This window comes from Corylus avellana, chromosome 2 (genome assembly GCF_965113065.1).
Source record: "Corylus avellana chromosome 2, dhCorAvel1.hap1.2, whole genome shotgun sequence".
NCBI lineage: Eukaryota > Viridiplantae > Streptophyta > Magnoliopsida > Fagales > Betulaceae > Corylus > Corylus avellana.
In genome coordinates this window covers 17939201-18061096 of record NC_142491.1, presented here as the reverse complement: position 1 = coordinate 18061096, position 121896 = coordinate 17939201, and the positions used below count along the sequence as shown (strand labels likewise).

Here is a 121896-nt window from a genome sequence, read left to right as displayed (position 1 = left end):
TGTGGATTTTTTTTACGGAACTTGAAGTCCTTTAGTACTCATTTTTCTATTGTAGCATCGTGTTCTTGTGTGGTACGAGTCATTTTTGTCTTTGCCACCTCCGATGCCCACTTTTAGATATTTTTGGCATGAAAAGCCTAGTATAGAACTCACTAATTGATGCTTATTAATAAATAAAAAGGGAAAGCATCTCATTACTAAGTTTAACATTTACTCTTTTTCAAAAAAGGTATGGGGGTGTATTAGATTATTCATTAGTGATGGGTTATTTTAAAAGTTCGTGTACACAACTTTTATCATTGTAGTAGTGAAGCATCTCATCCTCAAACATAGTATGGAATCATGGTGCACTGAGGAATGAAAATGATGAAAGAAAAATTAAACCACACCCACAATGGACAGCACCAGCCACAAAGCATGTCGCATGATGATAAAAGTAACCTCAATCATCGTGTTAAAGTTAAAGTACCCGCAATTCCTCCCTTTTCTATGCTTCTTTTTTCATACCAAGGACCACGTTTTGACTTGACAAATCCAGCTTGTCTAAAGCTAAATCATAATTCCCAAAGGCTACAATCAAATCCAATATCAAACTTTAAAATCCAAAGAGATTTACTTGTTGGAGTAGATTTGGGAATAGCCGCCCACCTATTTAAATATAAGGAAATTATCTTTTGTCCTTAAGAACTATAATTATTTGACACTCTTTTCTCATAAATTGCCAACTATATTACTTTGTCTCCATGAACTATAATTTTGTGTTCAAAACTTCCTTTCGTCAATCAAAGTCGTTAACTCAAACGATCAAAGTGACAATGCATTGTAATTCATGGAAGCAAAATGACAATATATTGTAATTCATGGGGGCAAAGTGACGAATTGACCGTCTAAGTTAACAGCTTTGACTGATGAAATGGAGTTTTGAACACAAAATGATAATTCATGGGAACAAAATAATATAATTGACAGTTTATGAAAAGAAAGTACCAAAGCGTTATAGTTTATTAGGCCAAAAAGTAGTTTCTCCTTGAATACATAAGGCTTCTATAAGAGCCTTTCATATTTAAATAACAAAAGTAATAATGTTATATACCACATTACATTACAAATTTATCATTAATTTATTCTTTTCCTTCTAATACGGGTTGATCTAATAGTAGATTTACATTGTTATGTTACAATAGTAAATAGTAGTATGGGATATAGCATTACTCTTATATGAAAATAATGCAACTTTCCATTCTTGATACAGTCCTTAGTTATGCTTATTATATTTCAAATTAGTATTTTCTAGATTTTGCACACTTGTTAATTTAATAGATTAGAATTTTTTTTTAAAAAAAAAAAAAATCATTCAAACTAGGAGGAAACTTTATAATTATTATTAGAAGTAATCAAATTCAGATTTCCGATTATTAATTAACCAAAAACAAAAATACCCACAAAGCATGCAATATAATTATATATTTTTTAGATTCCTCAATGGAAATTCTAATGATATTTCTGAGTTGAATAAATTCAGATTTTGCAATCCGAATATTTATCATGTAATATATTAAAAATAATTAAAAATTTGAACGAAGAAACTGAACGGATTATACCTTCAGAATTGAAGATTAACACTTGCTAACTAAAAATACTCAAAATAATTATATTTTTGGGCAAGCACACAAAATAGCCAATACATAAATAATTTTTTTAAAAAAAAAAAATTGTTACATCTCTGCAATTCCTACAATTAGTCATCGAAGTCTTTACAACTAACATAAGTAATCAGATAATAATCCTCTTCAATCTTCATCCATACAAACACAAGGACTAAAAATCCCAAACGATTTTTCAAAAATCGGTCAGTGACTCAGTCCACTCGACTCGGAAACTCTGCCAATTCAGCAGATCGATTTCTCAGAAGTCGTGTGAAGCAACGGCCAGGACTCACCCAGAAGGTCGAGACGGCTCCGGATGTCCACGTGGCAGCGACTCTGGAAATCTTCGAGAGTCGAGAACCGGGCGGAGTTGCTCGAAACGACTCGTAGGACCTCCTCGAAAAACGACTCGTCGCACGGGATCGCCAGCGGGCCCTGGTTCGCGAACCCGTACTCCTCTTCGGCTTTTACGAGGAGCCGCTTGAAGATGGGGTGGTTCAGGTGCGTCGCTCGCACGATGAACCTCTTGCAGCTGGCTCCCACGCATACCGCCACGTGTCCGGCGGGAACATCGGACGGTGCGCGCGAGGCGGATACGCGGGCCTTCTTACGCCACCGCTGGACCATCTGTCGGATCCTGACAATGCGGCGGATGTGATTGGATTTTCCCGGTGACATTTTCTCGGGAAAGTGACGGACGGAGTGGGAAAGTGAGTGAGGGAAATAGAAACTGGTTTGAGTTTGAGAGAAATAATACGAGAGAAAAGGGTATTTATATATGGGCATGGAGGGGAAGAGTGCCCTTGGAGCTGGAGATTATTACGAGATTTTGCCTGTTCTGCCTGTAGTTAGCAAACCCATGTGCTAATCTGCACGCTGAAGACTTATTATTACATGGGATTAGTGTACTAATTACTCTTTGTTTCTCGATAAATGTATATTTTATTATTATTTATATTAAAGTATTACAATTCTTTTAAAAAAAGAGCAAATTGTGCCAATAAATGGTCATAGGATTCTTGTTTATATTCCAAGCTAGCATTTACCATATCATTGAGAACTTAATTCAATTGAAAACAATTCGGTACTACAACTTTTATTACAATTTCTTATAAATTTACTTGGCCTATTATATGATATTCTACATTTTAGTGGTTGACATAATAAGTGTTATATAAACTGTCACGTTAATTTGTAAAAGACTTATAGTAAAAATTGCAAAAACCGTAACAACACTCTAATACTGCGTATCCCAAAAGATTGGGTGAAATGTAACATTAGAAGAAGGATGAGTAATGCTGCCTATCATCATTTTATTCTTTTAAAATTAATTTGATTTTTAAAATTGACTCTGACGTAGCATTACTCAAGAACGATATATATGATTATTTTTCTTTGACTTGTCAATTTTTTATTTAAATATTATTATTATTATTATTTTTGAGTGAGTAGACTCTTGTCATTTTCAGATAGGTCTTATCTTAAAAAATTTCAAATCAATATGAACTCTTTGAAAATTTTGTGCAACCTCTTGTCAAGTGCTGATTGGTTGCACTCTCTCTATCTTTGCCTGCCCTTCTCATTATTTGTTTGGGTCAATCAATGCTCTTTTAGTGTGTTTTTAGTCCTAAATAAAAATTATTTTTAACAAAAACCAAAATTAAAGTGGCTCCACCGAATCCCAATGAGTAGCTCAATCAGCTGGAGACCACGCCTTATGAAACGGAAGTCACTAGTTCGAATCCTCCTCTTGTATGGACATGTTAAAAAAAAAAAGTAACCCCACCAATTTATTTCTCTCACCCGGTTCTCCAATCTACAATTTAATTTTAATTTTCGTTCTCCTTTCTTGCTGCCTTTCTCCAATATTATTAGGTCAATTCTCTGTGTGTGTGTGGAATCAGCCCAATGTCGTCGACTAGAGCTACAATAAAAGAACCAAGCTATTATTCTCTCTATTATTTTGCCTCCTTTTTCTCCTTTCATTCTTTCTTTCTTTTCTTGTGCCTTTTTTGTTTTCTCTTGAATTATCATGTTATTTTTTTGCAATTGTAATTTTGATTGATTATGACAGCATTTTTCTCCTCATTCGTTGTATTATACATTAAATCACCACTTTTCTCGAGACTTAAATTTAAAATTTGAATTCAAAATCTCTAATTTAATATTTAAAATATTAAAATTGATATAATAAATTTAATAATTTAATTAATAGGGGAAACTTCACTTACCCCCCTATACTTTCGCGCTTTTTGCAGACACCCCTCCATTGTTCAAAACCTCTCACTTTGGTGTATCAAACTTTTGTTTCCTTTCAAATACCCTCCTACCGTTAGCTTTTGACCTTTCTACCCCTAATTTTTTTTTTAAAAAAAAAAATTTTAAGAAAAAATAAGGGCACGATTGTAATTTTTCACCCTTTCCGTTAGGATTTAACAGAAAATCCTAACGGAAGGGGCAAAGTGAAAAGAAACGAAAGTTGGATACATCAAAGTAAGAGGTTTTGAACAATGGGGGAGTGTCTGCAAAAAGCGCGAAAGTATAGGGGGGTAACTAAAGTTCCCCCTAATTAATATTTAAAGGTAACAACAATAATAGCCCACATGCTATGAGAACCCTATAACTACTTGTACACCGCCCTAGTGGCCTACCATAAAACTCTTGGACATCAACTTCATGGCTACCTCACCTTAGCTGCCAGAAAGAAGAGGGGAAGCTCATGAATCATTTTCATTTAAAGAAATTAAGTACATGGCTATGAACCAGGCTCTCCCTAGAAGGCTATAACCATCACTACCATTGATCAACTTGGTGGATAAAATGAACAAGAAAGTGTTGGGTGGTCCAAGAGAAGAGGGGAAGCTCATGAATCATTTTCATTTAAAGAAATTAAGTACATGGCTATGAACTAGGCTCTCCCTTGAAGGCTATAACCATCACTACCATTGATCAACTTGGTGGATAAAATGTACCAGAAAGTGTTGGGTGGTCCAAGAGAAGAGGGAAGCTCATGAATCATTTCATTTAAAGATATTAATTAGTACATGGCTATGAACTAGGCTCTCCCTATAAGGCTATAACCATCACTACCATTGATCAACTTGGTGGATAAAATGTACAAGAAAGTGTTGGGTGGTCCAAGAGAAGAGGGAAGCTCATGAATCATTTTCGTTTAAAGATATTAATTAGTACATGGCTATGAACTAGGCTCTCCCTATAAGGCTATAACCATCACTACCATTGATCAACTTGGTGGATAAAATGTACAAGAAAGTGTTGGGTGGTCCAAGTACTTGAGAGAGATAAGAAAGAAAGAAGAAAGAAAAAAAAAATGTACTAAAAGACTTGTAGCGTGTTTGGAATTGTCTTTGAAAAATAGAGTTTTTAAGTCAAAAAACGTTTATTGGCCTTTTTTTTTTTGACTTTTTTTTTACTTTTTGGACTCTTAAAATAGCGTTTACAAATTTTTTACCAAACGAGTACTATTTTCTTCATATGAACTTTTTCAGTGATAAACACATTTTTAGGTCACTCAAACGCACACTCATTAATGGGGGATCCCTAATTTTAATTATTAGTACATATGAATGACAGCAAAGATGGTACCAGTACCCAACAACAGTAAAAGGATTGGGATTTCGTGTAATGGGGTTGTGCCGTCTCTATTCGGGCACATGCAGTAAACAACCTTATTGTACTGGATTGAGAGGATTTCGTATAATGGGGCTATGCCGTCTCTGTTTGGGCACGTGCAGTAAACAACCTTATTGTACTGGATACCTTTCGGTCGATAAGAAACAACATCAATTAGGTTGAATTTACTGTTTCCATGAATGCTCAAGTAGGCAACAAAGTTAAAGATGAAAGGGACAGATGCATAATATATTTTCTGTTGTTGCAGTTATTTCTGATCCCATGATCTCTTGTCCCCCAGCAGTTTATTAACATAGTAATCCTGATTAAAATAGAAAAGATTTGGGAGATTTAAGGAATATTTGCTAGAGACCTGCTCAATTTGATTAGGAGGGTGGGGGGCAAATATGGATCTGGGGATATTTTTGGACTCAAATTATTGAAGTCCTCTAATCGAGGAAGTGATGTTGCTTGGGCCAAAGTGATACATTAATTCATACTAAATCTAGCCAAGTTAAAAAAGGGAATCAAAATCACTTGCTTCTCTAAAAAAGGAACCAAAAACCTTCTATTTCACCGATTTAATAATAATTTTAAAAAGTTGAAGAATCAAAAGAAAAAAAATCACGGAATGATGTAAAGATATCTCACGTCTTTTAAAAATACGTTTTTTTTAATAGTATGAACAAAGTTGGAAGAAATTTTATTAAAAAAACATGTATTTCTCGCATGTTATTTTAAAAAGGATGTACGTTTTTTAACATACAATGTGACATTTATATATTGAATTGAAAAAACGTCCTCCGACCCAATTTGAAGTAAATCTTTATCCTAAGTTTAACCGTCCAACTAAAGTGGTCTTCATTTTCTTTTAAAGTTACAATGATAGCCATCATAGCCATATTTAAAAGTTTGGCTCTTTTGAAATTGAGGAGGATTTGGTCAATCAATTTTTGCCTTAAAAAGAGTCGTACCTAATTTTTTATGCAGTATATATAACTTAGCAGTACAAATGAAAGCCCTACACTAAGCATATGTCTTGTACAAAGCATGACCCATGAAATTATTGGGCCTCCCTTCTAAGAAGTGATTGGGCCCATTGGGCCAAATATTACAATTTGTGCAAAATCAAGAAACCAGTTCCAAAACATTATGAACCTTTTTTTCTAAAAATCTAAGAAAAATGTTAGTTTACTAAAACACCCATATGGATATTCTTGAATCTTGACAACCATTTTCCCTCTTTCTCCCTCGACTCTGCAACTGCAAGGCCACTCTCAAATCTCAATCCCCATATCCGCAAAAGGGCAAAATCCAGTGATTAATTAAAACCCAAAAAGGAAAGAAAACAAAGAAGAGGAAGAGGAGCTAGGACTCAGTACAGCAATGCCACACCTGCTCTTCAACGCCCAGTATCCACCACTCACGCCACCCTTATCCCATCACCGCCGTCCACCGTTTCGCACCCAGAATCCAACGGCATGGATTCACTCAGCAAGGCCCATAGGCCTGCCTTCTTTGCAGCCCACAGTTGGCTCTACGATACGGTGCATGGCGAACCCGCGGAGAGTGAAGATGGTGGCCAAGCAGATACAAAGAGAGCTCTCCGACATGCTCCTCACTGACAAGGTCTTGCAGTACGCTATTCTCCCTGAAGCTTCTTTGGGAGCCGACCGGTACCTCTCTTCCCTCACCACCATTAGTGATGTTGAAGTCTCAGGTGATTTGCAGGTATTCCCATATGAGTATGCCTTTTCATTTATATGTTTGTTTTTGTGGGTATTCTTGAGTTTGAGTTATAAGTTTTTGTGGGTTGTGTTTGAATTGCAAAGTTTTAATTTTTATTGCTATGGCAGTGTGCATTTGTGGATGTTCTAAGAATTAGAATGTTTAACTGTAATTTTTATTTAGATTGACCCCCCCTAATGTGTATTAGAGGCATCTGGGCTGTTGGGAGAAGTAAATAATTGGATTATGTTTTGCTTAATTGTGATAGAATTAACTAAGTGAAGTTGTGTTTGTTTCGAGATAAAAAGCCGTAAACTTGGAATTGATACACTGAGTGTAAAGTCTGAATAATGAATATTGTTGAGGTAAATTGTGATGAATGATTGCCTCACTGCTACTTCTAGTCATGCTTCTTGTCTGAATATAGAGGACAATTGATTACTGGGGAGATAACACAGTGATTGGAGGTAGCTGATTTGCACTCATATCCTTTATTTTGTTCGTACCTTTACATATAATGAATCATCATATACAAAAGAATGTGTTGCTGATAGATACATTGGGTATGGCATCTGTAATTCTTTTTCGAACTGAGAAAACTTTCGTATACAAGCTTTTAAAATGGTCAGGAACAATCCTTTAGCGGATATAATTCTGCTGAAATCCTTTTGGTCTACTATGCCCGAAGGCCTTCTGTGTGTTATGGGTTATGTTTATTTCCACATTATATGTAGTTGAAGTATATATATTTGCTTCTAGGGGTGCACATTCTTTGCGGTGGGGGGCCTTCTTTGAGCATTGCACATTCAGAGGATTAGAAACTGCATATGACTGTTCTTGTGTCTCTGCAATGCTGATGATGCTGCTTATGATTGAACAGCTTTATGGTTGTTTGTAATTATTGTTTATTTCTATGTTTGTAGGTGGTTAAAGTGTATGTATCTGTATTCGGTGATGAAAGAGGGAAGGAGCTTGCCATTGCTGGTTTGAAGGCAAAAGCTAAGTATGTCCGAAGTGAGTTGGGGAGACGTATGAAGTTGCGGCTAACTCCTGAGATAAGATTTATAGAAGATGAGTCAATAGAGAGAGGAAGCAGGGTAAATCTTTTGATAACATTGTCATCCTATAGTCCTGAACACAATTTTTAGTTTCCTCTTGCATTTTTCTTCCATATTTGAAGTCATGAGCCAAGGCTTATTGTTCTTCTCACTCAATCACTCAAGGCCATGATTGTGACTTTGTCTGCTATGAGAAACTATGTCTCCTCTGCATACAAAATTTTAAAGACACATGCAGTTTATGGAGCTTGGATATCATCCTACTGAAAATTCCTTGAGTCTCCCGATTTCCAATCTCTATTTTTTTTTTTCTGAGTTCTCTTTATAGATGCTGAAAAGAGAAAAATGAATCAGAAAGAACTTTTATCATGATAGGAAGAAACATTGCTGAGCATTTGCCTATGATCATACCTTCATTTCTCTTTTTCAATTAAAACTTGGTCGTCTTGCTTAAGTTTTAGCTTAGGATTACTACATCTAAAGGAGGATCTCAAAAAATTACTGATTTTGAGATTAACCTTTTCAGGTAATTGCAATATTGGACAAGTTAAAGAATGAGAAAAAGACCAAAGACAGCCAAGATGAAGAGCAATTTAATTCACCTGATGTGTCTCAAGAGGAAGGAGACTGGGAAGGTGATGACCCTGACGAAGACATTATTTACGTAAACTAGTATCTCCATAGCTGCTCAACAACGAGAGCTTTGTGAAATGGAGTATGGCTATGCTGTTCACAGGTTAGTTTATCTTCATGAATTCATAGTGAACAACATCCCTGGGTGTTTTTTCTTTCTTTTTTTTTTTTTTTTGTTTTTGTTTTTGTTTTTTTTTTTTTTTTGAGGGGGGTTTTTTTTTTCTATTATTATTATTATTATTATCATCATCATCATCATTGGTTGAGTTTTAGCTTTCCTCATACAAAAAGATAGTCAAATATCTACATAACAGTTGCTCTTTGGTGTGAAGTCACTATTTACTTGGGTAATACCAACAGAAGGCTTATAGCTAGGGGGCAACTATTACCATTATTCATCACTCAAAACTTATGCAATACCACTTCCTCACTAAATTTGAGGGAGGTGCAAGATTAGTCTAAAGATGTTTCTTTTATAGCTAGGTATAACCATGCTTCCCCAAGTTTATGTTTACAATTTTTTTGGCATTGTGCATTTTTTGTGATGGTTTGTGAAGCAAACTACCTTGCTAAATATAGTTCATCTGAAATGTAGGATTGCTGTAATGAAACCATTGAATAGCTTAAAGAGGTATTATTTTGTAGTGATGACTGATGTTCTCATGGCTTTTTGCCCTTTTGGGACTGCTTGTGATATGCCACGATATGCACAAATGACAGCCTCTGATTATAAACTGCTATATATTGGGCAGGATGAGGACTTCAGTCATTCGCTAAGAAGCTGGACAGAAGCAATATATTGCATGAATCCCCGGCATCTGAATTGCTTGACATCAACCAACCATGTGAAATTATCCCCAACTTTGTTTTGCTGCTCATCTGGAATAGTTAGTGTTTTATATGATCTTCTGATTGACTTGTTTACAATGAGTGCAAGCATTTTGCTGCGAAGTGGTGTTCATAGCATACGAAAGTTGTAAAAATGTTTGTCACATCCCTCCTATGTCTTATAGCTTGTTGCTAATTTTGTAAACTAAGATTTGAATTTCTTATTGACTCAACTCATATTCAGTTGGGCTAAGGTGCTTCTGCTCCCTAACTTGAGTATAAAAACAAACTTCACTTGGGATCTATTTGTTTCAGAGAAAAATAATGTTGAAAATATTTTCAAAATGGTTATTTTATATTATTTGTTTGCAACCTTATAAATGGTTCAAAAAACATTTTTTTGGCTTTTGGGTTGTATGAAAAATTGTCAATTATTTCTTACATTTTCATATTTGAGACAGTGAAGTGGAGCTGCAAAGAGGTTGAAAATACAAGGCCTTCAAGAGTGTAATTGAGATTCAATGCAATTGTTTGTAATTTAAGCAAGCAATTGTGAAAGGACTCTTGTGGAACCCACTTGCCCGGACAAGTGTTTAGGCAATCCAAAACCTACTTGAGCAGCAAAAAATTGTTAAAGCAAACAAGAAGCGTAAATTATTTTACACCTCATGGCTTGTTAAGGTTATTTAAAACATTTTCAAGTTGACCAATATTTATCCATACCAATCACTAATAAATAGGGAAAGCTTTAATTGTTCACAGCTCCGCTGAAATCGATACGAAACTCTCTCTCTTTCTCTCTCACACACGTGGATGCGTGATTGAACATCGATTGAGATGTTCAATCGGACAATCCTGTGAACAAGTCTGTTACAATTGGATAGACAACCTGATCTTGGAAGCATTGCAATTCCGGAAATAAATCATAGCCATGGATGCACTTTAGGTTTGTCTTCCTGAGCAGTTCCACGGTCTAGATGAAACTACAATCATATAGCTGATAGACTACTAACTGCATTAGTGTCTTGTTTTTGGTCAGGAACATTTAAGGTAAATCCCTTCTACTATCTCTTCAAGGTAAGCCTGCAATGTCACTTTAAAGATATGCCTGGCTGCAATATCACCTTAATTCATAACATTTAAGGTAATCCCTTCTACTTTCTACATTGTTTTGTGAGAACATTCCTGTTACCAATAATATCTATATGTCTATTAGACAAGCAGTCTAATTCTTTCATCACAGAATATAATGACTTTGTTAAATCATTCTCTTTCTCACTTTTGTTTTCTGTTTTCAAAACAAAAACATTAATAAACAACCTAAAACACAAAAGACTTAAAATTGTTTGAACGGAAGTGTACTTGGGTCATCATTATCTATAAGACTCACTTTTCATAATGGAAGCACAGAGTTCCAAGAACATCATACGCTCAAAACTCTACTTGCTTCACAAAAGCACAAGCACTAAAGATCTGATATTGAAGAACAATTTTGGTCAATCACAACCAAGAAGCCTAATGAAAGAAACCAAGGTATTCTCCATACAAATAAAAGTTTTCACATCATTTAAAAATAAAGTCCGACTGCAACAAGAGTATCGAGGTACTTCTGAATTTTGTAGAATATTAGCCGTTTTAACCGCAGATCAACAAGAATCATTACTAGTTACATCACAAAGATCAATACCACAAGTAAATCCCTAGAGAGTAAAGTATGTATGAAACACTGCAGAAACCATGCAATAGGGCTTCAGCCAAAAACAATAATTATTCAAGTAAAGGGAAGAAACCATCTTCTAACATTTTTCCCATGGTGCACAAAGCAATAGAAACTGAAACACCATCCCTATTGCCAAGGCGAACCAAGTAAAGAAATCTCAAGAGGACTAAGTTAACAATTCTCGTAGAAACCTCAGCAGCTATAAGCTGTCCACCATAATCCAAATGTTTCTAAGCAAATATGAAAAAATTGGTACAGTCCATCATTATGCATTATTTCTACTCCCAATGGAGCACATACCTCAATTCCAACAATAAAAAGAGCCCACTCCCTTCAGTGATGAGCCTTTGCTTCAGCTTTCTTTTGAGAGTTAGCCTTTGCCTGAAGGTGAAAAAATAAAAATATATACATAAACAATATAAGGCATATGTAAATGCACTTTGTGATATTGTGTAGACATAAAGAAACACGGCAAAGAAGCACAAGATTGACTCAAAAAGAAGCACAAGATTGTCGTTCCATAAAGCACAACAATAGATTATCATTCCATATAGCCCAGCAATGACTTTGAACTCAAGTGAAACTGAACCAAAGGCGAACAAATTTACACAAGAATGCATAAAGCAACTAAAAAAAAAAAAAAAATCAGCAAGGAAATTGCTTTATCGTGATAAGATTAGAGAGTGACAGAGAATACAAAGGAAAGGGAAAGCCACAAAAATATCCTTCATAAAAAATCACCATATTAGTGCCTCATAATCGCTTGTGAATTCTAGACAAAAGTTTCATATTGAGCTTCCGGTATTACTGCTATAGAGCAGCCCATCAACCAATTGATAATAATAACTTGATTTGCAAATGGGAAGTTGTAATCAACAAGTTTTAGCATAATAGAACCAAATTGGACCCAAAATGTACAATGAGAGACTGGTACGCACAACACAAAAGATGATTAAAATTGAACTATCAACTACGGATTGAATCTACATTTAGTGATCGAGATCTTAACTCTAAAACTAAGAAATCTGATGCCAATGAAATTGATTGCCCACAAACAATTCAGGCTTATCCAACCGAAAGATAGCATTTTTTGCTTAAAGAATAAGAAGCAAATGATGGGGTACTATACCTTGAGGTACTTGAGCTTGAGGCCACCGTAAACGAGTCCAATAGAGAAGGCCGAAGCACGAGCCACCTATTAAGCCAAACCCCATAAAGATTTAGAAAAGTTTCAGAGATTCAAGATTTTGACTTTTTCTTTTCTCGGAAACCAAACAGAGTGAGACAGAAATGGATTTACCAAAGCGAGGGTGCTAGTCCCGGAATAGGGTCCTGGAGGCGGCGCCATCGGAAGTTTCTTCTTCTTCTTCTTCTTCTTCAGGTTTGTGCGTCAGTGCGTGGGTGCGAGGACCTAAGAATTGTAGCGCTGGCTCATATATCAATTGTTTGTTTTGGCCCTGACCAACTAGAAAACGCTTTTTCAGACGGCGCCTTTGGTTGTAACCAATGGGCGAGTGTCAGTTTAGGTCGTATTATATAAGTTAACTATAACTTAGTATTTAATTATACGGCTTAAATCTCACAATCTTAATTCTCTAATTTTGTATAAGGTTTATATCGGGTTTATATACTATGTCAAAAGTTGTTATTCATTATGTCGTATTTCAGGTTTTGGTCGTGTTGATGCCTTGCAGGGGCAAAACTAGGATTTATGATGTAGGGGGACGGATTTTTTTTTTTTTTTTTTTTTTTATATGGACAAACTTATATAAATACAAAAGCACATAGATACATATAATCTCTTTATATGCGAGTTTGTGCGTGTTTATATAAAATAAAAGCATAGAAGTATTACATTTAATCTCATAGCATCACAAACACACAATATTATAAATAACTAGCAAAATAAACAAGAAAAACAATACATTTGAGTGTATATTCTTTTTTTCTAACAATTCCCTGAAGCTCCAAATAACAATACTAAGAGTCGAGTCAAACAATGGTAACTGATTGTTGGTTAAAAGTCACTCAAAGAACCCAAACCATTTTAACTTTTCTTTTTATATATTCAATCAGAGTCTCGAACCAAATTGAGCTTCTAGTTAGAAGCGAACTAGAATATGAAAGGAAACAAAATGAATGGGGTATTTTAGGTTTTTTATGTTGAAAGAGGGGGTAAACTAAAAAAAAAGAATTAAAAGGGGACACAATTTTTTTTTGGGGGGGTGGGGCAAAACTAAAAATAATAATTAAAATGGGATACAAATATTATTTTGGGGGGACATAAAATATTATTTTGAGAGGACAAATTTATAAAATTGGTATATTTTAGGCAAATTTGTAAAAAAATTGAGGGGACAAACCATGGCTGTAGATTTGTCCTTGATGCCTTGATATATGACTATTTAAGTCAATCATAGTCCGACTCATTTAATTAAACAGGTCAAATTCATCAATTCTATTCTTTTAATTTCATATTAGGTTCATATCGATTACATAAAAATTGCTAACCATAACTAAACGCAATGTTTTTAAATCGAGCCTTTGACTGTTTTAAATAGAATTTTATGAAAAATGCTATATATATATATATCAATTTTATTACACTATACTAAAACATGGCAGAGTGTTGTAAGTTGTAACCCTTTAATCTGCCATAGTTTTATATATATAAAAGATTGAAGATTAAATTAATATATAAAAAATTAAACTGGTGTCTATTCAGTATTAACAAAAAAATAAACAAAATATATTAATTTAATATTTTTAATATATAAATTTAACAATTTAATCTATATTCCAACATAATTTGTATTTATATTGTGAGTATATGCAAGATTGGATTTATATATATATACATGGGATGGGACGAAAAACACCTAGCTTGTATGTGGATAAATCAAAAGGGAGTTCATGTGGGGGCTCAAACATGTGTTGCCTTAATTTGTACCATTTTTGCTTGTGTAACTACTTTGTGCGGCCATTTGAAAGGATCAGGTCACTTGTTTGACCCATTTCCTACCTTACGTAATTATTTGTTCACTATTTTAGTTTGTTTTTGGTCTATTGTTGAGGAGCCCACCCTTTTTCCGATTTTAAAATCACCTACTCTTTCTTCTTTTGAATCCTTTCGGATCAAAAGTAGTAAGAATCTTATCTTGTAACCTTTTTCCTTGTTCAATTGGGTCAAGATGGAACCATTTTAATTTAATAGTTTACAAGTTAGCAAGATGGACAATACGTGGCCCACGAGGGTAGTCAAGTTGGTAAGTGGGCATGCTCCATCCCTATATTGATAGTGTGGTTTCAAATTTTCGAATTCAACTTGTACTTTTTTTATATTTTTATATTGAATAACTAATTAAAAATTACTTTTTTTTTTACTATTTTAGCTAATAACTTTTTAAATGTACTATACATTTAATTATTATTTCTCTTATTTTATCTTTCAAACCAAACATTCCCGTGATATTTGATGAAAGAGGGAGGAAAAGAGAATAAAGAAAGAAAGAGTGGAAGAGATGAAAGCATTAGAATTTATGCATTGATGCAAATTACTTTTCCACATTTGGAGAAGCATTGTAACTCAAATACAAAATGCATTTGATTTAAAGAATCAAACTAACATGTTTTTTAGGCTTTTAGTTAGCCATTTTACATACAACTCTAAGGACTTATTCGGGTGTGTTTGAGAAGTCTAAAAATACGTTTAACACTCAAAGTCCGTTTGAAGAAAAAAATATATATATATGTTTGGTAAAAAAAAATTGAAAACGCTTTTAAGAGTTCAAAAATGACAAAAACACATTTTTGACAAATGCATTAAAATGTAGATTTTGCTAAAAAATGTTTTTTTGATTTAAAAGCTCTATTTCTCAAATACAATCTTAAACATGCTCTAAACCAGAGTGTTCGTGACTTATTGCATTGAATTTTTTTATTAGGAAAATGAAGGACAATACATAGAATCTCTCATTATTTGATAAATAAAATCACATCAAAAGATGGTTGTGTGAATTTGTATTTTTGTGCAACATGTCATATGATGGAGAAGATAGTTGGGAGAAGAGTAAAGGTATTGAAGATGGAGAGATGGGGATAGGGGTGTTGGCTGCATAAAAGATCTTTTTTTCTTCTAATTTGGCCATAAAAAAAAAAAAAAGGGAACCTTTATATTGTGTTTGAGGGTGTGGTGGTGGTGCATCCTTTGTCATCCCTATGTTTATTAGCCATTTCTCTTGGCCCATGGGATTTTAGGGCTCACTTTCGATAGCTGCACAGAAATTTCATCAAACTTGTACAACCACCTCTTTAGCCAGCCTGTTTATGCAAGTGTACCATACAATTCCTTGTTTGGCAAATCACTGTTGCCTTGTATAAAGTTTTAAATTTTTTGTATTAAAAAATGAAAAAAAAAAATTATTATTTTTATAATAATTTTTTGATAAAAAAATTAATGATTTGTGATATAAAAAAAATAAAATAAAATAAAGTTACCAAACGGGCCACTCTTTCATACCATCCAAAATCGCATTTAGAATATATTACTATATAGCACCACAATGTTGACCATAAATATACCTAAAATCCTATCACCAGATTCAGTTCTACCCTTTTTGACCAAGTCCTTGGGATAGAAAGAAAATATCTGAGGTGACATTTATTCAAAAAATAACTTTTGATTTACTCCTCCTTTTGAGAAAAAAAGATTGAAGGAATTTGATGCCAATTTAATCACATATATGCATGAAGATAGAAAGATTTCAAGCAATTATATTATTTGGATTAATATCAATTCAGATAATAAATATGAAACGGCCTCTATGAGGTCTACTTGTCCAAGCTAATTTTGGCCAACCCGCCCCCTATTCAGACAAGCGAGCCTTATACAAAACTTTATTATATTTGCTATTTATGTTATTAACAATTTGAGCAGTAAAATTGTTGGATATCCGAATCCAAAAAAAGACATAGAGCCTAATAATTATAATTGGGCAGGCTAACTCCAAATTTACTTAACTAATGTTAAACCATCAACTGCAAAAATGATGTAAAGGACATTTCCTTTGATTGGACGAGGAACCTAAAAAATCTATTTGAATATTCCAAGGCAGGCTCCACTTGCTTAGATAGATTTAATAGATTCCATCTCGACAAATGAAACTCATTACGAGCGATAATTTGTATTTTTGTGTCGAGTTTAAATTAGATTAAGAGATAAATATAAAATTATATAAATTAATTATCATCCGACCCATTTAATTAATCAAATCAAATTTCACTATTACAATATGTTACTTTCGTATCTTTTGTGTCGAGTTTACAAATTCTATAAAAAATTATTTTTTTTCTGGATCTTAACTCTCTCACGTAAGACAACCCTATTGAAGTATTCTAGAAGAAATTTCATTTTCTTCTCCTCACCTTGATATTTGGCTACTTTTGTCGCAAAAGTCCTCCTCTAACCCCTCTTATTTCTTATCACCTATATATATATATTTATATGAAAGAGGTAGTCCATTTATTCACACAAAAGAATTAAAAAATAAAAGGCAAAAAATCAAGATGCCCGTTAACATCACAACCCATCACAAGCGTGTGAGATGAGATGGTCTGCTTGCTCACGGTGACAGCATCGGACCATCGTACGACCGCCTCATTCTAAAGTGTTGGACCTGCCGAGTGCCGAGTCTGCCGACCACCCATAAAGTCAAGGTTTGACTAAGAAAATTCCAACCCCACTGTAAATATTTATTTATTTATTTATATACAAAAGGTCACCGAAAGCCACCCTCTTTTTTTTTTTTCTTTTTTTTTTTTTAAGTTTTAATTTTTAATTTTTTTATCAGTTTTCCTTGCCTCTTCTGGCCCTCAACAATCACAAGTTCACAACATATCATGATCATAACCAAATTAGCATTAGCTGTTAAAATAGAAAAGATTTTTTATTCTTAGGAATTAATTATTCTGCGTATCTCAAAATTCTTGTGGTATAACTGAAATAGAGAGGATTTATTTTATAAATTTAGTAGTTTATATGTTGACATGTAAGTCATTATATATATATATATATATATATATATATATAGACATTATATCTTACCCATTTCAATATTTGAAACAGGCCATCAATGATGATGATTCAATGACCCAATGAAATTTTTAAGTGATCAGAACATGTACTAGGACTGTTGGTTTAAATTTTCACAATAAAAAATTCTCACATATGTTTAAATAGTATTAGCCGCTTTCAATTTTCATTGATGCCTTGGTGGGGTTGGGTCAAGGTATGACTCAGTCGGACGCTTATGCAGCTCTCAACGGGTAGATGCTACAATCGTTACGTTTACGCCCAGTTAGGAGCCACAATTGGTCTCACCAGCCTATCATTTTTTTAAAAAAAAAAAAAATTAAAAAATTAAAAATATTTGAAACAGAGACAATATTATCATATCTTAATAAGGATTTTTAGGAGATATAAAAATACCAATTTAAAAGAGAAAAAAGAAAAAAAAAATGTAATTTTGATTGGAAATTTCTTTCAAATCAATTTAGAGAAAATATTTTTCAACCCATTAAAAATAATGTCAAATATTTATAAATATTTAAAACGCATATTAAATTCTTAATATCAGTAATAACACTTTATCAATTTAGACTAATATTTTAAATGTTTATAAACACTTGAAACTATTTTAAATAAATTAAAAGATATTTTCTCGGACTCATTTAGAGAAAATTTCTGTTTTTATCTCACAGTCCAATTGCGTTTATTCAGTGCAAAACAACTACCGCTTTTGATTCTAATTTCCCTCAAACTCTTGAAACCTAGAACATATTAACTTCAAACTATTTTTCTATCACTGCTTTAAAAACTCTCCCTCTTCTCCTTCTCCAAGCTCTGTTACTGACTACCATGGCCGCCACCAATTTTTCCCCCGTCTCTTCCTCTCTGTCACAACCCACTCCTCTCTCTCGAAACCTACCACATACTCATCTCTCTCTGCCCTCCAAAACCCTCCCAAAACCCTCGTTCCCTCTCAAACCGCACTTTTACCAATACCCCACCGCCTCTCACCCCCACAAAGCCCCTCTCACGGCCTCATCAAAAAACCCTATCTCCGACTTTTTCCCCTCAAATAAACCGTACCCAGATGACCATTCTGTGGATTTCGATGACGACGATAAGCCGCGCGAAGAGTGCGGCGTCGTTGGCATTTTTGGCGATCCAGAGGCCGCTCGGCTCAGCTACTTGGCTCTCCACGCGCTCCAGCACCGTGGCCAGGAAGGCGCCGGCATCGTCGCGGTGGATAACGACGTGCTTCATTCGGTTACCGGGGTGGGATTAGTCTCCGACGTGTTCAGCGAGTCGAAACTCGATCAGTTGCCTGGAGATTTGGCTATCGGTCACGTCCGGTACTCGACGGCCGGTTCGTCTATGCTCAAGAACGTGCAGCCCTTTGTTGCAGGGTACAGGTTTGGCTCTGTTGGGGTAGCCCACAATGGTAATTTGGTAAATTACCGTTCTCTTCGTGCTAATCTCGAAGACACTGGTTCAATTTTTAATACTAGCTCTGATACTGAGGTTGTGCTTCATCTTATTGCTATTTCAAAAGCGAGGCCTTTTGTTATGAGGATTGTTGACGCGTGTGAGAAGCTTGAGGGGGCTTATTCAATGGTTTTCTTGACCAATGATAAGCTGGTTGCGGTGCGAGACCCTTATGGGTTTAGGCCTTTGGTTATGGGAAGGAGGAGCAATGGTGCTGTAGTGTTTGCATCTGAGACTTGTGCGCTTGATTTGATTGAAGCCACATATGAGAGGGAGGTCTTTCCTGGTGAAGTTGTGGTGGTTGACAAAACTGGGATTTACTCACTCTGCCTAATGCCTCATCCTGAACCGAAGCAGTGTATCTTTGAGCATATATACTTTGCTTTGCCCAATTCGATTATTTTCGGGCGGTCTGTGTATGATTCTCGCCGGAGGTTTGGTGAGATACTTGCAACTGAGTCCCCAGTTGACTGTGATGTTGTGATAGCGGTGCCGGATTCCGGGGTAGTGGCTGCACTTGGTTACGCTGCAAAAGCTGGAGTCCCATTTCAGCAGGGTTTGATAAGGTCACACTATGTTGGCAGGACTTTCATTGAACCATCACAGAAGATAAGGGACTTTGGTGTGAAGCTTAAGTTGTCACCTGTGCGAGCAGTGTTGGAGGGGAAGAGGGTTGTGGTTGTGGATGACTCAATTGTGAGGGGAACAACTTCTTCAAAGATTGTTAGGTTGATAAAGGAGGCAGGAGCTAAGGAAGTTCACATGAGGATTGCAAGCCCACCAATTATCGGGTCTTGCTATTATGGAGTGGATACACCGAGTTCGGAGGAGTTGATTTCCAATAGGATGAGTGTGGAGGAGATTAAGGAGTATATTGGGTCAGATTCACTTGCTTTTCTGCCAATGGATAGCTTGACGAAGTTGTTGGGTGATGATTCTCCCAACTTTTGTTATGCTTGCTTCTCTGGGAAGTATCCTGTTGAGCCAACAGAGCTTAAGGTGAAAAGGGTTGGTGATTTTGTCGATGATGGAATAACTGGGAGTCTAGAATCCATTGATGGTGGTTGGGTAAAAGCAAAACCAAAGTCAGAATTGGAGGTTGGCAGTGCCTAATGGCTGCTATACATTGACGGTTTTGTTCGTCGCAATTTGTCGGCTTTACAGTATAGATGCTTTTTGTGATCCCCAGTGCAGGATGTAGGGCTATCAGATATGAGATGTGGTGAGTGATAGATGTCTCCACTGATCTCTAATTATAGTACTATGCGCTTCCTCAAATGATATTTGGATTCTTAAAGCTAAGGCTTATACAATTTTGTTAGTCGTACTATTCAGTTTTGCATCTGACTTTTATTTGGTTTTTGATTTCTTGTTGATAGACAATGTTCTTTGACCTTACTAGATTTCTCTTGACATGGTTTTGTTATAAAAGGTAAATCTTCCGTATCGAGATGTGCTCTGATATTAAGAGTTTTTAACTAAATCTTTCTAGTTCTTCCTACTACTGTCTTTTCTTTTGGTACTGATCTTTTTCAGCATTTTGTCATGGATCACTCGCTTTATGTTAGTAGGATAGAAACTTTATGTTATGAAACATGTATCTTTCAGTATCCTTGTAAATTATGGTCTTCTGTTGCAAAAGCCTTGGTTTAAGCGATAAAAGGTTGAACCATGTGAGCCTATAAATATAAGAATGGAATCATACATCATTAGGAGACTTTGATGGAGCCATTGTTTTGGATGTGGCAAATACAGTCTCCTTTTTGGCCTCATCCGCATGAAAATCTAGCTTTGCATGAGTGCTCCAATTTCAAATTTCTGACGGCTTCCATCTTCCATATGATTTCCCTTTTCATGAGATTAAACTCAACAATTTGAATTATTTCATTTTCATTGTCTTGATGGAGCTGTTGCATTGAATGTACAAGTTATCTGAGCTGTTTTTATAGATCATCAAAAGGTTGGTTCAGATCTGTTCACTGAAAAGTTTGGCACCAGGCAAAAATCTAAGAAACCATTGTAATTGTAATTTTAATTTTTTTTTTTTTTGAAATGGATGATTTGGAGGGATTGCAAGATGGTTTCTTGCAGGTAATGAACCTGTTGAAAGAAAAGACACTCTTGTTAAGACTTAAGAGAGGATCCAAGATGAACATCCTGCCATCAAGATGTAGACATGGAAATCGACAATGATAATTGCACGACCGTGCAAAGTAAACAAAATGATTTTGTGCAGTACGTGACAACAATGCACTAGTTAATTGCAGAGTAATGCTATATATTACCCCACATCTCCTTTCTATTTCTCAAAGTTTATGCGGCGTAGTCTTTTATAGCATTTAGTACATGGATATTAGTTTTTTAGTTAGAGGAATGATGCCACATGAGTTTTTGGAGGATGAGAAGAAGTTGAGGGGAGAAGGTGGTGAATAGAATTACTAGTTCATTGTCCCCTAGCCAAATAGCCATAATGTTGCAATCAGAGGTCAGTATTTTGACCGTCGAACAACATCGAAAGTGACTAAGAAACCGAGTATCCCGATAATGGCAATCCATGAGCCATATTGTTCGGTTTTCATCGCTCTAGAAAGCCAAATGTTAACTTGAAGTTTTAAGTGATCAAGATACTAGTTTCCTAGCCTTCCTAATTATGAGGAAGCTATAGCAGTTCCCCTAGCGGTTTTCCTCGATCTGGATTTCTTTATCTCTGAAGCTGACTCCAAATAGTCATCTTAGCTCATCAACAATCCTGTTTATCTCAAGATTTGAGGATCTCTCTTATCATCTCCGACATTCTTGACTCAATTTCAACATTTTCCTCTTGGGAAGCAAGAAAAGTCATCAAAAGTACAAACTTCTGCACTCATTATGTTGCAAAATAGGACGTAGCTAAATGTTCATCTAGCAGCATTCCGATCTCTCCCCTCACCCACGGGGCTCCATCAATTCCGATTGTTAGTGGGAAAGACCTTCTTGTATTTGTGGTTGTTCTTGATTGACTTTATTTTTCAGTCTTATTTACATGTCGTTTATTGCTTTATTTGTAATCGTCGTTTTTGTAATAAAAAAAAAAAAAAAGAAGAAAAAAAAATACTAGTTTCCTAATACATGAAAATTTCTTAAACTCAATTTATTAAATATATTAAATAGACGTTTGTTTTAATATGATTAAAAGTTGTGAGAAACTTTGCCCATTAGTATATTTCATATTCCATTGATTTGACAAATAAATCTTTGCTTATTCTTTCATTGATATGTAACAAATAGATCTTGGCTTATTCTAGCGATGCTCATAAGCCATCTACACCCTTTATGTCGACATGTCAACTCTAAGTAGGCATAAATATAAGATCATATAAGTCAATTATAAATCAACCTATTGAATTATAATCAAACCCATTTAATAATAAACTCCAAGTTGCTAATTTCGTGTTGGCTTTATGTTAGATTTGCTCGTCACAAAAAAAAAAATTGTCAACCCTTATGTCAAATGTCGAATAAGTCAATTATAATTTAACTAATTTAATTAAACAAATAAAACTTATTAATTTTAAATCGCTAATTTCGTGTTAGGTCCATATCAAATATCAAATTTTTAAGTCATACCAAAAAAAAAAAAAAAAAAGCCCACTTTTTCATGTGGCAGGTTGACCAACGTCACCTAATTGATCCGCATGCTAGACAACTAGAGTTCACAGGCGTCGGTTATATTGACTGGTAAGCATAAAAGTCACCCAAAAGGGCCAAAACAGAAGAGAAATCTAATCCAGTAGCGTTATACTAATTCAACTCAAGAAAATTGCATGTTATTGTCTCCCGACAAAGTTACAACGTTGTCGCATGACCAATTAAAGAGCTTCAAAATTTAGGTAGCCAATTGACGAACAGCCTTCAAATTATTGTACAGATATGTCAACAAAACTTAGTAGGTTACATGCTCACCTTCTTTTCCCTATTATTCAAACACTGAGCAGTAAGTGCAAGATTTCTTTCAAGTATATGCCATCACCTGGTTCTAACACCGGCATCCAGAAAATAAATAAAAAAAAACACCCATGGTGTTGAAAGTAAAAAGTCAGCCGTTTTCAGCCGTTTTCCGCCCGGTCATAAGCATTAGATTTATGCTTTGCTGCAAATGTGAAGCCATCCGGAACTTTGCCGAGCAACATCTCGGATATCCGAATCTGCACAAATGAAAAGGAAACGTAACCAAACTTGTAAGGGGGTCAAATCGCCCATTAACCGCTAATCGCTATAATCGTTAACCGCTTAACCACTTAACCGCTAACTGCCTAACCGCTATAACCGCCTAGCGGTTAGCGGTTAGAGGTTATTGGGTTTACAACGCTAATCGCATTTTTATATAATATATTTTTATAATTATAATTATAATAATATTCATACATATAACATAATCACTTGATCATTAAATTACTTTTTTTTTTTTTTTGATAATTAAATCACAATTTGAGTATTAATATATTATCACTATAATTTATATGATTATATCACATGATCAATTGATCATTAAATCATTTGATTATATAATAATAAATTATACATATATAATATGACATAACTCATAAGTATACTAATTCATACTAATACAACAATTAAGTATCTAGAGACTTAGTTCCAATGTATGTTATAAACTTATAAGTCTATATATGTTATAAATTATAATTATACATATATGCATATGAATAATATAAATGTATAAGATCAATACTTAATCATATGATTCAATGACAATTCAAATACTTTATTCAAATTAATCATATTATTAATGTACAATAATAATGTGATTCGTATAATATCAAATTAAGTAATTGACATTAGATTCAATAATGTGTTACTTATAACCACAATTGAAGTATTAATGTATTATCATTCTAATTTATATGATTATATAATAACAAATTATACATATATAATATGACATAAGTCATAAGTATACCGATTCATACTAATACAACAATTAAGTACCTAGAGGCTTAATTCCAATGTCTGTTATAAACTTACAAGTCTATATATGTTATAAATTATAATTATACATATATGCATATGAATAATATAAATGTAAAATATCAATACTTAATCATATGATTCAATGACAATTCAAATACTTTATTCAAGTGAATCATGTTATTAATGTACAATGATAATGTGATTCGTATAATATCAAATTAAGTAATTGACATTTGATTAAACAATGTGTTACTTATAAACACAATTGAAGTATTAATGTATTATCATTCTAATTTTAGTAATATTATCACTATAATTGATATGATTATATCACATGATAAATTGATCATTAAATCATATGATTATATAATAATAAATAATACATATAATCATATATAATATGACATATAATCGTATATATCATATGTTTATTTGAACTTCTTTGATATGTTGTGTTGAACTTTTTTAATATTTTTTTTTATATGTTGTGACAGTTGTGTGAACTTTTTTTATATGTTGTGTTGAATTTTTTTTTTTTTTTTTTTTTTTTTTAAGTTAACCAATTATAATTTAATATTTAAGGAATTTGTTTTTAAAGTACAAGTAAATGTAAATTTGGAGTCAAATATTTTTGATTTTTCAATATGAGCTCTTTTTATAGCAATTGGGCCTAAGAAAACACTAAAAATACAAAAAACAAATAAGGGTAAAAAATGGTACAGTAAAAAAAAAGCCCAAACACTCCCAAAAAAAGCCCAATTTTGAAAAAGCGGTTAGCAGGTAGTTACCTATTTTATTAACCGCTAATCGGCGGTTAATAGCGGTTAGCGGTTGCAATTAGTGAAATCTACTAATCGCTAAGGCAGTTACGGTTAGTGGTTATTGCTAACTGTAACCGCAATAACCGCTAACCGCTAACCATATTGACACCCCTACAAACTTGAATGTCTAGATGGTTAATTGTGAAACAAATGAGCAATTGTAGAAGTGCATACCCAGTCGGCTGCAGAATCTGAGGCCATTAATGTCTCAAGGTCATCACGACCGGAGAAGGAGGGTGGGCGCCAGTTCAGTTGTTGAGGGACGACATCTAAAAGACCAACAGGTATGTACCTACAAGTATAGCTAAGCCATTCCAATAAGAAACGCCTTGTCGTCTCCACTCCTGCAGACAGAAGACCCGGCAAATAAAGACCAAATCTAATTTCATAGAGGAGCTGCACTCTCTGATATTTCTTTTTAGGTACACGGGAGATGTATTGTTAAGAGCAACTAAATCTACCTTTGGGGCCAATCAATATTACTATATGACAAATCAGGATTACAACTCCATTTAGTGCATCAACAAGATAGAACTATTACTGCCAATTCGAGAAATAAGATATACCTTTCATGTCAGAACCCCAATGTTCAAGGCCAACACGTACAAAATCCTTCAAAATATTTAATCGTTCCCCAGAACTAATGTCCCAGTGCCTCTGTTCCTTGATTTCAGTAAATATCCAAGGCTGCAAAGCACAAAGTTTCATATTTACATTTTTTAAGTCAACTTTCTTGAAAGAAAACATAAAATTCAGCTAGCTTCCAGATGTTCGTGTGTGTTAGGTTGGGGGGGAGGGGAGTCAAAGCTTAAAAATATGCAAACCTTAATGAGTGCTCCTCGAGCAATCATGCATGTAGCGAGCTCAGGACAGTCAGCTTTGTGCCTGTTCCAGTCTAAATATGAGAGAACATCCCCATTTCCCAGGACAGGCAAAACAGCAGGAGCCTTTCTAGCACACTGGTATATGTAGTCCCAGTTAGCAAGTTTGCTGTACCGCTGCTGACGTGATCGACCATGTATTGTTACCGCGCTAGCTCCCCAGTTGCCAAGTTCTGTTATTAGTGAATCAATGCGATTTTTTCCTTCAAAAAAACCAGTTCGCACCTGGAGCAACCAGGAAAAAAAAATAGTATAATGCATCTTGGACAAGCTTGATGAGGGAAAAAAACAATAAAAAAAAGTTTAAATCAGTTCAGCAAACTCCAGGTAGTAGAAGGGAGCATTGGCCATCACAAGCAATTTATAATTTTAGAAGCAGAGAAGAAAGAAACAAATTGTTAACGCATTTTCCAGCTAAGAGATGCTAAAACGGGTATGTTTATTTCTCTACGGAAACTAACACAGGCAACTTGATTCACATTTACAACAAGAAAAGAGAGGGGAAAAACTACATAAATCTTAAACCAGCACCTTGAGAGTTATAGGTTTGTCCACCGTGCCAGAAGCTGCTTCCATAATGCTTTTTATCCGCATTGGTTTATTAAGAAGAGCAGATCCAGCACCCTTGTCCACTACAATATCAATTGGGCACCCCATGTTTATATCAATAAAGTCCACCGTGCATTCCTGATCTATAAGTTCAATGACCCGTGCCACTGTGTCTGGATATGCCCCACATATCTGTACGCCAAACAAATCCTCAGAAGAATGTCTCCTCAGCAGGGCCCATTCTGAAGCTTGACCCTATTCCACAAGAAAAATGCAACCAAAACATAAAAATGGGTCATGTCAAAGTTCAAGTATGAAACACAGAATATAATACGCCATGAATCTGAGTGGAACCCTAAACAAAAATGAGAAGAAAAAGGGGGAAGAAGGGGAAGGACTATGCCAAGTTCTTAATGCGAACTAAATATTTTCCTGCAGAATAGAAGTTGGAGAAAACAGTTCTGATTTCCTATACTGGGAATTCTATGTTGACAATCATTACTCTGGCTACTTGTCATGGCAGAATGACAAAACTTCAGACGTATACCTAAGCATCCCTTAACAGATAAAGGACAAAAATTAAGCTTTTCAGTACCACTTAAAACTGCATTAATATTCCATATAAAATTTAGGAAGAAATAATTCACTAGGTTGTCAACCCCTAGTGACAAGATTTGCTTCATTTTGAAGTGATATAAGCAATTAAGTAGCAAAATCAGGAGCCAGAGCAATATAGAGACCTGCAAAAGATTTGTACACATTGCCATTTCACCGCATGTTACATCCGCTCCTAACACTTTGCAAACCCTTCGGAAAGGAAGATTCCCAACAGTGGTTAAAGGTGCAAGATACAGCTTGTCTCTAAAATCGATAAGCTTCTTTTCACGTGGGTTTAATTTCATGCTTTTGTCAGCTTCTGGTGGTATAATATCAGTGCTAGCTTCTGGTTCAGTTTGTGTATTGCTTACACCAATAAATTTCTCCATGGAAGTCACATCTGTTGCAACATATTTAAGCTAAGTCACCTAGATCTTAGATGAAGTATATTGAACACTGGAAATGATTTTTTCAAAAAAGTAGGAGATAAAAGAAACAAATAAACAAGTGAACTATTGGAATAAAAGCTAAACCTCCATTGTTGGCTTCAGCAAAGCTACTGTTTTCATCAATTACAGATTTTTGTTTCTTCAGGGGTTGTTCATGAGATTCAATTGTTCCAGCTACGCCATCCAATTTAGTATCTGGGACACCGTTCGCTTCACTACAGCCATTTCCATCAGTCACATGACAAGCACTTGTAACAGTTTCATCAACCTTCTCATTTTCCAGCACTTTTATTTTTGACTTCGCCTTTACCTGCAAGACATTTCAAGGATAATGTCTTAAAATGAAATGCACTGAAATTATACATCTATTTCTTCTTATCAAAAAAAAGTAAAGAAATTATACATCTATTTCTACCATAAATTTTACATCAACCAATGAAGTGTTCAGCATAAGGAAAAATCAGAAATAAAAGGACATCAAGAATTTACTCAAAAACATTAACACAAGTAAACCCAACCAAGCAAAATGAATCTTCTCTCTTTCAAGTAGCATTTTTGTAGTCCATTCTTCTCTGGTCAAACTCCTAATGAAGGAATTTAGATTTATGGCCATGTCACCAGCCCTTTCTGTAGCCTTGGTGGTCATTGGTCATGGGACGACTCTCAACGTCAGAAGTTCAAGGATGGGTAAAAATGATGTCCAAAGATTCTGAATCTATTTTAATGATTTGTGCTGATGTCTACAAGAAGGCAGTCGAATGATTCAATTGTCCATGACATTTTTCAGTGACCCCTAGGCCCATCAACGAATTATGTTTCAACTCCCAACTCAAAAAAATAATAATAATAATAAGAGACGATTGATAAAAAGATACCAAATGAGACACAAAATAAGCAACCAAGGAAATCAAAGTACTACATACAAAAGAGAACCAGAAAGCACATAACTGGTTTAGAAAGAAGATAAGCTTCTTCAAATGGTTTATATCCTATGAAGTAATTACATGCTTGCACACAAACACGCACATGGAGAGACAGACAGACAGATAGATGCACAGATAGTGACTATCAATACCAGGAGCCCAAGAGCTTTAAGTTTGGCATCCGCCTTAGGAAAGCTCATTTTATTTTTCCACAAGAGCCTTTGAATATCTTTGTTCAATCCATTGACCTCGAAGTTTTTCTTCCGAGCATCCGAACCTCCAGTAAGAACACCATCTTTATGTGTTCCCGAAAACCTACATGCCAAACCATAGGGGCACGGCTCTTCAGCATTCACGAAAGGACATTCTCCCTCAAGATCAGCCGGTTTCTGCATTCAACAACACCCCATTCAATCAAAAATCAATCATAAGGGTGAAAAATAACAAATCGAGTCCAAAGACAACTATCACAACTGCAATCAATTCAAAATCGAAATGCGCATCCTACAAATTCTACTACCTGGTCCTTAAACCCCTGTAAGTCGTGGCTGAAGCGGCAGCTATCGTTATACGGACACGAACTAACATCTCCGGTCTTCGCTATTAGCGGACAGATACTTCGCGTGGATTTTTGTTCCTGCAAAGGTTCGGACACATCTCTATTGTAGTCAGGTAATAATTCTGTTTCTTTTCTTTTTTCTTTTCTTTCCAAACAGTCAATGATATGCGTAATCTCAAAGCATACACATAGTTTATACACGCGCACACACAAACATTAGCTCCCATACATCTTGGATTCATCGCATTTCAATTCAGAAACTTGAAACACGCACAAATACAGAGAGCGAGAGAAAGAGAGAGGACCTGATGGCGTTCACGTTTGAGCTGGCGTTTGGATTTCTTCTCCTTGGCGGAAACGACTTTAGTTTGGGAACCGGTGTTGTTTTGGAGACCGGTAGAGGTGGAGGAAAGTCTGGGAGGTGGAGGACGAAGGAACTCTTTCTTCACGGGCGCTATGGCCTTGGCCGCCAGCTCTTCTGGTGTTGGCTGAGAACCGTTCGAAAGCGGTGGCTGCGTCGAGAGCTTCACCGCGTCCACGACGAGCTCCGCCGGGGACTCGTCCATGGCGGGGTCGAGTCGACTGGGAGCTCAGTTGCTGTGTGAGAGAGTAGACCGTTCGTGCGTCACTCTGTTCTGCGCGCTGGGAAGGAGGATTAAAATGATAAAATTATTAGGGTTCTTAGGTTTTAAACGACGACGTAAAGAAGCAAAAATAAAAATGTCAGAAGTGGGATTTGAACCCACGCCCTCTCACGAGGACCAGAACTTGAGTCTGGCGCCTTAGACCACTCGGCCATCCTGACTGCTCAATGAGTTTCTTATCCACTTATAATCTTTTAAAGATATTTGTAAAACCACACTTTATCCTCTTACAATCTTGCCGAGCTGATGTGTAATTAATTCTTGATTTTTTTTTTTTTTTTTTTAAGGAGTAATGTTCCTAATAAAATTATTTGGGAAAAAAAATAATAAATGTGATACATGATTGGTCATATAACCATGGTTACATAGATGATTTTTATGAAATATCCTTAACTAATGGTATAAGAGGATTAGCTCAATTAATTTATTTTTTTGATAGATGGATAGTAGTTGGAGTCGGTGGCTCTCCTAGGGATTCCAGGGAAAGAGGATCAAGTTGGCCCTTGAGAACAACTTAATGCACTATCTCCCTTCAACCCTTTAAGCAAAATGCGACAAAATGAAGGAAAATTCATGGACCAACCATATCGTCTACACCTAGGTTGATGGGCACAACTACATCAACCTAGTAGGATGGGGTTAGATGAGGGCATAATATGTTTTTTTTATAAGTAAGATGGGGGCATAATATGTAGGGGTGAAAAGATGGTTACGATTAATGATTATTGGCTAAAACCGCTAACCGTAACCACCTAGAATGTTAGTAAAATCTACTAACCACTTTTTTTTAAAAAAAACAAAACCAAAACGATGTTGCTTTTATGATAATTCGATAATATCATACTACACATGACATTATTTCTATATATATATATATATATATAGGCGGTTAGCGGCACGGTTAATAACAGCCCGCCTTTTCACCCCTAATAATATCTGGCATTACTCTATTTCTTTAACAATGACTGATTCAAGTATTCATAGGCATTATTACGTCAGCAACGTGGAATATTGGTAGAATAAAAATGTGGTTTTAACATTAAGGGCCCGTTTGGTTTGCAAAATAGACCCCTGGAATTGAATGATTATTCCTATGGAATAACCATTATTTTGTTTGGTAAGTGTGTATTGATAGGAATAGTTATTCTCATGAGAATCACTAATCCCTTACACACATAAATAGTCATTCTTCAAAAAAATAAGAGGAATAGCTATTTCTGAGGGAATGGACAAAGTTTTCCAAAAAAACCATTTTTTTATTATTATTTTCTCTCTAACTTAAAAGGAATAAGAAATTAATATATATATATATATATATATATATATATATATATATATATATATATGTGGGTGGCCAGCCACCCACAGGAGGAACTGGGGGTGGCGCAAGGCCCTCGACGTGGCCCTCTGGGGGTGGCAACCCACAAGGTTTTTTTTTTTTTTGTTTTGTTGAAATAATTATAAATTATATGTTGCTACCAGACAAAAAAATTAGAATAATTATTTCATTCTGACATCTTCTATTCCCAATAATACCTATTTCTTTTCCTATTGGAATACCTATTCCACAAATCAAACAGGGCCTACAGTTCTAGATTACTCCATAATTTTGCACAACCCAACATGGGTGCTAATGATCCAAGTTTTAAGTCCAAGACCCAACCCAATGTCACATGACCATTAATGTTAGTTTGAACTTACAAGGAATGTAGAAATGTTTGGTCATTGGTCGTTTTTCATGGTTATAAACTTATAAGGGTGGCCAAGGAATGAGAGCGAAAAAGAATTGATTGAAGCTGGACTCATGAAACTCTAAATGTTTTGGTCTCTCTGAAATTTAAAGGCACCAGGAGATTATAATAGGCACAAAATTTGCTTTGACAAGTTTCTAAATAAAATCTTCCTGACACCCTTTGGTTGGGTGAAGTAACTGAAGTTGGCCATAACATTAAAGGATAAATATAAGATTATGATGCGACTTAATGGTGAAAATTGTTTTTAAAAATGTTCTCATCGAGTCTATATTTTGAGAAAATGTTTTTTTTTTTTAAAAGTACACATTTATTTTGAAAAAGTTGAACGGATATAGAGCCTTATTTCTAAATAAAAATTAAAGAAAAAATTTAAGGGTGCCAACGCGATCACCCCTCCTCCACGGCCACCCTAATATATATTTTTCTTTAATTTTCATAATAAATTAGCTCTTACATTTGTAAAAATTAACCACCTATTTTATCAAAATATTTCCGCGACAAGAAAGATTACAGATTTTTATTTTGTATTTTGAGTTGTTTATTATTATTATATATATAAAACATAAAAACAAGGGTTAAATACTAAATACTCCCTTGGGGTTTCGAAACTTTATTTTTACCTCTCTAGGGTTTCATTTTTATCACAGGAGGTCCTTGTGGTTTTGATAATAGACCAAGTTAGTCCTCCGTCAGTTGACCGTTAGTTGACTTAACGGAAAACCACGTGGACCAATCAAATGCTGACATGTGGCACCTACTTAATTTTTTAAAAAAAAAAAATTAAAAAATGTATTTAAAAAATTTTAAAAAAAATTGGGAACCACCCCCTTTGGCCATGGGGGTGACCTGGCCACCCTCATCTGGCCGGATGGGGGTGGCTCTAGTGCCCAGGGGGTGGCCGAAACCACTCCCAGTGGGTGCCGCCCACCCCCTTGGAGCCAAGGGGGTGGCCGAAACTACCCCCAACCACCATTGGGGATTGTTTCGGCCACTCCTTTGGAGCCTAAGCCACCCCCAAATGGCCACCCAAATTTTTTTCTTTCTTTTTTTTTAATACATTTTTTTTAATTTAAAAATAAATAAATATGTGCCACGTGTCAATATTTGATTGGTCCACGTGATTTTCCGTTAAGTCAACTAACGGTCAACTGATAGAGGACTAACTTGGTCTATTATCAAAATCACATGGACTTCCTGTGATAAAAATGAAACCCTAAGAAGGTAAAAATAAAGCTTAGTATTTAGTATTTAACCTTAAAAACAAAACACAAACTTCAACAACACTTCTCGGCAGTTTGTCTTATCTAAAACTTTGATGGCAGTTTCAGTCTTTTTTGAGGATAGTCAAGAAGGTTGCCGAGAAAAGGTAAAAAGAGAAGCCCGTGATTGGATGACTTGATTAATACGCAATGGTCAGTTACTGAGGCATCAATCAATCATAAGCAAGAAAGAAGACGAAAATTCAACATTTTGAATTTTAATTTCCTCGCAAATGAATGGCCTCCACTTGGCCATTATAACCTTTCACTGGAGATTCATTTGTATTGCATATCTATCAAGTTTTGCTTATATCAGTAAAAGCTTATCCCAATGAGTAGAAAAAAGGTAATAAAAAAGAAACATCATATTCTTTCCTGAAAGAAACGAAGAGTGAAGAGTTTTTAACTCTTCTAATGTCTTACATTCCAAGGTATCTTCCAGAAATAAAACATACAGATTAGTGTTGAGACTTGTATATATGATTTCATAACATAGTCCGAGATGGACACACATTGCAGGTTGAATACATGATTAACAAACCTTAAAGACGTCTGTTGAAGACAAGTATGATAATGAATGAATGCATTGAGCAACAATTACTGAATATTAAAGGCTAATAATTTGATAAAGATAAAGAGCCACCCAACTGACAGAAACCCATATTTCACAACCTATTGAAGAGACTCAGGTTTTGAGGTTGTGCCACCATTCTGCTTCTGTGACTGAGGCTGCTGCTGCTGCTGCTGTTGCAACTGATGAATGTTGAGCTGGCTAGACTGCTGCTGCTGCTGCTGCATCAACTGGAACATTTGAGGGTTAACGGAAAGCTGTGGAACCATGCACTTAGAAGGGTGCTCCCCACTCAACTCTGCTGTTGCAATCTTCAACCGTTGGACCTCCGCCGTCAAGGCTTCATTTAAAGCTGTCCGATTACACCACAAGCAGGAAAAGTAACATAAGCAGTCTATATAAATGCAGCAAGTTTGGTGCTGATGCAAATTGCATACTGAAAAATAAAATTTTGACATCAAGGGTAGAAGAGAACTGAAAATGGAGATTCAGAAAGAAAACTAAAAAAATAAAAGACACCCACGACCGCTTTCTAACCAAGTCAACTGATTCAGCAGACTGTTGGCCATTCTCAACATACAATACTATATTGAAAGCTTAAAACAAAGAATGCACATAGAAAGCAAATCTTTTTCCTTGGTTACATAAGCATTAGGATGTTTGCAGAAGGATGAAAAGTAATGGCTCTTCAAGCGACTGATGTATACTTTTAAATTATTCCAAAAATCTAGCTTAATATGACAATTTACTCTGTCTAAACAACCTGGGACATGCTACATGAACGTTCATACCATCCAAGTTTATCTAGGGTCAAAAATATCAACTCATCTAAGCCTTAATCTCAATTGATTTCAGGTAGACGTATCGACGGAAATATCTAAATTATAAAAATTAAGCCCTCGTGTGTTTTTCTGCAATCTCAACAAATGCTCTTTCTAGTTTTTCTCTTGTCATCCTAATACCATCACCTTGAGCCAAGTAATCCAATTCCCAGTTGCACTAGTTTTTCTTACTCATGACTAAACCATGTTTAGATGATTCTCTGTTCTTGTTTCGCATAGGTCCTATCCCATGCTTCTAACAATTATAACCACTTTCTTATGTTTTCTAGTTTCCTAACTATATCCAACGTAATGCTCACTTTTGCTACATCAATTTTAATACTTCTTTCAAGCATATAAATAGTTCATCCTAGCGATTTCTTTCAGAACACCAACTTTTACATAAACATTCCGGTATCTCGCTTTCCAGAGACCTCATGTTTTCTTATTAATTACTTACCAATTAAAAATGACCCCATTATCAATTTTTCATTTCAAGCTCATTTCTTCCTTATATTTAAGTATCTAGGGAGTTCGTGGTTCAGGTCCACGTACATTAAAGTCAAGTTGGTTGCATCAAGGAATAGAGGAACTGATGGATCAGAATTTGACACGGTTAGACTTTCTATATGGCTGAAGTGCCACAAAAAATCTGATAGATCTTGCTGAAATGAACCAAATAACAGAAATGAAAAATGGTAAATTCCGAAGCTCTCATCTCCCAATCATAGTGGATACTGAACAAGTATCAGATACTTTCACTGAGAAAACAGTCCTAATGTTTATCAAGTAATGGAGCCAATGTAGGTGGCCAACATAAAATACCATTACCAATTCAAATGAATGTAAAGCGATAAAAGATATTTCTGCAAAAATAGGAGCAAAAACAATGACCAAAAAATAGGCGAGCAATCACAAGAAGCAACTACCAAAAATTACTTCCAACACAAGATTAAAGGTGTCGACAGTTGCTCACCGTGAAATCTATTATCCAATCGAGAAAAACAAAAGAAGAAGAGAAGATATGTACCATCTCGGAGTTGTGCCTGTTGTTCCATTGCTTGAAGACGAAATTTCAATTCATTATTCTGGTTTGTGAGCCCAACAGAATCCCTCTGCACGTAATGTAAGAAGACAAGGGAAAGCAATTTAAGAAATAGAAACTAAAGACACAAGGAAAGAAATATCAACAGTTCAAGTCCCCCACCTGTAATAATGTAAGCTGTGCAGACAATGTGGTAGCTTCCGTCTGTAGAGTCTGTACCTTGTGTTCCAACTCTGAAATGTACCGCATCTTCCGTTCTTTGGAACGAGCAGCTGATTGCCGATTTGCCAAAATCCTATATTAATCAACCACCAAGGTTAATAGAATACAGAAGTAATGCTTCTGGTTATTTATTCAGTTGACCATGCTGAGCTTTACTGGATGAAGAATGCCATACCTTTTTGCACGCTTTGGGTCAGTCATTGCAATCTCAGAAAGTTTTTCATTTGCCATAATTTTCTTCAGTTCTGCCCCACTAAACTCACCATTTCCAAACTCCAAGCTAAAGGCAGCTGAATTACCATCAATCGAATTGCTGGGTGACATTTGTCCGGGACGAGTTCCGGGTGAAGGTGGCACTTTAGGTGACTCATCGTTGAAGTTCAACTTCCCCATGAAGCTATCCATAGAAACACTCCTGTAGTGTCTGGTGGTTGGGGCAATATCTCCCCCTGCACTTCTTTTGATCCCTTCCCTCTTCTCAGCTGAAGAATTCGGACCTATTCTCTGCACACTGCCCCCACTTTCATTCACACTGCTTTCTGCTTCGTTATCACTGCTATCACCTCCATTAGTCTTGGTCCCACTTGCTCTACTATCCAGGTCCTCACGATTCTCATTACCAGTCTTCTCGTCTGTACCCGAAGAGTTCAACGCATCGATATTATCCAAATTCATATATGCAGAAAAAAGATCATCAACAACTTCCCCTTCTGACTTCCTCTCACCCATACCTTCTGCATTGTTATCACCGCCTTTCTCCCAAGTTGATTCCCTTTTAACCGGCTGAGCCGGCTTTGCTGTCCCCATATTCTCCCTACCAGACACTGACCTCTCTAAAACACCCGAACCCCTCAACGGAACAAGCTGCGGCGAAGATTGCATCACACTTGAAAACCCAAAAGGAATATCACTATTAGACCTTCTATGTGCTTTCCGAGGGGGTAAACTCTCCCCAACCCGCATAGAATCAGCCCTCATATAAGGCGAGGGAGGCAACAATGAATGCGAACCCGCATTTCGATCATCCATGGACACATCGGTCGACACTGCATCCGAAACCGATGTGGACGAGGAGTCACGAAACATAGGCGGGCTTAAGGGGGGCAGCGAATCAAGCGAGAAAAACGACGATGGCTGCGATAAGGATCGCGAATGAGTTGGTCCTGGGCTAAAATTCTGCGAACCCATTTGCTGGACCGGCCGGGACATCGGGATCTGAGAATATGGCGAAATGGGTGGGATCTGGTGGGGGTGTGAAGGCGGTATGCCAACTCTTTTGCTACCATCTCCACTAAAATTTTGCTGAAAATGGCGGGTACGGTTCAGTGAAGGGTTCAATTGGGGTATATTGAGGTGTTCCATGGATAAAGAAGGTTGCTTTAGAATGGAAGATGAAGAAGTTCCAAATGAAGATTGAAGCCTTTGCATCATATCACCATTAGCCTCTTCAGTGTCACCCATTTTGCTTTTTTCCTTCAAAACCCACTGCTACACTATATAGAACTAGTTCTTAGATACTACTATGTCCTTTGAAAAGCACAATAAACTACCACTCCACAGTCTTAAAGCCTCAATTCAAAGCCTAAACAAAAACCCACTCCACACCACAAATCAAATTTGAACAATCTGCACATAAATACAACAAAAATCAAACAAACCAAACCAAAACAGCCAAGAGCTAAAAATGAAATTTTGACCAAGAAATGTAAGAGTACCCTTTTCAAAGCAGGAATTTCCAGAGACCAAGAAGTTGCTCGTTAGAGAATTCTCCGCCGGCAACGCCGCATTTAAGCTTTTCCGGCGAAAATGTCGAAGCAACAGAGTCTCTCTCTCTCTCTCCCTCTCTCTCTCTCTGTGTCTCTCTACAAGAAGAAGAAGAGCTCAAGAAAGTTTCGCTCTTTTTCTGTCTCTCTCTCTCTCTCTCCAAAACGTCGACGACTACACGGATTTCATGACTACAACGCGTGAATTTAATAAGAATTTCATTTGGGACGGAATTTGCATTTCCTCCGCATTTCAATTTCATTCCGACTTCATTTCTCTCTCTCTCTCTCTCTCCTTCCTCCCCTCCCAATCTCCGCAGCTTGTTTTGCAATTATTTTCTCTCACAACTCGTTTTTTTTTTATATATATATATTTATAAAGTTTGCCGCTTTCACGCCCGCGTTGAAGCGCGTAACTTTTACGCGTTCTGTTTGTTCTCTCCTTTATAGTTTTCTAGTAAGCAGGATTTATAGGAATTCCCCCTTTTTTTTTTTCTTTCCATTTTTGTGCTTTTATTCTATGAAGATTTTAGGACCGTTGGTTTGAGTTCTAATGGCTTTTATCTTTTATCTAATTATCTAATTTTGCAAACAAGAATTATAAGTTTTAGCATCAAATAAAAAGCAACCTAGAAAAAAAAAAAAAGTTCCTATTAAAAAGTGGGCTAAATTTTCTAATTATAATCCTTTTTTTGTTCTTGTTATTAGTTTTGTCAATTATTCCACGTGGATTATCATCACTTGGTAATGACATTAGTTTTTTACTAAACACTAATGACTTTAGTCATCCTCCTCCCTTGTATTGCTTAGAAGAAGAAGAAAATAATAGTAAGAGTATGTTTAATACATTAGAATTGTGATTGCTTAGAAATAAGAATTAGTATTATTAAGAATATAAGAAGTTGGAACATAATGACCATTTGTATTCATTTATTTGGTGACAACACAAAAATTATCACATTTTATAATTGAAATATAATTATATTTCAACCAAATTTTCAAAAATATCCCTACAGTTTAAAACAATATTCCAAATAACCCACTTTTTTCCTCGACCAAAGAAAAAAAAAAAACACTTATTCACTGTCACCCTCATGGGTGATTAATAACAGCGTTGATCGGTGATGGTGAAAGGTCATATGAAATAGTAGCGGATGGTGGTCGATGACATGGATGACAGCTGAATATAGTTGTCAAAGGTAGGTTGGGTTGAGCAGTGTCTAGCTATGGACTAGGTCAGAAAGTGGCTAGTAGTTGGCGAGGCTAGCAAGTGACCAGTGGTGGGCTAGGTTAGGTGATGGCCGGCGACAACGAAGTTGAGTGGTGGCTAGGCTATGGGTTGGGACAGGCAATAGTCGGCACGGAGCTAGGTTGGGAGATGGCCGACCACCTCCACAGGGGAGACAACGAATACAAATGATTTTCTTTTTTTGCTTAGAAAGAGTACTTATTCCTTACCCTTCAAAGGAAATAGTTATTCCTCATTCATGGGCACCAAACATTTCTCAATGATTTGAATAATGATAGAGGCCATTTTTTTATCCTCCCAAAGTTAATGTAATGCTTAAAATTACTATCGGATCAAAATTTAATAAGGATCTATCTCAAATTCAATACTTATTTTAAAAGCCACATCAATTTTAAAATAATAAAAATATAGCCCATTACTCTAATGTGAATTTTAGTCATTGTTGTATTTGGGGTTGCTTCATTTTCCTTTAATTTTTCTTTTTTCTTTTTTCGAACAAACCTTTGGATGTTGCTACCTTCACAAATTCCTTTTGGATAGATTCTTCCCTTTAGGTTTTGCATTTTTATACTTGAGAAAATTGCTACCATCAATTGTAACGTATTGATAGTTAATCTAGGCCGGATTGTAAATTTTTTTTTTTGTTTTTTTTTCTACTCGAAAAAAGTCAAAATAGTAACAACAACTTTCCTCAAAAAAAAAAAAAAATCCTCAAAACTCCATTTCCCTTTATATCATATGGTTATCAAACACCACCAAGAGAGAATTTAGAATTTAATCCATTTTAGGCAGGGAAGATTTTGGATTTTTATATTAGTGGTACAAAAAAATAAAATTAAATCCATTGAACCTTACACATTAATTGAACCGTACAAATGACACATCAAAGCAAACCATTAATGGAGTCATTGGAGTACCTAACCGGCCATTATTTCTCTTTTAGTAAAGAATTAGGATCGTAGTGGATTGATATTTTTGTCCACTCAAAAAGTGAAAAGATAAAAATACCTATTAAATATAGTTAACTTGATATTCTCCAGTTCATTTAAACTAGATAAAATCTTGTTCCATCCTATGTGACCTTTTACCACTAATTTTTTTCTTCTTCTTAATTTGTGACAAATATTTTGCTAATAAAATCACAACTTATGGTTATTATATCCTTTACTATAAATGTTTGACGTGGCAATTTATGAAATGCATTTACAAACCGATGTGGCAATTTATTTAGCACCTACTATATCAGTCGCTAAAACATAATTTATCATATAACAGTTCATATAAATTTATAAGAAATTATAATAAATAGCTGTAATACTCTAAATATTTTTCAAATTATTATTACTATGATTACTTCTACATATACTACCTCATTTGCAACAAAGAGATAGAGAGAGAGAGAGAGGGGGGGAGTTATTCCATAAGTTTTGGTATTAAATTACTCAAATTGGTAGCTCGCCTTTATGGTTGCTCTAGCCATTAATTTAATAGACAATTCTAATGGATCAATGCTTTTAATTTAATTTAAATTATTCTTCAAATAAAGAGTGTTTATTGCATATGTATTATCCGGTGAAGGATGTATCTATCGATAGCATTGGGAGAAGACTCTCCTTGTGTGATAGCCATCCACGGGGAACAACGCAAAAGGAACCATAAAATTTAAGAATTCATGCACGTCTCACAAGACACCCATTTTTAAAAGATTAACACAAGGAATAATATTTTTATTTTACTTTTATTTGTTTGTTGACGTGGCAAGGTTAATAAGTACTTACATCAACTATTATTAAAAATTAAACGACTGATTGACAGTGTCATATCAATAAAGTAGGATAAAAGTACTGAATATATAATTTTTTTTTTATTTTTTTATAATGATTGATAAATATTGTCACGTCATTAGGTAAGATAATGGTGGAACTAGCTTATAACTTGAAGCCCCCCAAAAACATTTAAAAAATTCCCCAAAAATATATATTTTTTATGAAGTAGACCCTCAAAAATTAATCCCCCATTCACAGTAATCTAAATTTCCTACAAATTGAGTTGTAAGAAAATTATTTCAATTTAGTCTCTAAAAGTGTTATATGTCCCTTAGCATGTGAGAAATACATGTTTTTTTAATAACACATACTTCTCACATGTTCAAGAGATATATAAACTGGGTTTGACAAATTCCTATAACTCCGTTTATAGAAAATTTATGTCCTCCAATTTTTTTTAATAAAGTTTTATCTCCCCTCTCAAAATTTTGGTTCTACCCCTAGTGATGGGAGAAAAGTGTAGGTTATAATATTACTACTCTTTTTAAATTAGGAATTCAATGAACACTTGGCATGCATTGTTAGAAGCACCAAAGGGTGTTTTATAACATCAAGGGCTGGTTAATGGTAACCCTTAGGTGTTGGAAAAGTAAATGGGCACTACATAAAGTCATGGATATATTTCAGTTGAACTCCTACTTTATAATCAATCAGCATTTGTAAATAGAAATTAACCTTAATATAGTACCAATAGTGATGATAATGAAAGGAATAATAACATAAAGAAAGTGTAATGAAGTTACAGCCAAAACCTTTTTCTTTCATTTACCAAGTTACAAAAATTAACTATTAATGGTGGTGGCTTAGTGGTTTTAAGAAAATTTTCATGTGGTTAGGTAAGTACTATGACAAAGGTTTAACTCCCACAATGAAAATCTTTAAACCTGACTAATATTAGCCGTCTTAGATCCCACTAATGTCTTGATGAAGTAAATGTAATACAACCTACTGAATCTTCAAACAAATTTCCAACTTAGTATTTGTTTGGTCAAGCGATTTCAAAACATGTGGTTTAAAAAAATATAGTGATTTTAAAACCCAGTTAATAAAAAATACGAGGCTTGTCGGGTGTGTTGGTGCGAGATACCTCTAATGTCTAAGTCAACAACTACAATATGAAAAGCACTGAAATCCGAGAGGAGGAGGAGATGGCGGGAAAGTAGTAGAATGTGTACCTTATCGTGTGGGTTGGTGTTTTCTTATTTTATTTTATTTTATTTATTTTACGTTCATCAAGACCCCTTCATCTGAACGGGCTTTGCTAGGTGTCGTTCCTTGGTTGGGCAATATGTGGTCTGATGATGGCATTCGCAACTGGCAAAACGGGTACTTGGCAAATAAACAGATACTCGTTTATCTTATGCATGTAACTATTATTTATGACGCCTAGATGAACCTTATTATAAAAAAACATGCATAGGATAAACGAGTCGTAAATGGATCATGTCAGATACCTGTTTTGCCAGCCCCATTCGATTACCAACTCTAACGAGAAGTGTCGTAGATATACTGCTTGTCGGCGTCCACGACTTAGGTGGCATTAAATGCCACCTGCTACTGTGACTTGGTGAGCAAAACATGATGCTTTCGTACTGGTTCTAGTATGGCATCGCCATATGTTATACCGAGAATTTGAAGGTTGGATTCAGTGAAGGTAAAGGGGAATATTCGGTGCTTCACAGCCCCTCAGTGTTTCCCAATAAGGCAAGTGGATTGGGCTGCTAGACTGACATCGTTATACTTGATGGGCCTAGGTGTTTGTCTGTGCGCGGCCCGCCTTTCGGCCCAAGCCCAACTTGGTGGGATATTGGTACATCAATATGCAAGAACACAAGATGTAGAAGTGTTTGATTAGCTTCAAAGTTTCCTCAATCGGTCTGGTCATGTGTTTGAACCACAAAAGCCACAAACAATGTTAACCTCGGACATGTTATTCTTCATGTCCATCCCACTCATCAATGATCAAGCTTTGCGCTAAGAATTTTTGTATGCAATAGTGGAAAGACAACCAAATAGGTGGACATGTTGGGGGAGTTTGGACATTGTATGTATTATTAGGCCGTTCAAAAGTTGTTCGTCACGAAATGGATTGACAAAGAAATAAAATTCGGCAGACGAGGTTAATTACCATGTGGTCCCTCGCCACATGACGTGACCTTTGTATTGACGTTCGGTAGATTGTCACCTTTTTTTTGACTTCATTTTGTTGATTTCTTTTACTTGCACTAAAAAGGTTCACCGCAAGCAAAATAGTGCAGCCATTCAAAGTTTTAGAAAGATTTTATTATTATTATTATTATTATTATTATTATTATTATGGTTATTATAAGAATTAAACTCCTATTTTAAATCATTAATTATCTAAAAATAATTAAAAAAATAATTAATTTAATTGTTTAATTAATACTCTTAATACTTCCCTTTACATATAAAACCAAACAATACATGAATATTTTAATTGGAAATAGAGGGAAAACTTTGGAGACAATGTTCAAACTTACGATATTACTCCATTGTTAAATCACTAGTTACCTGTCCTCAAGAGGTAGTTCAATTAGCTGAGATCACGCCTAATGAAGTGGAGGTCACTAGTTCAAATCTTCCTCCCCCCACTTGTGCGGACATGTTAAAAAAAAAATTACTATTTATCTCGAAAGCTTAACTTAAGAATGAATAATACATTTAATCATTTAATTAATACTGTATCTAAAACATTAGAACTGACATGCAACATAAAAGACTTTTTTAAGGGATCCAAATTCTAATAATTTCCTGTTCGAATTATAGCAAATGTGAGAGATCCCATTAATTTTTTTTTCATGGCTAAATTATTAACTATTCAGACCTACAAAATGATTGAGATCCCTATCCATTATGAAGTGGGTAGGCAAATAATTACAATTCACCTAAATCTTTTAAGTTTGCATGGTAGTAGTGATTCGGACATCTACCACCCTGTGGGGAAAATAACATCACATCATTATGGAATTCTATTCAAAACCTACCTACCTGGTCTGACTTGACACAAGGTGTTGGAGCATAGCCTAGTATATTACATAAATAGTGGCTCTTCATGTGAATTAAGGGGCAATAATTTCATTTTGGGTCAAAAAAAAAAAAAAAAAAAAAACATTATTGTTGGTACTTGAGTACAAATACTTGTCCTTTTATTACCAAAAGTGAAAAAGAAAATAGCAATGGTACATGAAATTCTTCATAGTATAGTATATCCATATCTTGTCTCATGTACATAATTTCAACATTATGAAATAAAATAGTGGCCTAAACAAGTTTACAGGGTCATTGTCTCCTTTGATTGTCTTGCAAATCTCGATACCCAAATGATTTGTTATGCACTTTCATATTGGATGGTGAAACTTGAAAGAGTCATAGTTGGATGACCAACTTAGCACTCAAAACTCATAGGAATCCCCGCCAAAGAAACACTATTCTCAAATATGTCTTTGAACAACTTAAAATACAATACATTAGCCACCGTGATGATTTGGTTAAGGTTGCTATGTGGCGGCCCTAGCCTATTTTTGAGGTTGTACAACCACCGCTCTCATCTACTAAGGTGGTCATGTTGTCACTTTTTTTTTTTTTTTTTTAATAGGGAGTTAACTATACATGTTTTTGTGTTTTTTTTTTCAAAATAATTAGGTGTAACCTACATAAAATGTTTTTTTTTTAAATATAGAATTTATTAAAAAACACTTCTCATATTTATGTCGCATCAAACCACTTTTTCATATAAAAACAAATTCACCTACATAAATTGACTAAGAAAATAGTTCCATTAGAACGTGAGTTGAACTTAAGTGAGTTTTCAAGGGTAAAGGCTCTTAATTATGTTCAAAAAAGTTCATATACATTTACAACATTTTTTAAAGTTCAACTATTAAGTTTGAAAATATCCATTTTACAAGAAAATGGCATGTTTGTCTTGAAAAATAAAATTGAGTCAAACACGATTTGAATCGGGGCCAATATTACTTGCACGTCATCCTTCAAGTTGTGTATTGCAACCAAACAGGATTTGGATCAGGTGCAATGAACTGTATGTATTACATGTAATACAGTGGCTCATTGCACCCGACCTATCCAACCATATAATAAAATGAAATGAAATCAAAATTTTCATCAAAATCTCACACTTATGTTATGGGACCAAGATTGTTTAGTCATTTATCAAAGATCTCCACAATTATGCCCTACCTTTAAAACAAAAACAGAAAAATTGGGGTTTGGGTGAAGAATCCAGCGGTGGGCCTCCATGGTCACCCTCATTTTCAGCCTCGTGATCCCCACCCCCCGTAAAATACGCGATAGATTACACGTGGCCATTAAAGCACCATCGATGACATCCTCATGTTGACTTAAATAAAGTGGGGTCGACAACCGACACGTGGTGATAAGAACGTGCTAAGCACGTGGCAACTTTTTAGAGCCCCAAAGAAAAAAAGGAAGCTTATCCGATCTCATGGAAGCGCTTGTCAAAACAAAAAGGTTAGCTGGGCCCACATAATGATAGGCAAGCCCATTAAATTGAAAAGAAGAGGCAATTTTGTCACTCATGGGCCCTAATGCATGAAACGACGACGTTGCTTTTTACTTCTTTGCCCTATCTCTCTTTACCTTGATTAATTTGATAGTGACTGCATTTCGAACCTTTTTGAAAAGCCAATGCAGAAGTTCAAATCCTGTTAACATCATGCACTAACTGAGCTCCTTTCCGGTTTATATCTCTAATAAATTATTGATGGATTGGATTCGCTTGGGGAATCCTGTTACGAGACACGAGTCATAATCTCAATGGGTTCAATTTTATTAGAAATTGAACCCTAACCAAACTTATTATTATGATTGTACTTCTGTTGAAAAAGATGGAACATTTTTTTTGGGACCAAAATGAAGCTGATGGGAATTGTAGACAGTGAGTGAGAACATGTAAATGTGTTCACACAATAAATTTTCTGATACTTTCTATTTGTCTTCAAAAAATCATTGATTTTGTTGTTCATCATTTCTTATTAGTTTAAGATTTTGAAAGAATTAGTGATTTAATTGTATTAGAAGAGACGTATTGAGTTCGAACCCTAACTTATTAAATGAGAATTTGAGTTTACACGTGTGAGGAAGAATGTTAAAATAATAATTAAAATAATTAAATTTATTATTTCCTACAAAATTTTGAAATAATTAGTTACTTAACACCCTCAAACAAGAATCCCTCTATGTTTTGTTAACTTCTAAGAAATGATTTTGAAAAGTCACAGTAGTCTGATTAGCACTTTCATTGCTTTCAAAAACAAGTTTTCTTTTAAAAACGATGGAAGTGGCTTTTCAAGATGGAAAAAGTAGTACTTGAACATTTATATCCACATCCTTTCGCAACCTAACTCATTGAATTCTATCTATTTTTCCCATAACAATTTTATGAGAAGCGGTAATATATATATATATATATATATATATATATATATGTTAATCTTTGCATGCCTTTCATTTTTCATGACAAAAATAGTATTGTATATATGCATGTTAATCTTTGCATGCCTTTTAACTTTGATACTTGCTCTAGTTACCCCATTAATGCCCACACCAAATCCTTGAGTGAGTTTGATGCTCTAAGGTTAATGGGATATTGGTATTTTCTCCAAAGCTTTTTGATCTTGGACTTTTTTTTGAAACCTCAGTTTGTGATTCGTTTTTTTTTGGAGATTAGATAGATCACATGGAATTTGAGTAAACACGTGAGAGTGAGAATTAGAATATTAATTAAATGATTAAATTTAGCAATTTTTATCGGCTTAAACTTTTAGAATAACTAATAATTTAATGATTATGGCCATATAAAAACCACTCAACCATTATTGACATGCATAATAAAGAGAAGGTGGTCGGGCTTGTGATGCTAATAAGGAAGAAGGTGAGGATTCTTGGGTAGTTGGGCAAGAGGATGAAAGCATTTGATATTGGAAATCCACGTAATGGTTTTGTTCGAGCTCCTTATGGATTTGGATCCACTGAAATTCTTAGGAGAATTTTAGTTTCTGAAATTCTTAGGAGAATTTCAGTTTCTAAAATTTCAGATGTAGGCTGTCCATTTTCTATTTAAGGGTCATTGTTCTACCACATGTCTCATTACTAATAAAATAATAAAATTTTATTATTTTATTAGTAGTGGGACACGTGGCAGAACAATGACCATTAGATGAAAAATAGATGACCTACATCTAAAATTTTAGAAAGAATTTCAGTAGATCTTGATCCGCTCCTTAGCTCATATTGGCATGCATGCAATCGGAAGAAAGAGGAAAAATATGTGCTAAAGCATAAAGATGTAGGGATAGGGAAAGGAAGAAAGTAAGATCGATAAAAAGAGTAATATTATATACTTCTATTTTACTGTGACAACGCTAAAAAATTTAAAGGTTGAAGGGTACTGTCATATTAGCTCAATGAGATAAAAGTAGGATGAAAGTATATGCAAAATTATTCTTGATATTAAAGATTGAAATATGAAGAAAAAAAAATAAAAAACTACTGATAATACAGAAATTGAAATTTGAAAAAAAAAAAACATTAAAAATTAGAAATTAGAAATGGATAGACATATTGACTCCTAACAAAATCTTAGAGGAGATGGAGTTGCATTTTGGTTGGTTGGGATTGAGGTAAGAATTGCGACAATTCATCAACATTCAAAAGGAAGGGAAAAATTCAAAATAATTTAGAGGGAGCTCTCTTTGGGTGGCGGCTATCCCTAAGGGAGTGGTCAACCACCTCCTCGCCCTTTGAGGGGGTTGGCTACCCAAAGGGGTGTGCCGACCACCCGAAAATTGTAGGAAACCTCAATCCAGTGTATTTTTCCTTTTCTTTTTCCTTGGATAAATTTTTTTTAGGTCCGCTGAAAATTATTTTAGATCAAGATCTCCAACAATACCTTAAAAATTGTTAGCCAATTTTTTTTTTACGAATCTCAGCTATTGAATATATCTAAGGGCTTAGAATAAGACACCCACTATTAAGATAGCCTCGGGAATATGCTTAATAGCCTCGAGAATATGTATTTGCTTAGATTTGAACTTTGAAATTCAGATAGCCTCAAGAATATGCCACCCACTAAATGGTGGGTGTCTTATTCTCGAAAATATGCACCCACTAAATGGTGGGTGTCTTATTCTAAGCCTTCAGATATATTTAATGACTGAGATTTGTAAAAAAATTGGCTGACAAATTTTAAGGTATTGCTGGGGTCCCAGGGATCTTGATTCGTTTATTAGCATTTCAGCTCAAGAGCTCAACCCTCAGCCCAAAGCCAGGTCTTCAGTGCTCTAGTGGAACATAATTGGAACACAAGTGTAAGTTGATTTATCAACTAATTACTCACAAACTTGTGCATGTATCGGACCATTGTCACTATTTATTCTTTCTTTCTTTCTTTCTTTTTGGCCAAAAAAGAAAGATCTCTAAGAAGGAATGATAGGGTTTTTGGCATGCAGCAGATGCCTATTTGACTGAAAAATGCTAGGTTGAATATTGGTAAGGCTGCAAAAGAAGCAAAGCCCTTTTAATCTGGCCACCTACCTCTGTGATGATTACAAACTCCGGTGCCCAAAAAAGAATTCCTCTCCATTGGGATAAAACTAGAGTCTAATTACAATATATAACAAAAGGATCATTGAAACACCTCCTACCAATGCTCCATCTTTGCGTCCATTCAGTTCAGCAATATTTGGTAATGAAGCAATCAGACAAATTTAAGATATGATAGAGAGGCTATAAAAAGCAAAACGTACTCCATCCCAAAGAGTGTTTCCTAAGCTATTTGATGGTGATGTAGCGATTTGTTCCATGTCTGGCCCAGAAATCCTTGAGATCCAATGGTAGTGCCAGATCATGGCCTTCTGCAGCCAGCCGACTGAGTAATCTAGTAAAGACACTTCCACTCATTTTCCGACCACCAACTCGAGCATGGCGCTTATTTGGCATCTGAGGTAGTGGATACATAGACAACCTGGTGGTGCAACAAGATGACTGCCACCCACCATTTCCCCATTTGTAGCATTGTCTAGGTAATCCAGTGCAAGAGCAAACTGGCACCGGCATGGTGGACTCATCAAAAGTAATTAGGTTCAAGCCCAGATCCTGACTATCCCACTCAGATCTATACTTTGTACCATCACAAGCAGCCTGCCTATTCAAATCCTCACCCACTTTCTTCCCTTTTCGTGGAGTTTTTGATGCCTTAGATGAAACTGCCTTGTTTTCCTTTGTTCTCTTAGCCTGATGTGACTTGACAGCTTCAGAAGCAATAACGGTTATTGGGAAGGCATCAGTTATTTGCGATTCCTTCGTGCTGTAAGGAGCTTCAGCCATGTTAACTAGATGGTTTGAAGGGTGGTGCATGCGCTTTGATCCACGCTGAATCCCGCCACCTAATGGGAAGTTCATGGCATGATCCCGGACTTGAAGGGCTGCAAGGGCATTGTCTCGTTCCATTAGGGCAACATCCCGCTGAGAAATTGCCTCATCTCGTTGCCGGAGTGCCTCATCCCGCGCAGCCAAGGCTTCATTCTTTTCTGATAGGGCTGCATTCCTTTCACGAATAGCAGCATCCCTCTCGGCGATAATGGACATGATCTTCTTATTCATGACTAAGGCATTTGGTTCCTTTACTTGATGCTGGGGCACCATATTCCACTGCACATTTCATTTCTATTCCATTCAAATTATATGGAACAGATGCATACAAAAAGAGAAAAGATATCAACAGAAAATTGGGCAGTTTTTGTTGCTTTCTCATTACCGGAGAGTGTGGTCCTCTGAAATAATCTGGTTTATGTCTCCCATTTTCATGTTGCCGACCACCATCCATTTTATGTTGGGATATTAGCAGCAAAGGAAGAAATCGGTTTCAAGCAGCCCTCGGAGTTCAATTTGAAAAGAAATTGGCCTCAACTAGCTTCCCACCTCATTAACACGTGATCTGGTATCAAATGAGAAACCAAAAGCTGAATTTCAAGTCAAATGGTAACAAGCAACAAAGCTAAGGATGTCTCCACTTATGTTGTAGTGTGAAAGATTCAAGTTCAAACGGAAGTGAAACCCATAAGAGTGGTAAAAAATGACAACATCAGAATTTACACCAAAAATAACCTTCTCAGTAATGTAAAACCTGTCAAAACAACAGTCACCACCATCTCTGCGCAATATGATAACCCAGAATTTTGGAAAGGGTACAATTTATAGCTATATGCAAAACATTCTTTACACAGATTTAAGACTTTCTCTATTGACATTGCCCTGTAGCTTAGTTCAGAAAGAGGGCATGAAAACAAACAGGGAGCAAAGTTGTCAGGTGCCTAGTGAGTTTTATGCATCCACTTTTCACTATTATTATTATTATTTTGAAGATTGGGGGCCCTATGGGCTACACAATGAAAGGTGGCCCTCTCCCACGCCTTAGAGGCCAAACCTAGGTGAAGGCAGAGTAGGTCTTTGATATGCACCAACAGACTTACCAGATAGGTTTGCCGCTACCAAATATTGCAAAAAGCATCACTACCTAAAAGTAGAATACAAACCTGAATGTGCACTGTACAAACAGAGGCATGGTTCTGTTGGGAGATAAAGCTTTATGGAGTTCTTACCAAGAGTACATTAATATACATAGTTGAACACAACCCTAACCCAATAGCCTAAGTTAATGGGCCAAAGTCCATTTAAATATATTAAGTACTCTTTTTCTTTTATATTTTCTCAATGTAGGACTCAACACTCACAAGTGCACTCACAACAATCTCCCCCTCACTTGTGAATCTCTTCACATTGACCCAACTCTCCCTCGCTTATGAGTCTTTTTACATTTTCAAGAGTGTCTCGCGTCAAGAGTTGCGGATGTAGACACAGCTCCAAACCCGACGCGTCCAAACACCCGTCCTAAGAAGCTAACCATGGCTCTGATACCACTTGTTGGAAGATAAAGTGATTATGAAGTTTTTACCAAGAGTACATTAATATACATAGTTGAACACAACTCTAGCCCAAAAGCCTAAGCTAATGGGTTAAGATCCATTTAGGTATATTAAGTACTATTTTTCTTTTATTTTTTCTCAATGTGGGACTTAACACTAACAAATGCACTCACAACAGGATCAATCCAGATTACCAGCAAAAAATGTGGTCCCTGGGAAAGTTGGCTGTAATGACATAGCTCAAATAGAAAATACAATGGACTTTATGCATGCTTAGCAGACACTTAAAATACCCAAGAAAAATGATACTCAACATTCTCAAGTGTCCATCTCTTAGCATTCTTGTCTATGTGGCACATTCACATCCACTTTAAAAAATAAATAGAAAACAAAAAGCAAAAGAACAAAGAGAATGCTAGTAGATCGGCATTTGAGAATATTGAGGAGCATTTCTCAATACCCAAAATACCCTAAAAGATGCTGGTTGACCACATTATGTTACACACCCTAAGTCATGGAAGAAGAAACTGAATTAGATTCTTTTAAAATTTATCCCAAGAGCTGGTGGTCAAAAACGCCCTGGATACATACCCACATGGCTGTTCTCAATAGATTCCAGTCAAAGTCAAATCTATTCCATAGGCCATCTAAAGATGCCAGGCAAAAGATGTGTGTAACTAGAACCATCTCACTGCTCGAAATGCTCTTTTCTTGAACTACCTTTTGAGGAAAAAGTAAAAGAAGAACTGAAACACTTGAGGTACACCTATATGAAAAGAAGAACTGAAACACTTGAGATACACCTATATGAAAAGAAGAACTGAAACACTTGAGATACACCTATATGCACAAAGATGCATAGACAATTCAGTCACTCCAATAAAACTTTAATCAAATAAGTTCTTCGCCTTCTTACAAAGAAATAAATCACAGCATACACAAGCCAAAAAAAAAAAAAAGAAAAAGATTATGCATACTTTATAGAAAAGAGAAGACCTATCTGCATGATAAACATCATGGAGAAAAAAACCTCATCGCATAAATGTTGAGCAACAACCCACTATAACTCTTATCCAAATCCAACTAATTAGCTAACTTTCACTAGTAGTTTAAAGTCAGTCCAATCATAAACTAACCAAGGAAAAAATAACTCAAAACATTCTTAAAAAAAAATAATAATAATAAAATAAAAAACTTACTAACCAAAAGTTAACAGTAAATGGTCTGCATCACAAACTTCTACTGAGATTCTGAAACTTATCATTATATTTTTTCTTTATAATAATCAACATTACATTTGCCGGCTGTAGAGTTTTGAAGGTTCACTAAGTCACACAGCATCATTTATACTTCCAAAAAGAAAAATCCAACCTTATAATGCAAGGTTTTATGTAGTCCAAGCATCCAAAGCATATGCTTTGAAGATAAAAACCCCTCACATTAAGGCACCCTCATTCTTTTACCATTTCGTGGCTGAAAAAATCATCATCTTACGAACGGTTTCTTGAAATTCCAGCTTCAAAATTAGTAACATAAAAATCTGATCATCTATGAGCCGTATCTTATCTAGAATTGTATATATGATCTCACAATCATTATCTCCATATGCTATTCATTCACCAGTAATATTTAGGTGCAACTAAGAAAAATCAAAGGTGGGCATATTTTAGTTCCACTTAAATTTTTATTAGGTGAAAACAAGGCACAAGCAAGCATTAGTAGGATCAAAACTTGATCTCTAATTGGCCCAGGCAGTGTAGCACTTCTAAAATGGCATGTACATGTAGAAGACTAAAGAATAAGATCACAAAAGAAAAATATTATTGTCCGAAATGATAAATGAGGAAATTACTCAACCCAATGCCCTCGTCTCTCAATCTCCTCCTCTTTTTACTCCCTGGCCTAATAAGGCATTTACTATCTCAATATCTCACAGCCGTGATAAGTATCTCATTGTCGCATACTACCCACGATCAACCCTCAAAAGACATCAAATTGTAGTACCAATCCAAGTCCAACTTACTTGAATGACACACTAATTAAATTTTCTTTTACAAGTAATTTAATCTCATTAAAAAGGGCAGAGGGCTGAACCCAATACACAGGAAGTATTCAGGGAAATCTCCTATTCAGTAGAAGACAAACACTTAATTAATTTAAAGTAAATCCAATCAAGATCTAACCACCTGAAACAAATCAAAGCTAATTAAACAATCCTAATTGGTGAAGTCAAGAACCTTACCTGAACTCACACTACACCTGATTCTAAAAGAACCCCCCAACCACAAAGTACTAATTAAGCACACACAAAAATCAGTTAAATCATAGAAAAAACAATCTCATTACTCTGAAAAGCCATACAAGCTAAAAAGAAACTGTAAAAACAAACAAAAGAACACTTATCTAGAAGAGTTGAAATTCAAAAAAGCAATTCATACAGGATCCAATAAATCAAATCCTGTTCTTTTCTTGGCCAATACTTCAATCTCAGTCACAAAACACCTAAATTTGACTAATTCACAGAACACCAAATTCCAGTAAATTTACAAGCTTCCTCAAACCATGATCACAATTTGAGTGGGAATAACGATCCAAACCGAAGAATACGAGTGTTCTAATCACGGATTGAAGCAAAAGTTAGGGTTTTGGCACCAAACTGAGGAACACAGAAGGCAGAAACCTAGAGAGCTGGACGCATATATTATATATATGACTATAAATACATGAAATTCAGCGAGTGAAAGAGAGATGGACGGCGATGAGATTGAGAAAGAAACTCACTGTCGATAGGGAAAATGAGCATGGACTGCAAGAGGAAACGCCAAGCCTGAAATTTTCTGATATGCTCCTAGTTGTAGAGACGACGACGTCTCTTTGAAATTTGTGAACGCGGCGTTTTAGTAGTGGGACACTGGGACTGATCTCTTGCCAAAATGAAGGAAATAATATGATCTCATAAAAAAAAAATGGTTGTTCTAAATAATAATAATAATAATTCTAAATACCTATCTCCTATCACATTCTTGTCACACTAGGCTTTTTAAATCTTTTTCTTTTTAATAAAAGCAGATCCAATGATTGATGGACACCGTCACACAAGATAGTAAAATAGGAGTGAAATAAGAGATGAGTATGTAGTATTATTCTTTCAAATTCTGCGAAATCGTTAGTGCGTACTTGTAATCCTATGAAATCAAATAATTATAGACAAAATTTTCTTTGATGTGAATATTTTTCATTTCAGTATATTAAACCCGCACTATCTTTTAGAGCATGTGAGAAATGCATATGAGCTACATGAGCATCTCTGGCAGTATTAGGTAAAGTAGCTAATAAAAAAGTACAATTTTCTATTTTAGCTGCTCATTTTTTTATATACACTCTAACAGATTATCTATTCTATTATCTATTTGATTAAAATATCATTTTTTTGATTTTTTTTAATTCTTTTCTTAAACTTTCTCTCTCTCTCACGATTTTCCGCCACAATTTTCATGGAAAGGATTGAGATAGGGTTTTAGCTAAATAGAGAATTCAGATTTTTTTTTTACTTGTTTTCTTAAAAACTTTGTCTCTCTCTCTCCTCTCTTCTCAGGAAAGAAAGAGGGGGTTTAACTGAGCAAAGAAGACAATTTTGCAGAAAAGAAAGATTGGGGTTTCAACAAATAATTTCTTTAAATCAAATTTGGAGCAAAACTTTGCTCAATAATTATTGCTCATTATCTTTATTGAATAATTACCAATTACAAAACAAATATAGTACTATGTATATTTTATAAATACCTATTTTACTAGATATACAATATCTTAAAATACAAAAAATATAAAACAATGCAACTTTTTTGTAACACTAAAATAATGCAACTTAAAAACGTTTTTATTGTTGTGATGGGTCCATGAATGCTATAGATCCTAAAGGTTGGTGGTGCCTTCTTTTATATCCCCAATCATTAATTGTTTCACCAGTACCCATATTGTCATTTTCTTTATGTGTTGGATTTTGGATTGAAAACTAAGAACTTTGGGCTTGAAATGAACTGGATAATATCAAATTAGTTATAGTGGATGAGTAGTTTTGTCTTTTTACTTTTTGAGGGGACAAAAATACTTATTCACTATAACTAACTGGATATTATCAAATTCATTTGAAATTGAAAATTTCCAAATTCAAAAACTAATGGTAGATGCGATTTATTTATTTATTTCATTTTATTGGCGAAAGTCAATAATTCAACAAATTCCTTCTTTGTTGTTGTTTCTTCTTGCGTATTATCAATACATGGTGATTGTAGAATGCGCAAAAAGATGGGATAAGGGAGAAGGATCCTCTCCATCATCATCATTATTATTATTATTATTATTTATAGATAAGAATGGAGAGGAGATGAGCTTGTTTTTAGAGGGGCAAAATTGTCTAAAAAAAATAAAATAATAATTTTTCCCTCTTAAAATAAGGAACCGACTCCTATCCATTTCATTTGAAATTGTGAGGACCATAATCCTATTCCGAGGATAAGAGGATGGTCAAGTAATTTTTTTTTAAAAAAAGTTGGTTCTCAAAGTTGTGTGTACCCAGTGCAAATATACTAATGGCCTCACCTATTCATTTCGTTTGAAATTGTGAAGACCATAATCTTCTTCTGAGGATAAGATTTAAGATGGTCAATTAACCCTTTTTTTTTTTTTTTTTTTTTCAACTTTGAAAGTATCAACATATATTGTCAAGAAGTAAATGTTAAAATAGAAATGCTACACTTATCAATTTTTTTTCCTCAAAATTAGTTTCGAGTTTTTTGTTTTTGTTTTTGTTTTTTTTCAAAAGTTGTGTGTACCCGGTGCAAATATACTAATGGGCTCAAAGGCCCATTAGTATACTTGCATAGGTAGGCCCTTTGTAGGCTGCCTCAAAGACCCATTAGTATATTTGCATACCAAAACTAAAACTAAAACTAAACTCTGAATTTTATTAGATAATTTTAAGAGAAAAAAGAAAAAGAAAAAAAAGAGTCGTCTCTCCTTCCTACTGGCTAGTGGTAGTGGGGAGTTCTCGGTCTAAGATGGGCCTTGGAGCATCAAGCCGAGCCTAAGTGGACCGAAATTACAAGTCCACCCTGTCGGCCCAGACGTTGTTTGCCCGCTATAAGAACGACAGCGTTTTATTTCTTTACAAATTACAATTACCGAAACCAACCGTTTGTGTCTATCCTCAAGTAAAAGCGTTCCCAAAACGCAACTGTTTTGAAGCCTCCGTAAGGCGTACGCTCATGATCGCCTCCGCAAGCAAACGCAAGCTTAGGGGCCTCCTTTTTCCGCAATCCAACACTGCACGCCTAGAATCACTTACGCATAACGCTTGCCAAACTCGTGAACCTGTTAAATCCGCCAAAATCCCGTAGTTTTATGGGCTTTTCGTGCACCTTTTGTCTGCAGCAATGGCATTTCTCCGAGACCCAGTTGAGCCAAGGCAAAACTAGCGGTTTAGAGCTTGTTAAGCTTTGTTTTCATCTGGGTTTTTTCGAAAATGGAGGTGGGGCTTGTTGGGTTGCTGAGAGCGGCATGGATTGCTGGGACTTTGCCTATACTGATTGCTTTGGTGCCGTCTTCTAGGCTGAGGGGGTTTCGTGATGCTATGTTGGGCTTCGCTAAGCGAGGGAAGATCATGCAGTCTTCGTCTCAGGTGAGTGATGGTCTGTTCCATGCGACCGTGTTTGGTTTTTTGTTCTTAATTGGGTCTATTTGGTTGCAGATAAATTGGAGAGAAAAGAGAAGGAAAAAAGAAACGAAAATTTTGTCATTTGCGTCTCTGTTATTAGGTTTTGGATAATGAAGGAGTCATCTCAAATTAGTCGTTGTGTTGGGCTAAGCTAAAATGGATGGTTGAGTCTTCTTGGGTTCAAAGTATTAGATTTTGAATTTTTTATTTTTTCTCACTCATACGCGTGTTTTTGCTGATTTTTTATTCCAACATTTCTTGGTAATTTAAACAAGCTATATACATTTTGAGTAATCCTATTTAGCCTAGATGGAAATTTGGTTTTCTTGTTATATATGGCCTAGCTTGTCCTTCTGCAATAAGTTTAAAGAATCGTAGGAAACTTTCTGTTCTCTGTAGATTATTCTTCCTTTAGAACGTTTTTTTTCCTGAATTTCTGTATTTTTTTTTCTCATAATCACGCTTTGCCGTATTGGAAAAATTAACGACTCAATGGAGTAGATGAAACGAATTCAAATCCTAAGCACTTCAAAGAGAAAGAAAAGACCTACTTTAATTTACTCTTTGTTGGATTACAGAGATTCACAGTTCCTCAAAGGTTCTTCTGCCATTTTTATGTTGTGGCAGTCATGTGCACAACACTCCTACTTGTTACTAATTGGATGTATGCGTATACCACAGTGCCATTGGTTTCAGAGCCATTTCTTTACTCTAATATTGCCAGCTACTTGAGTGGAGGTTCGCATGCTTCATTTTGGCACAAATCACGCTCAACGCCAATAAAGCAAAGATATATGGTCTGGCGATCTGTTTTTCTTCTTTTATTGATGGAGGTTCATGTTTTGAGACGCCTCATTGAGACAATGTATGTGTTCAACTATAGCCCCTCAGCTCGGATGCATATCTTTGGTTATCTAACTGGCCTGTTGTAAGTTTCTTGACATCTAGTTCCCTTGCAGTAGTTTCTTTCCTAATTGTATTTGTAGTTTTGTGTGAGTGGAAAATTTCAGAATTCATGAATTAGTCTCTCTCCTTGTGGTGTGTGTGTGTTTTTAAGAGAGAGGTGGGTGGGTGGGTGGGGGTAATGTTTTTCTTTTTCTTTTTTCTTTTTTGAAAAAAAGGGTCATTAACTAGTGCTACTTCTACCTTACTTGGGTTGTTAGAGGGGTGACTTGGATACAATCCTACCTTTCAACATTTGTTGAACCTTTGTTCTAAATTCATCATAAATCAAATTATATGGTTCCTCACAACTGGTGAAGGGTCAGAAACTGGCTGATAGAAACACTTTTCTTTCGAAAGCTACTGTGGTTTTTTGATAGGCTAAGAAATATTTTTATAGGTTAGCCCTTTGGAAATATCTATGTTTTAAAAGATAAATACTGACTTCTTGTAGTAAATAATCTTCACTGGAAAACTAGCCTGCTTGCATGTATTGCACATCATACTCCTTGCCAAAATAAAAATAGAAACTACAAACCTTAAGACCTGTATTTAATCTTTGTTATTCACAAAGAGAAATGCTGTTAATTGGCTATTATGAACTATTTTCAGGTTTTCACTTCTCTTTGTTGTTAGTATTGTTTGCGAAAGAATAGATAATACTCTATTGATATTCGTTTTATTCTTGAATTTGGAGTAGTTTCTACACGGCAGCACCACTGTCACTTTGCTGCAATTGTGCATTGGACGTGTATGAATTTGCAGCAAATGGAGTGGCTGAATTCATTGTTAGAGGCAAGAGTCAGATGCCAGCCATTGAATTTGATTGGTTGGAATTTGTGAATCCTCTTATGAAGCTTGGATGGCGCCAGTGGATTGGTGCAGCTATATTCTGTTGGGGATGGATTCACCAGCGCAATTGTCATGCAATTCTTGTAAGTTTCACTACTTCAGCTATCAGTTTGTTGATTTAGATGTCAATTTCTTAGGTCTGTGACTCGTTGTTAATGGAAGCTTTAGTCATAGATATTGTTGCATAATCACTTTTTTACCACCAAGCCTCCATCTGTACAGACAGAAGTTTGACAATGGTATTATTTCATGACTGTGATTATGGCTACAGTTGCAAATGGAAAAGTAGTTCGTTGTAAATGGAAACTGGCTTTTTTTTTACTTTTCACTTTTTTATTTATTTATTTTTAAAGGTGCTTATCTTTATATTGGAGACTGATGTCCTTGTAGATGATGGAAATTCGAAGAAATTGACATTATGGGAGCATAATTTTGATATATATTCACACACTCGCATGCACATGTATGCACTCACACACATATGTATACATAATAGTACTTACACCCCTTATAAAACATGTAGAGTACTTGCTGCTAATTGTCTGGCACACTATAAATTCTTGTTGTTTACTTTGGATATGAATATGCATACAGCATGTCCTTGCCAAAATGATGGTAAATAACAGGATCAATGTCAAATGAATTCCTAAAAAGATTTCCTATGAGAAAGCATAATTATCTCAAACAAGATATGCAAGAAAATGGAATGATGGCTTCCATGGGTGTTGCTGACACCCATGTTCATTTTTTACATCCAGCATATGGGTAGAAGGAATGAAAATGTTAGTTTGCCTGCTGAGATGGCCCCACTAAAAACTTCAACTATCCTACTGTTGTTTGACATTGCAAATTCCTTGACAGGGCTCACTGAGGGACCACACTGAACAAGTTGAGGAGTATGTAATCCCTCATGGTGATTGGTTCGAATTTGTGTCATCTCCACACTATCTGGCTGAGATTGTAACTCTCTCTCTCTCTCTCTTCCTCTCCCCACTCCCCCCCTATGTATGTGTATGTATGCACGCATGTGTTTGTTTGTTATTATGCTTATTTATTTTATGAGATTAAGGATCATCCTACTTTTATTGATAAATTACACACGCACCCGGTGGGATTGAACCCACGACCTCACTCTCCACCTTGCTATAAAGGGAGAAAGTATCATTTGAGCTAAAGCTCGTCGGTAAACATAAGACGGGCATTCTCAAATTAGTCAAGATTATGTCAAGGGTTAGCATTTTCATGGTGCTAATTGCTTTCTGATTTTAATTTGAAGGTTATATATGCTGCTCTAGTGGTTGCTAGTGGGGGAGCAGATCTCACAATCTGGTTACTTTTTGTATTCGTGGTATAGTTTCCTTTTACTATACGAAAGTTCTTGACAATTTTTTATTTTTTATTTTATTTTTGGCCTTTGTGCTTCTTCACTTTGATCCAGATCTTAGTACATTTTTCTTCTTCTTTTCATTTACAGGTGACAAATTTGGTGTTTGCAGCAGGAGAAACACATAGGTGGTATCTTCGTAAATTTGACAATTACCCAAGCAACCGGTTTGCGATTATCCCATTTCTTTACTGAGCCTTGACACTGAAATTTATAAGATAATACTCTTCGAGTTTGTGCAATGAAGAGTTGGTTGAGTGGAAGGCCATACTGAAAAGTGTTTTTTTTTTTTTTTTTTTAATGAGAAACTACACTTTTTTTTTTGATAACTACACTTATCTGCTCAAACTTACACTTAAAAATTGTAATGTCATCCAAAATTTTAAAAAATTGCAATTGACCCTCCAACCTCGTAGCCTTTTACTTGGCCTCTTTGTTAGCATTTTTTGTTAAATCTGATAGGAATTTTAGAAAATAACAATAAGACCCCTGCATCAAATAAATAAATAAAAAACCACCGTTGGAGAAGCCCTGGGTAAAAGTAATTCTAGAAGTCTATTTTGTGTTTTTCTTGAGTCCTTCTAAGAATGATGTGACTTTTAAAATCACGATTTAATCAAAATTTAATAATGATCAATTACAAGTCCAATTGTGATTTTAATAGTCACATCATTCTTGGAATGACTCAAGAGGGATTCATAGCATTATACCCCAGGTACCGTGGTCCATTACTAGGGAAGGTTTTTTTTTTTTTAATTTAATTTAGAGGCATAATTATATTTAAATAGATAGGGGTATAATGAGAAATATGGGAAATAAAATTGAGATGGATGTTTGATACAAGGCTAAATAAAAGAGTCACTACTGCATTATTGGAGGTCCAATAATCCGGTGGGATTGGAAATTGTTCACTGACCTAATATATGACCGATGATATGGGTTATTCAATTTGTTTATAACTGTATGATTTAATTACTCTGACTTTGAAAATATTATATGCAATCTGAAAGCAAGCAGAGTTGGCATAAAAAATATATCATTCCATGACTATTTTAAAAATCTAGTTATGTGTTCGATAAAAGTATAATTTGACCTTTAAAATTGTAGCACGTACTCCATTATCAATTGTTGAAAAAGGTGAAATTTTTTTTGTAATGTATTCAAGTTGCTATTTTTTCTTAATACACTCTCAAATGGTAGGTGCCGTAAAAGAAATTACATGAGATTTTCTGTAATTTTTTTAACGGTCTAGATTTAATTTCAAGTTTTTCATAAAAGAGAGGATTATTAAATATGGACCACCAAAACAACTACATAACATCTCCTATAAATTTGTTTGCCGCACTTAAGCCAAATCCCTCAAACTAGACATTTTATTTAAAACCAAGCTTTTGGCATTAGAAATTGCAGAGCCAAATGCATGCCTAAGCATGTAGCCAAAGGATACGGAACATGATCCTCTCCAGTCCAAATGAACTAGATAATATCTAGTTAGTTATAGAGAATGGATATTTTTGTCTTTTCACTTTTTGAGTAGACAAAAATATCATTCCACTATAACTAACTAGAGTTCAAATGAAATGGAAAGGATCAAAATTTGAAGGATACATGTATCAACCATAAAATTACAGAGTTCTAATGCTGACAAGTCAAATGCAGATAACAAAAAGGCTTTCATACTGCAAAGATCCAAAGAGCTCCGGAGAAGGAACTAAAATATCAGTTAAATGTTTACAAATCCAGAGGGTGTCCAATGGCTCCAACACTCTTTTTGTTGCAGAATCAGAATATGGAAGTAATTATGCATACAGGTCTATGCCCCAAAACTTGGCAGGCTGATTGGTTCGATATTTCCTGTCCAAACTTTTGATCAGGTCCATGTCCTCCTTGCTTAGCTCGAAGTCAAAAACTTGGAAATTCTCCTCCAATCTCTCCGGTTTGGCTGTCTTTGGAATGACAACCGTGTCACGTTGGATGCCCCATCGAAGAACAATCTGGGCCACAGTTCTTTTGTATTTTGCAGCCAATCCCTGGAACAGAGAGAAACAAGATAACAATACTTTTGCTAGACCAGAACTAGAGAAGTTCCGCTTCGTTGTTAGTGCTTTTTAGAGGGTGTTTTTTGTTTGAAAAAGTGTTCCAATATGAGATGAAGGTAAATATAGTTTTGAATTATTTGTTAGAATTTTATGTTATCAACCAATTTTATCAGATGGCAATTTATGTTATCAAACAATTTTATCAGATGAGGGAGAAAAAATGTTATCAAACAATTTTATGTTCAACATTAATGGTATCAGATGGCAATTTATCCATTAAGATAGGAAGAAGTTAACTTACTTTGAGAACTGGATCATCCAAGCTAGAAACTGTACCAAACCATTCATGGTTGGCTGCAGCACCTCCTAGAGGGGTGTGAGCTGTGACAGAAATCCCATGCTTCTGACAGAATTTCACAAGGGAATCGCGTTGAAAATAGGGGTGTGTTTCAATTTGATTCACAGCAGGCTTCACTTTGGAGTAAGCTAAGCAATCTCTAGTTAGAAAGATGTCATAGTTACTGCATAGAAAATCTTCATCAGAACACAAATTTCATATTTTGACAGATATGAAAACTGAGGATACTCAAGTCAGGAAAAAAAAATGTTGCAGCTTTTCTTGCACTTACAATGTATGTCAGATTCCAGCTGAGACACATAAAGATAATCAATCCAAGACATCTTTCCAAACATAAAAATTCAAAATGATGACTGTGGCACAGTTTAATTTAATACACAATGTGAAATTCCAAAAGGCTATGCGACATCAGGATTCTTAAGAGGCTTTTGTCAATTTGTTGTATTTAGTGAAAACAGAGTATAAACTATGTTGCTGATGATTTCTAATCGAGACATTATAGCTATTCCAATACTAAAATCATGTGATTCAGATCATTGAACTCTGTCAAAGTAGGTTTTACCGTTCATCCTGTTAAAATTGGCCGGCCCACAAATTAATTTAACGATCATGTTTCCAACAGCCAAAAAACCACAGAAATTATGGATCTAGATTCCACACTTAACCTTTTGAACATAAAATGAGGCAAGAAAAACCCCTTGAGTACTCGGCACAGAGCAGCCAAATCTGCAGAAGTTGTACAGCTATTCTCTTACTCCTTCCCATACAAGTATGCACACATGTATATGCGTATGTATAACTTCTAACAGCACGAAGGTTATACAATATGTGAATCTTGTGAATAGCAATTCTCCTATAAAAAGCAACTCTGAGTGATTGTCATGACTTATGAGGTCACCATATATATGGTGTCCATCCCTAGTCAACATCTTGAGTTGCATACAATAAATGTTCCATTCCACTTTTCTATGCTTGAAAATGAGTAAAAATAGAACTTCAGATTTTGGAAGATATGATTAGTGGGGAGATTGTTTTATTAAAAAAAGGAAAAGAGCCACATAGAGTAATAACATATGGTCAGCATATATAGCTTCAACATACACATTGGAATGTGCCAAAAAAATTTAAAATGATCGTCACCTGATCCCAATGCTGCGAACTAAACCCATTGAAACCAGATCTTCCATAGCACGCCAGGTGGTTTCCAGGGTTATGGTTGTGTCTATATCCAGCACACCATCAGCATCCAAAGCACTGCTAGTGTTACCCACTCCTGCATGTATGTAGGATAAGAAAATTTTCAGAAAATTGAATTACTGGCAGGTGTGGAGGTCTCAAATTGCTTTGAATATGCTAAATAATTAGTTATCCCAAAAGCTTAAACTGATAGAAAATTATGAATAATCATTTAATTAATATTCTAACACTCTTTTTCATATGTAGGTTGAAACTCTCCACCAAAAAGTGAGGCCTCATATGTAGAATATTTAACTAAAATACGAGTTAAATTACAAAGTTCAGATTCAAGCTCAAAATCATTGCTGTGATACTGTGTTAAATCACCAGTTGTCCCAAAAAATTAAGCTAATAGAAAATGTTAAATTTAATCATTTAATTAATATTCTAACAAAATAATGACAATACAATATTATGAACTAAACACCGGTATCATAAACTACAGTATAGAATATGTAAACCAGTTATGCAGGAGAAAGGAGTTGTGTGAGGAAATGGGAGGGGGACTCGTATCAATCTCTAACTTCTAATTCACAATTTCCATTGGCTTATTTTATTCAGTGAACCCACTTTCCATCAAATGTAGGCCTCCCACCTCTATGTATGGGACAAAGCCAGCAAGCACTAGTAAAGAGACTCAAGCCATAGTGTTATGATCCTTTCATGAACTTCACCTAGTGTCCCTAGTACTTATATTGAGATTCCCCATTAACACCGTCGGCAGCACGTTCACCACCTAAGCAGTTATATATGCCAAATATTTGGTTTCTGAAGCCATCTCTTATTTTCATCATATTAGAATTGGACTTTAAGCTATGCAGCCCATAAATTGTAAACCTCAACTACATGCCAAATAATACAACATACAGATAACAACATCAAAATGATGAAACAGACAGACAGGATGTACCAGTATGCTTGGTAGCTACAGGAAAGTGAATAAGGTACAGATCCAGATAATCTAGCCGAAGCTTTTTAAGGCTGTCTTTACAGGCTTCAACAACATGTCCATGGTCTGAATTCCAAAGCTGCAATTGATGCGCAATTAATCAAAGAGTTTGTCATTATCTCAACAACCAGAGATAACTGCTATCACTAATAGAAGAAAAGTTATAATTTTGCAGTTAAACTAGCCTTTGTGGTGATAAAAAGATCCTCCCTCTTCACAAGTCCAGTCTGAAATGCTTCTGCAAGCACCTCCCCAACTTCTGCTTCATTCTTGTAATCAGCTGCAACCAACATACCTTGTCAAACATCATATGCCTCATAAACACCTCAAAAAGACAGACACTACGACCACCACGGAAATCTACCGCTACTGCGAGCATTAATGGTGAGCGGAGCATGCAAACAACTACATTTGCTCTCCAGTTGCCACTGTACCCTCTCAAGTGTATTTTCTTGAATGTCAATGATTTTCTCAAATTTGATCTAATGATAGTTCAATATACACCATGTATACATTAAACTATAGCAATAGGAACTCCCACCAAAACAAAGAAAGCTAGAAATGGCCCAAGATGTTAATGGGATTTTCAATGATTTGCAAATCCAAAAAGTAAATCCCCACATGGGTTCAAATGTTTAATGATATCTTAAACCGAAGCAACTACAACAAAGAATCTCCCAGTTTCATTTAGTTGAATTAGCAAAAATATATGGAAATTCATAGTTCAAAGAGTAGACTAACCAGAAAGTTGCAAGGTTCAACTATAAATCATATTAGCTAGTGTATATGTTCATCAAGCACCACATTGAATACCCAACTAATCTTCGAGTAATAGAACCACAAGTCTTCGACCCACTACATAAAAATTACAAAAGAACCAAGTTTTTTTATGAGAGAAAGAGTACCGGCACAATCGAAATGGCGATAACCGATCTTGATTGCGTTGATGATGAGGTCCCTCATTTCTCTGTCTTCGACACGCCAAACACCAAGACCCACTACGGGCATCTTGAACCCACTGTTGAGTGTGATGGCCATTCTCTCTGAGACAACCTGAGCTGCTTCTTCGACTGCTAAGTTTCAACGAGATTGGTTTCCCTGTTCTTGGTTGATTGCAAATATGCAAGCCACCGTTGTCAGTGCAGATAAAGGCTAAAGCCAATGTAACCAATTTCAGCGATTTTTTGGGTTTAGTGAAGTGACCCAATACTGAGCCACGATAGGCCTTGATCCACTGTATAAGGCGAAAAGGTCAAGAGATTTTATATATATATATATACAAGAGATTACACTAACTTTGATCAATTAAAAATATCTGTTAATTTTGTAGCGGGTTTGTATCGAATTTGCAAGTAGTATACAAATTGTCAGTCTTAGTGTCACTTGATGAGTTCGAATCGTATCGAAGTATGAATATAAGACTATATAGGTCAATTATAACCCGACCTATATAATTAAACGAGTTAAATCCCTTTTAATTTTGTGTAGAGTTTACGTGTAAAAAATTGTTAGAATTAATTATAAGTGTACATAAAACAAAATAAAGTATTGTTACTTATTTAAAACTTTTCATTTATAAAATTGGCATAATGATTAAAGAGGCAATAAATCATGTAGATAACTCAAATGGGCAAACACTACAATTTTTATTATAAATTTTTTTTTTTTACAAATTGATATGAAAGTTTATAATTAGCATCATTGATGATTTGCCAATAGAGCCCACGACAAACGTTTGAGTTATTGGCTATGTTTGCGGAGAGGCCGGGCCGGCACTGTAGCTGGAACGGCACTGTTCCAGCTACAGTGCCGCAGCAAAAATTGACTTCTTGCTCTCTTTTTTTTTTTTTTTTTTTTAATAAAGCAAAATATTAAAAAAAAAAAAGAAAAAATGAGGAGAAAGGGGTGGTGTTCCAGCCACCCCTTGGCCAAAATGGGGTGGCCGGACCACCCCATTTTTGGCCAAGGGGGTGGCTGGAGCCACCCCCAGGCCGATCTGGGGGTGGTCGAACCACCCCCATGGCCAAGGGGGTGGTCCGGCCACCCCCTTGGCCCAAAAAAAAAAAAAAAAAAAAAGGAAGGGGTGTATTTGGGGGTGGCCGGAGCACCCCCAAAGGGCTGGGGGTGGTTTCGGCCACCCCATACGGCCGATCTGGGGGTGGTCGAACCACCCCCATGGCCAAGGGGGTGGTCCGGCCACCCCCTTGGCCCAAAAAAAAAAAAAAAAAAGGAAGGAGTGTATTTGGGGGTGGCCGGAGCACCCCCAAAGGGCTGGGCTTGGGGGTGGTCCGACCACCCCAAATGCACCCAGTCCGCATTTTTTTTTTTTTTTTTTTTTGGCCAAGGGGGTGGCCGGACCACCCCCTTGGCCATGGGGGTGGTTCAACCACCCCCAGATCGGCCAGGGGTGGCTCCAGCCACCCCCTTGGCCAAAAATGGGGTGGTCCGGCCACCCCATTTTGGCCAAGTGGTGGCTGGAACACCACCCCTTTCTCCTCATTTTTTCTTTTTTTTTTTTTTCTTTTTTTTTAATATTTTGCTTTATTAAAAAAAAAAAAAGAGAGCAAGAAGTCAATTTTTGCTGCGGCACTGTAGCTGGAACAGTGCCGTTCCAGCTACAGTGCCGGCCTGGCCTCTTCGCAAACATAGCCATTCAGTGCTTGGACCACTTTAAGGGCATCTCCCTCTAGAATGAATCTTCGTAATCCTAAAAAGCTGCTTAACTTGACCTTCTGTAGTCCTCGCCGCCATCTGTTACAAGAATTTGAATGATAATTTGTTTTTCCAGTAAATTGATGAGTTTTGATTACTCTAATCATTCTCTAAGAGGTAGCTCAATTAGTTCTAAACGGGGGTCGCTAATTTGAATCTTCCTTTCTTCTCTTTTATTTTTCTTTTCTTGTACGGACATGTAAAAAAAAACAAAAAGATTACTCTCTTATGGTGAATAGGCCATTTTCTCTATTGTGACTCCATATATTTTTATTTTATGTTATTGTTATATTTTGTGCTTCCACGTCCTACATCACTATTGTTGTCGTGAAAAAACACCGAAGAAATGCTCAAATGGGAAAACTTGCACGAGTGGAGAACAGAAGCTTTAAAGACGCACTAGGAAAACAGTGACTCTAATATTGTATAGAATTTTATATAAAATATAAAATATGAAAAAAGAGGAAGAGATAAAAGATAGTGGAAGCGGAGAGAGACGGATGAAATCGTTAGGGCTGCATCTTGTATAATGAAGTGTATAAAATTAGGGGTGTACAGGTTAACTATTTATCGCCTATTGACTACCACAGAACTGTCACCGACCTACAACTGACTTCCGACAGTCGGTAGGCGGAATAAAAATATTATTTCGACATTAGTTCGGTTGGGTAGGCAGTAAAATTATTTTTTTTGCCAGTTAACCGACTTAACTGATTTTTGAAGTAAAACTTGAATTTTTTCTATTAGATTTCCTTATTGTTTTGTTTTGTCCAATTGAATTGTAGTTGTCCTTTTTGTTTCATATTCCATGGATTTACTTTTTCTTTTCATTTGTAAAGCATGTGTTTGATTGATTCTGTAGTTATAAGGAAGTTAATAAATTTTAACATAAAAACTTGTAATTGACTAATCGAAAAAATTGAAACTGTTCAATTTCGGTATGAAGTTGGTTAATTAATCAACTTAACCAACTTCTAAGGTTCATGTCATTTTTTATTTATTTATTTATTTTTAATTTAACCGCTTAGGCGGAATTCACTAACCGCCTTTTCACCTCTAGTTGGAGTGTATGTTTAACCCAATTGTATGGAGACAAAAACCCGTAATTCTTAGACTCATACAGCGTTGTTAGGAGATATTGGTCTATTCCAAACTTTACTGACTATGGTTGCATATAATTTACTAGAATAATATCTTATCACAAAAATTAATTTTATGTGTTAGAACACAAGATAAAGAGATGAAACTCAAATATACAGAGATAAGGGATAAGAGATGATAATGAAATCTAATTACATATAATAACTACTTGGAATTATCTATAGATCTTGAGTGTGAGAGTCTCATATTATAGATCTTGAGTGTGAGAGTCCCATATTATCTTGTGTTCTAACATTATGCATCCCATTTTGATTTGGCTTAGAAAATTACAACATTTATGCTCTAGTTTTTTAAAAGGGTTTATATTTAATTTCAAGTGTTGCATAAGAAAGAGAGAAAATTAAACTAAATATGAAACCTTTAAAAAACTACACCACAGGTGCTATAATTTTTTTCTTTTACATATATCAGCTATTCACTTTTGTGCATACTACCACTACTTAATTATTCATAGTTGCACAACACACATCTTTCACAATAAATTTCAATATGGCCTCATTGCAATAAAGTCAAACCAAGGACGGAATTAAAGGGATTTCTTGTGCTTACTATAGGTCGGTTATCATACCAAAAGTCATGACCCTCAAGGTCTCTGTTTCTGTCTCTCCATCCGATATTCATGGAATCGGGGGATTTCATGTGCTTACTATAAGTCAATTATCATACCAAAATTCATGGCCCTCAAGGTCTCTGTTTCTGTCTCTTCATCCGATATTCAACTTTCTCCGATTTGAGTAACTTGAGAACTTCAAAATTTCTTTAGACCTCATAATAGAAAAATAACTCCTCACTAAAGCTTCAAGTACTTAGAGAGAAGTGGCATTTGTCTCCAATCAACGTGCCCAAGGACAATTTACGTAGGAGATGAAGTTGATGTATTAATTAAGCGGCCTTGAGCACAAATTTGGGCAAAACATGAAATGCACACCTCATTGGTAGACAACCTAAGAACCCAAACCTCAGTCAACACCAAGTATGCCCTGTTTTTGTTGCACAAAGTTGTTCAATTGTTAGATGCTTGACAAAGGGGATTTTTCGTTTGTGAGTAATCAATTGGAGAATCCTAGAAAATTACACTTGCTCTCCTTAAACTATCACGCAATTTATAATATTTTCTCTAAAGTTTCAAATTGCGCAATGTATCACACTCTTTTACTAAGCCCTTCAGCTAACCCTCTTTACTAGGATTTTCAGTTAAACCTTTTATAGAAGAGCCAAAACTATTCACTTGGTTCTAATTCTTAAGGAGTTGGTTGTGTTATTTACGGATTCAATGCATATAAAATTGCAATTCCATTGTTAGTTTAACCAGGAGACTCTATTATGCTGAAACATGTACTTTAAAAACTTCAAGCTAAGGCAATCTTAGTTTCCTCTAACTCAATTTATTATATTGCTATTTGCCGGTAGAGTGTCCGGTTCTTACATGTATTTTTAATATAAAAAATTTGATAAAAACTGTCATAAAGGAGATTGGGTCAGATTAGGATCCCCTACAATTTTTCACGTCCCTTGTAATTAAGTAGGGTCTCGATTAGACTTTCTTGTCCGAACATAAGCTCCTTGTTCGAGCAGAGGCCCACTCACTCAAGTAGAGAGCCCGCTCCTCTTACAAGCACTTCAAAAAAGAAATTATAAGAAATCTCGATCCGATTGGATATTTGACCCGAATTATTGATAACGTTGGGTTACAAGTCGTAGTACCGGAATACAAGTAGGCCTAGGCCGAATAGCCTTGTAAATCTTAGAAGTCAGCCCAAACTAACCAAGTTGCTACGACGTCGGATTCTTGTGGTGTCCGTGTCCTTACAAAACAGCACTTGGATCATCCTTCTCCACACTTTTGGTGTAAAAAGAAACACACAGGGAGAGATCCGAAGCTCCGAAGCTCTCTGAAACACTAACAAAAACGCTCAGATCCCAACGACGTCGTCGTAGATCCACGATCCAGAATGTCTTCATTCAGCGGCGATGAAACGGCACCGTTCTTCGGCTTCCTCGGCGCTGCCGCGGCCCTCGTTTTCTCCTGTAACCCTAATCCTAACCCTACATTTTATTTACCAATGCATCGTATTTCATCTAGATCGATGTTGTTTTTCTGTTAGGTTTCCGGGAAAAAGGAAATCAGTGATGCGATGAGAACTTGTAATCACTTCCCATCTGTGAAGAAGTTGTAGTTGAGGCTATTCTTTATTTTGTCGAGAACCAAACAAAGTGTTCCTTTTTTCCTGTTTCATTAACTTTTGCACGGAAGTTTTGGGTGGCTGATATCGATTAATTTGGATTTGAATCTTAGATTAATTATTAAATTTAGCTCGAAAACATATTGTTTACTGCTAAATTGACTTTAATGATAGTATTATTCTAACGTCTCTTAAATCATGATCTGGAATGTGTAAATATGTGATTTTAAAGCAGTCAATTGAGAGTTGTTGGCGTAGATCGTATTCGGACTATTCATTATATGTAACAAACGAGGAGATTTTAGACTAGCTGGTTTTGATCTTTCTGCAGTTTTCAATTTTAGATTATTCATTATTCTTAGAACCCATCTAAAATTAGAAAAAATAAATCTTTATTTTTAATTGTTTAGTGTTCTATAACTAATTTATGGTTTTTGACTTTTTGTTGGGTATTGAGGTATGGGAGCTGCTTATGGGACAGCAAAGAGTGGGGTTGGCGTGGCTTCAATGGGTGTGATGAGGCCGGAGCTGGTGATGAAGTCCATTGTTCCTGTTGTTATGGCTGGAGTGTTGGGTATCTACGGCCTTATTATTGCCGTTATCATCAGTACTGGGATCAACCCAAAAGCCAAGTCATATTACCTTTTCGATGGTTATGCACACCTCTCGTCTGGTCTTGCTTGTGGTCTTGCTGGGCTCTCTGCTGGTATGGCGATTGGTATTGTTGGCGATGCTGGAGTTAGGTAGATTTTCTAATCTCTGATATGATTTGGCATGCACATACTTATTTCCTGTTATCACCAATTGTTGTTTACTGAATTGTGGATGGGTCTGGGATTTGGGGTTGGTTTAAAGTTAATTGTTGCTGGATTTGTGTTTTAGTTTTGGACTACTTGTGGATTGGATTTGTTTAGGTAGTTACTATTAGCCTTAGATTTCACTTGTCCTAACTTTGTCCATTGAGTTTGGGTTCTATATATGGTCATCTTTTAGAGTGTGGATTTTAGGACTTGAATTGGATTAATCCTTGTAGTGGTTTTGTCTGGCTGGGGGGTTCATATTCGCTCAACCCTAGACCATTCAGTTGAAAGAATGGGGTAATCATGGGTTAGTGTGTAATGATCTTTTGTGTCTCCTTGCTTTTTCAGTTGGTGCTGAATGTTGCTTTCTTTTCTTGTTGCTTGTGACTTAGATGGAATTTGAAGAACCTCCTCTCATTTCAATCATTGGATTAACATTTTGGCACTCCAAATGTTTATTTACCTCTTTTCAAGTTTAATCGCATTTAGATGATCATAAATAATTTAAGCCAGTTCCAATAGGATGATAGAGGACAGCATTGGCAAGGGCATTTCTTGGCTCTATATTTAGAAAGGTGTTCTCCAGCTCTTCATATCCTTTTTGGACCCTATACCCTATCATACGACTGCCTATAATGGGCATGATAGTAATGGTACTTATGTCCATTCTGTTTTGTGAGGATATCTTTATCTTGTGTTCTCGTGATACACCTCAGTTGCTTGGTTCAACGTTTTATTGATTCATCACTTGGAGGAAGTGTGACAATGTTGAGAAAAGAAATGGACTATACTAGGTCATGGTCAGAGATCCATAGGACCTTGTAGAAGCATCATATCATAACTAAAAGCATGCTGCTAGCCACATACACAAATAGCTTAATCTACATAAGATTCATTGGCCTTGCACACGGGGATTGAGGCCAACCAACTTAGCCAATGATCGCTTTTTTTTAACAGTCATCTACCTAGGAGCTATTCTAGATCATGACTCACTACTGAAGGATTTTTTGATGATTATTATTGGTTTCTGCTTCACAATACCCATTGGTTGTGATGAGCACCAATCCTTCGGGTCCCTTTTTGGTTTTTTTCAACAGCCAAACCAACAGAGTTTGCCATCAAAAATCACTTCGAGGCATTGAACTAGCGCCTCCACTGATTGTTGTCAGTTGATTCTCTATCGATTGATTTGAGCTAGGTTTGGTTTTGACTTGGCCCATTGTGTTTCGAGCTCAAATTGTTAAGGTTTTAGCTCAAATTTTTTGAGCCCATTTATCAGAGGTATTCAACTTACCTGGATAGCCTGATCTAGTGGTTGCCTAACTCCAACTGGTGGCAGTTGGGTGATTTGGCACAGAGCATGGAAACAAGAAGCTTCATGGCTTTGTAAAGTTTGTAGCGGCAGTGCTGAGAGGTCTTTGTAAGCTATAGGATCTTGGGATGCACATTTCACATATCACACCGATTTGGAGGTGTGAGCAGCACCCTTCACGACCCAAACCTCCAAATCAGCAGTGAGAGACAAGAGTTGAAGAGAGGCAGAGTGGTGACTCTCCACTTTGGATGTTAATGATCAAGCAAAAAAACACGTGTTACTATCCAAAGAAAGAAGATGGGCATGATTATGATTCGATGTGGGTCTTGGAGTTCGATCAAGACCCACATCAAATCATAATCATGCCCATCTGGAACATAGTACATAAAGTAAGTCTCCTTTTTACTTATCAAAAAAAAAGTAAGTCTCCTTTTCAGTAGTGACAAAAATGAAATTATAATCGACACCAAACTTGATCGAAAAATTTGAATAGTGAGAATCATCCCCGATATCACTAACCCAATATGGATGTCCTCGGTGACTCATAATCTATTGTCCCATTCCACTAGTTGTGGGGCTCCATTGAGAAAAGCCACCTCCGGAGGCAGGGATTCGGCCACTGATGAATTGAGTGTCAATTTTCGCTTTGTTTTGAAATCCATTCCTAATTTCATACCAGGTAATAGTGTGTCAGTAGGATAATCGAAACTTTGCCACAAAACCTTCCTGATAGATCCATCAGGATTCACCTGTTTCACTCTGAAATTGCTAGAATTTTTAATAGTAGCGATGGAGTTTGGAGCTGAGCTATTAGCATTCAACAGGATGGGGCTCCCTCCATCGTGTAGAATCTTTAACACCGTTTGCACCTCTTGTCAGATTTCCACTAACAATAGGTGTGCCTCGGTTAACAAGCCAAATATTGTAATTATGGGGCCTGTACATTATTCCTAAATATGAAACACCATCCGAACCTTGTGAGGTTGGAATTTGCTATTAGTAGAAACAAGCACCCCCTCAGTGAAGAATCGCATTGCTCGGTTTGATGGTGTTTATTACCTGAGCATATGAAAGTTGGCAGCAACACCAACATGAGAAGGAGAGAAATATTGTTGTGAGGCTAGCCATTGTTGCTAGTTGTTTTTTTTGTGTTGATTACAAATATGCTTGTAGAATCTCATGAGCTTTTGAGTCAAATCCTTGGTCTTGGGCACAGGATGCATGAGCTGGTTTATGTTGTTAGCAGAAGAAAAGACAAGGTGCGTGGCAGGCTACGGGACAGTGCATTTGACAGACCAATGATCCATGTGTAAGAGAGAGAAGCTCACTGACAAAACAAGGTAGGATGTGTATATATACTTCTACTTCTATACCAGATCTGTAGTATGTGTGTGCTAAGTGGAAAGGATGCAGATAGAAAGAAGAAGAAGAAGAAGTTGAAAGGAAATGCGGAAATGCATTCATAGAGGAAAGGATGCAGAGAGCACACTATTAGTCTGGAAAGGATGCAGATAGAAAGAAGAAGAAGAAGAAGAAGAAGAAGAAGAAGAAGAAGTTGAAAGGAAATGCGGAAATGCATTCATAGAGGAAAGGATGCAAGGAGCACACTATTAGTCTGAAGAAGAAGTCAGAAGAAGAAGAAGAAGTTAGAAGAAGTTAGAAGTTAGAAGAAGAAGTTAGAAGAAGAAGAAGAAGAAGAAGAAAGGAAATGCATTCATAGAGGAAAGGATGCAGAGAGCACACTATTAGTCTGAAGAATAACCTCTCTCTATGAAGTTGTCTGTAGAAGAAGAAGAAGAAGAAGAAAGGAAATGCATTCATAGAGGAAAGGATGCTGAGAGCACACTATTAGTCTGAAGAATAACCTCTCTCTATGAAGTTGTCTGTCTACGCTAAGGTTACTCGAGTGCTGAGAAAAGGGAAGGAAAGAAGAAGAAGAAGAAGAAGAAGAAGAAAGGAAATGCATTCATAGAGGAAAGGATGCGGAGAGCACACTATTAGTCTAAAGAATAACCTCTCTCTATGAAGTTGTCTGTCTACGCTAAGGTTACTCGAGTGCTGAGAAAAGGGAAGGAAATGGGCTTATAGGTAAGGTAAGAGCACTCATTTTAGGAAGTATTCGAAACCATTTTGAAAGCTTTCCAAACGTATAGATGAAACAATTGTAGGAAATGGGCTTGTAGGTAAGAGCGCTCATTTTGGTAGTGAGCTTCTCTCTCTTACACATGGATCTCTCATCTGTCAAATGCACTATCCCATAGTCTGCCACGTGCCTCGTGTTTTCTTCTACCAACAACATAAACTAGCTCACGCATCCTGTGCCCAAGACCACGAATTTGACTTAAAAGCTCACGAGATTCTACAAGCATATTTGTAATCAACAAAAAAAAAAAAAACAACTAGCAACAATGGCTAGCCTCACAACAATATTTCCCTCCTTCTCATGTTGGTGTTGCTGCCAACTTTCATATGCTCAAGTAATAGACACCATCAAACCGGGCAATGCGATTTTTCACTGAGGGGATGCTTGTTTCTACTAATAGCAAATTCCAATTAAGCTCCTCACAAGGTTCGGATGGTGTTTCATATTTAGGAATAATGACAGGCCCCATAATTACAATATTTGGCTTGTTAACCGAGGCACACCTATTGTTAGTGGAAATTTGACAAGAGGTGCAAACGGTGTTAAAGATTCTACACGATGGAGGGAGCCCCATCCTGTTGAATGCTAATAGCTCAGCTCCAAACTCCATTGCTACTATTAAAAATTCTAGCAATTTCAGAGTGAATCCTGATGGATCTATCAGGGAGGTTTTGTGACAAAGTTTCGATTATCCTACCGACACACTACTACCTGGTATGAAATTAGGAATTGATTTCAAAACAAAGTGAAAATTGACGCTCAATTTATAAGTAAGTGGCCAAATCCCTGCCTTCGGAGGTTGCTTTTCTCAATGGAGCCCCATAGTTAGTGGAACGGGACAATAGATTATGAGTCAATAAGGACATCCATATTGCGTTAGTGGGATCGAGGATGATTCTCACTTTCCAAATTTTTCAATCAAGTTTGGTGTGGATTATAATTTCATTTTTGTCACCACTGAAAATGAGACTTACTTTATGTACTATGTTCCAGATGGGCATGATTATGATTCGATTTGGGTCTTGATCGAACTCCAAGACCCACATCGAATCATAATCATGTCCATCTTCTTTCGTTGGATAGTAACACGTGTTTTTTTGCTTGATCATCAACCATTGGTGAGGTTGAGCATTGACGTTGCCAGTTTGTTTTTGATGGTGAGGCGACGAGGGAGGCGGGAGAGATAGAAAATCAGAGGGAGAGCCGGTAGGCAAACTGCAGAGAGGCTCAAACCCTAAAAAATAAGAAATTACATGTATGAGTTGCCGTTGATTGGGTCTGTATCCATCAGGTCCCTGACACTCACAACTAACATTGGAGCCAACAAAGTCTTTTTTGTTTTTTTAACCCCTTAACCTACACCAACCTGCCAATCATAAAAAATCAATTGATATCAGTTGGTATTTTTTCTGAATGCATTTACTTTTTCATGCATCTATGGTTCGTTGTGATACATGTTCAGATTTTTCTGTTGGTCCTTGTAGGTCTAACCTCACTTATGGTTTTCCGTGTTTCGTGAGCAAAGAATACCTTTTCTCATAAATAGTAATAATGATATTAATAATATGTAATTTATTCAGCCAAACAAACAATGGAGATGGTGATAATAATTATGATATTAGTCATATCAGTTTCCTCATCTAGTTCATGTTCAGTAGAATTGTAACTGTTTGGATTAATTATGAATTATTTAAGTATATGTGGTCATTAAGGTTGTTATTCTTGAGTGGTATCATTTCTGAATTTATTTCTAGGATTTTTGAGTACCTTTTGAGGATGTCTTTGTTGGGTTTGACCTTATAGTGAAATCAACATAAACACTCTTTGCAAATCTCATATTTGTTTTCCGTTAATTTGTGCCCCCCCTTGAGTAGATGAGTCTGTTTTGCAGAGCCAATGCACAGCAGCCAAAACTTTTTGTTGGAATGATTCTCATTCTCATCTTCGCTGAAGCACTTGCCCTCTATGGCCTTATTGTCGGCATTATCTTGTCTTCTCGAGCTGGCCAGTCCAGAGCAGACTAAGAATGGTGCTGTTACCAAATATTCTTTTACTACTTATTTGTCCACCGGATAGTAATGGCTGGATGGCACTTGGAGGGTTCTGTAGAATTATTCATGTGGAAGTAACTTGCGATCTACCCAGCAATTTGGTGGTATTGTGCTCGTAGAAGTAGGATCGAGTTCCTCTGCCTAATAATAGCTTGTGAAGCTGTACTCTCGTTTGATTTTATCTTATTGATGTATTTTTTTTTTCCTTTGCAACTTCCAAGTGGTATAGGATTTATGGTAATGGAAGTGGTGCATGTATGATTTTGTTTAACTATTTCAAATATTTCTGTTTTGATGTTGGCAAGCTTGTATGCAGCTACTTAATTTAGATTGGTTGTCAAATGTTAGATGCAATGGATCTCCTCTTTATAACTAGTGGGCGTTTGGATTGGTTTCTTTTCTTCTGCTTGAAATAAACAAAACAAAACAAAAAAATGTAAGAGCCATTTCCAAATTCAAGTGAGACATCTTTCTCTACGAAATAAATTCATGGCGGATTGATTTCTATCCCCTGAAAGTAGGCCAACCGAAATAGGGATTATAGGATTCATTTACCCTGAACAATTCAAAATGCGGTCAATTAAAAAGCCACAACACATTATGTAAACAGGTGTGAAATAAGGAAAATCAACTTTTGTATCAACAAAGACTTAAAAAAAGAAAAAATCAATGATCGATATTTATTACCACATCATTATAGTTGTATGGTAGTCATATGAAAGTTTACTGTGTGTATGATTATTTTATTTATTCTTAATTACAATCATTTTACTTATTTGATTCTTTTTTATTTACAAGTATAAAATAAATGTATTATATATTATATATACACATGTGCGGAGGCAGCTGCGACCACTTGATGAAGAGAAAATGAGGAGGTTTAAGGATATTATGAAACGTTTAGAGGCGGGTTTATACAGAGCTGCTCATACAAAGGTATTTTAGTTTTTTGTGTCCTTACCTTTATTTAAGCAATTGGTTGTCTTTTGTTTTTTGAGTTTCTATTATATAATACTTGGATTATTCTTGGATGTTCTTACGTCTTATGTGTCAATCCATTATTCCCCTTGTCTAATGTTTGTAAATCCTATCATAGGAGGATTACATGAACCTTGACACTCTAGGGAGCCGCATACATTCTTTGGTTAATCCTCGGAACCATATGGCTATTAAAATCATCATTTAATTAAAATTCAATAATGATCAATCACAAGCTCAATGATAATTTTAATAGTTATATCATTCTTAGAGGAACTCAAGAAGAACACAAGAGAGACTTGTAGCATTACTCTTTTTTATTTGTTCATTGGATTAACATGATACACCTGAGTTGTGCCCATTCTGTTTTGTGAGGATATCTTCATCTTGTGTTCTCTTGATACACCTGAGTTGCTAGGTTCAACGTTTTATTGATTCATCACTTGGAGGAAGTTTGACAATGTTGACAAAAAGAAAGGCCTTTGTAAGCAATTTGCTTAATCTATGGTTCGTTGTGATATATGTTCAGATTTTTTCTGATGTTCCCAGTAGTTCTAACCTCACTTGCAGTTTTCTGTGCTTTTTGAGCAAGGAATACCTTTTCTCATAAACAGTAATAATGATATTAATAACAAGTAATTTATCCAGCCCCGAAACAGTAATGGCATAGGCGACTATGAATTTTCATGCATCAAAACTTGGACGGAAAACTCTCAAAGGGATATATTTTGAATTTGCGAAAACTCATGCATCAAAAATTGAAAATTAAAAAGTAGGGGTGTGAAGTAAAATCTCATGGTTACAAAGGGATTTATCATATATTTACCATTTAAATAAAGAAATAATAAAGAAATATTTAAATAATATAGAGAAAAAACAAATAATCGAATATATAGTACTTTTTAAAACCCATTAGCTAAAATAGATAGTATATTTTAATTAATCATTTTGCATATAAAAAATGCACAAGCCATTGGGAGTGGGTTTTCCACATTGTTATTTCATTAAACCTAAATGTTATCCATGATTTTATATTACTTGATGACAAAAAATACATCAAGCTCGATCTTATGCTAGAACAACTCTCTTGTTGCTTCATTTGAAAAAAAAAAAAAAAAATGCAAAGTGTGTGGCACGTGTGCAACATTTTCCGTTCATTTTCTGATCTGAAGTTTTTATGCTTCATTTCGCCAAAAAAATTACACCATTGGAAGCACAATTCAACCACGTGAATTCTTCAAAGCAATAACAAAATCAGATCAGAAGTTTCAAATCCTACTTATCTACAAATACCCATATGATCAGCATTTTTGACTATCCAAGGATGCTCCATGATCTTCTGAAGAGAGAGCCTTTTTGAGGAGGCCTTCACTAGAAGCTGCACATATTTTCACATTATGTATTCAGAAAGGCAACTAAACCTATTAACTGACAGCATTAGTTTACACCCAGATATCAACATAAAAACAATCATTAACAAACATACTCGAAGAATGAGATCTTTGGCTTCTGCAGAAACACAAGGGGTGGAAGGGAAGCTCAGGTCAACCTTCATTATCCTGGTACAGCCAAACAAAATTAACTACCTACATATAACACAGTTCATGATAACAATTTCTTTCATCCACACTAAACACAGTAAACCAATTATCCGTACCTTACCTTCTAAAGGTATCCCTTTGACTCTCAACCTCAAATGGAGGGACACCATATAGGAACTCATAACAAAGGATACCCAAAGTCCAGTTATCAACTGCGTAATCATGAGCTTTGTTCTCCACCATTTCTGGTGCTATATAATCCAAAGTTCCACACATAGTGTGTCTCTTGCTTCTTGACTGTACAGACCATCCAAAGTCTGCAATTTTTAGTTGACCCTACGGATATAATTTAACTAGGTTAAACGAAACATCTGTAATATGTTTAGTACTTCCTCAACAATAATATTGCCAATGCAGGTTTATTAAAAATATTTGAAATTCCAATAATTGACAAGTTTCTATCATATAAATGTAAAAATCTAAGAAGAAAATATGCCTCTTCTAAGCTTCTTAAGAAGATAATTGTCATCGGAAGGTGGTCAACAAGCTAACACTAATTCAACTAAGATTAAAACTTAGTTAGAGTTAAGTTGGAAGCTGGTCAATAGCAATACAGCTTGAGGTTGAGCACTAGCACCTGAGGATTCTCTGGAAACTGTTATTCAAGTACAAAAAGGAAACCGAACTTAAAAGAAGAGAGAAAGAGAGTTAAAAACATTGTTCTGTTCATAAGCTCAAGTGCGTCCAACCTGCATTCATGATCGGCTCGACCATTTCTGCAAATAATATCTAAAAACAAATTCTCCCTTACATAAATTGCTTTGAATGGAAAAATTATTTTCCGCTTTGAATTGTGCATGACAGAGCTACATCCAAATAGTCCATAGTGCTGTATTTATTGTGTAAATAAGTCGCTGCTTTTTTTCGCCCGGGGGGGGGGGATAAGTAAATAAATAGCAGCTTTAGGATAAAAACCATATAGCATACACATGCCTAAATAAAGTTCAAAGTCCACACAAAAATACTTCACCATTTTTATAAGAATTTAGAATCATTGAAATTTGGATATTTTGTTTGAACCAAAAACACAGAAAATTTTGGGACAGCAATCAAACAGATAAAACTCTTGAATTGACCGCTGAGAGTTTGGGGTAAACTTGTCAAGTATGACTAATACAAATTCAAGCCAGCAAAGATTTCCCATGTAAGGTCACTTATCAAGTGCCAAAGTTCATTCTAGTTCTAAAAGAACCTCCAAACTTCACTTCCAATCCACTAGCAAAACACCCACCTATATTTTTTTTTTTGATAAGTAAAAACACCCACCTATATCGTCAACACAAATCTTGGAAAAGAAAAGGTTCCTAGGTAAAACAACAAAAATAAAAAACAAACAAAGAAAAAGTGCTATAAGGAGTTGTGGCATACCTCATGATCAAGCAACAGATTTGCTGGCTTGATGTCCCTATGAATCACATCCTTCTCATGACAATAGGCCAATGCTTGCTTGAGGCTCAAAATGTACTAAAATTCACAAGGGAACATACATAAGGATCTTTCCCAAATGATTAACTGCAAAACCCAAAAGTATGTGTACTAAATTTCACGAGAAACAAAGCATTAAAAACGAAAAAAATCCCTTACAACTAAAGACAGCGACATCGTACTCATGCCCAAAAAGTATACTACATAGTACATATGGTTGAAGCCAGCCACATTCATAAAAAATCTTTAACCCTAATTCTTCTTCTTATTCTTGCAGCTAACAGATTACAATCAAACACACAAGATCGTAAGTGCACACAGAGAGAGAGAGAGAGAGAGAGAGAGAGAGAGAGGAATACGGTGGCGGCTTGATTCTCGGAGAGATGGCCAGTTTTCCTGAGCTTGCCATAAAGCTCGCCGCCATGAGCATATTCGAGTATGAGGAAAATGCGTTCAGCATCGTGGAACCACCCGTAGAGTCGCAGTATATTCGGGTGCCGAAGGTTGGTCTGGATCTCCATCTCCCTCCTCAGCTGGTGTTGGATTTTGTACTTCTCTATTTGCTCCTTGAATATCACCTTCAACGCCACCATGTATTTGCTCTTCAAAATATATACATCATAAAAAATCAAATCAAATTAAATCCAAGAAGACAACTAAGAAATCACAACATGAAATTTGAATAGAATTACCTTGGGCTTCTCTGGCGAGGTAGACTCGGCCGAATTTTCCTTTTCCGAGGGGTTTTCCGATCTCGAAGTCTTGCATGGACCATTGCTTCTTCGGATTCGCTTCTCGCGCTTGGGTTTCAGAATTCATTCGTTTTGGTTTGTTTGGATTTCGGGAATATGCTGAAATGCGAGAGGGAATTGGCGAATTCGGGGAGTGAGTGAGATTGAGAGGGAACTTTTGGGATTTGAAAGCTTCGGGATTAAAAGAAAGAACTTATTTAACTTTTTTTTTTTACTCCTATGGTTTAATTAAATATAATTTTTTTAATATTTTTAATATTTTTAAATTATTGTTTTTATTAATTAATTATATGAAACACGTGTCAACCCGAGATTGGTGCTGCTAACGTGGCGTTTTGTCAAATTTTGGACAGAATTTTTTATGGAATGACCATATCCGTCTTTAGGCAAATTAGAGGAATCTCTGATAAAAAGTAAACCATTAGGGTAAAAAAATAAATAAGTTAAACCACAGGGGTGAACAGGGAGGGGGACCGGGTAGGCCATGGTTTCCCACAAAATAAGGAAAAAAAAATTATAAGTAAAAAAAATAAATAAATAAAGTAAAGTTTTAAGTTTAGTCATTTGAGCCTCTCCAAAGAAACATTTGGCCCTATTTTTAGATTTTTTAACCATATCCAATAAAAACTTTTGGCCTTATTCTTAATTTTTTTGGGCCATACCTATTAATTTTTTATTTTTATTTTTGATCCTTACTTTCAATGTCCATTTTTTGGCCCTTACTTTCAAATGCTCACTTTTTTTACCTCTTACGGTAGTCCTTATTTCATAAAAAACAACCAAAATATTTTTTTTTTAATAAAAAAATTCTAAAGAACTGAAGAAAAAAAAAAAAAATTGGCAAGCCCCCGCCCATAAAATTTTTTGGCTCCATCCCAAGGGTAAATAAGGTATTTAACCCTTAAAAAGAAGATGAGTTTCATAAGAATTTTGGACTCCAATTCTTTTTCCTTGGGAAAATGTAACTTACTGGACAATGTTCACACTTCACATTCATGGTGGCCTCCATGTTTGTGCAATTTCTAGGGCAGTCTAGCTCATAAGTTCTAGATGTGATGAAACTCTATTAATTGGTAGTTACTGTGAATTCTATAATAAACATGCTAGAAGCTAGAATATATATATATAATTTTCACAATTTGGAAATAGTTGGAGAAATTAATCATCTTCTTGATTTTGTTGAAACATGTGTGCTGCAAATAATATTAAGGTGGTCGTTAATGGGCAAACCTAAATTATTCTTTGACGTTTAATCAGAACAGGGTTTTGTGTGGCCTAGTGGTGTACGTGTACAAAATAGAATTTATACATGGTGAAACTGAAACACACGATTTAAACCCTACAAAATGGATCGTGATCCATGGGCTTCATTGGAACAATCCGAATCCAAGGACTCTTTCGCCATGGGCACCATGGGCTTGCGTTATTATATTGGGCTTTGGTTGACTGAAAATGGGCATCAATTGTGGGATCCATTTGCCATGAACTGTTTAGAATAAGTCCAGGCAAGTGAATCCAATAGTCTCTTCTCAATTTTTTTGTAAAATTTGGGTACCTTAATTTCAGGATTCTTTTGGGAGTGCTTCAACAATGAAAAAAAAAAGTGTACTTCGAATCTCCTCGCCTTCTTGTGCGGACATGTTAAAAAAAAAAAAACTTTTAAAAAAATTGATTATGATTTTTTTGGTAAACTAATGAATTTTTGTTAAAAGCGGCTATGCTTATTATATTATCCCATACCCATAGACCATGAACGTGTTTTAAGTGGTTTTAAAACATATAAAATACGTCACGTCATGTCATGTCCTGTCACGTCACGGTAAATCGGTATGAAATAAACTGCAAGATTAATTAGTAACGCAAGAATCCATATTTTATTGTAAAATATACTAATAATATTCATCAAACATCTTTGTCTGTTTGCGTGTACGTAACACTAGAAGTAACCCTTGCTTATAATATTTTCCATGCATATAATATTATTGAATTTGAGTACTAGTTTATTTATCTGGCGCTAGCTAGCTTGAAGTTGAAGGTGTTGATCATGATGAACCTGCAAATTAAGTTCAAGAAAATCATGTGCAATTAATTAGCATTAGCATTGGTTAAAACAAAGGATAAAGATGAAGACTTTTTTCCCAAGTATTTATTAATTACCTCATAATTAATTAATTAATTGAGAACTTTGAAGCGTAGATATATAGCGTTGGGTATAGAAGGAGCCACACGGAATCCGATTTCTGTGCCTTGTCTGAGATTTAAGGCTTGAATTATGGTTTGTTTGGAAGGACCCAGTTGATAATTACGACCAAGTAAGTAGCCACTACGAGCATCTACATCTTTCTCCAGGTACATAGAATACAATATTCGTTCTCCGTCGTCTTCATTGCACATGTCAATTCTTTGGCTTTCCTTTGACAAATCTTTTGTTATTTGGGTTTCGTCCTTAAACAGTTTTTTGTATTCCGTATTGGATATCCGAATGAATTGCGCCGCCACGTCTGCTGCTGTTAGAACTTTTGTCAACGGCCATTCTTCTTCCTTTCCCTTACAACTAGAACCACCAGCTGAAGCCGCCTTCTTAGAGCTGCTACTCATCAGTTTTAATTAAGAATAATATATTATATATGGAAATTAATATGTTTTCAGTTTACGAAGAAAAAGAAAGGGTGGATTGAGACGAGGAGTTCTATCAATTGCTCTATCTATTTATATAGCCATAGATAGGGCACTGGATTTTCAGAGTATTCTTTAATTTCTCCCATGCTAATTTCATTAATTTTGTATATTAATTACTTAATTATGGCTTTTAATTTTCTTTTTGCATGCCGTATTGAATATTAAAGTTACTATTAAATAAAAATTAAATTATGGTGATTTTAAAGGCCACATCAGTCATCAATTATGATTCTTAGCATTACTCATGATTAACAAACATACCCAAAATCATTAATATCGGTATTTTATAATGTAGTATAGGTTAAGAAAATCATAACATTTTTTTTTTTAAAAAAAATAATAATAATTAACAAACATACCCATGGGGATTTGTAATGCTGATTGGTAGAGGCCTTAGGCCTAGTGGTGTATACAAAATAGAATTTATACATTGTTGAAACACACGATTCAAACCTAAAAAATGGATCGTGGTCCATGGGCTTCGTTGGACCAATCCGGATCCATGGGCTTTCATTATATTCCGCTTACAATCCAATTTCCAACCCGGCAGTATCATACAGGTGGATTTTTTTCTTTGGGAAATATTTTCTTGATGAGAATAACTTATACATGGAGGTTGCACAAAAGTGACTTTTTGTGCCCACCACTCAATGATTGACAACTAAGCTTATTTCAAATTAGAAAAAAAGTATGAATGCACTAGATTATACCAACCTATTATTAAACCTAAACCCTTATTTTCCCTGTTATTACTCTTCTTTTATAACGCAAACATCAACCACCCACTGCCGCCACACATCAGCCCACTGCCGCCACACCCAAGTAGATTTCCACCACCAGTAAGTGATATATATATTTTTTTTCTCTAACTCTCCGTCTTTGTTCCACTCTAGCTTTTATACGTTTTTTCTCTAACTCTGCCGTCGCCGCAAACACCACTTAAGGACAACTTTTCTTTAAAAACAAAGAACTTTGCAACCCATATGAAAAGTAGTTGGGCGGCGGCTTTGCTTGTATACGTTGTTATTATTAAGTGGTGTTTCTCTTGATTTTTTTTTTTTTTTTAATATCAAAAGTTAATTGGTCCCTTTTATTTTATATGAAATCTTATGCTTCTGTAACATATTGCCAGATTGATCCTGTCACAAAACTAGAAAACCTTAGATTCACTCCTGAGCGGTGCGAGTGGGCAGTGGGCTAGGCGGCGGTGGGCTGGGCCACGGCGAGCTGTGCGGCGGGGTTCGTTGGGTGGTGCGGGTGTGGCGATATTGGTGCAGACGACGGCGATCTGGGCATTGGGCTCGGCCACGGCGAGCTGGGCGGCAGTAGTGAACTGGGCGGCGGCAGTGAACTGGGCTGGACAGTTGCGAGACTCGAACTCCTGAGCGGTGCGAGTGGGCTGAGCGGCGGGGTTCGCTGGGTGGTGCGGGTGTAGCGATATTGGTGCAGACGCCGGCAATCTGGGTAGTGGGCTCGGCCACGGCGAGCTGGGCGGCGGCAGTCAACTGGGCTGGACGGCGGCGGGGCTTGATTTCTCTATTCATCTTTTCCCGGGCAGTGCTGGTGAGTTGGACGGCGGTGGACTAGTAGACGGCGAGCTGGGCGGCGGTAGACGAAAGAAAACTGAGAAAACTGAGAGAGAAAGAAAACTGAGAAAACTCACGGTCTGTTTGATTAGATGCTATAATCTAGTGCATCCAGCAACTTTTTCTAAGTTGCTCCAGGCTGATGTGTCAGTCGTTTAGTGGTAGGCACAAAGTCCACCTTTTGTGCAACCTCAGCACCCAAGACGCTCTCTTTGTTGATTACATGCACACTTGGGAACAAACTTATCAATCACATCTTACTCAAATTATTATTTTTTTATTTTTTATTTTTAAAAATATTCTTTCAAATTGGGTTGAAAAAACTTCCTCCAATATGATATATTAAATTGAAATATGTTCAAAACTTATGTGAAAATACATGCATTCCGGCACATATCAATTTAAGATATTAAATTGAAAAAACTTCTTTCAACCCAGTTTACATCCCGTTTGTTTCAAAGTAAAATATTTTGTCAAAAAATGTTTTCAGCTCTGAAAACACTTTTTCGGAAAAATTGGTTATTTTCTATTGTTGTTTGCTTACAACCTTGAAAATGGCTCAAGAAGCATTTTCCGACATTTGGTTCGTATGAAAAATCGTCAAATATATATTTTTTTTTATATTTTCATATAATCTAAGGAATTGCGAGGAAGAGAAAAACGACAAAGAAAACTTGCGGAAAAAGAAAGTACTACATTCAAAGACAGGCGCACATGTAGATGGGGTGTGCCAAAAGTTTTTCACTTGGCCCTGAGTCCATAACAATGCAGTCAAAAGTTTGGTCCCAAACCAAACCTACAAAAAAAGAACTCTATTTTTTTTTTTTTTTTTTTTGACATGTCTACACAAGTGGGATAGTCCAAAAATTTTAAGTTTACGTCTCCGTCAGGACTATCAAGTTTAAGTAGAAAAAAGAAAACACTATTTCTTATACCTATCTTTTTTCTTGTTTCCTCACTACTATTGAAACTATTGCTTGCATTCCTGTTGTGTGATATTTATCTTTAATAAGCTTTAATAGTAGAAGATTGAGTTGAAAATTAAAATATATCAAGAAATAAATATTTGGTATCTTTATTTTATTTATATTTTTTTAAACACTGAATAGATATTAATTTTATGTTTTATATATTAATTTAATATTTAATCTTAGTATATTTACTATCCATTATTTGGCCATGTCGATAAAAATTCATAGTTCCGTCCCTGAGTATACATTTACTTGTAATTGTAGATAATTGTTTAGACAAATAGGTCCCATAAAAATTATTAAAAAAAACACAGTTCATACCGAAACAGACAGCACGAAAGAAAATATATATCAATTTGTCCTTTAAAAAATGAACTTTAATAACCCAACCAAGTGGAAAAAGGAGGAAAGGTCCAAGAGATAATTGGATATACTTAATAACTAGGGGTCCTTGTTTTCTGTAGAATTATTCTCTTGACTTAATCATTTCACTAACTTTGTTTTAGCATAAATAATTGGTTATCTATGCTTGTCCTACATAAAAAAAGTTATAAAGAAAAAATAAAGAAAACGACAAGTTAAAGGCCACCTTATCATCAAAAGTGGGGGGTGGGGGACAAGATGGATGATTAATGTTGGTGATGTGTATGAAAGTTGGTCGTGGCTGACAACCTGAAAAAATTAGGTCATGATTCATTAAGTTGAAAACGTTGGAACCCACATTCCTTATCTTCTCCCCCCTTCCCCTCTGCACATGAAAGCCATGTTCTTCTTCACATGGTCGGCCTGCTTTTTTATCTTGCTTGCCCATGGAAGATAACATCTGTTGGCTACCCATTATTTTATCTTACGCATTGTTTGCATCATTGCAAGTGTTTCCACTTTTCATATATATATCCCAAATTTAAGGGGAAAAATAAACGATAAATGACAAAGTTTTTCTTCAAGTTGTGTAACTCAGTTTATTTTTAATGATCATAGCGCTTCAAATTTGGTTTTTGTTGCATCTAGTGGCGTATAATGTTATTTAAAAAAAAAAAAATTAAATGATGTGACAATATGTTCGATATGCGGTAACGTGTATTCCATTAGATTTATGAAATTTAAACTGAGTGATGAAATGATTTCTCTCTGTTTCACTTAAAATGAAGAAGATCCTGATTTCTTTCGAACACTTTAAATGACACATGTCAGTTTTAATATATTGGTTTAGACGAACACGTATATTCCATTAGATCTATGAAATTTAAACTGGGCGATGAAATGATTTATCTCTATTTCACTTAAAATGAAGAGGTTCTTGATCCCCTTAGAACACTATAAATGACACATATATGTCAGTTTAATATATTAGGTTAGAAGAATTTCTTCCAACCCAGTTTATAATTCATGTTTGGATATCATAAATATAAGATTATATAGTTAGCTTATATAGCATTTCAAGTCGGATTCGCAAGTCGTGTAAAAGATTACTAATCTTAATTATAATTGGACAATAGAGTTCCCTTTTTCTCTTTGTGGGTCAGTCCAATGGTGAATCTTATGAATATATATATATAGTGATGAAAGCTAGTGCCGTGCAACGCAAGCCTCAATCCAAATGGCTTGATTAGGATAAAACATGCTAGGGTTTTAATATATTGATCTCCGATTCTCCATTTAGATGGAGAGTACGTGACTGAAAAAGAAAAAAAAGAAAGTTTAACTAATGCATAAGATACCCTGACGTTAAGCAGGATTTGTAGAGATAATCCTACTACGCAATATGGCATTATCTCTCGGCCTTTCACATTTAGCGTGAATTAATGCCTCTTAATTAAGTGTTGTAACCTTCTTTAATTGGCCAATGAATTGGGTAAACTGTCGTTGCTTTTTAGGTAATCAACGGCTCCTTTGGAGGTGAACTTTTTGTGTGGTCCAAACTCCAAAAACACATGAATATTCATGCCACCAAAGAAGGCAATTTACATGGCCTCTACTCACCTGACCAATAAAGATAATGTTAAAAAATTTTAATTGGGACTTCTCTTGTGTGCACCCTTTTTGTTGTTGAGTAAGAGTGCTTTTCTTTCGCTCATTTGTTATATTCTTTTTACATTGGTTGACGCTAGCCAATTCATTTATTATATTCGTTTCATATTGGTTGACGTTAGATGGTGTTAAAATAAGTGCATATAACAAATAACATTATTCTCTCTTTCTTGATAGAAATCACAAAGATTTTTGATGCCCAAAATATTGGAAGATCAACTCAAACAATAATATTTTATTTCAAAAACAAGACACTCATGAGTCCATGCACCACCTAAATGCTATTGAGTGGTTTATTTATGTCCGAGTAATGCTATACATCACCCCAATATTATTCCTTCGTCCCCACAGAGTTTATGTGTAGTGGTCTCTTAATAAAAAAAAATCAATTCTCATGCACCAAATACTATGAAAGACCACGCTACATAAACTTTGAGAGATGAGAAAGATAATGAGGTGATGTATATCAAATCCTTAGAATATGAGTACGTCTCTTTGACAACTTAATTAAGCCTAAAACTATCAAAATTCGGCTTAATTTATGAGAACTTCTTAGAGTATTCACAATGGGCTCTTTATAATTAATTTTTAAAAAAAAAATTAACAAAACTCATGAAAAGCCAAAGTTATATTCCAATAGCCAAAAAGCCAAACTTATATAATTTTTTAAGCTTATTTTTTACCTTCCTCTCTCTTGATTGGTTTAAAACTAATAAAATAATAATATTTAACTATAGTAAAAAAAGATAAAGATAGTTTGATGTTTGACTCATGTTAAAAGTGACTATTTAAATTTGATAAAGTGAATTTTTCTGTTCAAATTTAACTTTTATTTGAGAAGTTCATTATGAATGCTCTTAAAGCTTGAAGTAAATTATTTTAAAGGAGACAAACTTTTAAATAAGAATATTATGACAATTTAAAAAGAGGATGTGGACCACTATAGCAAATAAATCAAAAAGGCAAAAAAAAATGAAAGAAAGAATAGATAAAGCTAATTTAGCTTAATCTAAAATGTGTTTGTTATAATAAAATATACTTAAAATATTGTCTAGTTGTGTGCTTTTTCATAAAACAACAAATTGTTAGCTAGTGTATGTGTATTAAACAATTGTTAGTTAATTAAATTATTATTTCAGAATGCTTTTTTTAAGTACCCTAAAAGCCATAACCCTAAGAGACCCTAATGTCTAAAGTAAAACAAGTATATATATATTTTTTAAGAAAGTAATATATATATATATAGAATTTATTTACTAGTCACCTCTCAATAGAATGTTACTAGAGAAACCAAGTTGTCATCCCCAAGAGGTATCTCAATCAACTAGGACCACACCTAATAAAGCGGATGTTACCAGTTTGAATCCCCCTCCACCCTCTTGTGTGGGCATGTCAAAAAAAAAAAAAAAAAAAGAGAGAGAGAGAGAGAAACCAAATTGTCTTTAACATTTGTGATGATGTAAATCTCGACAATATATATAAAGTAAAAAATAAGGGTTAAATTTACTTCACCCTCTAAAGGAGTTTTTCAATTCAAACCACAATGTTTAAAAATTGGTAATGTTATCCCCTAATGTTTCAAAAAATTTCAATTCAAACCCTCCGTTACTAATTTCCGTCTAATTGGACGGAAATCATCTCACGTGCATTTCACGTGGGATTTTAATGCCCTCTATTCGAATTTTACCCACATTAAACCTATGGAATTACGTAATTACCCTCAATTTTATAGGTTTTAATGAAGGTAATTACGTAATTTCATATGTTTTAATGAGGGCAAAATTGGAATAGAAGGTATTAAAATTTCACGTGAGACACACGTGGGATGATTTCCGTCCAATTAGACAGAAATTAGTAATGGAGGGTCTGAATTGAAAATTTTTAAAATATTATAAGGTACATTGCCAATTTTTAAACATTGGGGTTTGAATTGAAAAACCTTGAAGTCTTAAATAGACAATCAATTATTACCTTGAAAAGTTTGATGCATTTGTCTATATTTTTCCACTCTAACTTCTATTAGATCATTATCTTTCTATTTTTCTATAATAAATCTATAATTATATGAATTATAGTAAAAATGTTAAATTACCACGGTTTCTAAAAGTTTAAGCCAAGAAGTAAAGCTCAACATATAAAATATTTAATTAAAATAGAAGTGAATAACAAAAACAATGCTTAGATTAGGAGGCACTTGAGGAGATCCCTTAATGTGGCCTTCGAGTTTTAAATAATAAATAAAATTGTTCGGAGATCCCCTATTCATGGAAATTAAAGCAACGCTTATACTTAAAAAAAAAAATTATTATGTTAGACTTCATGTTTTTGTTTTTGTTTTTGTTTTTTTTTTGTTTTGTATTATGTTAGAGTACTTCAATTCATGTTGATCGAGCAGAATTTTCCTTTCTTTCTTAGCTTTTGGAGACCCAAAAAGGTCATCAGGATATCAAAAGTTCAGAATGAGCTAGTCTTTGCAAATTGCAATAAAGAATGATTAATCAAAGTGTCCTCTTGATATTTCCATTAAACTTTGACAATAAAAAAATAATTAATTTGAAGATTAGAAATTATAAATATATTACGATTTCGTTTTCGACAATATTCCGGTATCATCGAACCGCAACCTTTTTTTTTTTTTTTTTGACTGACATGTCACATGATTAATTGTGGTCTGGAATCTGGCTAGAGAAGTAGCAGCCAGGAATTAGGTTGAATTCTCTTCAAAAGTTGAACCATACTACGAAAAAACAAAGAATGATGGCTCACAACAAAGGCCATTTCTGAACCAATGGCTCTTTCTTTTCCTTTCTTTTCTCCAATATCCCTCTCATATGATGCTTGAGCATAAGAGTCAAAAAGAAAGCATATGTATATATAAAAAGCAACTTTATCATGGTATGATTGATGTAATATATTGATGCATCATATTATCTCAAAAATTGAAGAATAATACTGTATACGTACGTATGTACCATATTTTATTCTATAATTACTTTTTTTATTTTTTATTAACAAATATTAATCAAATGGTTGATTGAAATTAACACCTTAATATTGTGAATAAAAATATAGCAGTGCTCAACGACAGAGCTAGATGGAGACTAGTGTGAATCATGCAACTTGTTGTGGCTTGACATGCATGGCACACTAACAAACTTAATCAATCCCTTAAAATTAAATTTCTAGCTCTGTCCCCGTAAGGATGGTCACTAAAGCCTGGTAATGTGACCATGGCATGCAACATACATTCCTCAGATGGCCAGCCAACTCCAGCATCTTAACGACACTCTTCATACTTTGCATGACAGTTCTTCGTACAAATTTCCACCTGTGTAACATGCTCTAAAAGCTTTTAATTCTTTTTTTTTTTAATTCTTTTTTTATTTTTATTAATGAGGGACAACAAAAGCATGGCATATTTTCTTTTGATTTGCTGCATAGGAAGGATCTCAATCCTTTGAAAAAGGAAAAATCCTGTCTGTTAAAAAGAAAGTTCAAGCAGTTTGAGCCACTTCATATGATAATCTTATTGCACGAGATCCCGTCCGCACAATATTTTTAACGCAAAAACTATTGTTAATTTACACCAAATAAAAGGGTTGTTTGTGGGGGATGCTGGAGAACCACAAACAGATAGTTGACCTCGTTGAGGGTTGACGAGCTCTATTAGCTGGCAAACTGAAGACCCATTTTGAAGAAGTAAAAGATTCTAGACGCCGGGTCTACCAAACTCGGTTTCGGTTGCTTTCAAGCACCAATCTCCAACAACTTGTTCTAATTCTGCTAAGTCTATTTTTTTTTTTTTTTTTCCAAAGCGGGAGAGGGGAAAAGGGGAATTCTGTTAAGTGTCATGCACTACTAGTACTGTTTTATGAATAAAGAAGATCGCCCATTCTACCAGGATTTGATGTAAAACTGATCTCTTTTACAATTTTTAATAAAAATTTGACACATTAGGTAAAAATATCAAATACAATGGAGATGAAAATATTATATCTTTAATTCAAATCAATCCTATTAACCTTTTCATTCATTCTAATCCAACGCTCACCTCCCACATCTGAACCCTCAACACCAGAGTCTTCAAAACCAATCAAGCGTCTTGGCTCTAGCGGTTTTGTCAAGATAAAAGAAAGTTATTTGACGTGAAAGGTTATCTTGTTTTTTGGTATTTCAAGTTAAGGTGTTTGCTTATTGGAGGGTGCAAAATGCTTAATTTACACCACGATCTAATTGAAGTTATTATCATGTTATTATAACTAATGGTCCCATAAATGATAAGGGATGGGCCGGGGTTGATGGATTGGATCATACCACCACAATGTTTATTCTTTAATTTTGTTGATTATAACCTAAACCTACTATATATACCAGAAAAATTGCACATTCGAACCTAAAATTGAAGTTATTCTTCGAAAGAATAACTTTTATTTCAAATTTGGAAGAAAAGTTGAATTCTGTTTAACTAACTTGAGTAGATGTAGCCAAACACAGTTTATTTTATGTTTGGTTAATCATGGATATATGGCACTTCATTTTGTACTAGGTTTTTCCCTTTTGCGGACAAAGTTTTCCTTCTACTTCTTCTCTTATCTAGGCAGAGGTTATTGTTGTTGAGGAGTATGACCTTGGCGGAAGAAAGTAACAAAAATGTCGGGTCTAGTGGTTGAATTTAGGTGGCCATAGGCCCATAACACGACCTTTTTTGTCAGAGTTGTTAAGAGAGCTTGCATGGCAGAAGCAAAATTGTTTCAATTTTTAGGGAATATGGGTTAAGGACTCGGAGACTTTATTTTGAATTATTTTCAAAGGCTTCTTTGGGGTTCAAAGAGGTCTCATCCTATTGACATGGCGATTTTTTAGGCTCTTCCTCGTCTAGCTAAGGACATGTCTTGGGCTCGTGGGACTTGAGAGGAGTTTATTCGTGGCCGGATTGGCCTCCCAATTGAAAGGCAAATCTATTCTCTCCATTGTCGTGAGAATTATGATAACTACTACGGTGTATACTCTTTGGATTAAGAGAAATGTTTAATTATTCCAAAAATAGACGAGATTTTGCGTGCATTAATCTTTGAGAGCTTTTGTCTTTGGTTAGATCCAAAGTCAACTCCTTTAAGGATGTTAAATCACCTGTTATCCTCAAAATTTAAGCTTATAAGAAAAGATAAATTTAATCACTTAATTATTAGTTTAACAAAAGACGTTTTCGATTCTTCTGGTAATCATTTTCTTGCCGGGTCTTAGAGTTTTTCTGATGTTATTTATTTATTTATTTTACTTTGCTTGTTATTTAGCTTACTTGTAGGACCTTAATAGTGTGGGGCCTCCTCCGGTTGTTTATTTAGAGTTGCATGTGATCCTTTTGTTCTTGTTGACCTTTTTAATATTTTCTTACTTATTCAAAAAAGTTTATCTTTAAATTAGATTCAATCTAATCTATTAAATTGACTTATCGACATATGTCTAAAATATATATTATTTTCACATGCATTTTTTTTTTTTATTAACCTTTTATTCCATAAAGCTTTTTATAAATTTAGTGTCTCAATGTTCATCCATTAAGACACCAAATAAACGTGTGTGACACTGACGGATCGAATGATGGCATGATCCAAGCTTGCCAAAGAAATTTTCAACAAATCTAACCACACAGCTATCTGTTTTCAACTTGCCAACCAGAAGATGATGAAAATCATGCACACATCACATGGAAAATCAGGATAAATTTGTTCGAATTGCATCCAAATTATACTTTGCACCTATCCTTTTATGTACGTTGGATTGTCTAAAATATGTCCAATATATTAACGCCAGGATCTTAATTTAGATCTAGATTTTTCAGCAATTTGCTACTCGGATCGCTAGTAATTTAAAGTATAAAGGTGAGAAAACTTTAATGAGATTCACTTGTTCAAGTAGGTGAATCGGTTGCCCGAATTTTTTTTTTTTGAATAAGTGAATTTCATAAGAACTCTCTTATATTTACTATCTAAATTGCTAATAATTCTGTCTTTCGGGTCCTCTCACGGGGCATTATGGGGATAATAAAGTCCAAAATGGTCTACTCTAAAAAAAGGGAAAAATATAAAAAAGCCCCTCAAACTACCAGCCGTTTTCGATTTAGCCCCCTAATATTCCAAAAGTAATAAAGTAGCCCTCCAAACTATTGCATTTTTGCCACTCCGTTAGTCAAAACCATCAGTTTGGACGGAAACTGTAAAACGACGTCGTTTTGTTATGGGTAAGTTACTACAATGCCCTTTTATGAAGAAAAAAAAATTGGAAAAAATATAAAAAAGTTCCCCAAACTACCAGCCGTTTTCATTTTAGCCCCCTAATGTTCAGAAAGTGATAAGGTAGCCCCCCAACAAAATGACGTCATTTTGAATTTTCGTCCAAACTGACGGTTTTGACTAACAGAGTGGCTAAAATGTAATAGTTTGGTAGTTTAGAGGGCTACTTTATCACTTTTGGAACATTAAAGAGCTAAATCGAAAACGGCTTGTAATTTAGGGGGCTTTTTTATATTTTTTCCCTAACAAAAAAAAGCAAAAAAATCTAAACTTGGTCTGTTACAGAGTCAAGCACAACAAGGGGGGAGTGTAGTGTGCCTCAGCGGCTTTGAGTTTGGGAATCTTAAAATGCGTTTGAAATCCACAACGGTCAAGAATCTAGAAAGGGGCCCCACTTTGGCTGGACATAGCAGAAAAAAAAGCAGATCCTCTTTCAGATTCTGGGTGGGGCCCTATTTGCTGTGGCCGACTTAGATCAGAACTCCGGAATAATCGCTTGTCCGACTCAAAGCCCACTAAAGTAAATAGAGATTGCGTTGGATTCCTGCCACCCTATCACATACTGCCACCTCGGAAAGCACCCTCCCCTACTCACCATTGAAATTCACACTTTCCATCTTGAACGTGGTTCACGTTGAAAGACCCAAATGCCCAATCGGCTATTGCTCCCTGCAGCAACAACCATGCAGTGGACGTGCAACTTCTTGCCCATGTGTACTGTGTACGTGGCATGCAGCTTGGAAAAGATATGGATGGTGGCTGTAGCTGGATATTCTTTAACTCAAATCTTTTATGCTGAGTATCTATTTTTAGAGCCAAAAATCACATGTATTTTTAAAAATAAACGTGAAAATTACGTATTTTTAATAATTCATTCAAGAAAATTTGTAAAGACAAAAATAGACACATGTGACTTATCGGAAGTATTCAAACCTAAGTTAATAAGGTATTTTAATAAAAATGAGAAATAAGAGTTAAAAAGAAAAAGCCTACATACCTTAGAGTATGGTTTGTTACCTAACTTCCCTTTACTTATAGAATTGTCGTGTTAAGACAATTGGATTTAATATGACAAGTATCGATACGAAGTCAACGGTCCAATATAGAATATGACATATTCTAATAAATATCTTTTATCTCATAGAGCCAAATCAAAATAGATAAGATTTTTAATTAAAGAAATTGGAGATTGACTGTCGGACAGGTGTCCAACAATTAGGGTAGTGTCGGTCAGTCGGTAGTTTCCTGCGGGGAGGTGGTCTTTGCCGGACGTGGCTCATCCCAATGGTGGATTGGCCTTCCTATGGGAGACTTGGGTGGGGCTTAGGGAACCTCTAATTTTTTAAATTAAAGTTAAGGATTTGAGATTAAGAATAAGATGTGATAGTTGATAGTTTTAGTCTTTGGAAGAAAGAAATAGATACGTAGAATTTTATGTATCTACGAGATCATGCCTTACGTCGACATCAACAAGTTCCAAGTCTTCAGAGTTGATGGCGATGGCATAACGCGGTTGAACCCGAAGACACGAATGCCCATTGTTTAAACTTTGAACACGTCATTATTTTAGGTTGATTTGGTCATTGCAAAAGAATATATATATCGATCGACATAGACATAATCGTGACCAATCATTACAAGTGTTAACAATCTAAAGATTTGGTTCACTGGAGATCAACATCGACCAAGGGAAAGCAAAAACAATTCCAGCTAACGTGCGGAAAAAGAAACAAAAGAAAACAAAAGCCCCCAGGCCCCCAGCAACCACCGTTGAAGTCAAATAGTCAATCACAAGGAGTTGCGGGTAAAACTAGTGGTAGTTTCCCCTGCACATGGAGCGAAGGGTCTCCTCCTCGGTCCACCCTTGTGTCGCCAATTTCCTTGAAAGTGCAATATTTTAATATTCACCTTTGCATCTCGTCCTTTGTTTCTTGTTTTTATTATCATTTTTGTTTGATTTATGGGGGATTGATTGATGGCTAAATTGACTAAAGCCAGAGAAAATGCTTGCAACGACCCAAGTTGAATTTTCAAAAAGAAGAAAAAGAGACAGAGATAAAACTAGGGTTAATTAGCATCTTCACCTAATTACAATAATAGTAGCAAAAACAACAAGAGTGATGCCAAGTATCATTACAATATATAATAGCAACTCCTAATAACTAATGTTATATGATGTTTAGCCTCCAAAAAAAAAAAAAAATTATATGATGTTATTCGCAAAATATATTCTTAATATATCAAAATATGGAAAAATAATATAATTGTTAACGCAGTTGTCACTCCTGGTAGCCTTTGGTTCTAAGTACGACAAGGAGGTGACTTGAAACAAGGAGAAGGCGGCCACATCACCTGTGATGCCTAAGTTAGACTATGAGAATCACGCAAATTATTAATAACAAAGACAATAGAAATTATCAAAAGCATAACAAAATCGAGATGTTGAACTTGTCCGTTGAATCCTCCCTCGGGGGTTATGGTCAAGTGAGAATTTATAATTGCCCTGAAGGTTTAAGGGCAGTGATCCCTTGGGTTTGATGGGCGTTATCAGGGGGAGGAGATGGCTCCTCGATCAGTTTCCTTCCATGGGTGGCTCGTTTTGTCCGTAATTTTTGGTATTACTCTTTTTTCTTTCTTAGGTGGAGATTCTTTGATGGGTTGCCAGCTTGGGAGCTACTTCCTCCCTTAATTTGTTGATAGGGATATCAGGCCACGTTGCCTTTTTTAGGGATATTCATTTAGAGTAGAGATTTTCGGCAGCCTAGGGTCATCTCAGCGTCTGCCAAAGTTGACGTGGCCAATTTTTTTTTTTTTTTTTTAGATAACATCAGATATTTTGCTTGCTTTTATTATTATTATTTTTTTATTTATTTTTTTATTTTAAAATTGAAGAAGTGAGATATTAAAGGGAAATCTAAATATGAGGTATTAGCACCAAATTTAGGATGATCGAATTTTTTTTTGGTGATACAATCCCTAAAGGGTTAACCTTTCACCCCTAGATTTTAGTTTTGAATCCAAAAAAAGTTTTGAGGCATTAAAAATTAAATATTAACTCAGAAATTTAACTAAAAAGAAACAATTTTTTTTTTTTTAATATATGTCCTACGCTAGGCTGCCTTTTAGCAACTGCATAGCAGGACTCCTTCATTTAATAGCAAGTTAGCGGTTTACTTTGTAGGCCTAACACAACTAAAAATATTTTTTTCAAAAAAAAAAAAAAAAAAAAAAAAACACAACTAAAGATATGGGCGTGCAGGGGATTTGGATCCCCTAGAATTCTTAGGAGAATTTCAGTTTCTGAAATTTCATATCTAAGTCATTCATTTTCATTCAAGAGTCATTATCCTGCCACGTGTCCCACTACTAATAAAATAATAAAATAATGATGATTATTAATATTATTAATATCATTAAAATTTTACTATTAATTTATTAGTAGTGGGAGACGGACATGATAATGACTCTTGAATGAAAATTGAAGGCCTAAATCTGAAATTTAAAAAAACTAGATTTTCTTAAAAATTTCAAAGGATCCAAATCCACGTGCAGGTGGCTTTTCTCTTGAGTCTCCGAATGGCCAATTCCAATAGTCCTTCATTCTCTTGGGTCACAGTCGTGACCAAATTAAAATTGATCTTGTGTGCCTTTCAATGACCCATTCCAATGATTATTAGTGAGATTATACAAATATAAATATCTTTTAAAATATCTTTTATGAGTTATATATATATATATATTGAAAAATAGATATATAGATAGTGTAAACAATACCTCTCAAACAAATTGAAGAAAGAGGAATGATCTTCTTCAATTTTTATGATAGTTTGTTTGTTAATATATTTTGAAAATATTTATTTTATTTTAAAAAGTGTTTTGATGTGATATAAATGTAAAAACTATTTTTTATTTTTTGAATTATTTATTAATATTTTTGCTTTGAGCCTTTGAGAAGCAAAAGAAAAAAAAATCCAATAATTATATTTATAACGTTTTCATTCAAATTGAGAAAGAATTCTTTGAATAATTGATTTTAAATCATATTTTTAAAGCATGTAATCACCGCGCGTGTTGATATCAATTTAATAAATTAAATTATTTTTTAATAATTTAATTTGAGAATAAAATTTGGTCGATTATATAGAGTAAAGAAATGAGTGGATGGCTCTGCCGTGATCCAGAAGGGCAGCATCGTCCATTTGAGACGTTAATAATTCATGCATGGTACGTGTAGCGGCCCCATGATCTTGAAAATCTCGAGCGTATTGGGAAAGCTCACAAGGATAAAGGGTAGACTCGTAACTTCAGGTTTCCGAAAGACGCAAGCCATGGCGTGGCTATGGTGTGCGCTTTTTGACGGGGCCGCCCGGTGTGAGTGAGTGAGCGTGAGAGAGAGAGAGCGAATAAAGCTGGCCCACCTAACGCCCGCCCGCCCCCCCGCTCATCATCATTCATCAGTCCAATCATCATCTCACACAGATCCACTTCAAAGGCCAAAAAAAAAAAAAAAAAAAATTTAAAATTTAATTATATATTTTCCTCTGACCAGTGGCTACCGCGTGTGATGCGCGTCAAAGAAAAGAAAGTAAAGGGGACCCGTCAGAAGCGTCAACTTTTTCAAAAATTGAAGCGTCAAATTTGCAGATTCTCTCTTGGGGGGAGGATAAGGTTTAGGCTTTAGCTAAGGGAGGCAGCTCACCCCTTCTTACTTCCCTCACTGCCCCTTTTTTCAATTCAATGGATGCCCCCTCTCCCTCCCCATTTTCTTTCCTACTTACCAAAAACACTGGTTTCGTACAAGGAATATTTAAATTTATTTCACAAAGAGCATGGCCTGCCCGCACCTTTTGGGACCTCCCTTTTTTTTTTTTTTTTTTTTTTAATATATATATATATATATATATATATATATATATATATATAAGAGTGAGTAATTTTGAGTGTTTTGTGTTTTAAAATATTTGTTAATGTTTTTGCTTTGAGAAAACTTTTTATTAGGACTATCCTGATAACACATCTTTTACGGGCTGCAATCAATAACTGACACATAAGCAAAAATATAAAAAAGTTTACAAAAATAAGTTGGACAAAAATACACTAAATTTTAGGATGATAAAATTCATAAAGGGTTAACTTTTTACCTATAGGTTTTAGTTTTGAATCAAACAACGAGTTTTGAGGCATTAGAAACGGGTTTTGGGGCATTAGAAACGGATTTTGAGGCATTAAAAAAGGGTTTTGAGGCGGGTCACAGCCGGCGGGGTTTGAGGCGTTTATCGCCGGCCAGACCCATGGACCCACGCTGTGGGTTTGGCCTAGGTCTTGCCGGCTACGGTTTTTTTTTTTCTCTAATCTAGTGTGATTGTTCTTACTTTTATTTTTTTTCATTTTTCTTAAATTGATGATGTGTCACATAATAATTAGAGGCTACAAAAGAGGTGTTATCAGGATGGACATGATAGTAAGGGCTCTCTTTTGCTTTTAAAAGATATAAACAAAAGTGAGAAGGAAAAGTTTTATTAAACGTAGATGTATAGTTTGTAATTTTTTTTTTCTTTCTAAATTTATAATTTTTGTAATGTATCCTACCAATTTACCATGCAATTTGCATTTTATGCGACCCAAAATTACAAATACCCATGTAAAATAAAATAAATTCATTAAAAAAAAAAAAAAACTCCTTTTGCTCATGGGTCACCCACCTCATACCGATTTTTTAAAGGGTATAGTTGTATTTTTACAAATTTTATGAGAGAATAATTGACTATTTGTGTCACGTGTGGGTTAGGTGAGGCACTTATCATCTAAAGTCGACCGAAAGGTACATTGCAAAAATTAAAAATTCGGAAGACATATTACATGTTGTATGATAGTTCAGGAATAAGTCTGATTTGTTTTTTTTTTCTTAAATCCTTTCAATAATTTATTAATTGAATTATTTGAGAATTACATTTTGCATTTCGCTTCACATGCATGCATGACATATCACACATGTGAATTCACATGTTTTGGTCATTAACAACTATGAAATATGCATGTGCATGTTTGAACACTAAATCATTAATTGTTGAGATACTCGAATTGGTGCTTATGCTTTATTCAATTTGATCATACAAGCTTGGAAGATGAATTGCAACTAATAGATTTTGATTATTTTGAATCACATATTATCTATTTTCCGTTTTATTTTACATGGATAATATATATTATTTGTTCGATCCATTATATTGGTTCATAATAGAAATGAATTATATTGTCTCATAATTCGATGCAGATTATATTCTATGAATTTGAAAATGTCGTGTTGTCGTCTCTATTATGAACCAATGTTTCCATCCATTGTATCTGTTCGAATATCTATTTATAAATTTGATCATTAAATAAGACGATTTGACTAATAAACCCATTAAATGAGACGATTTGAATAATAAGTTGATAGGATATATACCTTACTTCAAGCTGATCATAGAACCTGCAAATGGAAGGAAAACAAGCACGGGTGAGCTCGTCGGGTGTGCTAGCGGGAGAGCGTTTCGATAAATTAGAGTTTGCTCAATGAGAAATTAAAGGAAATTCCTAACATATTGGGATGTTAGGATACTAGTGGCTTGACTATGATCTTCTATAGTTTATTTATTTATTATTATTATTTTTATGAAACTGTCGGTCGCTTAAGGCCTGATTGGGCATGACTTGATTATAGTATTGTTTGTGAGAATGGTCTTATTATGCCATTCCAAATCCCGGGCCCGTTACTTGGGAGATTATTTTTAAATGCACCATAAATGATTATTAATAATTGGATTGTAGCTTTTCACATTTGTTTGTATAGTTTGCCTAATGAAATCCAGTTCAATGTATTGATCTTCTTTTTCTTTTCTTTTTTTCTTTTTTCAAATTTGAATAGATACTCTGTTGAAAATTAGACTACACAAATTTGCTAATAAAGACTGGTTAAGATTTTTAAAATTATACTATAATTTTTCTTAGAAAATTTAAAAGTTTTGATCTATGAATTGGAGTAAAAGTACTCTTAATGAGAAGACAAAGCTTTAGGAAGGATTGATCTTACCCACTATATAAGAAGTTAAAAACTATCTAAGAGATAAACACCAAAGGGCACCCAATATTCTCACTTAACAAAAAGGATAGATTTTTATTTTTTATTTTTGCAGTTTAACAAAACGGATAGAGTTATGATGTTAAAATGTTAGTAACTTAAATAATTATTATGATTACCTTAAAATTAAGCTAAAGTTTAGAGAATCTATTCGTAGAAGGCCAGACCACACTTTACTTCAATAGAAAAATGTAAAAGAGGATGATAAAATGGAATAGATTACTTCCCAATTTGGAATAAATGAATGATAAATAAGTTTTTCTTTATATGCAGTTGGAAAAAATCTCTCCAATCCAATCATTTAAACCAGTACGTATTTTTAGAATTACATGCTGTAAAAAAAAATTAATAAAAGGAATAACTTCAATTAAATCTGGGTGTAAACCGAGTGTTTTACACCATCAATAGAAAGCATGCATCTCAATTTGAAACATAAAATATATATATATATATATATACTCTTCACGTCAAATAATTTATTTTGTCTTAACAAAATACCTCATAAACAAAATACACATTGATAAAACTACCGGATTTATTGTCTTGGTTGGTTTTGAAGACTCCAGTATGGAAAGCTCGAAGGTGAGTGAGAGTTCGATGATGAGTAGTGGGCATTGAAAATTGATTTAAATTAAAAATATAGTGTTTTAATTTTCACTGTATTTGATATTTTAACCTGATGTGTTAAAATTCTATTAAGAAAAATTGTCCGTGCGATGAATTGGGTCTAGAAAGTTTTAAATAATTTCTATACTCTTATCAAACGAAGATCACATGATAAGGAAGAATTTATGCCTCACAATTCTTTCAAGGGAAGTGCAAACTCAATATATTTAGGAGGTGGAAAGGCTTTGTTTGGGTAAAAAGTAAATAATAAGAAGACAAAAAAATAGTTGGAAGTGTAAAGAGGGTTGGAACATGAAAGTGTATTTTCGACATTTTGCAAATAGGTCCAGCCAATCAACTCGAAAAAGGACAGTAGGGCCCACGTCCCACGCGAGCTACACGTGACCATCTTCAAGTGTACACCCGTAAGAATCCGCGATATCGGCAACTAACAATGGGCTCCGTGGCCAAATCAGGGCCGTTAAAGGAAATCCCCATCACAAGAAACTTCGTGCTGGTTTCCTGCTTAAACGTTATCGCGATATGTTAAACTCTCTCGCTTTATATCGCCAGAGGGGTTTGGAACTTGGGAGAAGAAGCCTCGGGAGAGAAAAACTGCGAGCAAAAGGGCCCCACGATCCCCAGGCCACGCGGCAACTCGACGCTGATTAGTCGTTATGAGCGGAATCCCAGAGACCAAATTAGAAAAACAATTATAAAAAAAAAAGAGAGAAAATACGAGAAATTGAAAAAGATCTCCGTCCCAGCCCAAGACCCTGGCCCACGGCCCAACTCCCCGCCTCACCGTTCCTATAAATAAGCTCTCCTCCTTCCATGCAATTCTCGCCCACTCAACCCTCGTTGGACGTCTTCTTTGACACAGAGACGCAATACCCCCTTCTCTTCGTTAGGTTTCCGTTCGATTTTCCTCCTTTTTTATTCTCCAGATCTGCATGGTAGGTTTCATTGTTGGAGCGTAAGGTTTTGATTAGTTTCCAAATCAAATACGGCAGCGTTCTGCTGTAACCGTGAAAACTTTCTTCTTCTGAGGTTTAGGCGTGGGGATTTGGGGCTGTAGGGTTAGAGAAGAGGGGGGCTCTCGTTTCCAATAGATCTCTCACTGCTTTCTTTTGAGGGGGTAGCCGGGGCCTCGGCCTCGGCGGGTTTTAAAGCCCCCACCTTCACAAACCAATCGGAAACACAAACACAAACACCAAAACCAACAATTCTTTCAATATAACAAAAAAATTCTTTTTTTCCTTTTTCTTTTATTTTGTTCTCTGTTGTAATTAGATTTTGAGAGATGCCGGCCATGGCGTGTTGCGTGGATGCTACTGCAGCCAATTTTCCTCCGGGCCACGCTGCTTTCGCCGTGTCGGACGCCTCTTTTGGGGGGCCGACGGTGCCGCTCTCCGGCGCAACCAACGTGGAGGGGTCCCATTGGTCGACTTCCCTCTCGGCGGCGCTGTACAGAATCGATCGGTGGGGAGCGCCGTACTTCGCCGTCAACGCGTCCGGCAACATTTCGGTGCGGCCGTACGGAACGGCCACGATGGCGCACCAGGAGATCGATCTGATGAAGATCGTGAAGAAGGTGTCGGACCCGAAGCACTCGGGCGGGCTCGGGTTGCAACTGCCGCTGATCGTTCGCCTGCCGGACGTACTCAAGAACCGGCTCGAGTCGCTCCAGTCGGCGTTCGAATTTGCGGTGGGGGCCCAGGGGTACAAGGCCCACTATCAGGGGGTGTACCCCGTAAAGTGCAACCAGGACCGGTTCGTGGTGGAGGACATAGTGAGATTCGGGTCGCCGTTTCGGTTCGGGTTGGAGGCTGGGTCGAAGCCCGAGCTCCTCTTGGCGATGAGCTGTTTGTGCAAAGGCAACCCGGAGTCCCTTCTGGTATGCAATGGGTTCAAGGACGCGGAGTACATTTCGCTCGCTCTGGTGGCAAGAAAGCTTGCTTTGAATACTGTAATTGTGCTTGAGCAAGAGGAGGAGCTTGATTTGGTTATCGATTTGAGCAGGAAGCTCTGTGTGCGACCCGTGATTGGTATGAGGGCGAAGCTGAGGACGAAGCATTCGGGGCATTTTGGGTCAACTTCGGGCGAGAAAGGGAAATTTGGGTTGACAACGACTCAGATTTTGCGCGTGGTGAAGAAGCTCGACCAGGTGGACATGCTTGATTGCCTGCAATTGCTGCATTTTCATATTGGATCTCAGATCCCTTCGACGGCTTTACTGGCCGATGGGGTCGGCGAAGCCGCACAGATCTATTGCGAATTAGTGCGCCTTGGCGCTGACATGCAGGTCATCGACATCGGAGGCGGCCTGGGTATCGATTACGACGGATCCAAATCCACCGAGTCCGATATCTCGGTCGGTTATAGTCTCGAAGAGTATGCCTCATCTGTGGTTCAAGCAATTCAATCTGTCTGCGACCGCAGGTCTGTCAAGCACCCGGTGATTTGCAGTGAAAGCGGCCGAGCTATTGTCTCCCACCACTCTGTTCTGATATTTGAAGCGGTTTCGGCCGGTACATACGAGTCCCCTGCGTTGTCTCAGTTTGATTTCCAGTATTTTGTCGATGGGCTTCCGGACGAAGCTCGTGCCGATTACGGGAACTTGTCTGCTGCGGCACTCAAGGGCGAGTATGAGACCTGTTTGCTCTATGCCGACCAGTTGAAGCAGCGCTGCGTCGATCAGTTCAAGGAAGGGTCTCTGGGGATGGAACACCTCGCAGCCGTTGATGGGCTTTGCGATATGGTGTCCAAGGCAATAGGAACAGCTGATCCAGTCCGTACCTACCATGTGAATCTCTCTGTTTTCACCTCAATTCCCGACTTCTGGGGCATTGGCCAGCTCTTTCCAATAGTGCCCATTCACCGTCACGATCAAAAGCCGTCTATGAGGGGGATTCTGTCTGATTTGACCTGTGATAGCGACGGTAAGATCGACAAGTTCATCGGTGGCGAGGCGAGCCTGCCGCTGCACGAGCTAGAAGGCAATGGGCGGTACTACATGGGGATGTTCTTGGGCGGGGCTTACGAGGAGGCGCTCGGAGGACTACACAACCTGTTCGGTGGACCAAGCGTGGTCCGGGTGTCACAGAGCGACGGGCCTCACAGCTTTGCGGTGACTCGCGCCGTGCCTGGCCCATCGTGCGGGGACGTCCTCCGGGTGATGCAGCACGAGCCCGAGCTCATGTTCGAGACACTCAAGCACCGCGCAGAGGAGCGCGACGGTGGCCGCAGCAGCATGGCTTCGAACGCTGCTCTAGCTAGCAGCCTCGCACGGTCCTTCCACAACATGCCTTATCTGGCGTCTGCGGCCGCCTCCTCTTGCAGCTTGACTGCCATCAATGGCAACAACGGCTTTTACTATTGCAACGAGGATGACTACAATGCTTCTGCTGATTCCGCCGCCGCTGAGGATGAGCAGTGGTCTTACTGCTGTGCTTGAGTTTGTTTGTCTTTAGCATCCCCATCAGTTGGTTGTGCTTGATGAGTCGCTGTCTCTTGTCAATTTTTTAAGCTTTCTTTTTAATCAATGTTTTTTTTTTTTTCTTTTTTTTATTGAATTTCATGAAGAGCAAAGGATGTAAAAGAAACAGCAGGAGTAGAGGGGTCCTTTGCCATGAGTAGGGGAAAGAGGGGATTGGAACCGAATCCACCCTTTTGTAAATTCGGGATCTTGTTCCCTCCAAGTTAATTGTCTCTTTTTCACTAGACCTTTCAAGTGTTTTTAGTTTATTTAACATTGAAGACTGATGAAATGCATGCATGTTCTCTTTTACTCTTAGAGCCCGCCCAACTGATGTTTGTGGCTCTCGATCTGCTTTTGATTTTTTTTTTTTGTTTACTTTAATCACTTTGTGATCCGGTGTAGGGCCTTCTTCCTTTCCTAGGCTGTGTTTCTGTTGGGTTTGGCCTCTTTGTTTTGCCAAGATCTCAAAAAGTAATGGAAAATGGAAATGGGTTAGACTAGGAGATTCTCTTCAATCATGGTTTGTGGGGTCTGGTTGTTTTATTGTTTGTCTTTTTAGTGAACAAGTTTGCGTGTCACTTTTGACTTAAACATCTTTTGATTATACCAGTCTTAAAACCAGTAATTGTGATTGTGTTTCTAACTTTCTAGGATCCGAGGGCTGTTTATCTGAGAGCTTGTGGGGTCTCCCTTGATTGGATAGCTTGGAATTGTCCCAACACTTGTCGTGCAGGAAGGTAGTAGACTCACATATTCACATATTTACATATTACATGAGGTCCAGGTTGCTCGAACACTTGGCCAAGCAGGTGAAATTTGGACAGACTCACACATGAGGCAGCAGCCCTATTGCATGCAGCAGAGCATTATTGCGGGGGTCAGTGTTTCTAGTATGAATACATTTTTATATTCCAAGTTTTTTATATTCTAGTCATTTGTTGGAGAGTTGCCAATTTCATTCTAGCATAGTGGGATTGTTGTCTTATTGGAGAGCTGATAGGGTTGGCTTTTCATGCAATCTTAAAAGTGGGGGAGAGTGAGGATGGTTGGATGGACTTGTTTGTTTTTCAACTGATGCAGAGTTTGTTGACCAATATTTTGTGGGCTTCTGTATGCCCTCCAGACGTCCTGTGGTCAAGATTGGATGCATTGCTGAAACCATGGGATAAAAGATGTAGGGACCTGTGGTTGTGACCTTCTGAGACACACAAATGTTTGTGAGAGATAGGAATTTCAAAAACTGGGAGCTACTTGCATGAAGAAGCAAGTACCATAATTGTGTTTTAGGAGTGTCCACAAAAGAAAAGACCATTCTTATTGGGCCACCCAAAGGTTGTAGCAAAAATCAAAGTAAAAGTAGTCCCCATCCTGCTAACAAAAAATACTTCTTTTTTATTTTTTTTATTAGTTTTATTTATGCATTGCTAACAAAAAATAGTTCAACAATGCATAAATAAAACTAATAAAAAAAAATAATTTGATTCTTTTCCCTAATTGGAAATAGTGGATAAATAAATAAATTTTAAATAGAATAATGAAGAATTGAAAGTTAATTACTAAAATAGAGAATGAGGTGTAGGTGCTATAACATCTTCAAATTAGCTTAAATGGTTCATATTAGCTAAATATTACTAATATGAGCCATTATTCTCCTCCAACATATTAGCTTCACACCAGCCAAAATACAATTTGTGCTCTTGCTGTTTACTCTGGCATACTAGATCATTATGCCCAAGTTTTAAAATGTCACTCTCTCACTTTGCCGTAAAGTTAACAATATGCCATTTGCCACATGTTTCTTTTGACACATCATAAACACTCAAATACAATGCCATGATAACAAGTATTAAGACATTCATAAAAAAAAATAAAAGAAAAAGACCTTAAAACAATGATTAATTTTACACGTATTTGAGAACCTAAAGAGCAAATTCACATTAACAAAAGGCTTCGGTTTCATTGGTGGAGCATTGCATTGGGGTGTTGAGATAGATGTTGATGTGTCAGATGAGACAGATGACAAACCGTTAATTATGACAGCAAGGTTATAGAGAAACTAATTTTAAACTTAGAAAAAACTTAAAGACCTTGGGTTAAATACTAAAAACTCCATAGGGTTTGAACTCTTTATTTTTTGCTCCTTAGGTTTTCATTTTTATCACATGAGGTATCTGTGATTTTCATAAAGACGGAAATAGTACTTCCGTTAAAATTTCAACCAAAACGGAATGCCACGTCAGCGCCAATCACTAGCCGCCATGTGTCATATAATTACTTTTTGATTTTTTTTTTAAATTAAAAAATTATATTTTTTCAAAAAAAAAATTAAAAAAAAAATAAAAATTTTGTGGATGACCAAAGACACCCCTTGGCCATTTGGGGGATGGCTGACTACCCCCTTTGGCCATGGGGGTGGCCGAAACCACCCCCAGTGGGTCGGAGCTCTAACTTCATATTCATCATTTGAGTTGCCAAGGGGTGTGCAATTGGAAGCACTTGCTGCTTGTACAACTTTGCATATGAAGTGTCCTAGAGATTTAAAGCTGCCATCAAAGCAGGAGTTGGTAAAAGGGTTGAGCCCATTTGGCACAGTAGATTCCTTGAAGACAAAAATCTCTTCTTATACTGGTGCTGCCCAGCTAGTTTTCTTACACCCAACTAATGCATTGGCGGCTTACGAATTTGCTAAGGAAAACAGGGTTTTATTTGGTGGAGCAAATATCCGGTTTTGGCTTGACCCACTTGAACACAAGAGAAGAGGAACCCAATCTTCAGTTCCTTCACCTTCGTTGACAAGAAAAGCAGTAGATCCAAAATCGTGTCATCCTGTTAGTTCTGATACATCATTCAACCCGTTGGGGTAGTTCCCTACCCTCAAACCGGCCAGATGGGGTGGCCATGGCCAAAAGGGGTGGAAATGGCCAAGGGAGTTGCCGTAGCCACCTCCAAAAATTTTAATTTTTTGAAAAAATATAATTTTTAATATTTTTAATTTTAAAAAAATACAAAAAAAATTATATGACACGTGGTGGCTAGTGATTGGTGCTGATGTGGCGTTCCGTTAAGTTTTAAATAGAATTTTAACAAAGGTACCATTTTTGTCTTTATAAAAACCACAAGTATCTCCTGTAATAAAAATGAAAACTTAGGGGTATAAAAAATAAAGAGTTCAAACTCTATAGAGGTTTTTAATATTTAACCATTTTTTAAATTGAAAACCCATCGACTAAATCCAAATTAGATGAAAACCTAATATGATTTTTCCCTATAATTATGGGCTAATATGATGGGTACGTTTTGGATCTCAAAGTAGAACAATAAAAGGAAGAAAATCAGATCAGAATCATGGTTGTGAACAGTAATGTGTTGCTTTTTTTGTGTGGTTGTAGCGTAGTTGTTTGAGAAATGAGTGGTTTAGGTTTCTAATGACTAGATCGACAGAAATAATAGCTGCAAATTTAGATATAATATGGCTAGAATTTGATGGAAAATTGTTAGAGAATTCAAAGAAAAATAGAAAAGGAGAAAGGATAAATATTCATTTGATTTCTTTGATATAATACCTTGGATAGGGTTGTTGTATCACATGATTCTTGAAAGCCTAATTGCTGCAAGTCTTATGAAACACCTTCTCTCTTCAATTACAAGTAGATGCATCAACATTCATAGAAATTTAATAAAAATATATAAGCTAATAAGATTTGATCTTGTTACTAAATCCAAACTAAATAACTAACATAATCCATAAATAAAATTCCAAAACACAATAAAATCTAAAATAAGATTTAATGGATTAAAATCCAAAAATCCGAAATTATAAATTCCTCTTGTCTATATCATTCACTTTTTTTAATATAGTCTGACCATAAGGTAAAATAAAAATTAGAAATAAAACGAAAAATGAATCTAAACAGATTTGATCTCATAATTTATTGACCAAAAGGTCGAGGAAAGGGTGCCCTCCTCTTTGTTGGAGTGCCCTCTCCTTTTGTGTTTGTTTTAATCTTGCTTGCTTTAAAAAAAAAAAAAAAAAGGTCGAGGAAAGGGCGGAACCATAATTGCGCTATGTGATGCAATCCAATCCAATCCTGCAACTTGGTTGGATGTTATTGGTTGTTAATTGGAGTGTTTGAAGTCATCAAATATGCTAATGAAAGGCTTTTGTGTAATGAAGTCAAGATTCCCATGATGTTCATGTCTTCCAAGATGGACTATGACTCTCTGACTGACAGTTATACTACTACTGCAGCAGCAGATTCCAGCTTTGATGCCGCCCTTCATAACGCTAACAAGGCATAAAGGTCTCCATGTTATCGCATGTTGTCTACATTAGGGAAAGCAAACAAGGCATTAACAAGATAAGGTACTACATTGAGGAAAAGTGTAATGGCAATACCGTTTTAGGGAATGTCAATCTACTTTCCATAACAATAACCCATACCGTTATTCATCGATGACAATTCCTACTCGAATTCTACAAAAATTTGAACAGTTTTAGAGATGGGAGTTACAGAGCCCACCTGTTTGGAGCAGCTTAGTGAAATTTTGATAATCTAATAATAAAATGTATCTCATACTTTTATACATGGACGATGGATGATCCCTTGTTATAGTTTGTCTGAATTTTACAAAAATTCGAACATATCAAGATCCCAGAGTCTCAAATTATGTTAATTTTTAAAAAATGTGGAATGTTTCTTGAATCAAATAGCTTGAAAAAAATGCTACATATTAAAAATGTGGAACGTTACCGAGACAGCCATAAAGAAAGTTTATTCTAAAAGGTTTTTTCTCCACTCTCGAAGAGACGCTTCTTTCTAGGTAAACAAAAGAAACAGTTTTTTATTCAAAAATTTTTTACAACATAAAATGCAAAAACCTCATGAAAATATACTAAATTATTCTCATTATTAACAAAATAAGCAGCATTTTTCAAATCGGCATATCCAAAGAAACGGCATAAATTCACATAATTTGAAAACCTACAAATTATAGGGTATTGGTCCTATTGGAGATCCTTATCCTTTTTACATGAGCATATTCAGGGCCGAAAAATGAGAGATATTAATGATACCCAACAGGATTGAAATATATTCATGATGCCTGCCTTACTTTTCAGTACGATAATAACTTTTCAAAGGATAGTTATTGTCTTTCCTTATTATGTTTGATTTAGATAGCCATGTGAACTTGTGATTACAAAGTGACTTTTTTTCCAAATAGAAGTGAATTTATTCGATCCTCAACAATATTTTAATTATGCCCATCCTTACTTTTTTTTCACAATGTAGTAGCCCTTTTGACAGGATCCTTGTAATATTCCATACTTATTTCACAATATTATCATAGTAATTGCACATTATTGCAATCTCTCTATTCTTATGAAATATTCTGTAATAATTGCATGATTCCAACCATTTCACTCCTTGTTGATTCTCTAATAATTATGTCATAATTTCATTACTAGTTGTAAAAGAGAAATACACGGTTTAAACACCATTAACATTTTTTCTATTGTTCTTTAATTGCTAAAAACTTGAAACTCAAGGTTCTAATACATTAAGGATATAAGAATACCTCTAGAAATAGATAGATCAAGTTTTAGGGCAATTTCACATCGTTAAAGTACATATGCACACTTTTTGTGCAGTCAATAAATGCAAAAATGCAACTTTTATTTCTTTAGATAACAAGGAGAAACTCTTACGCATAGCTAACCTCAGAATTATAGTATGTTCGGCATAGGTAAACCTCGAGTATTTGAGTTATTCCTCTCACGCTAATGCTTGGTTAATCAGGGGATTTGAAAGCATACAAACTTGGTATAGTTGAAGCAACTTCAAGGAACACACGCGTTTACTAACATGCATTCCACAATATTGCTTAAATTCGAGATTACCTTTTGTAATTTATGACAAATTAATTTTATAGGGAAAAGTACATACTCCTTCAAACTATCACCTATTGTTAATGTCTCTCCAAATTAGAAATTGTGCTAATGTTCTCCCTAAACTATAAAAAAATGTCAATATGCCCTCTAAGGCTAGTAAAAATACAAAAATAACATTTAAATTTTTTTTCAATAAGACAAAAATATCTTTAAATTTGTTTTTTAACAAAACTAAAAACTAAAAATGTGATCCAAGCCGTCTGATCTCTTGTAATGACTTTTTTTCAGGCTCATAGAATAGAAGGTTTCGTCTTCTATAGAGTGCATCGCAATCCTTAGGCCTCCGGTGGCCATCTCTTCTTCACATTCCGCCAAATAATTTAGTGTATTCTTCCAGGGATATATCATATAGGGAAAAGTACACTTTATCCCTTCAAAGTTTGGGGTAATTTTTAATTTGACCTCTAATGTTTTAATTTTTGCAATGCACCCTTTTAAACTTTCAAATTTTTTAGTTCGAACAATTTTATCCCAAAATTTCCATATTGTCCATAATTTTTTTATTTTTTATAAAAAATTTTTTTAAAAAAATTGGGGTAGCCGTAGCCACCCCTTAGCCATTTGGCCATTTTTGCACCCCAATTTGTTTTTAATTTTTTTTTTTGAAAAAAAAACAAAATAAAAAAATTCAGGGCAATATGGGAATTTTGAGATAAAATTAGTCGAATTGTAAAGATTTGAAAGGGTGCATTACAAAAATTGAAATATTAGAAATCGAATTGAAAATCATCCCAAATTTTAGAAGGGTAAAGTGTAATTTGTCTTGCCATATATCATATATTAAGGTAGCAACCCGTCCAGATAGTTCGTCTGGGCCTTCAAGATACTTGTGAGTTGTTACAGTCCAGCACGACTAATGATGGGCTAAGCTTGGGTTCTCAACATTTTAATTTTGGAGCCCTCATTTTGATGCCCACTATCAAGAACCCAAAGCCAGTACTGTAAAAAAAAAGACTGATCATAAAAATATTATTCAAAAAAATCAATAAAGGAATACACTGTATCCCAATTCCCAAGATTTTTTTTAAAATATTACATTTTGGGAACTTTTGAAGCTCAATATCAAGTTCTCATATCCCTTTGCACGGATATATAAAAATGAATAATAATAATAAAAAAATCAAGTTCTTAAGCTCAATTTCTTTCGACGTAAAATGATTTCATCGAAAGCCAAGATGGTAAAAGTAGAACTGAGAGTGCTAGCGCAAAAGTTCGTTGTGCGAAAAAAAAAGAAGAAGATTAAATGCGTATAGACTATTCACTCTAGAAGAACGTAGAAAAATAATTAAAAGGAATCAATAAAGGAAGCAAGCCTACAAATTCATATTGAGGATTATATTCCCTACAATAGCTTTTTCTCACATGATAATATGACCTGCCCATAACATATCTGCAAAATCCATGCATCGATTCAGCATGCAAGAGCCAACCTGCCCTTGTGAGAGACAACTTACCCTTGTGAGCAACGACCCTATAATTGAAATTTTCTATTATTACCCCATCTTTTTCTTTGGACATAGGGCTTCGGGTCCTTGCCCAAATAGAGAGCCCGCCCGCCCAAACAAATTACCGCTGCTCCAGTAGGGAGCCCCTCTCACAGCTTCCCCACTAAAATTTCCCCTGCCTGCCCCCTCTTCGGCATGACATTGTAGGGATCCATATCCTGCTAGTACACAATAAATCCATAATAAGTTTTGCTACTACTTCCCTTCTTTAGAGAAAAGTGGACCCCTAGTTTCACCTTCCTATCAAAACTCGGCTCTCTCTAACATACGGCTTACTCCTACTTATTAACGAATTCTGCAGGCACAGTTGCTCGCCCACTTCAAAATTCCAGTAACAAATGAAATAGGTTTCTTTTTCATTTCTTCATTTAACATGAGAACCTACTACTGTTTCACCTTCTCGTAGTTAAAACATCCCAGTTAAATACATAATTCTATTGTATTTCCTGATCCACATAGGTACAGGTGAAGGATAACAAAAGAAGTTAAAGCAGTTGATTGTTTGAAAATCCATCAACCCCTCAACGAGTACTTTTTCCCAGAAAAAGGCTGGAATTTTGGCTCTTCTTTCTTTGGGGGCTGCTCTTGTTTAGACTCTTTTGCTGCTACCTGCAGCATTAAGGAAAACAAATAGTTTCAGTAGCGTTTTTGTTAGTTTCCCTTTGGAGAGCCAAATAAGTATGATAGTGGTTTACAAAGGACGAAACACCAGCACCTTTTCAGTTTCTTTAGCAGCACGGTTTACATTTGATCCAAACACAAGCTTTCCCTGAGTCTGACGAGTGGTGCCTTGTGAACTAGACCCAGCAGAAGACTGTGCATTACCTTTGCCAGCATCAGGCCGCTTCTCTTTGGACCCTGAGGAAGAAACTGGTGCAGGCTGATGCATCAAAGGTTTCCCATCCAAGCGTCTCCCTACTCCAGTGAAAGGGTTGAATTTAGGTTCAGATTCAGCTGGAGCTTCTTCAACTGCAAGAACAAAAGAGGCCATTAACTTAGTTTTTTGTTTTTGGAAGTAAAAGAAAGAAGCATACCTGTTATATTATATTTTTAACATAGAAGTGCAGAATGTACCAAGCAGTGCACAAAAGTGGATATCAACTGATTTCATCTAACTAAGAGAAACTTTTAAGTACCATAATAAACAAAACTTGAATCAGGATAATTTTTGTGTCCCCTAGAAATAGGTCGAGTATCTCCTTTTATGTGAGGTATGATAAAAGAGAGAAACTACATAGCACATTCACTCTCCATTATGAGTAAAAAAGCCACAAGGATAACAGAAAGAAAACTGAGACAAAAAAAAAAGCATAACGAGGAAGAAAGGAAAAATATGCACCTTGACCTGGTTTGCTTGGATGAGCAGATGCAACAGGCTTTTCAGGTTCCTTGTAATCCAGGGGAGGAGCAAAGTCCACCTCACAGTCTGTCTCAATAATGCTTATTGCATTAGCAGGCTTTGTTTCTATAATATCTATGTAATACTTCTTGTTGTTATATGCCACCATAATACTATCCCCAGTGCTTAAGCAGGAAAAATTCCTTAACGTTGTCTCTAAGCTGCATGACAAAAAGGAAGTAAACAACAGGCACGACAGGATGAATAACATCTTTATATGACTGGATGATATGGAACAGAGAGTCAGGACTACACAAATACACCACAGACATACTCTATGATAAACAATGGATGGACATGAGAAGAACATAACAATAAAGTACTATGTGTTATTATTTATTAACTTGTTTCTTTGTCCTCCTTATAAAAGCCCCTCATTTTGATTACAATCTTCTTTATAGAATCAACAGTGGGCTTCCTTGTTCACATCATTACCTGAATTCACATGACACCAAATACCATAGACCTGTTGGAAACAGGACATGACATGATGCATTACATTCATAAATTCAATTGCATGAATCCCCTTCTTTGCCAAACGAGGACATCACTGACTCGAGAAATACCACATCTACCACTAACTAATGACTAATAACATAAAAATCATCAACTTACATAGCTTTTGGGTTAGAGATATCCAAAAAGTCCTTTGTGTGGGGCTGTAATTTAACATATGTTCCCTTTGGAAGGGTCACATTTTTAACCCGCACAACGTCCCCCTCTTGTAGGAGCATGTTCTCCATCATCTATACAGAAATAAATAAATAAAAGAAAAGGCACATTAAATGACGAGAAGACATCTTTGACACTTAAAATTTACTCATAGCAAATTGCAGTACTAATTCCAAACATATAGCAAAGAGCACTTCTGAAAGCCTACCCAATAAGGCATATAGATCATGCCTTCTTCTGCAATGAACTCAAGAACCCCACAATGAGAAACCCGCTCAGCAGCATTATTTCGAAGTTCAAACAACATTGGATAATCGATATGTAAAGACGCTGCAAGTTTGTTATCCACATTAGCATTCATGATATGAGGACATGAGGAACACAAACTACATCAACCCCAAATAAAATACTGCATAATAATAGATCAAATTAGAATAACTAACCAAGGCGGTCAAGGGCTGACGGAGGCATTATAACTGAAACAACAAAATTTAAGAGACTATAAAAAATAATACACATATAACTGAAATCTAATCATAGAAAGTGGGATGAATTTGAAAACTTACTTTTATCTCCACTTTCAATCTGTGGCTGCAGGATATATAAAATAAATTGGAGTTAAACAACAGAAAAGTTGAGAAAAAGAAGAATATAAACTTCCAAGATCACAAATGCAAGCACATAGGATTTGGTTCATATGCACAGAGAGAGAAACATTTTCTCCTAGGAAAAACAAGAATTTCCAACTTCTTTCTCCTCAGGACCTAAAACCAAATGCGTAAATTAATTGCCTTCCTCAAGATGAAAGAGCTAGAGATTTCTGAGAAGCAGAATTAGCTGTGCTTCTATTGTTTATTGCACAACAGTGATATGATCGGTCTACAAGGTCTTGAACCATTACAAGTTGTCAAAGCATAAAATACCACTGATCTAATGCTGCAGAGCAAGTGTGTATAACTTAGTATGGTAAAGATGAAGACATTTCCACCTTTTCAATAAAAGATGCAGGGTAACATCGATATGTCTGCTCAAATGATGTCCCATGATACCCATATCCGTCGAAAAACTGCACTTTCACAACCAGAAGGATTAAGTATAAATAATAATCATCCATCAAAAAAATGAAATTTGACAAACAGTAGGGCATACTTATTTATGAGATAGTTAACCATTAATAAATCATAAATTCTTTTCCCAAGTCTTTCCCCCTCAGAGCCCACTCGATCATTCACATTTGACCATAATAGCATGAGAAAATGCACACTTCTCAAGTGCCAATAAATCAGCCACAACGCGCACTGTCCTAGAAGTCATTGACACAAGAGAAGTCCAAGTGAAAACATACCATTTTCTACCGCGAATAGATGGTTACACCAGATAACTGAACCTTCCAAAGCTCCCTATAAGAACAAGAAAACCCAATGTTTAAACAGTACAACAAAACCAAACAATTGTCCATTAAATCTATCATCGCCTCATACAGACATACACCAAACCCATCAAATAATCTCAGTACACAAAACATATCACCAAGCAGAGGCACTCACTACAAGTGTACAGCTAATCCGAGTTTTGTCAAATACCAATAGCACAAAGCAATTACAGATTCCAAATTTTGATTTCTCATCATCTGTTAATACCTTTCAAAACTAATAGGAATGAAATTTTACAGGCATTCATCAAAGACTCGAAGACCTAAACCGATTACATTAAATTTGTGGACGCAAGATTATAAACTTTAAAGACCCCAATTAGCTACGAAGTTACTATAGAAAAAACAAAAAAAAATCTTGATTATTGAAATTTCCATCATTTGCACCTCAAGAAACGAAAAATTCCAGTCAACTAGAGCTAATACAACTGAAAGCCCCAGTTGTATTGCAATTTTCCTTAACTTTCTCGACAAGCAAACAGGGACTTCAGAAAATGCAAGAAGTGATTAGATCCAAAATCAAATATAGATAAAAAGGAAGACAGTGAATGGCAATTTAGTGAAATTAAGGGGGCGAATTGAAATTACCGAAGAGGTTGAGAGACACAGAGAGCGAAGCACTTGTCTTTGATATGAGAAGACGATTGCGCTGAGAGATATGTACAGTGTCGAACTTGAGGAAAAAGAAAAGAATTGGTTGCGTACTGTTGGCTAATATGCGCTCCGTGCGTAGTATGCACGCCATGTCCCTGTCTGCCACGCGTACTACACAGTTCTCGGGCTTGGGCTATTGGGCTTCCACCGTCTTTCGAAAACCTTCCAGGCCTCAGTTTCAACTGCGTTTTGGATGCCCAATTGAAAAACTGATTTAAAATTTGCTTTACATATTTGTTGTTTGAAAAATATTCCTAGTGCTTAAAACGCAAGCTCAATTTATCAATTAATTGATCATTGGTTGGGAACAGGATCTTCTCTAGTTTATTTAAACTAGATAATATCTAATTAGTTATGTTAGAGAAATATTTTTGTCTTTTCACTTTTTAAGGGGGCAAAAATATCTCTCAAATATACCTAACAGGATATTATCCAGTTCAAATGAATGGGAGAAAATTCTAATTCGATTGGTTGAAACGTGAATCAATGTATGCAATCATTTTTGTCACACTTCTTTGTGCTTTTCTACGAGATAAAGACCATGTGGCGCCACAAGGGATGGCTCTAATGGGCCTCCACCACAACCGGTGCTGCCCTGCGCTGGCAGCGTGGCCCCGCTCTTTTTCATTTTCTTACAAGTTCTTTTTCTTTTCTTGAATACCCATCTTATTTTGAATCTTTACACTTTTGGCCTTGGAATATATTTATAATTTTTGGTAGTTTAGAAGGACATTGTTGCTATCTAAAGTTTTGGCGAAGAAACATTGTCAATTTAGATAGTAGTTTGAGAGGGTATGTGAACGTTTTTCAAAAGCTTTCAAGTCATCATACAAGCCTTCTTTTAACCCAAACTACAATCACAAATGTCAAGCAAGAAGCACGACTTATGTATTACCAGTCAATCATATGGGCATTGCCTCAAACTTTTTTGGCTTTTGATTGTCGTAGGAACTCATGCATCATGAATTTGCTTTGAGGGATCTAACATGATTCACAAACTTGTTCCATTTCTGAGGACTCATCAAATTGAACAATCTGCATGTAGATTTTGACAAGAAGGCATATGCCAAATATAATCATATGAGAAATACAGATCGCTGCCACCAGTAGGATGACGAGGCAGAATTCCTGCTCCAATAGAAACCACTAGGAAGCTTTCAAGTGGTATATAGACTTCATAAATTTCTCATTGAGAGTTTTTTACTAGGCCAACAGAAGAAGCACATCTAGTTATTCCAATTCCAAAACTACTGCAAATACCATAAAATCAGAAAATAGCAGTAACTTATGCTCTAGAACTCCCAATAAATTTTGCGGGGCAAATACAGATCATTTCAGAAGTTTTTGCTGACAAGAAACTAAGAAAACCTACCAACAGTGTCCGTGCAGACCTCAGTCTCACTCGATCTAATCTGACAGCATGTGTGTTGATGTTTGCTGAAGCCTAGCCTTTGGCTCGAAGAATAAAGAATATACAGGTTGCCATATCACATCATGTGCTGGCTTTCTTATGAGATAATGGCTTTAAGTGCATCTTTCACATAGGGGTACTTGAATGGGAAACCCAATTCCTTGGCTCTCGCCGGAAGCACCCGTTGCCCTTCCAAAACCTGCAATGAGCTCAGTTAATGTGTCTCAGCAAAATATGATTTCAGAGAGAACAGAAAATGACGAACAAACAAGAAAATGGATAAATTCTTACCACAGAAGCACCTTCTCCAAGGACAGCTTTGAGCGCAATGTCAGGTACAGGCAGCCATGAGGGTCGGCCCATGACACTTCCCAATTGTTCACACATTTCGGTCAGTCTAACAGGGTTTGGTGCAGTTCCATTGATAACCCCTGACATTTGGGTTTTGAAAAATGAATTCAATTATTGAAAAAATCATGTGAGGATTTTGATGGAAGAGAAGATAGAGCTCAGAGCTCAATGGTTTACCAGGTCTAGGAGAAATACCTAGTGGCTATATCAACAACAAATGTGAGGCGAATAAAGAAACTGCAGTGAATGTGAAAGGTATAGTAATGGCAAAGAAGCCCTAGATGAATTGACACCTGGTAGTTCAATGCGATTAAGTGTGACAGGTGTTAATTCATGGGGTCAAGTTGTAAATGAGTGGTAGTTCATGGGAGAAAAATATAATTACCCTCATATTTTATATTACATTCAAATTACAAGACAGGAATAACGAAACTATAGATAGTAATTCATAAGCATCAGATTGCATAGGAATATAATAAATTACCATAATAAGATGAGTTGGATGTAATTATAACAATAAGAAACTAAAACATAAACTCAGAAGAAGTTATTTACATAGTTATTTCCACATGCTTGCAAACTAAAGATGGAAAATAGAAGCGAGGTGGTCTGGAGAAAACATAACGCCTGAGTATTAATCAGTCCTATATATTACTTTCCTTAGTGTTGCGTAAAGAAATCTCATGAATATATATATATATATATATATATATAGTTATTTACCTTTATACGATGGATTGGATAGAGCTTCGTATATTAGGTTCACTATGTCATCCAGATGAATCCAGGAAAACCTACACAACTATGAGAACAATCAATTATTTGAAGTTATGGAGGAGAATAAATGAATACAAGGACCATATATGCTCAATCTCAATACAATTTGACCTATTCAGTAATAAATATCTAAAGTGAAAGCCAGCTGAATATGCTATATTATCTGTGATAGTACTGTGAAAATATTTTTGCTTTACAGAAAAAGGAAAGCAATTTCAGCACCCGCAAAGCAAATTGAAAATGAGTACGATACCATTGTTTTCCAGAGCCCAAAGGACCACCAGCAAACATCATGAAGAGAGGGATCATTTTAGCTGCAGAGGTTCAAAGATATAAGTATCCATACATCAGCAGAATCAAGTCTCTTCAACTTTAACAGTTGATAGTATTATAGAACTCTAGACATGTATAGTTGGTTACTCTGACCAGAAAAATCAAACAATTCTAACAACATTTCCTAGATATCATTTCATTAGAAAACAAGAGCATCTGAATGCAATTGATAATTATGAGACAATATCTTCTGACTCTACATAGAAGCCACACAACTCTAACAAATTGACTAGATTGGTCAATATGTATTCTTCAGTTGGACAGTTTAAACGGGAAAAATGAAAAATTAGAAGTCATAATGAGAAGTCCATAAGCATACAATGAAGATTTTCAGTAAAGTCCATAATGATTAGTCATACCTAAAGCACCACCATCTTTACCAAGAACAACACCAATGCGAATAAGTGCTAGTCTGACATCCTTATTTACTCTGAGTGCCGTTGCTTCCCATTCTCTACAAACCTGAGAAGATTTACAGTGTAGGTTAAAACAAGAACAATGGTAAGATTTTGCATACAAATATGTGGAAGCTGTAATCAAGATAATCTTCATGTATGGTATATCACTCATGCACGTGGTACAATGGACAAATATAATGCCAAGCATTTATCTGAACATAATTTCAATGTGATACACTACCATATTTTAACGGAAACTAAACATTAATAATAATGAAAATTAAAATCATATTGTTTACCTCAGCCAAGTAATCATTTCCTGATGGACTTTGTTCATCAAATACTTGTGTTTCACTACTGCCTGAGAATATGAAAAGAATTGAAAAAAAATTGGGGGGAAAACAGAAAGTAAAGCACACTATTATAGATTACAAAGGGGGTCCACAGGATATCATAGCCATAGAGAGAGAGAGAGAGAGAGAGAGAGAGAGAGAAGCCTTGCTTCAATTTCGTCAATTGGGTTATTAAGCAGGTGTAACATCAAGATTTATTATAGGGCATCAATCAAACTTCTTAGGATGAATATTTTCATATCAAATGTAACATAAGGGCTAGTCTAGAAACATTATCTGAAATATAAAAGAATAACATCGATTCAATGGAAAAATAAGTTCCACGTGAAAATCAAAAAGTGCTCTATAGTTGAACACTAGGGCTGTAATTTAATACTGAAAATATTTTATAAACAATTTGAAGTAAAAGAATGAAGTATGCATCTCTAATAGTATTGTAAAAGAATAGAAAAGTTGGTGCTAGATGCAGACCATAGTAACCAACAGCGGTTGCGCTGACTAAAACTGTAGGCCGAACTGTATCTGGTGCATCATTTATTAAATCTACAACCTTCACAATCAGTTGAAATGGTCAGATGAAGAGCCACACATGATCAATTCTAAATGCTCATCACTTTTTGCATTCAAACACCAACCCACCCCCCCACCCCCCCCCCCACAAAAAAAAAAAAGAAGGAAATTTATTTTGATTTGTTCATATAAAAAGATCAGGATTGGGCTGTGACCGCTGACCTTCGAGGTGACTCTAATCCGGCTCTCCTTAATCTCTCTCTTGATCTGGAACACAACAAGAAATTAGTAAATGTCACTGGCTTTAAGGATATATGATACACTACGTTCTACTATTGACATCATCATGAGAAATTATGGCAGTAGTTTACAGCATAATTGCAGACTGACTATAATGTCAAAACATATAAAGTGCAGACTGACAATAATGTCAAAAACCTATAAATTGCACACGTGCACGCACACATACATGAAGGTATACTGGCCCCAAAAGCAATATTCAGTAAAGTACAAGACAGGTTTTGACTTGTCTAATGACTATGGAAATCCCAATACATCAAGGATGTAAAAATAAGTAAAACACAACAGAGATTTTAATGCAATATGCAGCTTCTCTTGGTGTAGTCACTACTTATGTGTAATTCAAAAGGTAAATGGTAGAGTCACAAGCAAATAAGATGTTGCTTGAGCAAGTGATACTGACCTCAGAAGACCATCGCGTACTTATTGGCAGTCCAGCCAAGTTCACAACACCGTTTGAACCATGAATGCAGTCTTTCCACTCTGGCTCCTCTGCAATCACTATTCCTGGAAAGTTCTTGACTACAAACACAAGGACATAGTTCAAGAATTAAGCCAAATATCCTAGAAAAAAAATATACTCAACACTTATTTGATCCAACTAATAATAACGCATGTGTAATTGAAACAATAAATAAGTAAAAAAATTGCAGTTACTATTCCTTTTAAAAAGAAACTAAATGATATCTGTTATCAACTGAAAACATTTATTTCACTCTCTCTGGTCAAAAGAGCTTCTCTATTAAACAAGTTTTCAAAATATTCACCATTCATAATAAGTAATATTTCTTCAACATTGGCAAATTGTAAG

The 121896-nt window shown here is 35.7% G+C and overlaps 13 protein-coding genes, 1 non-coding gene and 1 pseudogene across 17 annotated transcripts in view; 5 read left to right on the top strand and 10 right to left on the bottom strand.

Annotated features, from left to right (window-relative positions):
• Window positions 1-1761: 1761 nt before the first annotated feature.
• On the bottom strand, window positions 1762-2404 carry LOC132167907 (indole-3-acetic acid-induced protein ARG7 pseudogene; annotated as a pseudogene).
• Window positions 2405-6467: 4063 nt separating this feature from the next.
• Window positions 6468-9829, top strand: LOC132162378 (ribosome-binding factor A family protein). Its single transcript, XM_059572616.2, has 4 exons — window positions 6468-7010; window positions 7931-8104; window positions 8592-8801; window positions 9451-9829. The coding sequence occupies exons 1-3, from the start codon at window positions 6666-6668 to the stop codon at window positions 8736-8738; spliced, it is 666 nt and encodes a 221-aa protein (XP_059428599.2). The 5' UTR covers window positions 6468-6665; the 3' UTR covers window positions 8739-8801; window positions 9451-9829.
• A 1414-nt stretch (window positions 9830-11243) lies between these two features.
• On the bottom strand, window positions 11244-12719 carry LOC148587432 (uncharacterized). The gene is made up of 3 exons (XM_088513597.1): window positions 12547-12719; window positions 12376-12441; window positions 11244-11627 (listed from the first exon to the last, which is right to left on the bottom strand). Exons 1-3 carry the CDS (start codon window positions 12592-12594, stop codon window positions 11580-11582), a joined length of 162 nt encoding a protein of 53 aa, XP_088369723.1. The 5' UTR covers window positions 12595-12719; the 3' UTR covers window positions 11244-11579.
• A 5331-nt stretch (window positions 12720-18050) lies between these two features.
• LOC132174721 (amidophosphoribosyltransferase, chloroplastic) lies at window positions 18051-20296 on the top strand. The gene has a single exon (XM_059586373.2). The coding sequence runs from the start codon at window positions 18163-18165 to the stop codon at window positions 19906-19908; it is 1746 nt and encodes a 581-aa protein (XP_059442356.2). The 5' UTR covers window positions 18051-18162; the 3' UTR covers window positions 19909-20296.
• Window positions 20297-22585: 2289 nt separating this feature from the next.
• LOC132174712 (FMN-linked oxidoreductases superfamily protein) lies at window positions 22586-29198 on the bottom strand. Its single transcript, XM_059586361.2, has 10 exons — window positions 28848-29198; window positions 28504-28620; window positions 28136-28372; window positions 27145-27370; window positions 26755-27011; window positions 25997-26269; window positions 25409-25690; window positions 25151-25271; window positions 24759-24928; window positions 22586-22979 (listed from the first exon to the last, which is right to left on the bottom strand). The coding sequence occupies exons 1-10, from the start codon at window positions 29106-29108 to the stop codon at window positions 22881-22883; spliced, it is 2043 nt and encodes a 680-aa protein (XP_059442344.2). The 5' UTR covers window positions 29109-29198; the 3' UTR covers window positions 22586-22880.
• A 65-nt stretch (window positions 29199-29263) lies between these two features.
• Window positions 29264-29347, bottom strand: TRNAL-CAA (transfer RNA leucine (anticodon CAA)). The gene has a single exon. It is a non-coding gene; the product is annotated as a tRNA-Leu (tRNA).
• Window positions 29348-32546: 3199 nt separating this feature from the next.
• On the bottom strand, window positions 32547-36821 carry LOC132185736 (bZIP transcription factor 29). The gene is made up of 5 exons (XM_059599515.2): window positions 36574-36821; window positions 35034-36484; window positions 34799-34931; window positions 34622-34706; window positions 32547-33122 (listed from the first exon to the last, which is right to left on the bottom strand). The coding sequence occupies exons 2-5, from the start codon at window positions 36317-36319 to the stop codon at window positions 32872-32874; spliced, it is 1755 nt and encodes a 584-aa protein (XP_059455498.2). The 5' UTR covers window positions 36320-36484; window positions 36574-36821; the 3' UTR covers window positions 32547-32871.
• A 10492-nt stretch (window positions 36822-47313) lies between these two features.
• BPC4 (basic pentacysteine 4) lies at window positions 47314-52579 on the bottom strand. 2 transcript variants are annotated; one of them, XM_059575698.2, is made up of 4 exons: window positions 52461-52579; window positions 50271-50445; window positions 48512-48691; window positions 47314-48405 (listed from the first exon to the last, which is right to left on the bottom strand). In XM_059575698.2, exons 3-4 carry the CDS (start codon window positions 48578-48580, stop codon window positions 47527-47529), a joined length of 948 nt encoding a protein of 315 aa, XP_059431681.2. In that variant the 5' UTR covers window positions 48581-48691; window positions 50271-50445; window positions 52461-52579; the 3' UTR covers window positions 47314-47526. The 2 variants fall into 2 exon arrangements, with proteins under 2 accessions (XP_059431681.2, XP_059431673.2); XM_059575690.2 differs by lacking the exon at window positions 50271-50445.
• A 2306-nt stretch (window positions 52580-54885) lies between these two features.
• On the top strand, window positions 54886-58827 carry LOC132167778 (3-oxo-5-alpha-steroid 4-dehydrogenase family protein). Of its 2 annotated transcripts, none has more exons than XM_059578803.2 (6): window positions 54886-55356; window positions 55971-56320; window positions 57035-57269; window positions 58048-58146; window positions 58463-58534; window positions 58661-58827. In XM_059578803.2, the coding sequence occupies exons 1-6, from the start codon at window positions 55201-55203 to the stop codon at window positions 58763-58765; spliced, it is 1017 nt and encodes a 338-aa protein (XP_059434786.2). In that variant the 5' UTR covers window positions 54886-55200; the 3' UTR covers window positions 58766-58827. The 2 variants fall into 2 exon arrangements, with proteins under 2 accessions (XP_059434786.2, XP_088370155.1); XM_088514029.1 differs by having other exon boundaries at window positions 57032-57269.
• A 1397-nt stretch (window positions 58828-60224) lies between these two features.
• LOC132167806 (NADP-dependent D-sorbitol-6-phosphate dehydrogenase) lies at window positions 60225-64380 on the bottom strand. The gene is made up of 6 exons (XM_059578835.2): window positions 64058-64380; window positions 63338-63432; window positions 63114-63231; window positions 62108-62240; window positions 60911-61130; window positions 60225-60600 (listed from the first exon to the last, which is right to left on the bottom strand). The coding sequence occupies exons 1-6, from the start codon at window positions 64188-64190 to the stop codon at window positions 60370-60372; spliced, it is 930 nt and encodes a 309-aa protein (XP_059434818.1). The 5' UTR covers window positions 64191-64380; the 3' UTR covers window positions 60225-60369.
• Window positions 64381-68839: 4459 nt separating this feature from the next.
• On the top strand, window positions 68840-75845 carry LOC132179428 (V-type proton ATPase 16 kDa proteolipid subunit). Its single transcript, XM_059592160.2, has 3 exons — window positions 68840-69053; window positions 69666-69951; window positions 75358-75845. Exons 1-3 carry the CDS (start codon window positions 68978-68980, stop codon window positions 75488-75490), a joined length of 495 nt encoding a protein of 164 aa, XP_059448143.1. The 5' UTR covers window positions 68840-68977; the 3' UTR covers window positions 75491-75845.
• Window positions 75846-77632: 1787 nt separating this feature from the next.
• On the bottom strand, window positions 77633-79602 carry LOC132167434 (serine/threonine-protein kinase Aurora-3-like). The gene is made up of 4 exons (XM_059578403.2): window positions 79465-79602; window positions 78158-78372; window positions 77982-78054; window positions 77633-77873 (listed from the first exon to the last, which is right to left on the bottom strand). Exons 2-4 carry the CDS (start codon window positions 78310-78312, stop codon window positions 77775-77777), a joined length of 327 nt encoding a protein of 108 aa, XP_059434386.2. The 5' UTR covers window positions 78313-78372; window positions 79465-79602; the 3' UTR covers window positions 77633-77774.
• Window positions 79603-102395: 22793 nt separating this feature from the next.
• On the top strand, window positions 102396-105349 carry ADC2 (arginine decarboxylase 2). Its single transcript, XM_059592344.2, has one exon. The coding sequence runs from the start codon at window positions 102863-102865 to the stop codon at window positions 105014-105016; it is 2154 nt and encodes a 717-aa protein (XP_059448327.1). The 5' UTR covers window positions 102396-102862; the 3' UTR covers window positions 105017-105349.
• A 7478-nt stretch (window positions 105350-112827) lies between these two features.
• On the bottom strand, window positions 112828-116690 carry UFD1 (ubiquitin fusion degradation 1). The gene is made up of 10 exons (XM_059578001.2): window positions 116587-116690; window positions 115912-115966; window positions 115555-115632; window positions 115133-115157; window positions 115010-115042; window positions 114775-114896; window positions 114510-114640; window positions 113835-114055; window positions 113211-113464; window positions 112828-113104 (listed from the first exon to the last, which is right to left on the bottom strand). Exons 2-10 carry the CDS (start codon window positions 115912-115914, stop codon window positions 113009-113011), a joined length of 963 nt encoding a protein of 320 aa, XP_059433984.2. The 5' UTR covers window positions 115915-115966; window positions 116587-116690; the 3' UTR covers window positions 112828-113008.
• A 1041-nt stretch (window positions 116691-117731) lies between these two features.
• Window positions 117732-121896, bottom strand: part of SULA (NAD(P)-binding Rossmann-fold superfamily protein) — a 5449-nt gene continuing 1284 nt past the window's right edge. For both annotated transcript variants that reach the window (XM_059578566.2, XM_059578567.2), the window contains exons 5-13: window positions 121489-121607; window positions 121008-121052; window positions 120747-120825; window positions 120222-120283; window positions 119884-119986; window positions 119445-119505; window positions 119138-119208; window positions 118355-118494; window positions 117732-118262 (exon numbers count right to left, since the gene is read on the bottom strand). In XM_059578566.2, coding sequence (XP_059434549.2) covers window positions 118161-118262; window positions 118355-118494; window positions 119138-119208; window positions 119445-119505; window positions 119884-119986; window positions 120222-120283; window positions 120747-120825; window positions 121008-121052; window positions 121489-121607 — 782 coding nt within the window. In that variant the 3' untranslated portion in view covers window positions 117732-118160. The remainder of the gene's footprint in view (window positions 118263-118354; window positions 118495-119137; window positions 119209-119444; window positions 119506-119883; window positions 119987-120221; window positions 120284-120746; window positions 120826-121007; window positions 121053-121488; window positions 121608-121896) is intronic.

Excerpts from the sequence above, each read along its gene's own strand:
- LOC132174721 (XM_059586373.2), top strand. The coding sequence starts at position 18,163 with ATGGCCGCCACCAATTTTTCCCCCGTCTCTTCCTCTCTGTCACAACCC.
- LOC148587432 (XM_088513597.1), bottom strand. The coding sequence starts at position 12,594 with ATGGCGCCGCCTCCAGGACCCTATTCCGGGACTAGCACCCTCGCTTTG. Across the intron at positions 12,442-12,546 it reads GGACTAGCACCCTCGCTTTG|GTGGCTCGTGCTTCGGCCTT; the intron begins GTAAATCCATTT and ends TTGGCTTAATAG. Across the intron at positions 11,628-12,375 it reads TCAAGCTCAAGTACCTCAAG|GCAAAGGCTAACTCTCAAAA; the intron begins GTATAGTACCCC and ends TTTCACCTTCAG.
- ADC2 (XM_059592344.2), top strand. The coding sequence starts at position 102,863 with ATGCCGGCCATGGCGTGTTGCGTGGATGCTACTGCAGCCAATTTTCCT.
- LOC132167434 (XM_059578403.2), bottom strand. The coding sequence starts at position 78,312 with ATGTGTGGAACTTTGGATTATATAGCACCAGAAATGGTGGAGAACAAA. Across the intron at positions 78,055-78,157 it reads CAAAGGGATACCTTTAGAAG|GATAATGAAGGTTGACCTGA; the intron begins GTAAGGTACGGA and ends TGGCTGTACCAG. Across the intron at positions 77,874-77,981 it reads CCAAAGATCTCATTCTTCGA|CTTCTAGTGAAGGCCTCCTC; the intron begins GTATGTTTGTTA and ends AAATATGTGCAG.
- LOC132162378 (XM_059572616.2), top strand. The coding sequence starts at position 6,666 with ATGCCACACCTGCTCTTCAACGCCCAGTATCCACCACTCACGCCACCC. Across the intron at positions 7,011-7,930 it reads AAGTCTCAGGTGATTTGCAG|GTGGTTAAAGTGTATGTATC; the intron begins GTATTCCCATAT and ends CTATGTTTGTAG. Across the intron at positions 8,105-8,591 it reads CAATAGAGAGAGGAAGCAGG|GTAATTGCAATATTGGACAA; the intron begins GTAAATCTTTTG and ends TAACCTTTTCAG.
- BPC4 (XM_059575698.2), bottom strand. The coding sequence starts at position 48,580 with ATGGATGGTGGTCGGCAACATGAAAATGGGAGACATAAACCAGATTAT. Across the intron at positions 48,406-48,511 it reads TCAGAGGACCACACTCTCCG|TGGAATATGGTGCCCCAGCA; the intron begins GTAATGAGAAAG and ends TGAAATGTGCAG.
- LOC132167778 (XM_088514029.1), top strand. The coding sequence starts at position 55,201 with ATGGAGGTGGGGCTTGTTGGGTTGCTGAGAGCGGCATGGATTGCTGGG. Across the intron at positions 55,357-55,970 it reads TCATGCAGTCTTCGTCTCAG|AGATTCACAGTTCCTCAAAG; the intron begins GTGAGTGATGGT and ends GTTGGATTACAG. Across the intron at positions 56,321-57,031 it reads GGTTATCTAACTGGCCTGTT|TAGTTTCTACACGGCAGCAC; the intron begins GTAAGTTTCTTG and ends TTGAATTTGGAG.
- LOC132179428 (XM_059592160.2), top strand. The coding sequence starts at position 68,978 with ATGTCTTCATTCAGCGGCGATGAAACGGCACCGTTCTTCGGCTTCCTC. Across the intron at positions 69,054-69,665 it reads CGCGGCCCTCGTTTTCTCCT|GTATGGGAGCTGCTTATGGG; the intron begins GTAACCCTAATC and ends TTGGGTATTGAG. Across the intron at positions 69,952-75,357 it reads GTTGGCGATGCTGGAGTTAG|AGCCAATGCACAGCAGCCAA; the intron begins GTAGATTTTCTA and ends TCTGTTTTGCAG.
- LOC132174712 (XM_059586361.2), bottom strand. The coding sequence starts at position 29,108 with ATGGACGAGTCCCCGGCGGAGCTCGTCGTGGACGCGGTGAAGCTCTCG. Across the intron at positions 27,012-27,144 it reads TGCTGAAGCCAACAATGGAG|ATGTGACTTCCATGGAGAAA; the intron begins GTTTAGCTTTTA and ends ATGTTGCAACAG. Across the intron at positions 24,929-25,150 it reads TTGGGGTTCTGACATGAAAG|GAGTGGAGACGACAAGGCGT; the intron begins GTATATCTTATT and ends TTCTGTCTGCAG.
- UFD1 (XM_059578001.2), bottom strand. Across the intron at positions 115,043-115,132 it reads GATTGAAAGTGGAGATAAAA|TTATAATGCCTCCGTCAGCC; the intron begins GTAAGTTTTCAA and ends TTGTTGTTTCAG. Across the intron at positions 114,641-114,774 it reads TGATCTATATGCCTTATTGG|ATGATGGAGAACATGCTCCT; the intron begins GTAGGCTTTCAG and ends ATTTCTGTATAG.
- LOC132167806 (XM_059578835.2), bottom strand. The coding sequence starts at position 64,190 with ATGGCCATCACACTCAACAGTGGGTTCAAGATGCCCGTAGTGGGTCTT. Across the intron at positions 62,241-63,113 it reads TGTAGCTACCAAGCATACTG|GAGTGGGTAACACTAGCAGT; the intron begins GTACATCCTGTC and ends ACATACATGCAG. Across the intron at positions 61,131-62,107 it reads GTTCGCAGCATTGGGATCAG|TAACTATGACATCTTTCTAA; the intron begins GTGACGATCATT and ends TTTTCTATGCAG.
- LOC132185736 (XM_059599515.2), bottom strand. The coding sequence starts at position 36,319 with ATGGGTGACACTGAAGAGGCTAATGGTGATATGATGCAAAGGCTTCAA. Across the intron at positions 34,707-34,798 it reads CACAGCTTACATTATTACAG|AGGGATTCTGTTGGGCTCAC; the intron begins GTGGGGGACTTG and ends CATTACGTGCAG. Across the intron at positions 33,123-34,621 it reads ACAGGCACAACTCCGAGATG|CTTTAAATGAAGCCTTGACG; the intron begins GTACATATCTTC and ends GTAATCGGACAG.